We start from the raw sequence: 144179 nt of genomic DNA, 5'->3' as shown, positions 1-144179 counted from the left end.
CAATGCCAAGATGGCTTTGTATTACTGAGAAGTCCGCCAACTGGAGGACAAGTTCAATGGTCTCAAGCTCAATCACATCCCAAGGCATCTCAATGAGGCGGCTGACACGCTAGCAAAAACAGCATCCGACCGAGAGCCAGTGCCGATGGGCATCTTCGCCAGCAATCATTACAATCCCTCGGTCTGCTATGAGGAGCCAGAACAGATCGGTGATGGGCCACTTGCACTGGATCGGGGGCTAACCAGCCGGTGGCTCCATCCGACCCCCAAAGTCATGGAGCTTGACAAGGATCCAGCGATAGAGCCTCACCCTCGGCCTGACTGGAGGATACCTTACCTTGACTACCTCCTCCATGAGGCGTTGTCGATGGACAAAATGGAGGCTCGGTGTCTCACGCATCATCCCAAGTCCTTTGTCATTATTGAGGGTGAGCTCTATAGGTGAAGCCACACTAGGATCCTGTAGTGTTGCATCCCAATCGAACAAGGGAAGCCGTTGCTAGGTGATATCCATGGTGGGGTCTATGGGCACCATGCTGTAGCTAGGACCCTAGTCAGAAACATGTTCTGACAAGGCTTCTATAGGCCGACCACAGTAGCTAATGCTGAACAAATTGTGTGCACCTATGAAGGGTGTCAATACTACGCTCGATAGACCCACCTATCAGCCCAATCACTCCAAATGATCCCCATCACGTGGCCATTCGTGGTCTAGGGGCTCAATCTAGTCGAACCTCTCAAGAGGGTGCCCGTGGGCTATACACACTTGCTTGTCGTAGTAGACAAGTTTACAAAGTGGATAGAGGCTCGACCGATCTCTGCGATCAAGTCCAAGTAAGCCATGCTGTTCATCCTTAACATTGTCATCGCTATGGAGTCCTAAACTCCATTATCATGGACAACAACACGCAGTTCACTAGGAAGAAGTTCCTCTAATTCTGACTCTTTTGGGTAGGCATTTTGGATAGATGCTGCAGTGCTTAACATGAAGTAATTGTTAAACATATTTAAAGACTATATGCAATGTGATAAAATGGAACTTTTTTAGCAACAGATAGGGGGCTGGAGTACGGGGTTGAGTACTCTAGTGCCTCTCCATAAGGACTTTATCCTAAAGCGGCAACCCAGGAGGGACCATACAACCCCGAGTGTCAAATGGCTCTAACTTTAACCTATTATCTAGTTTGTACTAGGTCGTCTGTAGCTCCAGTAAGGGGTAAGAGGGTATCTTTCCTTTTTCTGTTAGGGTGTGCACCGTGCTGCGATGCCCACGTGTGCCATTCCTTTGTAGCTATGATCTGTTAGTGCAACTAGCTAAGGGTTTCATAGTGAAACTCTGCCACACTTCCTGGGAAGAGGTGTAGTGGGTCTCGCGAACCCCGGCATTGGGAATCATGGCTCGGTGGGTAAAGATGTACAATTTCTGTAGAAATAATTAACCTGTTATAACAGCCGTGCTCACGGATACGAGCGGTCTGGATCCTTCAAGATTAGTGGTTACTGTGGATGGTGGATGGTTGGGAATTGACATAAACTTGACTATACTTTAATATCATTTGGGAATTGGGATTGTTCATTAAAGTAGTGATTCAGGATGCTAAAATTTGATTAACTAAAATTGCGAACCGCAGTCAAACAGTGTCAAGCCTTTTTGAGCCTCATAGATCCCTTTGTTATACTTGCTAAGCATGGTGAGCTTACACTTGCTTTACATCCAATGAAAATCCCAGATGGGTAACAGATAATGGATATGAAGAGTTTTCAGAGGATGTCCAGGACTACTAGGAAAACATTCACCAGTTGGAGTCCCTATGGCAGTTGGGCTAGCTTTTCCGCTGTGTTTGTAATAATATTGCCTTCGAGCAAACTTTGTATTTAACCTTATGATGAGATATGCGATGTAATAAGTACTTTACTTTGATACTATTGCAATTTGTGATATATGTGTGTGTTTGGACATCCTGGGCGCACATATATGAGTACTTGGTTTTGCTTTGCAAAATTGGGTGCGACAAATTGGTATCAAAGCTATAACTGACTGTAGGACGAACAACCTAGATAGAAATGGACGTTTTTAGGATTTCATTATCTTTATTTTACTACTTTTACTTTACTATAAAATTTTTGCTTATATTCTGCTCTTTATCTGTTGCCAAAATTATTTTGTTCTAATACTCAACCTTTTCATTCTTGTAGATGGCCCGTACCAAGCAGACCCCGCGCAAGAGGACCATTCTAATGCCCACTAGGAGGACCAGGTTCACTTTGGGCAAGCGTGTCCCAGCACACCTTGTGGAGGCTCTAAGGAACCAAGAGGAGGAACCACCTATGGAGGTACCCATGGGGGAACCTCTGGAGGACTTGTTGGAGGATCCGATGGATGAAGAAACAGAGGAGGGACCCATGTTCGAGGGACCCATTGAGATAGAGGAGTCTAAGGAAGATCCCGAGGAAATGCAGGAACAAGGTGGCCAGGAGGGAGCTGGTGACCCCGATGATGGAGATGGTTCTGATGATTCTGATGCTGATGGAGGTGATGATGGTAATGGTGGAGACGATGGAGACGGTGGAGACAATGGGGATGATGACAATGATGATGATCACAATGCACCGTTGGCTTAGGGATGGACTATGGAGATCCACTATGACTTGGAGGGTGATGGCTACAACCACCCTAGGCTTCTCGCACTTGTGCATCGCTACCACCCTGGAGGCACTGTTCAGTACAGGACGGAGCATTGGACCCACCCCGACTACACCGGCTTCTGGGAGACAGAAGTGTACATCCGAGAGGGGACTCAGGTGCGCTACATCCACCGCGCCACCACTGCACGGCTCACACGTGTGGCCGTCATCAGGGATGTAGCTCAACAGGCGTTGATGGTCAACCGTGACCGTCACTTCGACGACATCGCCTGGGAGGATGACCGCTATCTTCCCCGCCGTCGGAGCGGACAGTCTACGTGCAACATCGCTACACCACTTGGAGAGGCGAACCTGAGGCTGAGGCCTACCCTGTTGTGCTTGGCTAAGACCCACACTGACTTGGATCAGGCCTTGGATGAGCTCGATGTCATGGGGATGGGCCTACATGCAGCTGGCTCGTGAGAACGCTACACTAAAGCAGCAGCTAGGAGGTCCAGATGTGGAAGATTCAGGAGTACCCGCTCAGTCACCCCCGAGGACCAGAGGAGAGTCTGGAGACCCCAGCACCAGCACCACCATTGACCCGTACCCATAGGAGAGTCTTAAAAATATGTAATAAGCACGCGTAGCTACGCGAGAGAGAGTATTTAGTTTCTTTCTTTTAATGGTTGGACAAGTGTTAGTTGCATGGTTGGATGTTTATCATTATGAATAATGTTTGATTTGGATCTTTGATATGATTGTGATGACTTGTGGGCATGTCCACGGTCATTTAGTTAAGGTTAAGGTTTAAGGATATTATGAATAAATAGTTGGGTTTCGTTTTATCATGCTGTCCATTCTGTATCTTTCGGAACAGTCTGTCTTTATCAGTTCATATCTCATAATCTAGATACTCAAAGGTCATGAAATTTTTATGGAGATAAGTAGACTTCAACATCTTTCTTCTGGCTCTAGAATCACCTCAATAGCTATTATAAATTGTGAGATACAACTGTTGCAAGTCGAGGTTTCTGTGCTGTCAGGATTCCGGAACAGTACTTCTTATCGTCTGAATTTGACTAAGTAAACGTTGGAATCTGAAAAAGTGTTCTAAACGAAAGTTGTAGAGAATTTTATAAGCTTTCCAGAAAGGTATTCTATGCAATCATATGATAAACAGAGACCGAGATATGCTCGTTTTACAGCACTGCTGTTATCCAACTCGCTGGAAAAAAAATTCAGAACAAATATCTTCTTGCATACCCTACATATATCTCTTGTCTACACCTACTCTTGTTACACCAGTATCTTGTAAGAGTTATATGCTTGGACATGTGAGACTTATATGATGCCTCTACAGATGGTGAACACCAGGAGGAACAGCTAGGGAGGCGAGGAACCGCCACCACCACCCCCAGTCTCCATGGAGCAGCTGATGATGATGCAGACCCAGTTGCTTCAGTAGATGGCCCAGAACATGCAGAACATGGGGCAAGGAAATGGAAATGCACCCCCTCATGTCAGGGATAAGAGGGGAGAGTTTCTGAAAGGACACCCACCTATATTCAAGCACTCTGCCGATCCACTCCAAGCTGATGATTGGCTACGTGCCATTGAGAGGCAACTGGAGATTGCCCAATGTGATGATAGGGAGAAAGTTTTATATGCTTCTGGACAATTGCAGGGAGCTGCACAGGATTGGTGGGACTCATTCCGCTTTGGCCACACCGAAGCTAATCCCATCACTTGGGCTGAGTTCCACAGTGCCTTTCGTACTCATCACGTGCCTGCAGGACTGATGAAGCTGAAGGAGTTCTTGGCTCTCAAGCAGGGGGCATGATTGTTGCTGAATATTGTGACAAGTTTATACAATTGTCACGGTATGCACCTACTGAGGTAGACGAGGATGGAAAGAGGCAGGAGCTGTTTATGGAGGGCTTGAATGATGGTCTCCAGTACCAGCTGTTGTCCCATACCTTTGCTAACTTCCAGCAGCTGGTGGACAAAGCTTTAGTGATTGAGAACAAGCGCCGCCAGATGGAGGACAAAAAGAGAAAATTTCAAGGACAACAATCTGGGAGCAACTCTCGCTTCTGTACCAACCCTCAACAAACTCAACCTCAGCAGCGCTATCAAGGTCAGACAGGTCTCAACCGCAACCAGCAGCAGCAGCAACAACAGTACAAGGCACCAGCTCAGCGCCAGCAGCAACCCAACAATGTACCAGTGAGGAATAATGCCCCCAATGCTCCGCAGAGGAATGGCGCACCAAAAGCGCCAAATGCAGTTAATGACAACAAGTACTTCAATTGTGGAGAGCCGGGACATTACTCTAATAGATGCCCCCAAGAAGACTAACTCACAGTAGAACTATGTTCGGGGAAAGGTGAACCATGTTACTGCTGAAACAGCTCAAGAGGCACCGGATGTGGTGATCGGTACGTTTCCGGTCAACTCAAACTCAGCTATAGTACTTTTTGATTCTGGTGCTTCGCATTCCTTCATAACATATACATTCATAAAGAAGCATGGTATTCCAGTAAGTGTTATGAAGAAACACATGTTAGTAAGCTCACCTGGTGGGGTAATGAAAGTAGAGTGGATATGCTTAGCTGCTAGTCTCAGCATAAGGGGGGTAGAATTTCAAGCAAATCTTGTAGTCATAAATTCCACCGGTATCGATGTCATCTTGGGTATGGATTGGCTAAGGTTGCAGAAAGTAGTTATTAATTGTGGTAATAGCTCGGTGAATCTTATCACTTCAACTAGAGAAGAAGTGGTGTTTGTGGCAACTCAGTCTGCTACAGAAATCTGTCGGGTTAATCAGTTGGAGGGCACAACCTTAGAAGATATAAGGATAGCAAATGAGTACCCGGATGTCTTTCCCGAGGAATTGCCAGGTATGCCACCTGACCGAGACATCGAGTTTATAATTGAACTTTTACCTAGAACTGCACCCATAGCTAAGAGACCCTATAGAATGGGAGTGAATGAATTAGCAGAACTTAAGAAACAACTAAGGGAATTGCTAGGTAAGGGTTATGTTCAACCTAGTTCATCACCATGGGGTGCACCAGTACTGTTTGTAGAAAAGAAGGATGGTACACAAAGGATGTGCATAGACTACAGGTCACTTAATGAGGTCACAATTAAGAACAAGTACCCATTGCCTAGAATTGATGACCTATTTGACCAATTGAAAGGGGCTTGTGTGTTTTCCAAGATTGATCTTCGATCTGGATACCATCAGTTGAGGATAAGGCGTACTGACATCCCCAAGACCGCCTTTGTGACCCGCTATGGACTATATGAGTTCATAGTCATGTCTTTTGGTCTGACTAATGCACCTACCTACTTCATGTATTTGATGAACAAAGTATTCATAGAGTACCTTGATAAGTTTGTCGTCGTGTTCATTGATGACATACTAGTGTATTCTAAGAATGAAGAAGAACATGAAGGACATTTGAGATTGGTGTTGCAAAAGCTTAGAGAACATCAACTTTATGCCAAGTTCAGCAAATGTGAGTTCTGGTTAAAAGAAGTATCTTTCCTTGGTCACATAATCTCTAATGGAGGAGTAGCAGTAGATCCCAAGAAGGTTAGAGATGTGTTGAGTTAGAAGCCACCTAAGGATGTTAGTGAGATTCAGAGTTTCCTGGGTATGGCTGGGTATTATAGTAGATTCATCGAGGGATTCTCTAAGTTAGCCAAGCCCATGACTACGTTGTTAGAGAAGAATGCCAAATTTGTATGGACTAAACAATGCCAGGACAGTTTTGAGGAATTGAAGAAGAGACTGACTTCTGCTCCAGTGCTCATCTTACCTGATCTCACCAAAAGTTTCTCTATCTATTGTGATGCCTCACGGCAAGGTCTAGGAGGTGTTCTTATGCAAGAAGGCAGAGTTGTTGCCTACGCATCTAGACAGCTAAGAAAACATGAGCTAAATTATCCGACTCATGATCTGGAATTGGCAGCTGTGGTGCATGCTCTTAAGATATGGAGGCACTACCTGATTGGTCATAAGTGTGAGATTTATACGTACCATAAGAGTCTAAAGTATATATTCACATAGTCAGATCTGAATCTGAGGCAGCGAAGATGGCTCGAGTTAATCAAGGATTATGATTTGGATATTCACTATCACCCGGGTAAGGCTAACGTTGTAGCTGATGCCTTGAGTAGAAGGAGTTATGTGAACATGGCCTATACAACTCAACTACCTGAAGAGTTGTGCGAGGAGTTCAAATACTTGAATTTGGGTATTGTGGCCAACACCATGGAGTTAGAGGTAGAATCCACTCTGGAACAAGAGATTCGTAAAGGACAGTTGGGTGATGAGAGGATCAAGGATATTGCAGAGCGTATAGTGATTGGTAAAGCCCTAGGATTCCATATGGGTGATCAAGGGATAGTATGGTTCGGTAAAAGGATTTGTGTGCCAGAAGTAAAATCTATTAGGGAGTCTATCTTGAGGGAAGCTCATGACTCAGCCTATTCCATACACCCAGGAAGTACTAAAATGTATCTTGATCTTAAAGAGAGGTATTGGTGGTATGGACTAAAGAGAGACGTAGCAGAACATGTGGCTATATGTGACACGTGCCAAAGAGTGAAAGCAGAACATCAGAGGCCAGCAGGTTTACTACAGCCTATGAAGATACCCAAGTGGAAATGGGAAGAAGTCGGAATGGACTTTATAGTTGGATTACCCCGTACATAGAGAGGATTTGACTCTATCTGGGTGATTGTTGACCGACTGACAAAAGTGGCCCATTTCATTCCAGTCAAGGTAACTTATTCGAGTGCAAAGTTAGCAGAGTTATATATGGAAAGGATTGTATGTTTACATGGTGTACCAAAGAAGATCGTTTCAGATAGGGGTACACAGTTCACATCACATTTTTGGCAAAAATTGCATGAGTCAATGGATACGAAGTTGAACTTCAGCTCAGCTTACCATCCTCAAATAGATGGACAGACCGAAAGGACAAATCAGATCTTAGAGGATATGCTAAGAGCTTGTGCTCTACAGTATGGGACAAGTTGGGATAAGAGTTTACCTTATGCCGAATTCTCCTACAATAATAGCTACCAAAAGAGTCTTAAAATGGCACCATTTGAGGCATTGTATGGCAGGAAGTGCAGAACAAAATTGTTTTGGAATCAAATGGGGGAAAGCCAAGTCTTTGGACCAGATGTTTTGCAGCTAGCAGAAAAACAAGTGCAAACAATAAGGCAAAACCTAAAGGTTGCACAGTCCCGACAGAAAAGCTATGCGGACACAAGAAGAAGAGATTTGGCATTTGAAATTGGTGATTTTGTCTATCTCAAAGTTTCACCTATGAAAGGAGTAAAGAGATTCCATACCAAGGGAAAGTTGTCACCCAGGTATGTGGGACCATTCAAGATCATCAACAGGAGAGGAGAAGTTGCTTACCAGTTAGAGTTACCGGAGCAGCTCTCAGGTGTTCATGATGTTTTTCATGTGTCACAACTTAAGAAATGTTTGAGAGCACCTGAGGAACAATTACCTTTGGAAGAACTAGATATCCGAGGGGATCTATCATATAAAGAATATCCAGTAAGAATCCTGGAAACAGCGGAGAGAATCACAAGGAGCAAAATAATAAGAATGTGCAAGGTTCAATGGAACAAACACTCAGTGGATGAGGCAACTTGGGAAAGAGAGGAAGATCTGAGAACTGACTATCCCAATCTTTTTGAACCATTCGAATCTTGAGGACGAGATTCATCCTAAGGGGGGTAGGTTTGTAACACCCAAAATTTTTACCACAAATTAGCAATTAATTATTAGCATTTATTACATTTTCTAGGTATTTTTAACTTAGGCCAAATAATAAATGTTGGTTAAATAAAATAAACTATAAGGTTTAGAAACATGTTTGTTGCATTCATGCCGAAGCATATTGTTTTTGGTTGAGTGTAGGGCTAGTTGATTTGAAGTTGAATTCAAATTCCATTTGAAATTGGCTTAAAATTTAAAATGGAGAAAATAGATTTGGAAAAGGATTTGATTTTGAAAAATTCATCTCCTTCCCTTTTCAGCCCAACCGAATCAGCCCAGCCCTTTCTCCTTCATTCCCCCCCCCCGCTGGCCTGTCTTGGTGGCCTGTCTCACCAGCCCGCACCGCACGCGGCCCGCATCGGCACACTGGCCCACACCGCGCGCGGCCCAGCTCGGCACACCGGCCCATAGCGCCGCTGGCTCGGCTTTCATCACCGCGCCCGTCCGCTCTCTCTCTCACTGCCCCGCGGGACTCGCCCGTCAGTGCGGCCTTTCCTTCTTCCTCGCGCTGCTCTTTCCTTCCTTGCCTCCGATGATGGCGCTCCCGTATGGAAGGCCACCGCGCCGTCGGCCACAGTTGGAAAGCGACCCTTTTTGCCCCAATCCGCCCGCTTCCTTTCCCTATTTCCCCCACCGGCTGGCCTATATAACCCCGAGCAGAGCCCCGCCTTCTCTCCCCATCCCCTGCTCGCAGCCGTGTACCACCACCGCCGTAGTACCCCTTGCCCGCGCCTCAAAGCTCGACGCTGACGCCGCCTGGAGCTACGCCGTGACCACCCGCGTCCGAAGGTAACCGTATCGCATCATTTTGGTCAAAAGAACCCCGGATTCGAACTCACCCGCATGCAAATCTCTCTCCAGAGCCCCGTCGCCGTCAATCGCACCTCTGGAACCCACCCCGAACGCCGAGGTCTTCTCCAACGGACTCCCGGTGAGCTCCTAACTATGCCCGTGCCCTTCGTTCACGATTAGGCACCCTAGAAAGCCATACCGGTGACTCCAGTTCATGCCGGCCATGGTGCCGCCGGCACACCCTTCTTCCCCGATGACCCACTGCCTTGCTCTCACCCGGCGCCGCTGGATTCACGTGGACGGTCCAGATTAGCTGGTACCGGTTCGGTCCACAGCGGACCGTGGACTCAGTCCACCGTGGCCGCGTCAGCGCCCACGTCAGCGCGCCCACGCCTGCGTGGTGCACCGCACCCAGTCAGCAGTCGCCACGTGGCCACCCAGTCAACAGCCGCAGTCAAAGCCGAACACTTTTGCGCTTTAGCCCCTCTATTTTCTCAGATTCAACCCGCGGTACTCATCAGTTCAAATAACTTTTTATTCAGTCCTGTTTTTATTCGTTCAAGTCCCTGTAGTTTCTAGAAATAGTAAGCCTGGTCCAGATTTCATTTAAATTCAGATTTTTAATTATTTTAATTCGAAAATAGGTTAGTTTATTTATAGAATTGCCATTACATCTTATTTCATGCATAACTTTCACGTTTTAAGTCCGATTTGAGTGATTCTTTCGCTCATGTGTTCGTAGAAATGCGTAGAACAGATCTGTAAGCTTTTCAACATATGTTTTCACTGTTTGGTGTACTGTTCTAATAGAGTTCTATCTTGTATGCATGTAATGATTGGAATGATGCTTGATTGATGATTGGATCACGATTAGAGGGTGAGCCATTCGAGGTGACTGAGGACCCCCAGCAGGATCAGCAGTATTCCCAGGATGACTTTGAGGAAGGCAAGTGTACCAAAGGCCCCTTGTTACCTATGAATTACTACCACTTACATTCATGCATGTGTTTAATTTGAATTGCCTTTAAGGACTTTACCTAGATGATTCTTTGTACCACATATCCTTGATACCTGGGTCTTTTGGGTAGGCATTTTGGATAGATGCTGCAGTGCTTAACATGAAGTAATTGTTAAACATATTTAAAGACTATATGCAATATGATAAAATGGAACTTTTTAGCAATAGATAGGGGGCTGGAGTATGGGGTTGAGTACTCTAGTGCCTCTCCATAAGGACTTTATCCTAAAGCGGCAACCCAGGAGGGACCGTACAACCCCGAGTGTCAAATGGCTCTGACTTTAACCTATTATCTAGTTTGTACTAGCTCGTCTATAGCTCTAGTAAGGGGTAAGAGGGTATCTTTCCTTTTTCTATTAGGGTGTGCACCGTGCTGCGATGCCCACGTGTGCCATTCCTTTGTAGCTACGACCTGTTAGTGCAACTAGCTAAGGGTTTCATAGTGAAACTCTGCCACACTTCCTGGGAAGAGGTGTAGTGGGTGTCGCGAACCCCGGCATTGGGAATCACGGCTTGGTGGGTAAAGATGTACAATTTCTGCAGAAATAATTAACCTGTTATAACAGCCGTGCTCACGGATACGAGCGGTCTAGATCCTTCAAGATTAGTGGTTACTGTGGATGGTGGATGGTTGGGAATTGAGATAAACTTGACTATACTTTAATATCATTTGGGAATTGGGATTGTTCATTAAAGTAGTGATTCAGGATGCTAAAATTTGATTAACTAAAATTGCGAACCGCAGTCAAATAGTGTCAAGCCTTTTTGAGCCTCATAGATCCCTTTGTTATACTTGCTAAGCATGGTGAGCTTACACTTGCTTTACATCCAATGAAAATCCTGGATGGGTAACAGATAATGGATATGAAGAGTTTCCGGAGGATGTCCAGGACTACTAGGAAAACGTTCACCAGTTGGAGTCCCTGTGGCAGTTGGGCTAGCTTTTCCGCTGTGTTTGTAATAATATTGCCTTCGAGCAAACTTTGTATTTAACCTTATGATGAGATATGCGATGTAATAAGTACTTTACTTTGATACTATTGCAATTTGTGATATATGTGTGTGTTTGGACATCCTGGGCGCACATATATGAGTACTTGGTTTTGCTTTGCAAAATTGGGTGCGACAATACCACATCCACGTCGATTGGGCCACCATGGCGCACCCCCGCATGAACGGGCAGGTCAAGCACCCAAATGGCATGGTCCTATAAGGCTTCAAGCCTAGGATCTTCAACTGATTGAACAAGTTTGGTAGATGATGGGTCGTGGAGCTTCCCGTGGTGCTCTAGAGCCTGAGGATGACCCCTAGCTGGGCCACCGCCTACACACCATTCTTCATGGTCTATGGTTTCGAGGCTATCCTCCCAACTGACCTCGATTATGGAGCACTGAGGGTCAAGGCATATGACGAATAGGGAGCCAAGGAGTCCCTTGAGGATGCCATGGACTAGCTAGATGAAGCGCAGGACATTGCCCTCTTCTGCTCGGCCAAGTACCAGCAAGCGTTACGCCAGGTACCACAGCCGTCGAGTGCAGGGTCAGGCATTCAACATCGGGGACCTAGTGCTCTGCCTCATCCAGAGGAACAAGAACCACCACAAGCTCTCACCACCATGGGAGGGACTATACATCATCATAGAGGTGCTCCAACCAGGCACCTATAAGCTCAAGACCATCGATGGTGAAGTCTTCGTCAACGCCTGGAACATTGAACAACTACATCGCTTTTACCCTTAAATCTACGCATGCTTTCTCTTATCGGTTTTGCTATCGACTCCTCAATCTTTAGTGACACCCGACCCGAGCAATGACAAGGGGCTCAAGACCATCGACAGCAAAGTCTCCGTCAACGCTTAGAATATCAAACAGCTACATCGCTTTTATCCTTAAATCTACGCATGCTTTCTCTTATAGGTTTTGCTATCGACTCCTCGATCTTTAGTGACACTCGACCCTAGCAACAGCAAGGGGCTCAAGAGTATCAATGACAAAGTCTCCATCAATGCTAGGAACATTGAACAACTATGTCGCTTTTACCCTTAAATCTATGGATGCTTTCTCTTATCGGTTTTGCTATCGTCTCCTCGCTCTTTAGTGAAACCTGACCCCGGCAACGACAAAGGGTCAGGCCTCACTTGGGGTCTGATAAGGGTATGTATATATCTTTTCTAAAATAGTCACCGTACCTGACCCTTTCTCACATTAAAAACATAAAGGCAAGGTTTGTAGAAAAAACACTGAGTTAAACTGGTCGGAACCGCAAGAAACCTACGCCCTAGCGGCTATGGCGTTTTTGCTCACTAGCGTGATCAGAGTTTTTTTGCCCGCACCCCGAGCTTTAGCCTCTGCCTTCCCAAGAAGGGTTTGGAGGGGCCCACCAGTGGAATCTCCATCAAGGAGAGGCCAGCGGGTCACCCAAGTCGATCGGACAGCTCAGGCCTAAAAGCTCTAGTTTGGTTTTGGTGAATTGATGAAACCCTAAGTGCTAACCTAGTTTATCAAGTGATCATGAGATAGGTAGCACACTTCAAGTGGAGAAGCTAATGAAGATCATAGCATGACAATGATGATGGCATGGCAATGATCAAGGGCTTAAACTTGAAAAGAAGAAAGAGAAAAACAAAAGCTCAAGGCAAAAAGGTATAACTTATAGGAGCTATTTTGTTTTGGCGATCAAGACACTTAGAGAGTGTGATCACATTTAGGTTTGATAGCCGTACTATTAAGAGGGGTGAAACTCGTATCGGAATGAGGTTATCAAAGTGCCACTAGATGCTCTAACTCATTGCATATGCATTTAGGATCTAGTGGAATGCTAACACCCTTGAAAATGTTTGTGAAAATATGCTAACACATGTGCACAAGGTGATACACTTGGTGGTTGGCACATTGGAGCAAGGGTGGAGAAGTTAGAAGTGAAAATAGAGAAGATGCCAGTGTCGGTCAAGTGACCGGACGCTATATCCAAAAGCACCTGGACCCTGACTGCCTTGCGTCCGGTCAGTGTTGACTGGTAGGTATAGAGGCTAGGGTTTACCACCAGGACGCTAGGCTATGTCCAGTCAAGGTGGACCGGACGCGTCCTGGTCGAAGAAAAATAGATTTAGACCCTTACTACACTCGATCGGGAACGCTGAGGCTCCAGCGTCCGGTCAGTTTTACCAGAGTGTCCGGTCAGCTTCGTAGCCAGTTGAAATCTGATGAACAACGTTTGAAGCTAGTGACACGTGGCATCCATCAATGGACCGGTCGCTGAGTCCAGGGTCCGGTCAGTTGGACCGGAGCGTCCGATCAGAGCGCAGTGTGCCCAGTGAAGGGATACAACGGCTCTATTTCATGGGGGCTTCTATTTAAGCCCATGGCCAGCTGTGGCTCATATCTTTGGTCATTTTTCATTAACACAGCAACCTTGTGAGCCTAGCCAAAGTCCTCCCACTCATCTCCATCATTGATTCATCATCATAGTGAGATTGGGAGTGATCCAAGTGCATTGCTTGAGTGTTTGCATCTAGAGGCACTTGGTGTTCGTGTTTCACTGTGGATTTCGCTTGTTACTCTTGGTGGTTGCCAATACCTAGACAGCTTGGAGCAACGAGGATCATCGAGCGGAGGTGGTGATTATCTCTGGCTCCGATCGTGGTGATTGTAAGGGGTTCTTGACCTTTCCCCAGCAGAGTGCCAAAAGGTACTCTAGTGAATTACTCATGGCTTGTGTGATCCTCATCTTGTATTGGTTGTGCGGCACCCTATTGAGGGTTTGGCATGTGAAGCCAATTAGCGCGTGAACCTCCAAGTGAGTGAATCGCCACAACGAGGACTAGCTTGCCGGCAAGCAAGTGAACCTCGATAAAAATCATTGTGTTCATCATTGATTCCAAGGTGATTGGACTTCATTATTATTCATCTTCGTGATTGATTGGTTCTTTCATCTACACGACGGTATAACTATCTTGATCACTCTCTTTACATTATCGCAAACTAGTTGACAAGCTCTTTAGTGTAACTAGTTGTGAGAGCTTGCTTGGTTGGTTGGTGTGGCTCTTTAGTTAGCCTTTGAGAGCACACTAACATAGGGTAGTGTCATACCTCTTGTGTGAATCGACACTATCTAAACTAGAATTGTGGTAGGTGGCTTGCATTTTGAGTAGGCTAGCGCAACACTTGCTTCGCCTCATAATTGTCTAACCATTTTGTTAAGTGTTGTTGTAGAAATTTTATTAGGCTATTCACCCCCCCCCTCTAGCCATTAGGACCTTTCAAGTGGTATCAGAGACGAGGTCACCGTGATTTGAGGCTTAACAACCTTTCGGTGTAAAAATGGCTCAAATCAACAACACCAAGAAGCCACCCCTAATTTGATGGCACAAATTATCCTTATTGGAAGTCAAAGATGACCACACATATCAAGTCAATCAATAGAAAGGTGTGGAAGGTGGTAGAAACCAAAATTGAGATTGGTGATCCGGAGAATCCCACCGTGGCCGAAGAAGTACTTCTCCAAAACAATGACATTGCTCTTAGTGCTATTCATGATGCAATTGATGAGAGAACATTTGAGCAAATCAAAAATATTGAGATGGCTCATGAAGCTTGGAAGAAGTTGGAAGAATCATTTGAGGGCACTCAAGCCATAAAGGGTGCAAAGGCTTACATTCTCAAAGAGAAGTTTGCAAGCTTCAAGATGAAGGAGGATGAAAGTGTGCCAGAGATGTTTCATAGGCTTCAAGTGCTTATAAATGATCTCAAAGCACTTGGAGAAGAGGTGAAGGACATAGACTTCTCCCACAAGTTCTTGAGATGCTTGCCTTCAAGATTTGGTACATTGGTTACCATTCTAGTGAGAAGCGGTTTGGACACCATGACACCAAACCAAGTATTGGGAGATATAATGACCGATGATACCTATAGAGATGATGATGAGAAGGAAGAAAAGAAGGAGAAGAAAGATGAGAAGAAGAAGAGCATGGCATTCAAAGCCACATCATCCAAGGGCAAAGCTAAGCAAGAAACATCAAGTGAAGAAGATGAATCATGGGATGATGATGATGATGAGAAGATGGCTCTATTTGTCAAGAGATTTGGCAAGTTCATGGTGAAGAAGGGCTACCATGCTAGAAGAAAGAAGTCTTCATCCAAGAACAATGAAGAGTCAAGAAGGTGCTTCAAGTGTGGAAGCAAAGATCATCTTGTTGCTCAATGCCCATACAATAGTGACGATAATGATGACAACAAGAAGAACAAGAAGAAGGACAAGAAGGAAAAGAAAGAGAAGAAGGACAAGATGGCCTTCAAGAAGAAGAAGGGAGATTCCTATGTAGTCACTTGGGATAGTGATGCTTCCTCAAGTGATGATGATGATGATGATAGTGATGATCACAAGACCACCAAGAAGAAGGTTCTTGCAAGCATTGCCATCAATGAGAAGCCTTCTCTCTTCAAATCTTCATCATGCTTCATGGCTAAGGCCACTAAGGTACAATCTTGTGATGATGAAAGTGATGAAGAACATGTTGATAATAATGGACATGAAAATGAAAATGATAGTGATAGTGATGATGATGAACCTACTAAGGACGAATTATTTGACATGCTAGAGGATGCTAAAGAACACTTTGACATTAAGAGAAGGGAATGCAAGAGCTTGAATAAGGAGGTAAAAGCCCTTAAGCAAGCCCTTGATGAGCTCAAAGCAGCTCATGAGAAGCTAGAGGTAGCCCATGAGAAGCTTGGCAAGGCTCACAAAAAGCTTGAAAAAGCTCATTCCACTTTGCTAAATGAACAAGATAAAAAGAAGCATGTTGAAACTTGTGATGTAGGTGTAACTTGTGATTTAATTAATACATCACTATCTATGCCTATCATTGTTGCTACTACTAACCCTTCTTGTAGCACTTCCACTTCTACCTCATCTAGTAGTGATTGGTCTCACTTGTGATGCCTCACTAGTGGTTGAGAATGAGAACCTCAAGAAGGAGGTCACTAAGCTCACTCACAACCTAGCTAAGGCTTATGGTGGTGAGGACCGCTTGCTTATGTGCTTGGGTAGCCAAAGAGCTTCTCTCTACAAAGAGGGATTGGGCTATACCCCCAAGAAAGGCAAAGCGGCCTTTGCTCCTCACAAGACTAGTTTTGTGAAGAACAATGGTCGGTTTTGTACTAGTTGTAAGCAAGTGGGTCACAAAGAGCAAGAATGCAAAAATAAGAACAAAAATGCTAATGTATCCTTTATTAAGCTTAATTCATGCTATATGCTTACTAAGGGTACAAATGGTGTAAAGGCTAAGTTCATTGGCAAACCATGGATGGGCTCAAAGAAGAAAGCCATTTGGGTGCCAAAGAGCTTGGTTACTAACCTTCAAGGACCCAAGCAAGTTTGGGTACCTAAAAAGAATTGATCTTCTTTTGTAGGTCAATTACAAAGCCAGAGGAAGGCATTGGGTTCTTGATAGTGGGTGCACTCAATACATGACCGGTGATGCAAGAATGTTCAACTCAATCAACACCAATGGCAATGATGGTTATGATAGTATCACATTTGGTGACAATGGGAAAGGCAAGGTCAAAGGGCTTGGTAAGATTGCAATATCAAATGACTTGAGCATATCAAATGTGTTGCTAGTAGAGAGCTTGAACCTTCAATTTGCTATCCGTAGCTCAATTGTGTGATCTTGGATTCAAATGCATACTTGGAGTAGATGATGTAGAGATCATAAGTGTAGATGGCTCTAACTTGATCTTCAAAGGCTTTAGATATGAGAATCTATACTTGGTTGATTTCAATACTAGTGAAGCTAGATTGTCTACATGCTTGTTCACTAAGTCTAGCATGGGTTGGTTATGGCATAGAAGGCTTGGTCATGTTGGAATGAAACAACTGAATAGATTGATTAAGCATGACTTAGTTAAAGGCTTGAAAGATGTTGTATTTGAAAAGGATAAGCTTTGTAGCTCTTGTCAAGCCAGCAAACAAGTTGGAAACACCCATCCTAAGAAAAGCATGATGAGCACTAGTAAAGCATTTGAGTTATTGCACATGGACTTGTTTGGGCCAACACAATACACTAGTATCGGTGGAAATAAATATGGCTTTGTGATAGTGGATGACTACACTAGATACATATGGGTATTCTTTCTAGTAGACAAAAGTGATGTATTTGCAACATTCAAATCATTTGTCAAAGGCATTCACAATGAATTTGAAACAACCATCAAGAGAGTTAGAAGTGACAATGGTAGTGAGTTCAAGAACACTAGAATTGATGAGTTATGTGATGAATTTGGAATTAGACATCAATTCTCGGCCAAGTATACTCCACAATCAAATAGGCCTTGTTGAGAGGAAGAATAGAACACTCATTGATATGGCAAGGTCTATGCTTAGTGAGTACAATGTGAGTCAATCCTTTTGGGCTGAAGCTATCAACATGGCTTGCTATTAGTAGCAACCACCTCTATTGCCACCGATTGAAAGAGAAGACACCATATGAGCTCTTGAATGGTAGAAAGCCCAATATTGCATATTTTTGGGTCCTTTGGTTGCAAATGCTATATCTTGAAGAAAGGCACTAAGATTGGGCAAGTTTGACAAGAAATGTGATGAAGGATTCCTACTTGGCTATTCCACTACAAGCAAAGCATATAGAGTTTGGAATTTGGATAGTGGTACTCTGGAGGAAGTTCATGATGTTGAATTTGATGAAACCAAGGGTTCACAAGAAGAGAATGAGAACTTAGAAGATGTTAGAGGCATTCAACTTTCAAATGCCATGAAGAATATGGATATTGGTGAATTGAGGCCTAGGCAAGTGAATGATGATGAAGATGATCAAGTGCAAGTGCTCTCTAACTCAAATGTGCAAGATGATACAAGTCAAGATAGTGCAAGTGGATCTCATGCCATTAATCAAGATCAAATGGCTAGTACATCATCTCAACCCAATGATCAAGCAAGTGCAAGCAATCAAGTTCCAATCCTCCAACCAACAAGTATTGCAAGAGATCATCCTTTGGATACAATCATTGGAGATATTTCAAGTAGGTGTACAAACAAGATCAAGATTGGCATCATTTTGTGAACACTTCTCATTTATGTCATCCATTGAACCAAAGAAGATAGATGAAGCATTGAAGGATGTTGATTGGGTCAATGCTATGCATGAAGAGCTAAACAACTTCACAAGAAATCAAGTATGGGAGTTGGTACAAAGACCAAAGGGACACAATGTGATTGGAACCAAATGGGTCTTTAGAAACAAGCAAGATCAAGATGGGATAGTAGTAAGGAACAAAGCAAGATTGGTAGCACAAGGATATACACAAGTTGAAGGTCTTGACTTTGGAGAAACATATGCCCCGGTTGCTAGATTGGAAGCAATAAGAATCTTGCTAGCCTATGCTTGTGCTCACAACATCAAGCTCTATCAAATGGATGTCAAGAGTGCATCTCTCAATGGCTACATCAATGAAGAAGTATATGTTGAGCAACCTCCTAGTTTTGAAGATGACAAGAAGCCCAACCATGTGTACAAGTTGAAGAAGGCATTGTATGGCTTGAAGCAAGCACCTAGAGCATAGTATGAGAGATTGAGAGATTTCCTACTCTCTAAAGGGTTCACAATGGGCAAGGTTGACACCACTCTTTTCATCAAGAAGATTGGAAAAGATCTATTTGTATTGCAAATCTATGTTGATGACATCATATTTGGATCAACCAATCAAGAATTTTGTGATGAGTTTGTAAAGATGATGGCTAATGAGTTTGAGATGTCCATGATTGGAGAGTTGAGTTACTTCCTTGGTCTTCAAATCAAGCAATTAAAGAATGGTATATTTGTAAGTCAAGGCAAGTACATCAAGGACATGATCAAGAAGTTTGGCATGATTGATAGCAAAGTCATTAGCACACCAATGGGAACTAATGGCAACTTGGATAGTGATGCAAGTGGAAATATGGTAGATCAAAAGTTATATCGGTCTATGATTGGAAGCCTACTCTATGTGACCGCATCAAGGCCGGATGTCATGTTTAGTGTATGCATGTGTGCAAGATTTCAAGCCTCACCTAGAGAAAGTCATTTGAAGGACTACAAAGAGAATATTGAGGTACTTGAAGCATACACCAAATGTTGGTTTGTGGTATCCCAAAGGAGCAAAGTTTGAGCTAGTTGGTTACTCTGACTCGGATTATGCAGGATGCAAGGTTGAAAGGAAAAGCACCTCAGGCACATGTCAATTGTTGGGAAGATCACTTGTTTCATGGTCATCAAAGAAGCAAAATAGTGTTGCATTATCAACCGCCGAAGCCGAATACATATCCGCCGGTAGTTGTTGTGCACAAGTACTTTGGATGAAGGCCACCTTGAGTGACTTTGAATTCAAGTTCAAGAAAGTGCCATTGCTATGTGACAATGAGAGTGCAATCAAGTTGGCAAACAATTTGGTTCAACATGCAAGAACAAAGCACATTGATGTCCACCACCATTTCATAAGAGATCACCAACAAAAAGGGGAAATTTGCATTGAGAGTATGGGCACCGAAGATCAACTTGCCGATATATTCACCAAGCCATTGGATGAGAAAAGGTTTTGCAAGCTAAGGAATGAGTTGAACATATTGGATTTCTCAAGTATGTGTTGATGCACCCCCACTCATATGACATGCCTCTCCTTCGAGCAATCTAAGGTAAAAGTTGATTGGCATGACATACATCCTTGCTAAGGACATGTTTAGTGCATCTAGTCATATTTTCAATCTTATTAGGACCTCTCAAGTGGTTCTACTTTATTAGGCTCATTCATGAAAATCAAATGATTTTGATGTCCATATGGTATCACTATTGCTTCTATGCTTGACTTGATCTAGTGATGGTATATGACATGTTTGTGAGCTTGTAAACCTAGTGTTTAAATCTAGAAAATGAACTATAAGTGTTTAACTCAACATGGTACAAGATAACCCTTATTTGGAGGTGTGAAGAAGCTTATCCTTGGATCAAACTGAGTTAAATATCTTTGGGAAATAATCTAGAATTGAACCAAATTTGGGAAAATGACCCTCACCCCATTGATTGACATTGATAATCTCGACCCTACAAGTAATTTTATTTAGAACCTTTGTGGTCATTGATGACAAAGGGGAGAGAGAAACAAAGATAAGGGGGAGAGAGAAACAAAGATAAGAGGGAGAGAAACAAACATAAAGATATCTAGATATATGACATAGGGGGAGAGATATAACAAAGGAAAGGGATCAACTAAAAATTTTGAGCACACAAGTAGGGGGAGCAAGCTCATGAACTTGTATGGTGCATTTGAGTGTGCATTTCATATGTTTGCTTGCATAGCACAAGTATTAAATTTACACATCCATGCTTGTGTGATGAATGTTAGTTGTAAGATTGAATGGTGAAATGAAATCACTAGATAACTTTCATTTCCATGTAAGTCTCTACAAGTGATATCTTTTCAAAGTATGTTTCCAAGTGATATAGAACTAACCATGGTGCTAAGGATGGTATATTGGTGCACTCCGATTGGTATCACGCTTCAAAGGTCCATCTTTTATACCTTAGCATCATTTGGTAGACATTGACTCCTATATTTCCTATCTAAGCATATGTGCAAGCTTCAATCCAAACTCTTAGCACATATGTAGGGGGAGCAATTGCTACCACTTAGGGTTCATGAAACTTGTCCATATCCTTTTACACATGGTAAATATGCTTGGGCAAGCAACATAGATTCAATTGAATTTCAATTCATATCTTTGTATAAGGATTGTCATCAAGTACCAAAAGGGGGAGATTGAAAGCTCTAGTTTGGTTTTGGTGAATTGATGAAACCCTAAGTGCTAACCTAGTTTATCAAGTGATCATGAGATAGGTAGCACACTTCAAGTGGAGAAGCTAATGAAGATCATAGCATGACAATGATGATGGCATGGCAATGATCAAGGGCTTAAACTTGAAAAGAAGAAAGAGAAAAACAAAAGCTCAAGGCAAAAAGGTATAACTTGTAGGAGCTATTTTGTTTTGGTGATCAAAACACTTAGAGGGTGTGATCACATTTAGGTTTGATAGCCATACTATTAAGAGGGGTGAAACTCGTATCGGAATGAGGTTATCAAAGTGCCACTAGATGCTCTAACTCATTGCATATGCATTTAGGATCTAGTGGAATGCTAACACCTTTGAAAATGTTTGTGAAAATATGCTAACACATGTGTACAAGGTGATACACTTGGTGGTTGGCACATTGGAGCAAGGGTGGAGAAGTTAGAAGTGAAAACAGAGAAGATGCCAGCGTCGGTCAAGTGACCGGACGCTAGATCCAAAAGCACTGGACGCTGACTGCCTGCGTCCGGTCACGTTGACTGGCGGTACTGAGGCTAGGGTTTACCACCGGACGCTGGGCTGTGTCCGGTCAAGGTGGACCGGACATGTCTGGTCGAAGAAAAATAGATTTAGACCCTTACTGTACTCGACCGGACGCTGAGGCTCCAATGTTCAGTCAGTTTTACCAGAGTATCCGGTCAGCTTCGTAGCTGTTGAAATCTAACGAACAACGTTTGAGCCAGTGACACGTGGCATCCATTAGTGGACCGGACGCTGAGTCCAGGGTCCGGTCAGAGCGTAGTGTGCCCAGTGAAGGGGTACAACGGCTCTATTTCATGGGGGCTTCTATTTAAGCCCCATGGCCAGCTGTGGCTCATATCTTTGGCCATTTTTCATTGACATAGCAACCTTGTGAGCCTAGCCAAAGTCCTCCCACTCATCTCCATCATTGATTCATCATCATAGTGAGATTGGGAGTGATCCAAGTGCATTGCTTGAGTGTTTGCATCTAGAGGCACTTGGTGTTCGTGTTTCGCTGTGGATTTCGCTTGTTACTCTTGGTGGTTGCCGCCACCTAGATGGCTTGGAGCAGCGAGGATCGTCGAGCGGAGGTGGTGATTGTCTCCGGCTCTGATCGTGGTGATTGTAAGGGGTTCTTTACCTTTCCCCGGCGGAGCGCCAAAAGGTACTCTAGTGAATTGCTCGTGGCTTGTGTGATCCTCATCTTGTGTTGGTTGTGCGGCACCCTATTGAGGGTTTGGCAGTGTGAAGCCAATTAGCGCTGTGAACCTCCAAGTGAGTGAATCGCCACAATGAGGACTAGCTTGCCGGCAAGCAAGTGAACCTCGGTAAAAATCATTGTGTTCATCATTGATTCCTGAGGTGATTGGTCTTCATTGTTATTCATCTTCGTGATTGGATTGGTTCTTTCATCTACACGGCGGTATAACTATCTTGATCACTCTCTTTACATTATCGCAAACTAGTTGACAAGCTCTTTAGTGTAACTAGTTGTGAGAGCTTGCTTGGTTGGTTGGTGTGGCTCTTTAGTTAGCCTTTGAGAGCACACTAACATAGGGTAGTGTCATACCTCTTGTGTGAATCGACACTATCTAAACTGGAATTGTGGTAGGTGGCTTGCATTTTGAGTAGGCTAGCGCAACACTTGCTTCGCCTCATAATTGTCTAACCATTTTGTTAAGTGTTGTTGTAGAAATTTTATTAGGCTATTCGCCCCCCCCCCTCTAGCCATTAGGACCTTTCAGGGCCGCTGCCGGGAGACGGGTAAGGAGCAGTAGGATACCCTATGCGGGTTATGTCGACTCTGTCATGAATAATGGACCCAGATTCCACTTGGACATATCCAATAAAAGCTCCTTGAACCCGTCACTCGAGCCATCAAGGTAACTTTACAAACCCCCATTTTACTTTTCCAGTGCATGAGCATTCATTCATCCATTCTCATATATCCAAGCATCGCATATCGGTAGTCGTCTCATTCAACATAAGCAGCAACCGACCGGGGTTCAAAGGCCTAGCCCATGAAGGGATCGAGGCCGCCTCGAATCAAACAAAGCCAGGGGAGAAAACTGTAGATGAGCTCCAGCGGCCTTTGCCTGACCCACTCAGAAGTGGACAGGATCATCTCGACCTTCTTGTTCGATCCTAACCTCAAGCCATGCCCATAGATTCTCCATCGAGGGGAGGCCAGCGGGCCACCTAAGTCGCTCTCTGAAATGACTTAGGCATCTATCAGGAGGCGGGTTAAGGAGCAGTGGAATGGCACATCAGGGCAATGCCAACCCCATTACAAATGACGTACCCAGATTCCACTCGTACAAGCCCATTAGCGAGCTCACCGAGCGTGACACTCGAGCCATCGAGGCAAGTGACGTTAGCTCAACCCCTCCGGTTGCAGAAACCATAGGATGGGGTGACGATCACAAAGACGAGCTGACCCCTCGACCAGACCCCTGCAATGCGAGGGGACTCAAGGGAAGTTGGACTCGCAAGGAGACCGAATGCACGGTCATAGAATGATGGCTTAGATCCAAGGGATGGGGTACTGTCGATACAGGGACCCATGGGATACCCCACATGGAAGGGAGAAGACAGGTCAACATCTCATAGGAAGGAAGATCAAAATCAAAGGAAGTCCGCTTTCGAGAGACTTGGACCAGGTGGAAGTCTTAATAGGGAAAGCAGAAGGGACCATAGTCAAAATTATTGAGTCGAACAACCAAGGAAGATTAGAAGCGAAGCAACCATTCAGACATCCCCATAGAACTACTCTCACCAAAACGACAGTTGGCAGGAAGGAGGCTGCCGAATTAGAATACAAAGAAGCCAGAACACACGATAGATTCCCCTGCTTTGCAAATAGACTTGCTTCAATACGACTACCTCACAAGTTCAAGCCGTCCAACCACTCTAAATATGATGGCAAGACCAAACCAAGGCAGTGGCTCAGGATTTATTTGTAGTTGATTGAACTAGCCAGAGGAGACAACGATATCAAGACCTTGTTCTTTCCCATGGCCCTAGAAACCATGCCCCTCCAATTGTTCGACAAATTAAACCCAGGGTCAATCAGAAATTGGGAGGACTTGCAAAGAGTTTTTTGTGAAAATTTCATAGGTATCATTACGCACCCCATCACCCATGCAAAATTAAAAGGACTCAAGCAGAAAGGGGGTGAAAGTCTTAGAGATTACTATCGATGATTTGGCGAACTACGTGCTCAAGTACATGACATCACCAAACGAGAAGTAATCGAAGCTTTCTCTCATGGAATCATGGCTAGGTGGCAATTTCAGGACTTCTGCAAAGAAAAATCCGAGAAACAATGAAGAATTCAGACGCACAGTAGAAAAGATGATTACTGCAGAGGAAAAGACACGAGAAAGGTTCCCGGATAGAAACAACCGAGGCAACCCGGACAAGCAAAATCATCGAAACATTAGACATCAGGAAAGAAAACGTGGACCAAACAACACTGTAGCGGTGACTGACAAATCAAGGAAGTTTTCCAAACCCAGAAGGTATGACGACATTGAAAACATGCATTGCATCTGGTACCCTAAAGGAAATCACACCATCGGAAATTGCTACACCTTCAATGATCGATACACAAGAAAAGACAATAAGGTAAACACTAAAGAAGACAATCAGAAAAAAGATGAAGACAACCACGAAGATAAGGGATTCCAAAAATCCAAAGGGCCAGTAGTAGTGATCTTCGCTAGGGTCCTAGATTTCAGAAGCAAACATCAAGAAAAGCAAGCTCTACGAACCATCATGGCAGCAGAACTGGCCACTCTGAGATATCTCAATTGGTCACAATATCCAATCCAGTTTTCAAGAGAAGACCAATGGACTAGCGTAGGAAACGCAGGCCATTACCTACTGGTTCTAGATCCAACTATCACTGGTATGACTGTCACAAAAGTACTAATCGATGGGGGAGCCGGACTCAACATCATTTTTTCAGAAACGCTAAGGAAGATGGGACTACAACTCGCTAGGATGATTACACCAATGAGCACCCCTTTTTATGGGATAGTACCCAGGAAGGCAGCCATGCCACTTGGACAAATCACTCTACCGGTTACTTTTGGAACTCCCTCAAACTACCGAACAGAGTTCATCAAGTTTGAAGTTGCAAACTTCAACTCATCATACCACGCAATCCTCGGGCGCCCAGTACTAGCAAAATTCATGGCGATACCGCATTACCCATACCTATTGCTTAAGATGCCAGGGCCTAATGGTGTCCTTTCCCTTCGAAGTGATTTGAAGCGCGCTTTTGACTATGACGTTCAGCCAATTCAAATTGCAGCCAAAGCACAAGCCACCAATGGTAGAAAAGAAATAGCCACTATTGTCGTAGAAATGAGCCTAGAAGAACTAGAGATACTAGCTAAAAAGCCCAGCATCCTCGCACCACCAAAAGAAGCCAACGTCAAGCAAATCAACCAGGGCACCGGTGATCCATTCAAAACGGCAACCATCAGCGCCCACCTCTCGACAAAATAGGAACTCACGCTCACCAACTTTCTTTAGGACAACAAAGATATCTTCGCTTGGAAGCTGGTGACATACCAGGTGTCCCAAGAGAGTTGGCTAAGCACAGAATCGATATCAATGAAGGCTCCAAACCTATGAAGCAATGGCAGTGATGATTCTCACCCGATAAGAAGGCAGCAATCAAAAAAGAAATCACGAAGCTAATGGCAGCCGGATTCATCAGAGAAATCCTTCATCCAGATTGGCTGGCAAACCCAGTTCTAGTACAGAAAAAGAATATGGACGAGTGGTGCATGTGCGTCGACTACACAGATCTCAACAAACACTGCCCAAAAGATCCATTCGGGCTACCATGCATTGATCAGATAATTGATTCAACAGTAGGATCTGCCCTATTATCCTTTCTTGATTGCTATTCATGATATCACTACATTGCATTAATGGAATAAGACCAGAGCAAGACATCTTTCATCACTCCATTCGGTGCCTATTGCTACAAGACCATGTCGTTTGGACTTAAGAATGCTGGAGCCACATACCAAAGAGCTATCCAAACATGCCTTGGTGATCAGATCGGTGAGACATAGAGGCATATGTGGATGATGTAGTAGCAAAAACAAAGAACTCGGACACACTAATTGAAGACTTAAAGCAAACCTTCAAAAACCTGAAAAGGTGGAGGTGGAAATTGAACCCAAGCAAGTGTGTATTCGGAGTTCCTTCAGGACAACTACTCTAATTCTTGGTTAGTCATCATGGAATCGAAGCCAGCGCCAAGCAAATTCGAGCCATAATAGAGATGGGCCCTCCTCGAAGTGTCAAAGATGTGTAGAAACTAACAGGCGGCATGGCGGCCCTCAATTGTTTCATATCAAGGCTCGGCGAAAAAGGGTTACCTTTCTTTAAACTACTAAAGAAGACATACAAGTTCGAGTGCACAGAAGAAGCCAACGAAGCTTTCAAAAGATTTAAGGCATACCTCACCTTCTCGCATGTTCTCACACCTCCAAAGAAATACGAAGACATGATGTTGTACATTGCGGCAACTTCTACTGTGATCAGCACAACGATAATCGTAGAAAGAGAAGAAGAAGGGCGCGTATATAAAGTACAACGCCCCGTATACTATATTAGCGAAGTACTTTCCATGGGATACCCCACAAGGAAGGGAGAAGACCTAGTCTAACTAGGATTCTTTCCATGTAATCTTAGTAGTAGTATTATTCTGTAATCCTACTAGGAACTCTACATTGTAAACCGACAAGGACTCTGGCCTTCCTAACTATATAAAGAAGGGCGGAGTTCCTGGAGAGCAGAAGAGAGTTAGAGACAACACTTTACAATCAATCCAACACAAAGGCTAACGCTGAACTGAACGTAGGGCTATTACTCGATCACGGTCGAGGGCCCGAACTAGGATAAATCGACTGTCTCTTGCATTTACCAGTCGAGTTCTGCATACGCTAAAGCCCAAACAAACTGCCTCAGGGTACCCCCGTGGTAGGCTATCAGGTGGTGAAACATCGATAGCTAGGCGTGCCTAGGTAAGGGGCTTTCAGGCGAATTTGCATTCGAGAGCTCGATGGACCTCGACAACATGATCTTCTCGATAGGATCAACCTTCATCTTTGGTTTATGGATCTGTGAGGCAGGCGACGATGGCAAGCTCTAAAGTCGTCTCCTCAAAGATTCGAATCACCTTGAAGACCTTTCTATTTCAGCGACTACGATAGATCAACTCGCTGGAAGATTTGCGCAGCTCGTGATGTCCGATCCAACTCAGATTTCGTGGCTTTGCGCATTCGACTCAAACTTAGGCTCCACATCCGAGATGGAGTCTTTACCGAGTTCTTTCGAGAAACCAAGTTCTTTTTCGGTGGGGCTCCAGAATGCGGGCCTCAGCCTATCAAGAACACAACTAGGAATACACTCAGAGTCCTTTCAAGAAGTTGGGTCCCTTTTCTGTTCAGGACTCCACAACATGGCAAAATCTTATCAGGCATGGCTCCGAAGGATCCCTCGATTCGGTGCTTAGAATGCCACTAAAAGGAGCTCAGGAAGGTCTCGTACTAACTATAACATCTCAAGACTGCATCGTCCACTGGCCAGGTTCTATTCCTGAGGACAGCGGTACCCAACTAGTCAGCACGACGACGACAGCAATTCTACCCTACCAAGGAGACTCAATCTATGACCTTGAAGCCTCTACTAAAATCATCAACAACTCCAATAGTGTGGAAACTAACACCGATAATAGAACAATTCATGCATGAGAAGTATTCATGGTTTGCCATCCTCGATCACCATTGGTCCCCCCAGAAGCACCCGACATTAGGTCATTGGATGAATCTGAGCCCAATATATCACGCTTTATCTAGGGGCACGATGGGGAGACCTGAGAATCAGAGGCAAGCTAGAGAAAGAAGAAACAAATTGAAACAAGGACGCCAACGCCGTGCTAGGCAGCGCAAGGATGCTTGGGTCAAATATGAATCAGATCTGGCTGAGTGCGACAGAAGAAAATCAGAACAAGAAGCCGAAGAAAGACGCGTGGCGAATACACCCTATAGTAGGATCTAAGAAGCACTAGAAGAACTCAGAGCGACATCACTTCCCAGTGAAAAACAGGAATAGCTCCAAGACCTCCTCCAGTCAGCAGCCCTAAGGACACACGACGGAAGGACTCACTCAAGATTACCTACCAAGTCAACATCTCATAGGAAGGAAGATCAAAATCAAAGGAAGTCCGCTTTCGAGAGACTTGGACCAGATGGAAGTCATAATAGGGAAAGCAGAAGGGACCATAGTCAAAACTATCAAGTTGAACAACCAAGGAAGATTAGAAGCAAAGCACCCATTCAGACATCTCCATAGAACTACTCTCACCAAAATGATAGTTGGCAGGAAGGAGGTGCCTGAATCATAATACAAAGAAGCCAGAACGCCCGATAGATTCCCCTTCTTTGCAAACAGACTTGCTTCAATATGACTACCTCACAAGTTCAAGCCGTCCAACCACTATAAATATGATGGCAAGACTGAACCAAGGTAGTGGCTTAGGATTTACTCGTAGTCGATTGAACTAGCCGGAGGAGACGACGATATCAAGACCTTGTTCTTTCCCATGGCCCTAGAAACCATGCCCCTCCAATGGTTCGACAAATTAAACCCAGGGTCAATCAGTAATTGGGAGGACTTGCAAAGAGTTTTTCTATGAAAATTTCACGGGTATCATTACGCACCCCATCACCCACATAGAATTAAAAGGACTCAAGCAGAAAGGGGGTGAAAGTCTCAGAGATTACTATCGACGATTTGGCGAACTACATGCTCAAGTACATGACATCACCTGAACTGAGAAGTAATCAAAGCTTTCTCTCATAGAATCATAGCTAGGTGGCAATTTCAGGACTTCTACAAAGAAAATCCAAGAAACAATGAAGAATTTAGACACACAGTAGAAAGGATGATTACTGCAGAGGAAAAGACACGAGAAAGGTTCCTGGATAGAAACAATCGAGACAACTCGGACAAGCAAAATCATTGAAACATCAGACATCAGGAAAGAAAACATGAACCAGACAACACTGTAGTGGTGACTGACAAATCAAGGAAGTTTTCCAAACCCAGAAGGTATGACAACATTGAAAACATGCATTGCATCTAGCACCCTAAAGGAAATCACACCATCGGAAATTGCTACACCTTCAATGATCGATACACAAGAAAAGACAATAACGTAAACACTAAAGAAGATAATCAGAAAAAAGATGAAGACAACCACGAAGATAAGGGATTCCAAAAATCTAGAGGGACAGTAGCAGTGATCTTCGCTGGGGCCCTAGATTCTAGAAGCAAACATCAAGAAAAGCTAGCTCTACAAACCATCATGGCAGCAGAACTGGCCACTCTGAGATATCTCAATTGGTCACAATATCCAATCCAGTTTTCAAGAGAAGGCCAATGGACTAGCGTAGGAAACGTAGGCCATTACCCATTGGTTCTAGATCTAACTATCGCCGGTATGACTATCACAAAAGTACTAATCGATGGGGGAGCTAGACTCAACATCATTTTTTTAGAAACGCTAAGGAAGATGGGACTACAACTCGCCGAGATGATTACACCAATGAGCTCCCCTTTTATGGGATAGTACCCGGCAAGGCAGCCATGCCATTTGGACAAATCACTCTACCGGTTACTTTTGGAACTCCCTCAAACTACCGAACAGAGTTCATCAAGTTTGAAGTTGCAGACTTCGACTCATCATACCACGCAATCCTCGGGCGCCCAGCACTAGCAAAATTCATGGAGATACCACATTACCCATACCTATTGCTTAAGATGCCAGGGCCTAATGGTGTCCTTTCCGTTCGAAGTGATTTGAAGCGCGCTTTTGACTGCGACATTCAGGCAATTCAAATTGCAACCAAAGCGCAAGCCACCAATGGTAGAAAACAAATAGCCACTATTGTCGTAGAAATGAGCCCAGAAGAACTAGAGATACTGGCTAAAAAGCCCAGCATCCTCGCACCTTCAAAAGAAGCCGACGTTAAGCAAATCGACCTGGGCACCGGTGATCCATCCAAAACGACAACCATCAGCGCCCACCTCTCGGCAAAATAGGAACTCACGCTCACCAACTTTCTTTGGGACAACAAAGATATCTTCGCTTGGAAGCCGGCCAACATGCCAGGTGTCCCAAGAGAGTTGGCTGAGCACAGAATCAATATCAATAAAGGCTCCAAACCTATGAAGCAACGGTTGCGATGATTCTCACTCGACAAAAAGGCAGCAATCAAAAAAGAAATCATGAAGCTAATGGTAGCCGGATTCATCAGAGAAATCCTTCATCCAGATTGGCTAGCAAACCCAGTTCTAGTACAAAAAAAGAATACGGACGAGTGGCGCATGTGCATCGACTACATAGATCTCAACAAACACTGCTCGAAAGATCCATTTGGGCTACCACGCATTGATCAGATAATTGATTCAACAGCAGGATCTGCCCTATTATCCTTTCTTGATTGCTATTCAGGATATCACCAGATTGCATTAATGGAACAAGACCAGAGCAAGACATCTTTCATCACTCCGTTTGGTGCCTATTGCTACAAGACCATGTGGTTTGGACTCAAGAATGCTGGAGCCACATACCAAAGAGCTATCCAAACATGCCTTGGTGATCAGATTGGCAAGAACGTAGAGGCATACGTGGATGACGTAGTAGTAAAAACAAAGAACCCAGACACACTAATTGAAGACTTAAAGTAAACCTTTGAAAACCTAAAAAGGTGGAGGTGGAAATTGAACCCAAGCAAGTGTGTATTCAGAGTTCCTTCAGGACAACTACTCGGATTCTTGGTCAGTCATCGTGGAATCGAAGCTAGTGTCAAGCAAATTCAAGCCTTAATAGAGATGGGCCCTCCTCGAAGTGTCAAAGATGTGCAGAAACTAACAGGCTGCATGGCAGCCCTCAATCGTTTCATATCAAGACTTGGCGAAAAAGGGTTACCTTTCTTTAAACTGCTAAAGAAGATAGACAAGTTCTAGTGGACAGAAGAAGCCAATGAAGCTTTCAAAAGACTTAAGGCATACCTCACCTCCTCGCCCATTCTCACACCTCCAAAGAAATACAAAGACATGATGATGTACATAGCGGCAACTTCTACTGTGATCAGCACAATGATAATCATAGAAAGAGAAGAAGAAGGGCACGTATATAAAGTACAACGCCCCGTATACTATATCAGCGATGTACTGTCAGAATAAAAAATCCGATACCCGCATGTGCAAAAACTACTCTATGCCCTCCTAATCACCTCACGCAAGCTTTGCCACTATTTTGAAAGCCACAAGATTACCGTGGTGACGGATTTCCCACTCGGAGACATCCTACACAATAAAGATGCAACAGGGTGCATATCTAAGTGGACAGTTAAACTTGGTGCCCTCAATATCGATTTCACCCCATGGAAGGCAATTAAATCTCAAGCCCTTGCCGATTTCGTTGCCGAGTGGACAGAAATTGAACAACCCATGTCAAATACCATCCTTGACCATTGAAAGATGTACTTTGATGGATCATTCAAGCTAGGTGGAGCTAGTGCAGGTGTTCTCTTCATTTCTCTAGACGGAAAACAACTCAAATATGTCCTTCAGATATTATGGCAAGCTACAAACAATAAAGCAGAATACGAAGCCCTCATCCACGGACTCTGAGTAGCAATTACCCTTAGAATCAAGCGATTACTCGTATACGGTGATTCAGCAGTAGTCATCAACCAAGTCAACAAAGACTGGGACTGCACCAAAGAAAACATGGGCGCTTACTGTGCTGAAATACGAAAACTCAAAAAACATTTTCAAGGATTGGAAATTCTACATGTCCTGTGCGATTCTAATATCGCAGCAGATGTCCTCACCAAGCTCGGATCAGACAGGGCAAAGGTCCCACCCGGTGTATTCATAGAAGAGTTATCAGCTCCCTCTATCAAACAACCCGGTGAGATAACCCCTAAACTCCCAGGTAAAGGCACCCAGATTTTGGTAGTCACCACCTCATGGACCTAGGTTTTTATCGATTATATCAAAGAAAATAAGTTGCCAGTGGATAAAGCAGAAGCTACTCGAGTTGTTTGCAGAAGCAAGAACTACGTCCTAGTAGGGGACAAGCTGTACAGAAGAGCCGCATCATCAGGAGTACTCCTAAAATGTGTCTCCTTTGAAGAAGGCAAAGAGATCTTAGACGAAATACACTCAGGATGCTGTGGAAATCATGCCGCTTTAGGAACACTAGTCGACAAAGCATTTCACACCGGATTCTAATGGCCAACCGCTTTGAAAGACATAGAAGATCTCGTCAGAAAATGCAAAGGTTGTCAAATATTCGCAAGACAAGCTCATGTACCAGCTCACAATCTCATCTGCATCCCTTCCGCTTGGCCTTTCTCCTGCTGGGGGCTGGATCAAGTAGGACCTCTCAAGAAAGCAAAAGGTAGTTTCGAGTACATCTTTGTAGCAATTGACAAGTTCACCAAGTGGATTGAATACAAACCACTCGCAAAATACAGCGCAGCCAAAGCAGTCGAGTTCATCCAAGACATTATGCATCGCTTCGGCATGCCCAATCAAATCATCATAGATTTGGGGTCTCCCTTTATAGCTACAGAATTCCAAAGTTGGGCACAGGATTGTGGCTTCGGCATAGATTACGCATCAGTCACACATCCAGAAGCCAACAGACAGGTAGATAGGGCTAATGGACTCATACTAGCCGGATTAAAACCAAGATTGTATGAAAAACTAGTGGACTATGGATCCAAATGGATTGAAGAATTACCCAAAGTAGTATGGGGGCTATGAACTCAAATAAGCAGAGCCACCAGATATTCACCTTTCTTCCTAGTTTATGGATCAGAAGCCTGTACTACCTGCCGACTTGATCTGGACTGTCACCAAGGATAGAACAATATGACGAAGGAGAAGCAGAACACACCCAAAGATTAGAACTCGATAGTACAGAAGAAGTCAGAGTAAATGCTACCCTTCAATCAGCCAGATACCTCCAAGGTTTAAGACACCACTACAACAAGAATACCCAGCCTCGATCACTCCAAATCAGAGACCTAGTATTAAGAAGGATACAAAAAACTGACGGATGCCATAAACTACTCAGTCCATGGGAAGGTCCTTTTATTGTCACAAAAGTCACTGAACCTAGGCACTGTACAAGTTAATAACTGAAAATGGAAAAGAAGTCAACAATACATGGCACATCAGCCAACTAAGAAGATTCTACGCATGAAAACAACACAAGGAAGAACATATATATACAAGCCACAAAGGATCAACGTTCATGATCAATAAAGATGGTGTTCCTCGACAACATATGTCTTATTATGGCTTTCCCCCAGTTGTTTTCACTAAGCATGTAAACGTTCATGATCAATAAAGATGATATTCCTCGACAACATATATCTTATTATGACTTTTCCTGAGTTATTTTCATTAAACACACCGGCTGAGAGCAAAAGAGCTGAAAAAATGCTTGAGCCCACCGATGAGGGTAGCTAATAAGCTAACACCTAATCCAAAAAGCAAAATGGCTGAAATTATGCCTGAGCATACCGGCTGAGAGCAAAAGAGCTGAAAAGATGCTTGAGCCCATCGATGAGGGTAGCTAATATGCTAACACCCGATCCAAAAAGCAAAATGACTAAAATTATGCCTGAGCATACCGGCTGAGAGCAAAAGAGCTAAAAAGATGCTTGAGCCCACTGATGAGGGTAGCTAATAAGCTAACACCTGATCCAAAACGCAAAATGGCTGAAATTATGCCTGAGCATATCGGCCGAGAGCAAAAGAGCTAAAAAGATGCTTGAGCCCGCCGATGAGGGTAGCTAATAAGCTAACACCCGATCCAAAAAACAAAATGGTTGAAATTATGCCTGAGCATACCGGCTAAGAGCAAAAGAGCTAAAAAGATGCTTGAGCCCGCCGATGAGGGTAGCTAATAAAGCTAACACCCAAACCAAAAAGCAAAATGGCTGAAACTATGCCTGAGCATACCGGCCGAGAGCAAAAAAGCTAAAAAATGCTTAAGCCCGCCGATGAGGGTAGCTAATAAGCTAACACTCGAACTGATCCTAAGATGTTTTTACAACCAGGTAAAGAGCCAGATGCTGGCAACAACTTGAGTTAAGCAAAAGAGCTAAAAAGAAGAAGCTAAAGATGCTTGAGATCGCTGGTCCAAAGTCTTTTCGGTACTAACAAATCAAGAAAGTTTGTCAAGACAACGATCTACAAATACCGAGTTGTTTACATAGTGCAGACGATAGCCTAACAAGCGCTCGACAAATCAAGAAAGTTTGTTAAGACAACGATCTACATATACCGAGTTGATTACACGGCTGCAGATAAATGCCATACAAACACTTGACCTATCAAGGAGCGATCCTACAACAGATGAAACAACACGACCACCACAAACTGTGGATGCGCACCATGACCAACAAACAACTACTCGGAAAAAGTTCTGATCACTTGGACAATTCATTTAAAGAATAAACAAGGCAAAAACATCAAGGCAAAGAACACATCAACAAAAAAAGGGGGATCTTCATTCAAAAAGAAGTATAAATATCCTATTATAGAGGTTGGAGTACGAAGGTCAATTACATCAAGCATCAGTCATGAGGAGAAGAAATATCAATATTAAGATTATCTACAATCCTCCTGGCTAAATCTTCGACCTCAAGCTCCACCTTTTCAACCGCATCTAGATATTCTTGACTCTTGGCTTCCTCTGCAATCTTGGACAAAGGCATCTCCGGAGCAAGAACCCGGACCTGGGCAAGAACATTTTTGGTACATAGTTGGGCGCACCTCTTCACGAACTCTCGGAAATGAGTCAGAACTTGAGGAATGAACTGAGCCCAAGATTGACCATCATCTGCTGGAGTCCGGAGAAGATTGGCTACTGACCGAAATGACTTCCACAAAGCATTCTAGTTCTCAGTAGCCATCGCCAACTTGCTGGCCAAGACTTCAACCATTTTTTGGACCTACACAAGATCCCTATCAGCTCCACGCCTAATCAACTTGGCAAGCACGAGTTCTTCCTCAGCACGAGTAATTACCTCTTCAGCCTTGTTGTGACTATTGCGAACAAGTGTCTTCATTTCCTCAATACCCTCTGAGAGCTTCTGCTTTTCAACTCAGAGAGCTAAGACCAAGCACCAAAAAACAAGTCAGCAGAAAGAGAAATTTGAATACAAAAGGAAACAAAAGAATCCGCAATACCATTGCACTCATTCTTCATGGCCTCAACACACTTCAAGGCCTCCTAGACAGCAGCATCCCTCTGCTTTTCTACCTCAACCACATGGGCACGGAGAGCTTTTTCCTCCCTTTGTTGTGTATTGGCCCTCGGTCTCCATCTCAGCTCGACAGAGGTCAACCTCTATTTTTAGGGCACTAACCTCAGAAGACAACTTTTCTTGGTTCCAGATGAGAAAAAGAAGCTGGTATGGTCCCGAGAAAAAGACTGAACAAAGGAGAGAGAGAAAAACAAGATATAAGAACAGAAGAAAGATGAACATCCAAAGAAAGAACTTCATAAAAAACTTACATGGAGTTTTTCCCCAAAAGAAGTCGCAAAGGTTCCCTAGGCAGTGGTCAGCTCTGACAACCTGATGAGTGGCATCGAATTGTTGCACCACATCATCATCCAAACGCTAAACTCCACTAGCCAGAGGAGCAGAGGGAGAAGTCGGCCGAGGTAAAGAAGACAAGACCAGGGCTGTATCCCTGGGAAGCCCCGGCTACCTCTCAGATGGCTCCACCGCCATGGCCACGGTCACCTCTGGAGCCAACAAATCAGTAGCTATGCGATCACCAGAGAACCCTGTCTCCCTCACAGCCACCTCGCCGACCGTACATTTAGGACCCTAAGACTCAGTACACTAGGGCAAACTAGAAGACTAACTAGAGGTCAACTGAGGGTTAAGGGAAGGCGAGGGTCTGCAAGATGATAAGGAAACTCGACGATAAGAATATGAATCAGAAAAAAGGAAAACAAAAGCAAAGAAACAGAACGAGGATTCACTCACTCAACTATCTTCTTCTTCATAAAACCAATAGAAGACCTTAGAGGGGGAACTATAGCAGCAAAAATATCACCACCACCCTACGACAGGAGTGGCGTGATTGGTACCAGAGCCCTAGAAGAACTCGAGGTCGATGACTGCTTACTATAAAGAGAACAAGGTCAAAGTCAAAACAAAAAGAGGTGTTCAACAGCAGAGAAACAAGAAAACAACTCACCGACGCATAACAAGGGCCACATCATCATCCTCATCTTCCTCACTCTCAAACATGGCAACCACAGCGCCATCTGAAAAAGAAGAAAAGTACTTGGTTAAAGGCAAAAACAAACAATAAAAAGACAAAACATATTAATATGCTCACCTAGGAGCACGCTACCTATAACTTGAGTACCTGGACGAGTACTCGATTGGCGAGACTTCTTGGCAGCAGACAAACCAGAAGAAGAACAATCCACTCGCCCCCTTTTTCGACACTGTGAGGAGCTCGAGGAACTGGACAAGGAACATACTCTACATATGTGTCAAGAACTGCGGAAGAAACACCAAGAAAAATCATGGTGGTTTGAAACTTACTGGTTAAAGATGCCCCAGCAAGATTCTCCCCTAGTCTCGATAATGGTAGGGCAGTCATCAAGGGGGATCGGATCAACGAAGTTGCGCCCCAATTCCTATAAAAGAGTAAAACAACCGGACGAGAAAGATTAAGCGAAAAGTGGAGACAGCAAAGGAAATACGAAAAGTACCCGCATAAGAAAAAACAACTCACAGCAGGAGGCAGATTGTTAGCACAATACTCAGGGACAGTATGCAGGACGACGCTTACTCCTTTCAACATCTTCTGAAGGCGCTCAAGCACCTCCTCACTAGTCAACTCAAGGGCAGGGACCATATGAGAAGGGTCCTCAGCCCCAGAGTATTCAAAACCGTAATTCTCTCGCTCCTTCAGAGGTTGAACACGGCGGCGAAGAAAACTAGAAACGATCCTGAAGCCGGTCAAGCCTTATTGTTTTAGAGCACATATACTCATAAGAAACGGCTTGATCGCCTAGAGCTCATCCACCGTTAGGGGATTCTTTCCCCATCGGTCATTAACCACAGGACCAGAACCAGAATGAACAGCAAGATGAGGAATCATATTGGCGGCAAAAAACCAGTCGGCACGCCAATCCCTCACAAAATCAACCAAGTCATAATCAAAGAATTTACTCTTACTGACCCCGACGAAACTAGAACCTGCAGCCACCAAGAATGTGGGTGTCATTGCTGCGAGGTTAGGGCTTCAGACGGAAGAAGTAATGAAAGAGAGAAAGAGAAGGAGGAATTCCAAGAAAAGTTTCACAAAGATGAACAAAAATAGAAAGATGAAGGACAGCATTGGGAGTAAGATGGTTCAAGGTAATCCCAAAATAACTAAGAAAGCGATGAAGGAAAGTAGAGGCAGGAAGGCAGAGTCCTAGCACTAGATAAAGGAGACAAAAAGAACAATCTCACCAGGGACTAGAGTTGGGACCTGATGCTGGCCTGGAGCTCTCCATTCAGCAATCTCCTTGTCCTGGATCAGACAATCACTGACAAGCTTGCGCAACTGATCCTCGGTCATAGTCGGAACCGGCTAGACCTTTTGAGCAGCCCTCATGGCCATGAATTCTTGATTTTCAATCATGGAAAGTGATGCCTCCTCGTCTACAAAGGTTGCCTGAGACTTGCTCGCTGATTTCTTCCTACCCATATACCAGCGAAGGCAATAAGGCACTAAGAAAAGATGATGCTCAGGCGGCGGCGCTCAGATGACGGTGACAATGGCGATGACGGGGTGAGAACTAGGGTTTCAAGGCAAAAGCAGGGCAGCAAAGAAAAAGAAGAAAGAAGGCCTTTAAATAGATTTTTACAGCAATAAAAATGCAGCCCACTAGGCCCATTTAAACATGGCATGAGAACGCAATGGTCCATTTTCCAACACAACTGACACAGCTGAAATGACGGACAACACACTTCTACACAAAGGTACAGTTCAATGGATAGATTTCAGACTTATCCATCCAGCACCAAGGTAGAGTTATCATATTGCTACAAAAAGAACTCATCAACCATGAAGCAACGAAGGGTTACCTCATAAGGAACACAAGAACTTGGTTCTTATAGAAAGAACTCGGGAATCTCATAAACAACCAGGACATAAGCAGAAAAGAGAATGACAACTCAGAAGACAAGATTCTTTCCATTATAAATGGCTTCAAAAAATACAAGACTACACATCTTAAAAGACCCAACGAACTCGGTACTACGACGAGTAAGGTAGCAAAAAGGAACCTAGAAACAACTAGGCTCTGGAACGACTACATGTTCCAAACTGCTACTCAGTAGAACAAACTGCACTCGGCTACACTGTTTTCTTCAAAGGACAGACGCAGTACATCTGAGGCAGAAGTCAGCAGCATGGCGGGACAATATGGACCAGGGAAGGCCAGCAGGCATCTATCTATCCAAGTCTGATGTGACACCGGATCAGACGTTGATCTACACCGGACAGTCGTAGGGCAGGCAAGGGGGATCTACCTAGAACTGCTGGATGAAGGAATGCATCCCACATCACAAGACTTTCTCCAACTACCGCCACGTACCTCCTGGTACAATTCCACTACAAGATTAGTCTACCTCTAATCTCTATCACAAGACTCCCTCCAGATACGACATGATATACAAGAACTACAAGCCCGGGGACTGCTCCACTTCAGAAACTATCATATTCATGACTATGGAGATTTCAGACCATGAAACAAAATGCTCGATGAATCAAAACAGCACACCAGGAGGGTATTTATAGACCAAAGAAGCGGTGCACATGGACTAGGAGCACCAACGGAACAAACCTAAAGGACACAGTGAAAAGACAGAATTCAATGAAAGAGGACTCAGGCGTGAAGGAACAATACTTTAAGGACGAGCATATTCGAAAGGATATACCAACACTGTACAACTCATGAGCAAACAACATTTACACTTAACCACTACCATACAACCACATCTGACAATAGCAGACTACTAGAGAATAAGCCAAGACCCTACACCCGAGTCCTTTCTGAATAAAAGAACCCGGATATATGCTCGGGGGCTGCAACAGGAGAGGTTTTTCATCTTTTTTGAACAACATAAGATTCAAGACCCTCCAACTTTTTGTTCCAAATAGCAAGAGGCTCAGGGGGCTACACTCAGTGAGTGCACTTTTTCTTCCAAAAAGCGCACATCACTCAGAAGACTTCTTCAAGATAGGGGTTTTCAAACAACATAAGATTCAAGACCCTCCAACATTTTGTTCCAAATAGCAAGAGGCTCGGGGGCTACACTCAGTGAGTGCACTTTTTTCTTCGAAAAAGCGCATGACACCAAGAAGACTTCTTCAAGACAGACCACTTCAAGACCTCACGACAAAAAGAACCCGGACCAAGCTATATCCGAGTTCTTTTTGATAAAAAAACCCGGGTATATGCTCGGGAGCCCTTCGATGAAGAATCAGAGCAATTTCGAGACAACTCCTTGTTCCATATAGCAAGAGGCTCGGGGGCTACACCCTAGATGGGAGTACTTTTTTCTTAAAAAACACTGCACTACTCGAAGGTCCCAAGAAGCGCTATACGGTTTCACTCAAGAAAGCACTCGAACGGTGTTTGTTCCTACTCGACAAGACCTAAGGAACAAGATGAGGCTTCTAGAGCTCAACCATGAAGTGCTTGGGGGCTTGTCGATACAGGGACCCACGGGATACCCCACAAGGAAGGGAGAAGACCTAGTCTAACTAGGATTCTTTCCATGTAATCTTAGTAGTAGTATTATTCTGTAATCCTACTAGGAACTCTCATTGTAAACCGACTAGGACTCTAGCCTCCTGACCATATAAAGGAGGGCGGAGTTCCTAGAGAGCGGAAGAGAGTTAGAGACAACACTTTACAATCAATCCAACACAAAGGCTAACGCCGAACTGGACGTAGGGCTATTACTCAATCACGGTCGAGGGCCCGAACCAGGATAAATCGACTGTCTCTTGCGTTTACCATCGAGTTCTGCGTACACTGAAGCCCAAATAAACTGCCCTAGGGTACCCCTATGGCAGGCTATCAGTGGTGAAACATCGATAGGTACGTACAAAAACTAAGAATAACATTTCTAAAACAAAAAATCCTTTCTCCTACCAGTTTTGCTATTATCTCCTCGATCTTTAGTGAAACCTGACCCCAGCAACAGCAAGGGGTCAGATCTCACTTGGGGGCTGATAAGGGTATATATACCCTTTCTGCAACATGTCGTCGTGCCCGGTCCTTTCTCATGTTAAAAACCTAGAGGCAAGGTTTGCTGGAAATGGACATCAAGTAAAACTAGTCGGACTGCAAGAAACCTATGCACCAGTGGCTATGGCACCCTTGCTTACCAGCATGACCAGAGTTTCTCGCCCACACCTCGAGTCTACAGTTTTAAACAACAAGAAGGGTTGGGACGCATTAACCCCTTTTTACACATAAAAAGGGAGAAAGAACTGAATTTGTTCAACCGAAACAAAAGAACAAGCTTGTTTAGACAAAACAGAAGGGTTGGAACTTGTCCGCTTATTACAATTGCTCCTTGTTTAGAGAAATATGATAGCTAAGAACTCCTTGTTGTAGTATATAGGAAATCATTAATAGGAGTATGAATATATTTTAGTTGCTAAGTAGCACTTGTAGGTGAAACCCTGCTGGTTTGATGGGAATGATGATTAGCTTGGTATCTTAGTCATTGGAGCTAGCTTAGTGGCTTAGTAGATGTATTCTTATTTTAAGAATTGTTGTTGCCTTAATATTGAGCGTTGCATCGTCATTGCATGCATGTAGAAAGCGAGTTGGTGGCAGTTTGTGACCGAGGGCGAGTAGGAGTACAAAGAGGTGATTGAAGAGTACGAGGAGGAGGTCCTTGTGTAGGAGGAGGTCCTAGAGCCACCACGGACTGGCTAAACTGAACACCACGCCTACCCAAGGCAAGCCCCAGTGCATAACCTTTATTTTGAATGATCACTGGATATATATATATAAGTGATGTGCATTTACGTTATAGGAATTTTATGGAAACTACATGCATAGATAACCTACCTATGAGTCCTACTAGCATAGGTCGAGTAGCTGCTATGCTTAGGCTCTCGGTAGCGTGACTAACCTGCCGTTACTCACAATATGTGATTATTATTATCACTCATGATAAAATGGTGAAAGGAAATGGAGACCGGGCAGGGATATGGTACGTGTATTGGTGGGTGTAAGAGGTTGTGTCCCGTGGCCAATGGGGCATAGCTTGGTTACACTATTTTCCCTATCCGTGTCGGTTAAGGACCAGCTCTTGTATTGGATTCTAGTCAGGTCACAGACTTATTATCCTGAGCACATACTTGTTTATGGAAGCAGGGAAGCCTCATTGCTCTCTTGTCGTGGGTTCCGGCTCTTTCTGGACCAACTGATTGGAGGTGGGGATGGTGGAGGTCTAAGCACCACACTGAGTTTGGGACTCGGGTGTGGGGGCTTGGAGTCCAAGTTTGGACGGGGACCTTAACTCCTTGATAGGAGAGTGATGGGTTGGTCCTGCTTGTGCCCAGGGTATAAGCGGGGCATGTGTTTTGGGCTACCCAGCTAGGCACATTGATTCATGAATCATCAGGAAATCCGGTACGACTTGTCTACAATCTAGCACCATAGTAAGAACTGGAAGATGAAAGATGGTGAAATGGATCTATTTGCTCAACTCTTGCTTGAAAGTAGAACATGTGCTTACCAAGAATGGTTAGCTAATGAACTAATTATGACTGCTAATAAGAAACATACATAAGGATTCACTACTAGTATTGCTTTCTGCAAAAAGGAAACCTAGCAAACCATAAAGCTCAACATATCCTTTGGAGTCGGGAAATTATTCCCACTAGTCGGGTAAGTCTTGCAAGTACATTGTGTACTCAGGGTTTATTTATCCCTATTGCAGGTGTAGCTAGAAGGGTAGCTGTTGTGTGGAGGATTCTTTTGGTGGGCATAGATGGATCCTTGTATTTTACTGTTAGATGTTTATTGTAATTCTGCTGTTTAAATTCCGCACTCTGAACTTGGTACTTTAATAATATATTTCTAAGAACTCTAGTTGTATGAAATGGACTAAGTATTGTAAACTCATTCTCATTATTGGATCCTAGAGGAAAAATGTGGATTATTCGAGTTCTCCCTTGGGGTGTGCTCGACTGGAATTCGTCTGATGTAGCAGTGCTTTTGGAGTGCTTAGGGTCTGGTGGAAGATGAGCGCCTCTAAAGGTGTGTTATTTTGGCTGGTTCTGCCACAACATGGAGCCATCCCTATTGACATCTATAGGATTGGAGGGACCTGCATGAAGGAGAAGGGCCCGGTGATCCTAGAAGCCTTTTTCTCTCTCTCGTTCTTCTCCTTTTCCTCCACTATAACCCGTGCTTTTCCTTGGCCGATAAAAGGGAAAGCAGGGTGCCCCTACCGGGGGACAAAAAATAATGAACAAATCAGAACACAAGAGCATGACATGAGCACACAGCTAAGTGGCAATCGAGCTCTCAGCACCATTCACTCCTTCCACCAGAGACTTGGGATCCTTTCCCTCTCTCACCTGTTTGTAACCCTCTACTGCAAACCAAGTGCTAGGTAACATGAGCAACAGCGAACTAGATGTAGGGACGTTCTGCCTAAACCAGTATAAACCTTTGTGTCCTCTGAGCACACCATCTAAGCCAGACACGCAAACACAAATTTACTCGTCGGTGGTCTGAAAACACTGACACAAGCCCTTGTAGATTTTGTCGTAGACTGGACCCCGACACTCACAACATAATGGAGGTCACAGAACCAATATGGATAGTGCACACGGACAGGGCGTGGGGATTAGCTAGAGCAGGAATCTTGGCAATTCTAACCTCGTCGTCCGGCATCAAACTCAGATACGCAGCGAGGCTAGAATTCCAATGCATAAACAATAGCATAGAATATGAAGCAATCATCATGGCTCTATCAAAACTCCGCACACTCTCAGCAAGATGAGCATTCATCAAAATTGACTCCTAGGTCATCTCATGCCACATCGAGAAAACCTTCAAAGCCAGAGAACCTGAGTTGCAAAAATACCTACACACAGTCTGCAAGATCGAGGGTTTCTTCCTGGGAATCATGACTAAACCAATACCAAGGTCAGAAAACAATGTGGCTGATGAACTAGCAAAAGTTGTAGCTCAGGCCATCACCTTACCCTCAGACATCTTTTATGAGGTCATCAACAAACCCTCGGTAGAAGTAAACATCAAAGCACCAAAACTTATCAACACAATATACAACAAAGATTGGAGAGCACCCATCATGGCCTACCTCAAAGGCTACAACAAACCTAAAAACCAAAGAGGAAGAAAAAAGGATGCAATAGAGGGCACGAGGGTACAAAATCATCAATGACAAGCTATACAAAGCCAGCGTAATAGCACCACTGCTCAAGTGCGTCACGTCCTAGCGAGGGAAAATAGCTACTAAAGGAAATACTTGAGGGTTCATGTGGCTCACACAACTGGACCCAGGGCTCTAGTGGGGAAAGCATTTAGACAAGGGTTCTACTCGGCCAACGGCAATCAACGATGTAGCCTCGCTAATGCAACATTGTGAAGGTTGCCAACTCTCAGCAACACACTCAAATAGACTAGGGGCACCAACCACATTAATTTGCCCAACCTGGCCTCTTCAATGATGGGCAATGGACCTAGTTGGACCACTACCAACCACCCCTAGGAAACCTCCATTACTGTGGTGGTCAGTCGTTCGAGTTCTTCACCAAATGGATAGAAGCAAAACCACAATAACCTCGTAGGCTATCAAAAAATTCTTCTGGCAACAAATCATATGCTGCTTCAGAGTGCCAAGAGAACTCACTAGTGGACAATGGAACTCAATTTGACAGTGAGGTGTTCAAAGAGTTTTGCATGTAGACAGCCTCATCGAAAGAGCAAATGGCATAATACTCCAAGGCATCTCCAAAAAATTGCATAGTAGACCAAAGGGAAAATGGGCAGAGGAGCTCACCTCGATCATATGGTCACACAACACCTCCGAGTCGAGGGCAACAAGATTCACCCCTTTCAAACTCCTCTTTGGTGAAGAAGCAGTCCTTCTAGAAGACCTCACGCACAAGTCACCAAGAGAAACCTTCACAGAAAATGAAGTAAGCACCTAAGATGAGGATCAACTAACAAAAGACCTCTTAGAAGAATTTAGATGCCAAGCAGTCAACAACCTTCAAATATATCAAGCTGAAACCACCCGATGGAGAGACAAGAAGGTAAACCACCGTCAAATCAATTTAGGAGACATGGTCCTCATTAGAAAAGCAAAATGCCAACATGGTAGGCAAGCTTCAACCAAAATGGCTTGGCCCATACTTGGCCACTCAAACAACCAGACCCAAAGCATTCAATCTCCAAGACAGCGGGGGCAACAAGCTCCACCACACATGGAACATCGATGACCTTCGCAAATACTACCCTTAGCGGCGCCTTATCGTGCGCTCGCACAATGTAATTTTCCTTTTCTATTCAATGATGTAAAGAACTCAGGCGATGTACTCTTTTTCCTTGTGAAGGGGCGCAAGGTTTTTTAACGAGGCAGTTGCTTTACCCTCTAATGTAATATTTATTCCCCAAAACCCCAACCTTCATCAAAATGGATGGCCCAAGGCTGACCCACCCTCATCACCTGCTAAATACATGTAAAGATTTGTACCAAGCCAGGGTTTCTAGGCTTAACCCTCACTCGGTACAAAACATTCCTTAAACTGCTTACAAAGCAAACCCCATCCATCCTTAAGACAAAGGACGGACAGCAGAGGTCAAAACAAGTCAGCACCCTCGCAAAACGCTAGGGGCTCACAAAGCAAACCCCATCCATCCTTAAGACAAAGGATGGACGTGGAGGTCAAAACAAGTGAGCACCCTTGCAAGATGCTAGGGGCTCATAGAGCAAACCCCATCCATCCTTAAGACAAAGGATGGACACGGAGGTCAAAACAAGTGAGCACCCTCACAAAACGCTAGGGGCTCATAAAGCAAACCCCATCTGTCCTTATGACTAAGGATGGACACGGAGGTCAAAATAAGTGAGCACCCTCGCAAAATGCTAGGGGCTCACAAAGCAAACCCCATCCATCCTTAAGACTAAGGATGGACGCAGGAGGTCAAATCAAGTGAGCACCCTCACAAAAAGCCTAAGGTCTCACAAAGCAACCCCTGTCCATCCTTAAGATACAGGAGGGAAGCGAATGTCTGAACAAGCGAGCACCCTCGCAAAACACCTAGGGGCTCAACCCCTGACCCAAACCAAAGTGCACAAAAACACAAAGGTCCCACTAAAAACAAACAAGTCACACATCAAAGTCAAAAAGAAAACTTGCTACATCTAAAGCTGCATTCATTCCATGCACCAACCTCATCAACAAAATGACAACTTCCCAATATCGAGCCACACTCATTGAAACATCAAGAAATGAATCGATAGAAATTAACTGCTCCATCAAGGACCCATCCACCCACCCAAGCATTAAAACAGGCCACGACTGCCAAACGCTAACAGCCGGATAACCCTATAAATACCACCCCAAACCCACCCAAGGGGTCGATCTGGAACCACAAACACAACCACAATCCTTAAACCACCCAAAGACAAAAATGCCTCGCAAACCTCTAAACCCTCGCAAGAGAAAAGGCCTCAACCAAGAAACCAGCCGACCCTACCCTCGACCAGTTAAACGAGGGTACCACAAGAACAAACGTAATGTTAGGGATAACTAGAATAATCTCATCCGCGTGCCTAACCAGAGCAGTCCAAAAGTCCAGAGCACTTTGGGGATATCAGTAAGAAAAAACGTAACATCCCCTCGAGTGCTCCCTCGCTGCCACTCTCAAGCCCCAGGGCAAAGGGATCACCAACACCTCCTACTGGAAGTTGGTGTGCGCCAGCCAACACCTTTGCCCAGTGAAATAAGCCCTGAGGTTCACATATATCTACCAACCCTCGGGCAAGGGTTCAGCGAAGGCAGCGTTGACAAGGGCTTCAGTGCTAGACAAGAAAAGCCCAAGAGGAGGGGTTTTAATCCCCCCTACTGCAAGTGGGCAATCAACCGCACACCAAAGAAGCTTCGCTAAGAACAAGAATATGAAGGCGCTCTAGGAGAAACTCATGCTCAGAGCGACGTAGAACCTCATGGGGTCCAAGCTCCACAAGAAGGAAACATGCGACCCCCATGACCTACCAAGATAGCATTGACTAGGACCTCTGGCACCAAGGCACAAAGAAACCCCTGAGAGTCCACCAAGGTTCATCATCGATCGGCGACCAGAACCCTATATACCACATCATCTTCCACTGGGACGGTCGCTGAATGAACAAACTCAAACAAACCCTCGATGTATTTAGAACAAGCGTAGCATTGTAACCTTTGTCAATGGAAATAAAGTTAAATTTTAGTACTCCCTTCAAGTTTTTTTCATTTACCCTTTAAGTATCCAACAACTTTTAACACCAACGAGCGAGACTCGCCTAAAGAAAAGGGGGCGTTCGCTGCACGATGAGTCTAAATACAAAAAAGTGAGCCTCGCCAAAAGGAAGGGAGGTGTCGCTGCGCGTTAAGTCCTAAAACAAAAAGCGAGCCTCACCTAAAGGAAAGGGAGGCGTCGCTACGTGCTCAGTCATAAAAACAAAAAACATCGAGCCTTGCCTAAAGGAAAGGGGGCGCCACTGCACGCCGAGTCTCTAAAAAATGGCAAGCCTCTCCTAAAGGAAAGGGGGGCATTGCTGCACGCTGAGTCTAAATACAAAAAAGCGAGCCTCGCCAAAAGGAAAGGGAGGCGTCGCTATGCGTTAAGTCTAAAAACAAAAAATGGCAAGCCTCGCCGAAAGCGAAGGGCAGGTGTCGCTGCGAGTTCGAAAGCCAAAATACAAAACAAGAGTCGACAAAGAATCACATCACACCATGACTCAATAATACAACATAAGCAACATCAAGCAACGATTACAACAATAGAAACCCTAGATGGGGTTCCAGCAAAACTTCACAATTACAACAAACATAGTGGCAATTGTACACAAAAAAGAAGCGTCAAGCCGACCCTCGGCGATGGAACTCTTAGACATCGGGAGCATCCTCTTGAAAGCACACCTCACACACCACCTCTCTTGCCATCTTCGTAACAATGTCTTCGAGCACACTTTCCACCAGTTCACCCACCACCCCCTCCACAAATTCGTCTATATCAATCACAACCACCTGCAAACCTAAACCACCCTCAAACCCTTCACTCTCCACAATAGGTCCCCAGAGAACTGGTGCCACTAGGAACCAAGGGAAAATCACCATGCAAAACCCTTGCGTGATACATACTGGCAATGGTCACGCTCGTCAAGCTCCAGTGGCTCTGGCTTCAGGCACTTTCCACTTACCCTCGTCATTCAAAACTCAAGTGCCCTCACCCAAAAATAAAATCTATAGCATCCTCATAGTCGACATCTTCCTAGCACTCCAGAAGTAGACCCCAAGCCAAAAAGCAAAAGCTCATATTGACTGATACGTAAGGTCCACTGTTCCGCCAAAACCTACTTGCCTCTTGATTCTTCTTATCATATAAACCAAGCTTTGCCCACCAAAAACGGTCAAACGATAAAGACTAGAAACTTAGACTTTGCATGTGCCCAAGATGCGCTAGAGACAAATGTATCCTAACTGGTTCATCATCAGGAGGCAAAACATCCAACCTTCATGTGCAGGCCCCATAGGAACCTAGTGCAATGAAGGCAACGGTTAAACATCCACCAAAAGTAGACCCCCCTAGGGGGCACACCAACTGATTCCCAAAGTATCACCACCCTAACTACAATGCACACTCACGTCAAACCTACCATGTAGCATCTACATCCATGGCATCCATAGCCGACGCACCATCAGCTCATCCTTCACCGGTCCCAAGGCCTACTTCGACATCTTCACGACCTGCCCCTAACTATAGCCTCGCTGGCAGATGCCTCGATAGTAGCAGACACCGCAACCCTCATGCTTGTCAAGGAAGTGCCTACCTCGCCAGTCTCGGCTGTGGAGGTTGAAGCATCCCAAGGTTGCATCAGCTACCAAAGCAAACAAAAATCATAAGCAACAAAATAAAAAACCAACAAATAGAAAAGATAGCAAAAGCAACAAGATTCAATCCCTAATATACCTCATGAGTGCCACTCGCCGCCTCACTAAAGGCCAAAGCCCGACCCTCACCCTCTATCCAAAACTTCATTAAGAAGCGTGCGACAACATTCTTGCAAAGGCGGTCTTTAGAAGCGCCTCGCACATCCTCAAGGCTGGGAAAGTTATGGTTGATGCGCCCAAGCCTCTTTAAATAATTAGATCTGTGACAAAACCACCCAGTTTATACAAGATCAAGTACGGATGTCCCCGCTAACACGTTGACATGCGCATACTTTCACTTATATAAACCCGGTAGTCCATCGAGTGTCACAAAGGACCTCAGTAAATCAACATCACAACCAAGATCGTGTGATTAAGCAAATACACATCACATACTGTAGAGTTGCAGTGGAAATAATATTACAAATGGGTTCACAAATAATACTACAAGTTTGGGGTTTCAAAACCAATTAGTGAAAACAACATAACTTTCAAATGATTACATTAATATAAGTTACAAATACATTGCTAGCATAAGTGACATCCTCTGATAAAAAGCTTATAGATGAGAAATGAATATAGAGTCACCGAGCTCACCGGCGGTTAGCCACCATCTTCAACAGGCCAAGAACTTCCCCTGCAATATGGTGGGATAAACCCTAAGTACTCGAATATACTCAGCTAGACTTACCCGTCATAAACCAGAAATAAAGTGACACCAAAGAGTATGCAAGGCTTTATAGGTGGAGCTAGCTTGACAAAATTTTGCATAAAAGCCACTAGTTGAGCTATACATTTTACAATTTAGTAACCAAGTTAATTATAGCTATTCATCTCTAGATTAGCAACTTACCTGTGCCAAACATGTGGAATATCATTTAGTAACAAGCAATAGTAACCATAGCTGGTGTAGTAATGTGAGTATCATCATCATAACCATCAAGTTTCCATTAAGTTACTCTATGTTGTCATTGCTCAGTCAAGTTCTCACTATCCGGGAGAGATGGTGATTCGAATTGATTCCTACCTAGCTGGGGAATTATTCCTAACACACACCCAATCAACCTGATCAGTGGTTACCTTAGGTCACCTTTGGTACAACTCAAGAACAAATTCAGTGGGTCTGAGCAGCGCCACACTCTCAGGGAATCCACTCTACTAGGAGGTCAATCTCTCCTTTGGACTTACGCCAATGGCTCCCCATACATCCTTACTATCACCAGAGTGCACACTTTCACTTCGCGGCTTCTAGCCTGAGTTGAGCTACTCGGCTTCGCGGTCAGAATGAGTTATCCGACCAACTAAGTGATAGGCATGCAGTTCAACATGACATGAGGACATACAGTGAATCAGTCCTTAACTAACACAGACGGGGATAGATCTACACCCAAGACCTCCATGTCTTGTTGCTTCTCTATCGACATCCCACCTGGTCTCTATTCATTATTAACACATGGTTATTTCCACGATAGCAAATATAGCCAACCGTGCTTTGGTATCCACCTATATCTCATAGATGATAGGAAATCACCCGACTTCTACTGGTCTAAGCATCGCTAAGCATACATTCGATCCTAGACCTACATAGGGTTCAAGGTATATTTCTAGACAAGGTAGTTCTATGCATCAAGTGGTTCCAATCAACTCTTATAACCTAATGCATCAAACATAAAAAACTCAAGTGATATTTATAAAAATGTAGGAGGCTTAGAATGCTCCGAGGCTTGCCTGTGATCCAACACTAGGTCAGTGTTTGTTAGATGACACTTGCTAGGCGAGTATTTCCCATCCTAGCACTTGTCCAGTCCTTCCATCTTTGGAATAGGTCCACCATACACCGTCTTTGGGTTTAGCTCCAACATCATGTCCTTCATGTGGTTCATCTAGCATACCTAGATGAGATGCAAGATGCAAGTACATGAATATGAAGAATGGTAATATGAGATGCATCATATAATTGCATTCAAGGTAAACATAAGATCATGCGAGACATAGGCACCTAGAGTTATTTAACTAAACATCACACAACCTATTATAGAGAGATGGCAAGCATATTAGGCATGTCACACAAGTGAACTTAAGTTCAGATATTGCATCCATGCATCGATCAAGAACTAACCAACATGTTTAGCCAAAACACGAGCAAGCTAAAGCAATCACCTAGCACATGTATAGAAATCTAGGACAGCAGCACAGTAGTCACTTGTTTTAACCATAACTAGAGATCCAGACATCCAAAGAAGGTGATCCAAGACTTTATGGAAACATAATGAAATTGCCTACAACATTGTTATTATCACCAAAAACTTATTCCAAATGTTGCTAGGTCAAACATGCTAATGTTTTAGATCTACATAGAACTAGGACAGAAAAGTAGTAGCAGGTTTCAAAAAGGCATAACTGGAGTTACAGACATCAAACAAGCATAAACTTTAACTTTATAGAAAGATTATTAAGTTATCTAAAACATGTTTATTATCATCACAAGGTTATTCCACAATTAACAAGGTCAATCAAGCACAATTGAGCACCTTTGTCCAGACTTTGGACAGATTCTGCCATAAAAGTTTACAAGCTTATAACTGGAGCTCTACAACACCAAAAGGGGTGATATAGGATAATTTCGAAATCTTAAGGAAATCACTATAACTCTTATATTATCACTAAGACATTATTTCATACTTAACTAGTTAAAACAATGAAATCCTTCAAATCTAGCACAGAGCATAGACCAAACATGAGAGATCATTTGTCAAATTCATAACTCCTAAACTATCAGGCCTATGGTCATGAAATTTGAACTCAAGCAAGACTATGAAATTAGCTACAACTTTGGTATTCACTCCAACCACAGAAAACATCATTTACACCATGAAAATAAATGCTCAAATAAAACTGCACCTGCAGCCCAAACAGTAGTGGTATAGAAAACTGATAGGAACTTTAGAGAAGCATAACTAGGAGTTGTAGACCTCCAACAAACATGAATCATAACATTTTGAAAATATTATGAAGTTACCTACAACTTTCTTATTCTCATCTTAAGATTATTATACAGTTAACAAGGTCAATTAATCTAATAAATGCATCTCTGTCCAAAACATAGACATAATCTGATATGCCACTTTAAACAACTATAACTAGAGTTCCACATGTCCAATAATTATGGTTCTAGACTTTTTAGAAATCTTAGCAAATTGTGAACAACTTTGTTATAAACACCTAGAGCTAATTCTACAATTAAAAAGGCCCCATAGTACCAACAAGGCAACCCTATCTGGGTTTGGGCAGAAACAACCATAGAAATTTAAGCAACTATAACTAAAAATCTATTTAACAAAAAATTATGCTCTTTAGCTTTTTGAAAATCTTAATAAAAGCACTACCACTCATTTATTGTCATCAAGGCATGATTCATAACTTAACTAAGCCAACTAATACAAACATGCAGGCCTATTCAGAATAGGAGCAAAGCAACACCAGGCAATTGTTATTTTTACATCTCTTAAACTATCAAGCCTAAACTCCTAAATTTTTACCACAACATTCACAGAGCATCAGTCGCCTACCATAAAATTTTCACATTTATTTAAGCACAATAACTACAGTTGTGAAAAAAACAAAACATAACTAGTATTAAAAACCTAACTGCATAAATTGATTTTTACAGCAAAATCTTTAAACTAAAACATGTCATATTATAGATCTACTGCATAGATAATTTCACAAGGATTCCAAAAAGTCCCCATTTGCTATTTTTGGATTTTTCTACAATTTACTACGATTTTTCAAAGTTTCAGCCAAATTAAATGCATAAAGGAAAAACACAATTGCATATAGGCCCCTAAGTTTTTCCTGAATCAACCCATAGTCTACTGCACTATTCAACTGAGTCACGAATTTTGCACTTAGGTACCCTTCCTTTTTCCTTATTTGAGCACTGAAGTCCCTTCTTCATCCTTGGATCGCTGCAGAGAGCAGAGGAGGAGGGCAGAGGCGCCGGGGAGGTGGCCGGGCTAGCCGGATGGAGGCCAGCGGTGGCAAGGAAAGGGCCAGCCGGCTCTGCCGTGGTCGGCTGTGGCTTTAGCCCGGCTAGCTAGAGCCAGCAGCGGTGGCAGCGGGCAGAGGCGATGGTAGGGCGGCGCACCGGTGGTAGTAGGCGAGGATGAGCGCACTGAGGCTTGGTCGACTAGCTGTGAAGGAGGGCCGTGGCCACACTGGGGCCCTGGCTCGGCCAGCCACGGGCAACAGTGGCCTGGCCGTAGCCTGCGGCATGGTGCCGGCCGGGAGAGGGAAGGGGAAGGGAGAGGGAGAGAGTGGAGAGGGCAGGGCGAGTGCTCGGGCTCAGTTTGGAGGAGCAGGGGCATGTTAGGGAGCTAGGCCATGTGGCAGCGACACATGGCAATGGTGGGGGCATGCTCTCGCGCATGGATGATGCGTCGGCCTTTCATCGAGCACGTGGCATGTAGCGAGGTGGGCAAGGTGGAAGCCGAATTGGGACAGATCTAGGGCCGAATTAGACATTGGGCCCAAAACGAAGTTTGATCTACACGGACTGCTCTACAATTTTCATTTAGGGATCATGGTCATTAGGGTAGTAGATTAGCGGTTAATTACACTCCAAAACAGCATTGTCAATGCATTGATAGCGATTGACAAACTCCAAAATTGATGGTCCAAATGAAGTCAAACTGGTGTCATCTTTTTGCACGCTCTTCTCCACAATGTATACTCCAACTTTTATCTTTGGACCAAATCGAGTTGTTTAACAAAATTTGGAGAACGCGGAATACCAACGTCGATGTTAGTTAAGTGACAAAGTAAACCTTTGCTATTTTGGAAACTATTTTTGAAGATCCAAATGAACTCCAAATTTGATGAGATTTGATCTATTGTTTTCACCATGAAAAGTACTTCAACTCGTCTTAAGGAATCCAATTGAGCTACCACATGAATTTGGAAGATAAAAATTCACAAACATGTCAACTTGCTGTTGTCAATCGGGGACTTAGAATATTTTTCTAGGGAGCCTAAGACAGCAGCTGATTCAATCTTCAAGCCTCAGTTTGACTTAGTTCCAAGTTGATCTCGCTCTTGGTCCAAAAAACAAAGTTTATTCTACTCCACTCAAACTTCAACTTTTATTTAAGGTGCAACTCCATACAAGCACCATAAGAGATTGGTCAACACAGGTCAACATAGCATCACGGTAAAGCTTAAATTAGAGTTCTTGACCGATTGAGGCATTTTCTTGACTTCTGCTCAACACGAACCCTTCATAACTTTTGTTGTAGAGTTCAATTAGAGTCATTTGGGCAGGTAGCAAGGTTTGGTTGATGACCTATAATTCCATTCACTTAATAGTGCAATTCAAGCAAGAATGTAACTTCTCATTTCATGTGACTTTTTAGCTCCAAACTTCATGAAACTTCTCCACTGGTCAAGAGGGATGCATGTTGATGTAATGTACATGAAATAGGCATGTTTGACATTACTCTTGCATAATCTTAACAAGGGTACACATGTAAGTAAAGGTGTGTTGTCCAAGTTTAAGTTGGAGCTCACTCTTATAGATTTGATCTTGATACCTTCATCACCACTTAACATGTCATGTTTGAGCTCAAACCCATTACTTAACTAGTAACAAACACCTAGGGGTGTTACAACATCCAACGGCTTGGAAAGACCAAGCGACAGCTGAGGGCGGCCCCATATGCCCCAAAATCCGAAACATTATCAAGCAGCTGAGTAAACTACCCAAGCTCTGCCTGAAGCCACAGTCGAAAAAGCAGCAGGATCAGCATCGGGTAACTCACCGCTCGACTTAGGGCAGCCCTTAACAAAAGCAGTATCAATGGCAACCTTTGCCTCCTGCATATAGGCAAGCAAGGGCGGCACGCGAGTCTTCCAATTGTTTGGCATTCTTCTCTACCAACTCCTCAGCCTCTTTGCAAGCCTCCTCTGCCTTTTTGCGAGAATCCTCAGCCTTATTTAGATCCTCATCCTTTCTCCTCAACTATGCATGAAGGTCAAGATTACGACCCAAACATGCCTACACATCATCAACCACTGCTTTATTCTTCCCAATCGAGGCCTCAAGTGACTCAACCTGCCCTAGTTAACTCCTTGTTCCTAGCCTTCAGATCAACCTTCTCCTTCTCCAACAATGATACCCACTCCTTTAGCTCAATCTCAACATGACCAAGGCGCCACCACATAGCTAGAGTGAGCATGATGGCTCTAATACTAGCCACCTCGACGTCCTCAGTCAAATGATTCACCATTTCATGGGACAACAAAAACACCGCCTCCAGCATGCAAATCTGGCAATATGTCCCTGCCATGAATCGACATTCCTCTTCAGTCCCAATAAGATGGCACTCACAAAGGTCTGGGCTGGTGAACAACTCAATATCATGAAGCTCAATATCAGCTAAGGCCAAGAAAAATGGATCAGCTGACCCCAAGGTTCAGATATCGGTAAGCAAGTTCAAGAAAGATAATCAACAAAGGAGCCAATATGAACAAGGTGAAACATCCAGAGCTGGTGCTTTGCATCCTCGTGTGACGTCTAGAATCCTATTGAACAAATGGCAACGCTAGAAAGAAAAGGATTATAAGCGCCGACTTAAAGAGGAAGAATATGAGCATTGGTATGAAGAAGAAAGGTACGAAAGAGAACAATCCGAGCTACATTGGAGTTGTCCTTTCTTCAAACACTATTGGAATGAAGGTTTGAAATTGCCTTCAAGACAAAACTGCCCAGAGTGTAGTAACCAGTATGTAGAGTTCAGGCAATCTCAAGCCAATCATCGATCCATCCATGAGCATTTGAATTATCAATCTAACAACATGGATCGGCACATAAAAAATAGAGGACATCATGATCGGTTAGGCAAGTGTGTCCATGATCAAAATTGGGCCAATCGTGATGAAGAGAAAGAGCATGTTTGGCAAGAAGGCCAATTGTGTCTAGGAGGTCTGATAAGGAGCCAGAAAAGAAGAGTCCAACACCTAAAAAATAGAGAATTAGAAGCTCAGAAATATAGCAGACCTCGGGCATGGCATGTCAAGCAAACAGCCGACAAGGGTAAGCCATTGGCTAAAATTGATACGGTCTTCATCCCACCTACATAGTTTAGAGCTCCCTCCAAGTATGAACAAGAAGAATCTGATGGGGAGGAGTATGATGAAGAAGAATTGGGAGAAGCAGTAGCTCAGGTTAGCCCTCCAACCCCAGCAAGCTACATTTGACAAGCCATCTTAGCATTGGCACTTAAAAGCTTTATACATGAAAGGGTTTGTCGATGGAAAGTCGATGACCAAGATGTTAGTCGATGGAGGAGCAGCATTCAATCTCATGATCTATACTTCCCTCCGCAAGCTTGGAAAGGGCCCAGAAGATTTGCTTGAAACGTACATGATGTTAAGGGACTTTGGGGGCAATGCGTCCAAGACCTAGGGGGCAGTTAACGTCGAATTGATGATTGGAAGTAAGACCCTACCTACTACTTTCTTCATCATCGATGGTAAAGAAATGTATAGTCTTCTCTTGGGTCGTGACTAGATCAACGCCAATTGTTGCATCCCTTCAACGATGCACCAATGCATCATCTAATGGTAAGGAGACAAAGTTGAGATGGTTCAAGCCGATACGACCGTGAGCATGGCAACCGCTGATCCAGCCTATTAGGAGTTTGAAGATTGCGAATGGTTCTCTAGGAGAATCTAGGAAGGAGGCGTTATCAAGATCAACGATGAACGTCAACAGCCGATCCAAGAAATCGGCTCTGAGATTTTATTTTAATGACTCCCCTAGTTGGTTATTATGGATTGGCGAAACATTAATCTTGTGAACCAATTTGTCAAAGTATAGCCATTCTATTTCAAGGAGTCAGGTTTAGATTTAACTGCATAGACATTTTAAGAAGCTTGACAACCAGTGATTTTTGATTTAGTGTTTGAATCATCATCAGTTATTTTGGAAGCAATTTTCATTATGGAATTCAGAGTCCCTGGCGATTAAGGGTTAGCGCTTAAGTGTGGATCATCGCCAAGTCTGACAGCTGATGCTAGCAGAGTATCACCTTTAGAGCAAAAAATGAAAAGATCCTAACTCAGCCTAAGGAGGCGAAAGCGGTGCGGTAAGCATCGCCTATAGTGCAAATATAAAAGAGAAAATACAAATCTTATAGAAGAGAGCTGTCAGTGGCATTCACAGGGTCAGATAGAAAATTCGACGCAGAGGGGAACCAACTATTTTTATTCATAATAAGTCCCTAAATACAAACTACTGGCTGAAGAAAACTTTGTTCACAATTCCTTCGACCAAAGAAGCAGTCTGCGGCGGCTTCTGCATGCCTGACTAAAGGCCTCCACCAGCTCATGATGGTCATCACCGCTGGTGAAGCTAGGTTGGAGCCCTTGGAGTTCGTGCCCAATGTTCACCTGAGCAATCATCAGGGCAACCGCAGTCCAATGGCGAACACCAGTGGAGGGCGATCTCCCCGGCGCGCATAGGAATATCCTCATGGCGACTCACCACCAGATCACCTTGAGCATTTAGGACCCTAGGTGGCATTGTTTGCCGCCAGTTGAAGGGCCTCCAACTCCTCCATCAGGGCTGCAACAAAGAAGAAAAGAATCATCAGGAAAAACACAACAGAGTAGAGTGATGAAGGAATAGGGATTTCTCCTAAAAATCTTACTCACAACTCTAGCATCAGGAGTCTGCCAATCACGCCCGAGCGGCACTGCTCTCCCCCTCCACAGTGGTAAGAGCAGTTTGGGAGGCAATCAAAGCGGCCTCCAGATGCTCGGTTTCTTGGGCCGCCTCCCAACTAGCGACCTAAGGCCTCATCCCACTCATGAAGATAACGTCGTGCATCATCTCCATTGTACGAGTCAGAAGAGTCACTAAAAGAGGCCACCAGTCACCAGCCGATTGAGCGCCTCAGGCTGAAAACCTCTCCAGCATGTTGTGGATGCCGGCGCAAGAGATGGTCCTACAGGATGCAGAATGGATAAGACCTGATGATGAACAAGAAATTTTGATACGACTAAGTTTACCCTGGGACACGAAGATGCTGCCATGGGGGGAGGTCCTCCTCTAGGAGCATCGCCAGCAGCGCACTTGCCATCCACCATGATTCTTTAGGATGGTGTTTCCTGATCTCAGTTATCCACTAGGATATATTTATAAGTGAAAATGGCACTAGAGTAGGGTCATCGAGCCGCGTCAGAATAAAGAGTAGTTAATGCAAGGCGAGAGGCCATTCCTAGGAAATGAAGAGGCCACACGTAGCCGAATGAAAAAGCAACGGTTGGACAAAAGAATTGCCATTTTTCTAAAATTTTACATTTCTAATCAGTTCTGGACTGTAGATTTGAAAAGGTCCGTTCGCTATAGTTTTGTTATCATTCAAGCCCCAAAACTAGCTCCAAGGATGGATCAACTAAAGATGGTTGCATCCAAAGTTTGGGAGGGGCCGTTAGAGAGCCAATCGATAAATGACGAAAATTTACACAAAAAGTAGATCAGCTGAAACATTTACACCAAATGCTGTAGTACATGAGGATTGAAGCTTATAGGTTCAAAAGCACTCAGACTGCATCTAACCAGATGACACCGGATCTGCAACCGCAATATCACTCAAGATCTAGACCATGGATTTTGGAAGGAAGTTGTTTGATGCAGTTTCATTTTTACTTAACCCTAGACGACCCAACTCTAGGAGGTTAGTCGATTCGGTCTGATCGGCTATTCTTGGATCAACCAAAGGACCTAAGTTCAAATTCTTTGATGAATACTTCAAGTTATCGATCCAGGAACTGTCGCTGAGGGAATTAATGACAATAGAAGAGAAGCTCAGAGCCAAAAGTACAAAGAACAGGTGCAGAAGAAATTTTATTAAACATAACCCCTAGTTACAAACTAAGGGCCAAGGAAGATGTTGTTCACAACTTCCTCGACCGAGGTTATGTTTGCCATGGCGACGCTGACTCCCTCAAAGTCATCCACTAGGTCCTGGTAGTCATCGGGGTTCTCCTCCTTCGAGAAGTCAGGCTCCACCAAGCGAAGATCGTGGCCCTAGCGCACCTGGGCTATTGCTAGGGCAACGGTAGCACCGCGACGGACGCCATGAAGGGCCACCTCCCTAGCATGCATGGGAATGTCTTGGAGGTGAGCCTCCAAAGTGTCACCCTGGGCGTTCAGGGTGCTGGAGTCATCGCCTGCCGCCAATTGGAGGGCTTCTAGTTGCGCCATCAGGGCTAAAAATGAAGGAACACAAGAAACCATTAGAAGATCAGTAAGATGGGGAGCATCAAAGGAAACCAGGATGTTGAAGATCTTACCAGCGACCCTGGCATCCAACTCTGCCAGTAGTGCCCAGGCCACGTTCGCTTTCGCCTCCATGGCAGAAGGGCAGCTTGGGAGGCGTTCAGGACAAACTCCAGTTGCCCATTACGCTGGGTGGCCTCGGAATAGCGATCGACCACCGCATTCCACTCACAATGAAAGCTCTGTGCATTGTCTCCATCATAGGAGTCAGCGGAGTCAGAGGAGGAAGCCACTTGCACCGCCGATTGGGCATTATGGGCAGCCTCTGAGTGATCACCACTGCAAAATCAAATGGATCAGCAAAAAGAGGATGAGAGATCAAGAACAGTTCGATCTTACCCATGGAAATGGAGGCGCCGATGAGGAGGAAGATTTTCCTCTGGGAGGTCACCAGCAACGCGCTTGCCATGATCCATGCTTCTCTGGATGCGGTTTCTAAATCTAAGAACAAAGAGAAGGGAAGTTGGATGATGGCAAAAGCATAGGCAAGAACCAATGTGATCCTTCGGCTATCCTTTAAGGATCTATTTATAGCCAGAGTGGATCACTGATGGATATTTTGAGCCATGGAGAAATAAATTCATAGAAGACGGAAGGCCATCTCGGATATCGAGAAGACCGCGCGTGGACTAATAAGAGGGTAGCGGTTACATAAACGGCGAACTTGAAGGCTCTATTCATCAAGATTGATTGCAGTTTGATTCAAATCTGGACGTGGACATAAAATGTTATCCACAACAATTTTGTGTTTCCAGACACATCCGGAGGCAGGCCTTAAGATTAGTCAGTTAAAGTTTGATCGACTAAAGGCTAAGATTGGCTGATGGACCAAACTTGGGATCTCGGCAAGAGAGGTGATTGATCTAGGGAGCCGATCGCTGGTGCAACGGTCGACAGTGATAGAATGGACCTAAGAAATATTGGAGGATCAGCTATAAAAGCCTGAATTGGAAGAGGAAAAGGGTTGCTTAGAAAAAGAAGGAGCATCATGATCTCCAATCTATCCTCAGCTGAGAAGAAGTCGATGAGATAGATCCGTGGAAAATCCTAGGGAGCCGAGAAGTATGAAGTCAAGATGTGCAGTTAAAAGATTGGGTTGTATCTATTAGGTCTAACCCCCACTGCTAGCATCATAGATCAGAAATCACCAAGTAGTAAGCCTTGCTTATGGCCAAGCATAGTCTTCGGTTGCATGCTATGTCTGCATCGGCTATTTACCAATCGCCTGTGTTTCACGATCATAGCATATTCCTGTGATCTCGTTAAGCGTTTATAGATCTATATGCTTTGAAGGTTTAATTTGTTATCTTTATCATGGTTGCATCGGTTAGGTCTGACCCCCACTGTTAAAGGTAGTAAATTGGATCTGATAAGCGTACGGGTTTATACACTTCTAATGGTTGAGCGGTTGCATGCTATGACCATTCTTTCACTAGAATCGGCTATTTAGATGATAGCATGTCCTTTGAGAATATATATTGGCTCTCTATGTGCTTTTTACTTGTTTTTGCCTTGGTTTAAATCTAGTATGTTTCTCAATCAAGTCATATGCTTTCATGCCCATCTTTTGTACAGCTTTTTGCATGCTTTCATGATAATCGACAGGTTAGATCTATTTAATTGAGTAACTGATGATTGCCGATATGCTTGTTTTACTTATCATATATCATGAACATGCTGGATATCGACTCTCTAGTCGATAGCCTTGTATCACTGGCCACTTGGCTGCACATTTGGAACTATCTAGACGAACGACCAGCATGTTCCACCTTAAATTACTAATCAATCTTGCTCCCTTGTCAATTGTAGGTCAAACTGATTGGCACGCCCCCTGAGGTCACGACCGTCCGGTCCATTGGTGCCCTTTCTAAGCCTAGAGAGAAGCTCAGGATCTGCTCCATGCAGGCCTCTCACCGGCGTTGATCACTGTGTTCCTGGCATCGATTTTTCGGCGTCGACAGCCTGCTTTAGCCCTCTTCCTTTTCTTGCCACCCTCAGCATCTTTCAATTCCAATGACGCCAATCTGGGTAAGTCAACCCAAGCAAGTCGAAGCACCGATTCACATGATGGCGATCAGCTAAGGCAATCTTTATCACTTTGTTCTCTTCGGTCCCAAGAGCCCCTATGAGATCCTCAATGGACTCGACAACCTTCTTATACACAATTTTAACTCCTACCGTGGAGTTATTGCTCTTCTAGAGCACCTTCAACCAAGCTTGCTTAACATTAACGCTGAGCCCCATCAAGCCTCGCCCCCGGTACCTCTCATCGTCCTTAACCATGAACCAAACCTGATCAGCCCTCAAAGGTAGAATCTTCGCTCAAAAGAACTCTTCAACCAAATCTCATGCACACTGATGGCGTGACAAAATCCTGAGTGCATCCACAGCGGCAGCATAGGTGTCGATCATGACACCTTCAGAAGTCATACTCTCAAGCTTCGATAGCTTCCCATAAAGACCGGGCTCACCCTCCAACTTCATATAAAACTAGTTCTCTATCCACGGCGAGGCCCACTTGTTCTTCTCTGCCTGAACAGGAACCTCCGCACCATGTCGATAAACGAAGGTATAAACTCCAAATTGCCCTAAAATAGTTTTACCCTCGACGTTGAACCTCCGAGGCTAGGGATGAACTCGGTGAAGTTGAATGAAACCCTCGAGATCTGGCTCAACACCCTGTGACTTGCATCCCCAAACGTAAATGCTTTGCTTCACAAAACTAGAAGGGTTCAACTGATGGAACTTGAGATTGAACCTCTTCAAAACGCCAATAACAAGCGGATGCGGCAGAAATCTCAGCCCAGCCTCAAAGAAGTCCTTGTAAACGAAAACCTTGTCATCACAAGGATCAGGAACAGTCTCGCCCTCAGACGGCCTCGTAGAGTCACGAGCGAACCAAGCAGCCTTCGCGGAGTCGCCCAAATCACTCGATGTGATCCTCGAAAGACCAAATTCAAAGCTCACTGCAACATCTGAGCCTGACTCAGCGACATCGGATCCTTCGACAGGCCTCGTCGTCTTTTTCACGTGAGCCATCGACCTACAAAATGCAGTAGCCAGCAGACTCATAAGTACAAGCAAAATAGAAAAGGACCCCAAACACAACCGACCACCAAATACCTTAACAAGCACGACGAGGCAGAGGAAGCCAGCAAAACACAAACCCTTGCACAAAAACAACCCTCGAATAGAAATCAACCCTCGCAACAACCCAAACCTCGCTCAGCAGTTGCAGCAGCAGTAAGCGGCCAACAAACAAAAGGCACAACAATGAAAAACCTTAAACTTACCACAACTATTTATAGGCGCCTATCACCCACACCAAAGGAAGGCAGGCGACACATATCCCAAAAAATAGTAACCGAGACAGCACCACAGTTCTCGAGAAAAAGGCAAAACTACCTCCTACAATCACACATACCATCAAGCAGAACAATAAACCCAAATTGCAAAGGCCCAGCACCAGTCGAGCACAATAGGGGCGTCGCTGGACCGGGCCGCAAGCTACATACCCTTGCATGCCTCCCTCCTCAGGTTATAACGTTGCTCCAACCCATCACGCTGGGCCCGACCCTTGAGGGGCTGCTGTTGGGGGGAGGTACCCCCGGCACTGCTCCTCCCTTAGCCCTCGACCCGGTACTGGCTCAACTAACCCGCCTCGTCTCGGGTGCTAACCCCCGCGACGAGGATGTTCTTGATCGTTGTATTCTATTTGTGTCTAGGCGAGGGTCCGAAGGCCAACCAGGCTCAAGAAGTGTGGAAGGGAAGGAGTCGGGCGGCTAGGGTGCACAGACCATCGCCGGAAACACGCGAAGGTATGGCGCCCACCCCGAGATGGGATCGCCCCGGCGAGGGTGTGGCCCCGGCATGATGAATGGGCCCGGGAGTGGTTGGCCATGGAGAGAAGATTACCGCCGTACCCTTGGTCATTGTATTGTATCCTTCCTCCAAGGTCCAACCCTAATGTAATTCCACCGCGCCTCCGGGTATGATCTATAAATACCTAGGGCACTCGTGTAGTAAAGGGGGAGGGATCTTTCCAGACGAATTAATGGGCATTTAATCAGCATTCTCTACCACCCCATAACCGTCACGCGTGTCTCTTCGGATAGCCGTGTCTATCTCCCTGTGGGAAACCCTCGGCCTCTCCCCCCGTGCTCTTCGGCTAGGGAGAGAGGCTAGGAGTAACCCCACATGTTATAACCAAGAAAAATAGATACCCCCGCTATATTTGTGCGCGGGTAACCTTGCTAGTTAGTAGGTAGTAGTAAGATAACGAGCATGTAGTGCATTTTTGAGAAATCACACTTTAGAGAGGACTACCACACAGAGAGAAAAAAAAAGGGACGAAGAAACTACGGTAGCTCCTCTAATGATGCAAGCACGATTCCGTGGGAGATTCCATGTCGGCCTGCCTGCCCTGGTCCGGCCGTTTGCATGCATATTGCATTGCATGGTCAATTGGTCACGTCTCTTCACCAAATCAGAGCGTGTATATTGCATTGCATGGCCGAAACGAATGGGCTGATAGGTACGACGGCTAACGATCCTCTAGCTAGCTAGCTCTGTGTACGTACGTAAGAGGGCGGATACCGACTGATGTACGTACGTATATAACATAACACGGCGTGTATATAAATATAAAAACAAGCTCCATACGTTCGTGTAGTATAGAGGTAAAAATAACCAAGGGAAGGGAAGGGTACACCGTACACACAAAAGGATCGGAGTAAAAAGGTGAAGAGATCGACCGCGCGCGTGCGCTCACAGTGTTGCATTGACAACTACCTGTGCCTGTGTGTACCAATCCCTGACCTCCTGAGACCACGACGTCTGGAACTGAGCCCTGCACCGCGGCGCACTGCTTCTGCTGCTTTGCATATATAGTCTGTTTCTTCCTGCAGCTTGGTAATGGAACACTGTTACGTGCATGCACGTTCTCCCAGAAAACTCCACGCCAGTTGCCGTTCACGGCCTCAGGCTGCGTTTAGTTCACGAAATTTAAGAATTTGGTTGAGCACTTTCGTTTTTATTTGGCAATTAGTGTTCAATCATGGATTAATTAGGCTCAAAACGTTTGTCTCGCGATTTTCAACCAAACTATATAATTAGTTTTTTTTTTTGTCTACATTTAATACTCCATACACGTATCATAAAATTTGATGTGATGACTACTGTAGTACTTTTTGGAAAACTTTTTGGGAAAACACAGGCTACTACTACGACGCACACGGACCTCTGCAGCAGGCGTCCCAGTCTCCACCCTCTAGCGTCGTCTCGCCGTGCGAGGTCAGATGGCAAGCAGGCGCCGCGATGGCGACGCAGGCGAGGTCGCGAGGAAAACGGCCTGGTGGTCTCGCCAGTCGGCAGTGCAGCGGCGGCCACCCGCCCGCGAGGATTAATGGCGGCCGTCGACCGCTGGCCGAGAGTTCATTCGTCGCCGCTCATTCATTCGTAGGAGTAACAGTTTGCCTAGATTTCTTCCTTTTGAGAGTTGACTGGCCCCGGCAACGGCAATGGCGTGGCGTGGCGTGTGACCACTCTACGGTTCAGGTTCATAGCGGATCCCTCGGCTACGGGTTCAGTGACGTACGGAGTCCCAGAGCTACTAGCTCACGGCCAGCCTGCCCTGCCGTCCCGCGTACAAGTACTCCGTATATGAAGCCGTAGGGAGACGCATGCATATATAGGGGCATTTCATACTTTGCCATCGTTATTATGATTGCCAATGACGCAATTCTTGGTACTCCTTTGAATTGTTGTTCTTCACCCAAAAATAAATCATTTTTAAAAAACACATACGGCTTTACGATTTTTCTATGTAAAACAATGATTTTTGCCTCGCTTTCGAGAATCATATAGTCCTGTCAGCTAATAACCAATAATGATTTGAGAAAGTATTATGATTCACCAGAGAAACCTTTCTAGCAGAAAACTTAATTCAACATGGCCTATATATATATACTTTCTCTATATGATATACATCGTGGCCAGCCATTTGTATTCTAATTGTGTTTGGTGTGATTTTATTATCTAAAAGACATTGAAATAAATATATATATATATATATGACAAAAAATTATATCACATCTTTCTAATATAAATATAGACTATTAAATTATATATTAAACAAAAAAGTTGTTGTCGTGTTAGCACACACCACACACACACTCACTCACTCACACCACACCACCGGCTTCGTCCGTCGGCCTCCAAGCATGAGAAAAAGCTTGCTGTTGAATTATGTGCCTTTTTCTAGAAGAAAAGTTGGAATCACAGTTAAACTTTGATCCGACCAATTGCCTTTGAACGCAACACAGTCACATATCGAGATCACGTACTAGGTAGTGCGCACTACTACATAAACGAATTTGCGTTGCGTCACCAAAATAGCCTCTGTGGCGGGCACAATTTTTGCCCGCTGCGGTTAATGCCCATGATTTACCGAGGCAGATCTTTTCTATTTACCGTGTCGGACGTTTGTGCCCGTCACGGTAAATCGATTTACCGTGGCGGGCGTCTTAAGATGTCCGCCACGGAAAATACCCTATTTTTCGCCGCGGACATCTTAAGACGCCCGCCACGGTAAATCGATTTACCGTGGCGGGCATCAAATAAGGCCCGCCGCGATAAATTTTTGGCCCAGTTCGGCGCCCAGGCGCAGCCCATACCAGGCTCATATATAAATACCAGAGCTTAGGGTTTCTACATTCGTCCTCACCCTCTCTCTGTCTCCCACCGAGCAGCCCCGCGCCGCACTCCTCCTCCTCGCGATAGCGCCGACGCGCTCTCCCTCCCCTCTCCACCTCTCTCCGGCTCTCGCGGCGGCGGAAGGGGACCACGCCTCCGGCGTGGGGTCGCCCTCCTCGACAGCGGCGGGTCGCGCCCCCGGCTCGCGGCGGTGGCGGGTTGCGCCCCCTGCTCTCGCGGCGGCGGCTGGCCGTGCTCCTTTCGCGGGGTGGCGGGCCGCGCTCCCTTCACGCGGTGGTAGGCCGCTCTCCCTTTGCGGCGGCGGTGGTGGAGCTTGGAGCTCGAGGTGGCGCAGTGGCTAGGGTTTCAGATCCATCAGACCGGCTCGGTGAAGGTGTTGCTCACTATCCCTTCTTCCTCTCTCTTGCCCTCTTGATGTTGCTCACTCTTCTTCCTTCTTCAGATCCGGTGAAGGGAGCCGCCGCGAGCCAGATCTGGGAGGTGGAGGCCGGTCACACCCATCTCTGGCGGCGGTGGGACCGTGTCTCTCCCTCGATGCGGGGCCGACTGGATCCGGCGCGAGGAGGTGGAGGCGATCGGATCCAGGGACGACTACGACAACGATGCGAAGATCCCGGCGGTGCTAGGGTTTCGGGCTCTGATTGGGCTCGCCGGCAGGCTCAGGAAACGGGCAGCCGTGGGAAGCCCGGATCCGTCGCCGGTGGGCTCGCCAGTGGGCTCGAGAACGGGCTCGCCGGCAGGCTCCTGGTTTTTTTTGTTTTTTTTTAATGATTAACCGCAGCGGGCATCCTAACGTGCCCGCCGTGGTAAAAGTATATTTATCGCGGCGGGCACGTTACACCGCCCGCCGCGGTTAAGCCATGATTTACCGTGGCCTCTAGGCCACGGCGGACGGCTTTGCCCGCCGCGGAAAACCGAAAACGCCCGCCTCCAGTAAAGTTTGTGTAGTAGTGGCGGTAGTACACACTTTTCAAATAAATTATCTTTTCAACATGAAACTGTCTTTTCCCATCACACAGCCTGAAAAAGTCGATGCTCCAAATCAACGAGCCCATCGAGTGCTACAAAAGCCCCAGGCTTCAAGAGCCTGGTCCATATGAGAGAGCGAGAGAGAGTCCATCAAAGGCAACGGATCCAACAAAAAGCGTTGGTATTGAATAGTGGAAACACTGTCGGATTCAACTTCTTTACCGAGTGCCTCAGGCACTGGGCAAAGGCCGATATACATTCGGCAAAGCCTTTGCCACACTCGGCAAAGGGCGCTCGGTAAACAGTTTATCTGCAAAGACCTCTTTGCCGAGTGTACTTTATTGGGCACTCGGCAAAGCCTTTACCGAGTGCTAATCTGACACTCGGCAAAGAAAAGTTGCCGTGATGGTGAGCGCCACCGTGACGGCGGCTTTGCCGAGTGTCAAGGTCAAGCACTCGGCAAAGGTCGCCGCTTTGCCAAGCGTCGTTGGCTCAGACACTCGGCAAAGGTAGCCAATTTGCCGAGTGTCCTGGCAAGACACTCGACAAACAGGCGACCTTTGCCGAGTGCCTGGCCCGTGGCACTCGGCAAATCTGTGATGTTTGCCGAGTGCAATGGCCTTTGCACTCGGCAAAGCATGTTCCCAGGTAGTCACTTTGCCGAGTGTCATGGCCATTGCACTCGGCAAAGTGACTGAAAACAACCTTTTTATTTGTTTTTTACATCACATCCAAACAAACAGAAGATATATATAACAAACATCACAAATTGGTGTCACATTATCGTTGCATTAACATGCAGTACAACTAATAATACACCGTACCAATCATAGAAACATACATTGAGTTTCATTTATTAGCGAGTCCACTGTTGTCACATAGTTTGAGGACAATCAATTCACGATCAAGCTAACTAGTATGTATCAATTCACAATCAAGCTAACAAGTATTTTGTCCTATATATCTTTTCTAAGGCAAATGGGTAGCACTTCCCCTATCTCAGCATCAACATCTCTTGTCTTTGGTCAGAATCTCTTCTAGAGAGATGATCTGCAAAAATGGTGAAACACGCTTGCAGATAACCACTGGGCCTCTGCCTCTACGCACCGCACTGCTGCCTCCTTAGACCTTCTATAGCCAGATTGTTCTACAAAATAAGACCACAAATCAGTAAGCATTTCAGTTAAACACTACTAGGGATGTGTACATCAATGATGCTCTTCTTTCGTCACTGAAGACTCCAAAATCGTCACATATATTATTTTATGACGAATTTGTGACGATATGGTATTCGTCATTGAATGCGCGTCATATTTTACCTACTGTGACGAAACGTCTATTTTTGTCATAGATGTGCATTTGTTCTATGACGAAATGGCCGTCGTCATAGAAGTGTATTCTTTCTATGACGATCTATTTTCGTCATTGATATAGCCCCTTTTTCGTCATGACTTGCTGTCTGTTAGGCGGCCAGACGACGTCTGCCACGCTGGCAGCTGACGTGTCTTGTCCACGTGGCACGTCCACATTGCAGATGACGTGTCCGACCACGTGGCAGCTGACGTGGCCAGTGATGTGGATGGTCCATGTGTCCACTTTTTATTGGGCCACAAGGCTTGCTGTGATAGGTTCTCATTTTCGTCACTGAAGTAAATAGAAATTCGTCACAGAATCAATTACCAAATCGTCACAAGTGCACATGCCGATTTCATTACAGAATGCAAATAATACTGGAATGACCAAAAACTTCCATAAATTAACAGATCCAGTATGCCAATGACCAACAACTTAATCAACAATTCTAAACTCGGTTCACATAACTCACTAGACATCACATTTGAACTACTAGTTTCATCTCAGTTCACATTAACATCACAGGAAATAATAAAAAGTTCCCAACCACCGGCAACATAAGTTACTACATAAACAAAATCACCAGCAGACCCCTTGCTTAATGAACCAGCAGCTACGAGCAGCTCTCATGTCGAAGAAGCATTGTTGATGGCCAAGATAAGCTTGAGCAGCGCATTGTTCTCCTCCATTGCCTTGTTTATCTCTGTCAGCTTCTTGTACTCCTCCATCTCCTTTTGTGTCCTCGCCAGCTTTTGTCAAGTTTACAAGATAATGAACATGTCAGATGAGATCATAGGTTTAAAATGAGAATATCCTTTGGAAACTGATTGAGAAAGAATATATGACAAATACCTATTCATCGGTTCATGCGGCGGAGGAGCGCCTCACCCTCAAAGATACGGCATGGGTTCTTCTCATCTAGGGTGAGCAGCTCCCTGGCTGCATTTCTGATACGGCTCAGGGCATACTGCACGCGCCACAGCTCACGCTTGCAGCGCAGACCATACTCACCAACCAGCTTCAGCTCAGCATCTAAGCGCTCCTTCTTGAAAGTCTTCCCATCTACAACATGCAACAACAACATAAGCTACTGATAGCACTACAAAATTAGCTTTAGAAAATAACTGAGAGTGGTATCGGTAACAACTAACCTGTCACTATCAGTGAATGAAAGATTTCTGTCCAACTTTCTAGTATTGAAAACACAGCTAGAGCCTATACTAAATGGTGCAAATAACTAGTTTCAGGTTGACTGGTTGAGCAATAACGAAAATTGCGACAACTGTGTAAGGACATTGTCTGATACTATTTGCTTTTAAAGAGTACTAAACTAGTACAAAGCTTGGTATTTTGAATTCTGATCCAGCACAATTTCACCCCTATATACAGATTTGAAACCACATTCATGCCCGCACAACAATTCACCTAAGGGCAATCCACCATACTTTGGGCTAGACGGATCAAAGCAAAGGCGAAAGGTATTCTTCGACACTTCCAACCATTCAGGGCTCCACGGGATCGGGAGTGGAGGGAAGGGGAGTGGGCGAGCTCACATGAGGTGGTCTGCCTGATGGAGGCGACGTCATCGGGGTCGACGAGCGACCTGAACTGCTCCGCCCCTCCTCCGCGGCTGCCGGCTGCCGAGGGGATGGGCTCCGGTAGCGGCTTCTCCATGGCCCTGATCTATGCGCTTGCGGGCGAAGAGAAGGGGCGAGGCTCCAGTTGGCGGCGAGGGGGCCCGCGGGCGGCATGGAGGTGGAGAGAAGGGGCGAGCGCGAGGACGCCACCATGGGAGCGAGCTGCGCCTCATCCTGCCGCGAGCCATCGGCGGGCGAGATCTGGGAGAGACGGCGGCGCACGCGACTGAGCTGTGGGAGAGAGAGGCGGCTGTGGGTCCGAGGGAGTTAGGCACGATAGGGTTTACAGGAGGGATGCACGTACATGTTACTTGGGCCTGCCAAATTTTCGGTCATGAAGATCAAAGTTGTAGAGGTCACGAAGATCTAACTTTTATTTTGGTCATCTTGTTATTCGACAAAATTTGAACTTTTCATATTTAAAATTTTAAAAAATGACAAGTTCGAACTAAAATTTGAGACCAAAATGATTTCAACATAAAAAGTGATGAATACCAAAGTTGTTCCACTCATTAATATATACAACTTTTATCTAGAATAGTGTGATTTCTCTTTTTAATCTGTGGGTAAACTTTATAACTAGTTGTTCTCCCTCATACTAACTCCAAATGTGATGGTTTTTTTCCTAAAATTTATAAAATCATACTTCAGCATTTAAGTTTGATCAAACTTGGATGTGACAATGTTTTACACATTTTAAAATTTGAAATTTGAAATTTGACAAGTTCAAACCAAATTTTGAAACACTAAATGATTTCATATGCAAAAGTGATGAATACAAAAGTTGTTCAAATCATCAATATCTACAACTTGTATTTTGGTCATCTTGTCATTTGACAAAATTTAAACCTTTCAAATTTGAAATTTTAAAAAATGACAAGTTCGAACCAAAATTTGAGACCCAAATTGATTTCAACATAAAAAGTGATGAATACCAAAGTTGTTCCACTCATTAATATATACAACTTTTATTTTGGTCATCTTGTCATTTGACAAAATTTGTACCTTTCAAATTTGAAATTTTGAAAAACGACAAGTTCGAACCAAAATTTGAGACCCAATTTGATTTCAACATAAAAAGAGATGAATACCAAAGTTGTTCAACTCATGAATATCTACAACTTTTATTTTGGTCATTTCTTTATTTGACAAATCCTTAGCACGCATTGTTCACTAATCTTACACATGTCTCATATAGTTTATAAAACCTTACGAGAGATGTGTCACATTTGTGAACAATATCGTTACCACTTTGTCATATGAAAAAATGACCAATACAAAAGTTGTAGATCTTGATGAGTTATTCAACTTTGGTATTTATCACTTTTTCAGCTGAAATCATTTGGGGAACCAAAATCTTGTCTGAAGTTGCATTTTTTTGAAATTCAAAATTTAAATTGCTCAAACTTTTCATATGTATATATTGACAAAACCAACAAAATAAATTGATAGAGAATGATTTTAGAAAATTTTAGGAAAAAAAATCATCAGATTTGAAGTTAGTATGAGGAAGAAAAACTAGTTACAAAGTTGAGCCACAGATTAAAAAAACAAATCACACTGTTCACTATGATCATGTAAGGATCATCTAGAACAGTGTGATTTCTTTTTTTAATCTATGGGTAAACTTTGTAACTAGTTGTTCTCCCTCATACTAACTCCAAATATGATGGTTTTTTTTCCTAAAAATTTATAAAATCATGCTTCAGCATTTAAGTTTAATCAAACTTGGATGTGACAATGTTTTACACATTTTAAAATTTGAAATTTGAAATTCGACAAGTTCAAACCAAATTTTCAAACCCTAAATTATTTCATATGCAAAAGTGATGAATACAAAAGTTGTTCAAATCATCAATATCTACAACTTGTATTTTGGTCATCTTGTCATTTGACAAAATTTGAACCTTTCAAATTTGAAATTTTAAAAAATGACAAGTTCGAACCAAAATTTGAGACCCAAATTGATTTCAACATAAAAAGTGATGAATACCAAAGTTGTTCCACTCATTAATATCTACAACTTTTATTTTGGCCATCTTGTCATTTGACAAAATTTGTACCTTTCAAATTTGAAATTTTGAAAAACGACAAGTTCGAACCAAAATTTGAGACCCAAATTGATTTCAACATAAAAAGAGATGAATACCAAAGTTGTTCAACTCATGAATATCTACAACTTTTATTTTGGTCATTTCTTCATTTGACAAATCCTTAGCACACATTGTTCACTAATCTTACACATGTCTCATATAGTTTATAAAACCTTATGAGAGATGTGTCACATTTGTAAACAATGTCGTTACCACTTTGTCATATGAAGAAATGACCAATACAAAAGTTGTAGATCTTGATGAGTTATTCAACTTTGGTATTTATCACTTTTTCAGCTGAAATCATTTGGGGAACCAAAATCTTGTCTGAAGTTGCATTTTTTTGAAATTCAAAATTTAAATTGCTCAAACTTTTCATATGTATATATTGACAAAACCAACAAAATAAATTGATAGAGAATGATTTTAGAAAATTTTAGGAAAAAAATCATCGATTATCATGTTATACATTTACAAATAGAAAAACATGCATGGCTTTATCACAAAACGGTGAGTGCTCCAGTGGTAACGCACCAACATGTCTAGCAGCAGGTCGCGGGTTCGAATCTCCCTGCGTGCGCTATTTTTTGGCAAAAAAAAGGGAGGCCGAAGGATGCAGGTCCACCTAGACCGTGTGGGCCACGCTGCCCCACTTGTTCGCCGCCACGTCCTCAGGCTGAGACCCGCTGGTGGGACCGCATCGCCACGTCTTTGAGGTTGGGACCCAATGGTGGGACCACATCGCCACGTCCTCGAGGTGGGACCACGGCGCCACGTCCTCGAGGTGGTACATGAGCCAAATGATCTATGACGATTTAGTTTTGTTGTTTTATGACGATTCTTTTGTTTTCGTCATTATTCTTCGTGCCAAAGCTCTGTCACTTGTTACTTATGACGAAGCTGAAAATTTTGTCATAGAAAGCACTTGTTCTGTGACGTAATTTGTAAGCATCACGACTGAATCGTCATTGATGAACACATTTCTAGTAGTGAAATGAGCCATAAGTTCATTCATAGTAAAGTAGAACCAAAGACAGATGCTGATTGTAAGACATCACCAAAACAACTTAATTATAGTTCATCATAATAGGCATGTACACTTTTCATAAGTCAAATGGGCAAATGACAAGCATATTGAGAGCTCATGCCTTTTTCATAAACTACAGTCCAATATCATGCATTAAAGATATTTTCTAGCATTATACTTTACACATGAATTTAAATCTATCATACACCAGTAAGTTGAAAGCAGCAGCAGGTATCATCAGACAATGTTATAAAAGATGTACATCTAGGAACTGATGCAATTTAGATGAAGAAATACTGAAGACAGTTTATGAAACTACTATACTCACATTTGCTTGCGTGGCCTTGCAGATCTACTGGGTCTTCCTTTTCTGCTTAAGCCAAGGTTAAAGATTCACGTGCACAAGTGTTGTGGCCAATAGCAAACTGTGTAACTATTTCAGTAGAGACCCTTGAATGTTCAGAGTAATTTCAGATCTCATGAGTCAACACAATCCAAGAAAGATGTTTTTATCAGCAAACCAAGAGATACAGTGAAACTAAGATGGTTACAGGTATTATACCAATTGATGTCTAACTAATACATACGAGATTGGATTTTTTATGAAGTTTTGGTTAACTGCTAAATATACCTGTACCTTTTAAGAAGACAGGTAAATTATCCTAAATTCCATGCGGGTCAATTATCCCATTTGCGTTCCCATCTGGATATAAGCTCTAAATACAAGCTAATAATATCCAGACCTCAATTGATAACGAAGGGAAATCCAAGCTGTAAATATAGTCATCATACACACCTGCTCCATCTAAGGACCAAGGTAGCATCTCCATCCTCTAGTACCCTAAACAAGAATACAAGATACATAATTTTTAGAAAACAGACACACCAAGGAAAGAAAGTGCATGAACCTGGACGTGGCAGATCCGGTCTCCCTCGGACCTCCCTTGCACGAGCGGGGGCCTCTAATGGCCGCTCGATGCCGGGACTTGGTGACGGATGATGACGACGACGGACGAGATGAGTGGTGATGGAGGCCACGGCAGGGACGGCAACCGCAGCAGGGAGGGTGAGGAGTAGGCGGACTGGATCTGTGCGCAACGGGGACGGCGACCGGACGACCGCGCTGCGGGGACAGTTGTCGTGGCAGCTGGAACGGCGGCCGCGGCGAAGAGGACAACGGACACAGCAGAGACGGCGCCTCGGTGAGCTCGCGTTGGCGGTGGAGATGCGGAGAGGAGCGACGCTCGGCGCGAGAGTCCGTGAGATATGCTGCCAGCTCGGCGCTCTCCTCCTCCTACTCTCTTTCTCCTCCTCCGGCGGCACGACGTGGGGGGGCGGCGCTGGCGCGGGAGCGCGGGCATGCGGGCGCGCGGGCGGTGCTACGCTGGCGTGGGCGGGGGCGCTGACGCGTGCGTGTGTGCGGTGTGTGTGGGCCGGTCCAGCCGGCGGGGTTAAATCCCCTTTGCCGAGTGCCCCCGATCTGGCAGTCGGCAAAGTTTTTTTTATTTTTCTTTAATTCTTTGTCGAGTGCCACCTGACCTGGCACTCGGCAAAGAGGTTTTTTTTTTTAAAAATTTTTTGTCGAGTGCCACCCGGTCTTTTTTTTGACACTCAGCAAATCATATTTTTTTCACTTTTGACCTCCAAATTTTTTCTGCGGTCCTCATACAATACCTGATACTCCATGTTCCAATGTGGCACATTTCTCGGACTTTTTCCATATTTCTTTAATTTATTTCATTTAATTAAATTTTCTTGGATAATTCAAATTATAACGGCTAGTCATTCGAATAATGAAAAAAATAAATGGAAAAATTATATTCATGTTATTTAGTATAATGTGAGGCCGTATCCAGGAACAGACCACCAATTTCGAACATCTTGTTCACGAAACATGACCACGAACTTACGGTCGAATTGTTTTTAAATTCTATAAAAAACAAACGAAGTCCGAAAATCATGAAACTTATCAAGATATCAAGATATCATATGTGGAGGCTCTGATAAAAAAAATTGAGGAGGTTTCGCGCAAGTTTGTCACGTACGATACTTACCACCTCGTCGGCCTCTTCTCGAAATCATGAAACTTCTTCGGAGATTCTTCGGTTTGCAAGCATCGTACGTGACAACTTGCGCGAAACCTTCTCAATTTTTTATGACAGCCTCCACATATGATATCATGACATCTTGACAAGTTTCATGATTTTCGGACTTCGTTTGCTTTTTATAGAATTTAAAAACAACTCGACCACAAGTTCGTGGTCATGTTTCGTGAACAAGATGTTCGAAATTGATGGCCTGTTCCTGGATATGGCCTCACAATATACTAAATAACATGAATATCATTTTTCCATTCATTTTTTCATTATTCGAATGACTAGCAGTTATAATTTGAATTATCCAATAAAATTCAATTAAATAAAATAAATTAAAGAAATATAGAAAAAGTTCAAGAAATGTGCCACATTAGAACATGGAGTACTAGGTATTGTATGAGACTGCAGAAAAAGTTTGGAGGTCAAAAGTGAAAAAAAATATGGTTTGCCGAGTGTCAAAAAAATGACACTCGACAAAGGAGTCTGTTTGCCGAGTGTCAGGATAAGACACTCGGCAAAGGATTAACGGCACCTGTCGGCCGTTAACGAAGGCAGCCCTTTGCCGAGTGTTCAGGCTTGCCGAGTGCCGAGCCGTGCTGACACTCGGCAAACCACCTTTTTGCCGAGTGTTATTGTTTGCCGAGTGCTCGGCACTCGGCAAACCACCTCTTTGTCGAGTGCCAATTGTTTGTTGAGTGCTTTCTTTTTGACACTCGGCAAATAGCCTCTTTGCCGAGTACCCGATAAAAAGCACTCGGTAAAGTCTGAGACACTCGAAAAAAAAAAGTCATATCCGGTATGAAAACTATGCAAGTGTCAAGCAAATCTGTCGCATATACAGTCGCCTTCGAGAACAAACCCGGCATTGGCTATTTATTATACTTTTTGCCGTACTATGGTAAGGTGAAACGGTATATACGATGTGCCTATTTATTTAATTTGTCTATTTATAGGCAATTGGTTGCTATTTGTTCTATGTGATTTTAGAAATTTCTTAATGACATCAAATTTACGGAGTTGCTATATAGTGGTGTCTGAATTTTCGTACAATAATCTTACACAACCAACTAGTGGCTGGAAATGAATTCATATTTATTGTATCAACTCGATGCAATGATTATGAATTAATAAAATCCTTCCTTTATAAAAAAAACTAGTAAATGATAATTCATAATTTTTGTATAGCCAAAAAATGACAAAAATACTATGTTGCATGAGTAACACAAAAGGTTAGGCACGTGACATATCTGAGAAGTGCTAAATTTACTAAGCTAAACAAAAAGAGTGTTGTATGGTGACTCAAGTCCTACTTAGACTAGGACTCACAAAAGGTATTCTATTAGTAATTCTGATTCTATTAGGACTTGAGTGTAGAATATAGGACTTCTACTTGCATGTATGAATGTCACGACCCGATCATGCACTATTGGAAACTAAAATTTATATGTCGGGGTAAAACCGACAGGAAAAATGCCAATACCAACGTATAGACATTTTCATGATCATCAAGAGAGTCACATGCGTTGCAATTTCAATTTGGAAAACTGCATATGCATGAAACTATATTTTCTGGGCTCTGTCATGTTCCCTCGGACGGTCTGGTGCACGTACCCTTGGACCGTCAAGAGCATCTACGCAGAATTAATAATTTTCACCATGTCAGTGTTCCCATGGACCGTTCGGTGATCAGCCGGACAGTCTGTCCGATCATTACATGCACAACAGTGAGCTGTCCTCATAGAGCTCACCTAGCACCACAAGTCAGGCCACATGTCCCATTTCGAGGAGAATGCAGTCATCAGCAGCTCTCCACTCACACACTCACTCTCTTCACTCTCACACTCTAATCTAGTTCTCTCTCTCTCTCTCTCTCTCTCTCTCTCTCTCTCTCTCTCTCTCTCTCTCTCTAACCACCAAGAACGATGAAGGGAGGAGGAGGAAGGAGTGGAGGAGATCATCAACAACAATGGAGATCAACCTAGAGATGTCCAAAGAGTTGGGGATTGAAGAGGGAGGAGCCCTCTCTCCCTAGCAACTAGGTGCAAGGAGGAGAAGGTTTCAAGAAGAGGAAGAGCAAGGGAAAGGGGAGGTGGATCCAGCTTCTTGTTAACAGAATAGATACGTATGTATAACAGAAACGTGTACTGAGATAGCTACAAGATAGGGATTAGTTTTGATAGATCAATCTGTATAGCTACGGCTGTTAGCATCTCCCTATTTTTAGCTAGTTTGGTACGGCGTAATATATATATGTACACGCCACGGTCGAGGCTGTTTCGTCCATTTTAATTAACACGCAATCACCGGCGAACCCAAGCCAGGGTCACGGTGTTCCTCCTATCCTGCGCCTCTGGTCTTTCATGGTAATCAGAGCATACTAAAATTAGCGCCATGTCTTCCTCCAATTCCTCCAATCCCTTCTTCGGCCATGCTGTTACGGAGAAATTAGGGAAGCTAAATCATGCGCTGTGGAAAGCACAAGTTCGCTCAACCATACGTGGCGCCCGTCTTCAGGGGTACATCAATGGCGACCGAAAAGCTCCGGCGAAAGAGCTGGTCGTCACCACCGACGGCAAGCAAGAGAAGACGCCGAATCCGGCTTTTGAAGAATGGGAGGCCATGGACCAGACTATCCTGAGCTTCCTCCTGTCGTCTCTCTCCAAGGAGGTGGCGACTCAAGTCTCCGGAAGCGAGACTGCAGAAGCGGTCTGGAATGCCATCGAGCAGATGTACGCTTCTCAGACGCGTGCACGCACCGTCAACCTTCGCATCGCCCTCGCCAACACCAAGAAAGGGAACTCCACTGTCGCCGAATACTACGCCAAGATGAAGGCGCTCGGTGACGAGATGGTAGCCGCTGGGCGCCGTCTAGATGATGAAGAGCTGGTCGAGTACATTCTCACCGGACTTGGAGAAGAGTACTCTTCCCTGGTCACAGCCCTTACAACAAGGGTTGAGCGCATCACAATGGGGGAGCTGTACTCACAGCTTCTCAACTTCGAAACCCGCATGGATCTGACCTACGGAAACAGCTCCGGGTCGGCCAACACTGCAAGCCGAGGACGCGGCGGCTTCTCCAGAGGCGGTGGTCGTGGCCAAGGAGGGCACGGCGGCCAGAACAACCAGCGCGGTGGCGGACGTGGACGTGGTAGCTCGCCGTCACGTCCACGTGGCAACTCCAATCGGGGGTGGCGGTCGTGGCGGGTTCGGCAACAACAATCACCGCGTCATGCCATCTGAAGATGATGATCGCCCGCTTTGCCAAGTGTGCTTCAAGCGCGGGCACACGGCGGACAGGTGCTGGCACCGATTTGATGAAGATTATGTGCCAGATCCGAAGCTTGTCGCTGCTGCAATGAACACCTACACCGTCGACACCAACTGGTACACGGATACCGGCGCCACCGACCATATCACCAGCGACCTGGAGAAGCTGTCTTTCAGGAACAAATACCATGGGGGTGATCAAATTCACACCGCCAATGGTGCAGGTATGCATATTAGTCATATTGGTCACACTACTTTTCATACCCCAAATCGTGATATTCATCTTAAAAATGTCCTACATGTTCCTCAAGCCACAAAAAATCTTGTATCTGTTCATAAGCTAGCTTCTGATAATTCTGCATTCCTAGAATTTCACCCTGATTTTTTTGCCATTAAGGATCAAGCTACGAAGAAAACCATCCTTAAGGGGCGATGTCACCAGGGGCTTTATCCTATCCCTGCCACTTCAATAAAGCAAGTCCATGGTGTCTCCAGGGTCTCTGTGTCCAGATGGCATAGCCGCCTAGGGCATCCCTCGTCTAGCATTGTGAAGAAAGTTATCAGTAGCCATAATCTTCCTGTTTTAGATGAATCTTCTAGTGAGTCGATCTGTGATGCTTGTCAACAGGCTAAGAGTCATCAGTTACCTTATGCAAAATCATCTAGTGTGTCTTCTGCTCCTTTGGAACTTGTTTTCTCTGATGTCTGGGGTCCTGCTCTAGAATTAGTTGGCAGAAAAAAATATTATGTGAGTTTTATTGATGATTATAGCAAATTTACATGGATTTATCTTCTGAAATATAAATCTGAGGTGTTTCAGAAATTTAAAGAATTTCAAGCTCTAGTTGAACGGATGTTTGATCGAAAAATCCTTGCTATGCAGACTGATTGGGGAGGCGAGTATCAAAAACTCAATTCCTTTTTTGATCAAATAGGCATTACTCATCTTGTTTCGTGCCCACATACACATCAGCAAAACGGGGCTGCCGAGCGCAAGCACCGTCACATAGTAGAGGTTGGGCTCTCTCTGTTATCTCACGCCTCAATGCCATTAAAATTCTGGGACGAAGCGTTTACTTCTGCTGTCTATCTCATTAATCGCACACCTAGCCGTGTCATTAATAATTCCACTCCTTTGAAACTTCTATTTCATCGTGATCCGGATTACTCCTTCCTTAGAATCTTTGGGTGTGCCTGTTGGCCTAATTTACGGCCGTATAATTCACACAAGCTTGAGTTTCGTTCGAAACGCTGTGCTTTTCTTGGATATAGTCACTTACATAAAGGATATAAATGTCTTGATATTGCCACTGGCCGCATATATATTTCCAGGGACGTTACCTTTGATGAGAACATATTTCCTTTCTCTGAACTCCATCCCAATGCAGGTTCACGTCTCTATTCAGAGATAAATCTCCTTCATCCAACGTTGTCAAATTCTGGGGAAGAAAATATAGTTGATCAATATGCTAATACCACTAACAGTTTCTCTGGTAGTGTTACTGAAAATGCAGGAGCAAACACAGCTGGCGACATGCAATATCCAGATGTCAGCCTCGGCGCAACACCTGATCCACTTCTGCAGTCTGACGTGCATGCGGTCGAAGCAGCGCTGCCCCCGGCCAGTCCTGCGTTGTCGCCTATCGGCGGCCAGGGGGGGACAAATTCGCAGCACCAGCAGGAGGCTCCAGTCCTCGACGCCAGCGCCGAGGGATCTTCTATGACGCAAGAAGAAGTTGTGGTGACTGTTCCTGGTGTGTCGCGTCCTCACACACGTCTACAGAGCGGCATCAGGAAAGAGGAGGTATACAAAGACGGTACTGTCAGATATTCTTTTCTAACCACATCTGGTGAACCATGGAGTACAAGTGAAGCACTGTCAGACAAAAATTGGAAAGCAGCTATGGACGTAGAATATGGAGCCCTTATGCACAATAAAACTTGGCATTTGGTTCCACCTCAAAAAGGAAGAAATGTCATCGGATGTAAATGGGTTTATAAAATAAAGAGAAAGAAAGATGGAAGTCTGGACAGATACAAGGCAAGACTGGTAGCCAAAGGTTTCAAGCAGAGGTATGGAATTGATTACGAAGATACGTTTAGCCCCGTTGTAAAACATTCCACTATTCGTATCATTTTGTCATTAGCTGTGTCTAGAGGGTGGAATCTTCGACAACTTGATGTCCAGAATGCCTTTTTGCATGGATATTTAGAAGAAGAAGTTTATATGCAGCAGCCACCTGGCTGTGAAGATTCTACAAGATTAGGATATGTCTGCAAGCTTGATAAAGCTCTTTATGGTTTGAAACAGGCTCCTAGAGCTTGGCATGCAAGACTTAGTAACAAGTTAACAAGTCTTGGTTTTCAGGTGTCCAAGGCCGACACATCATTGTTCTTTCTTAATAAAAATGATCTAACTATGTTTGTCCTTGTATATGTAGACGATATCATAGTAGTCAGCTCTACAGGAAAGGCCACAGATGCATTGCTCAGACAACTAAAGAGTGAGTTTGCACTGAAGGATCTTGGAGAGCTCCATTATTTTCTTGGCATCGAAGTGTCAAAGGTACATGATGGTCTAGTGTTAACACAGGATAAATATGCATCAGATCTATTAAAAAGAGTAGGGATGTCAAACTGCAAACCAGTTTCGGCTCCTCTTTGTACCAGTGAAAAATTATCTCTCCATGAAGGGTCACCTCTTGGGCCCAAAGATTCTACACATTATAGAAGTGTTGTTGGTGCTTTGCAGTACTTGACTCTTACCAGACCAGATATATCATACTCAGTAAACAAAGTTTGTCAGTTTCTACATGCACCAACTACAGTTCATTGGGCTGCAGTTAAAAGAATATTAAGGTACTTAAAACAGTGTACATCACTGGGGTTAAAATTGCATAAGACATCCTCTACTTTGGTGAGTGCTTTTTTAGATGCAGATTGGGCTGGCAGTGGAGATGATAGAAGATCCACAGGTGGTTTTGCTGTATTTCTTGGGTCCAATCTTGTGTCATGGAGTGCTCGCAAGTAGAGTACAGTTTCTAGATCGAGTACAGAATCAGAATACAAAGCAGTAGCTGATGCAACTGCTGAGGTGATGTGGATACAAACTTTACTTAGAGAATTAAATATTAATAGTCCAAAGGCTGCCAAACTATGGTGTGATAATATTGGTGCCAAGTATTTGTCAGCTAACCCGGTGTTTCATGCAAGAACAAAACACATAGAGGTTGATTATCACTTCGTCAGGGAACGAGTTGCACGAAGATTATTAGACATTGAGTTTGTCTCATCAGGAGATCAGATTGCAGATGGATTTACAAAGGCATTGTCAGTGCGACTTCTGGAAAACTTCAAGCACAATCTCAACATGACAAAGTTGTGATTGAGGGGGAGTGTTAACAGAATAGATACGTATGTATAACAGAAACGTGTACTGAGATAGCTACAAGATAGGGATTAGTTTTGATAGATCAATCTGTATAGCTACGGCTGTTAGCATCTCCCTATTTTTAGCTAGTTTGGTACGGCGTAATATATATATGTACACGCCACGGTCGAGGCTGTTTCGTCCATTTTAATTAACACGCAATCACCGGCGAACCCAAGCTAGGGTCACGGTGTTCCTCCTATCCCGCGCCTCTGATCTTTCACTTCTCCCATGTTTTGGGAAGCTCAACAACATCCCCTAGCTCCCTTGAGTAAGTTGGATTCAAGCTCAAACTCAGTTCTTGCCAAGAATGAAGAAATAGAGCTCATCACCTAGAAACCATCCCCTATGCAACTTGTAATGTTTAGATGCAATGCAGCTAGATTCAACTAGCTGGATGTTGTCCATAGAACCCTAGGAATACCCCACAAACACAATTTGGTCATACATAAAACCTATGTAAGGATTTCAATTTCGAGATCTTAAAACACACTCTGAGTTCCCGCGGACTGTCTGCCTGCTCACCGAACCGTTCAGGAAATGTTCACTGAGTTCAACACTTAGTCTTAGTGGTCGATGTTCCTGCAGACCGTCCGTGAGGTCATCGGACAGACCGGTAAAGATATTCAAATATTAAATTTTGTCAACCCGAGAGCACCCCTTTTAGGCCATGCACCCGCGAATCCTCCGACGGAACCTCAAACTGTCCGCGAGATCACACATTTAGAATTTTCCCAATTGTTCTAACAGACTGTTCCCATGGACCATCTGGTGTTCACGCAGACCGCCTGCGAGGACATAGCAAATTCTTGAAGGAGCACAGTGATTTAAAATGATTAGTCAAGGTGTAGATTATTGTATGGTGATCCAAAGTCTACTTGGACTATAACTCAATAGATGTGTGCTATTAGGACTTCTAACTTGGTTAGGACTCGGTGTAGAATCCTACTAGAAATAATGGACTCTTACTTGCATATATGAGGGCCTTGGAGGGGATTATATAAACAAATGGGCGGAGACCCAAAACCAAGTCAGCACAATGGTCTCATCCAACTACCCAAGGCTTGTAAGGAGCAACTTGGAGTGCTCAAGAGGATTATGCTAGACATTTATATTGCACTAGTTTCTTATATAGATGAAGAATCAGAGGGTTCGAATGGATCAAGTAGAGGGTTCAGAGAGTGACAATTACTCTTCTAGAGTCGTGCTTACAGAATTTGGAGTCGGCTTCGCCAAATCCTAATCTTAGAGCAACTCCAGCAGTAGCCCCCAAAACAGGGCCCCTACTTTTTATTTCGGTGCTCCCCCCAGTTTTGGGGTCCTGTTTTTTAGACTACACTCCAGCAGTAGTCCTCAAAGTAAAGACCCTAAATTCATTTAAACTGTTAATGACATGTGGGACCCAGTTGTCATAGACTAACTCGGCCAAAACATTAGATTTGAGGGGGAGTCGTGCCGTGGGAGTGGGGACCGCCGTAGATCCAAGGAGCGCCATAGATCTGAGGTGGAGTCATGAGGAGCGGGGAGCGCCGGAAGACGATGCGAGGGGGAGTCGTGCCGTGCTGTCAGGGGAAGTCGTGCCCGAGCGCCGTCGTGAGAAGTCACGGGGAGGAGAGGGAGTCGCAGTCGCTCCGCTCGCCGCACCATAACCCGTGTGACTGGAGCAGCGCTGGGTGGGAGCTCACGCGCCCCGCCTCTGTCTCCACCTCCGTGTCCCGCGCCGAGCAGGGGTTAGCTAGCAGTGCGCCATGGGTGTCCGCATCGAGCAGGTCGCGGGGAGCCGAGCGGCGACCAGATCTCTCCGACACCCACTCCGCTCCTCCAGTGGCCGCGCCCACCACATCGTCAGATCCGCCACCGCCAGAAGGGGCACGGCTGGCACATCCATCGGGGAGGGGTTCGCCGGAGAGGAGCGCGGCGGTTGGGGCGACGAGGCGGACAGTCGAGGCCACTCCTGTGCGGTGGAGGGCACGGTTCCGTGCGAGCGCGGGGAACCAACGGAGCCAACAGCAGGATGGGGACATGGACATGAGTGAGCAGGAATGGGGTCTGAGGGAAGAATTTGGGTGCTCAGCTAAATTTCGGGATTCGAGTAGGGGCCCTGCTGGACCACGATTTTTGGTCTAGGCACTCATATTTAGCTATGGGGTCTTAAGTAGGGGGCCTGCTGGAGTTACTCTTATCGTGACTGCATCAACATCGTTATTTAGAGTTCTCTACGTATTTTTTCTTGTTCGTTCTTAATATGATACAAGCTTGTGTTATGTCTGCAATATCATTTTAAAAAATCGAGAATTGCTGTGCACAACTAGTGGTATCAGATTGTGAGGCTTCAGTGATTTGATCAAAACTTTGGTAGCGCCTCTGGTGTTGGCAGTTGACACACGTCACCACCTTGGGCCAATTTGGCCAAATATATATTCCCTCGGTCTCCATCTACCGCGGCGCTTCTCAACCTACTGCAGTCTCACCACCATGGCACTGTAGCTCAATCGCCATCTCGGCACCATACAGTACGTGCACAGTAGTAGTGTAGAGTGGCTCTCACAACTTGTCACCAGTCGCCTCGTGGTTCGATGCAGGAAAGGAAGCCTGCCATTGCCTGCCTGGTGTGCAGAGTAGGAAACCGCACAAGCTAAAGCCTGCATTGTGCAAAACATTTTGGATGACACAGACATGACCCATGCCAAACACACACACATACATATATGCACACACACACGGAGTACAACTTAAATTATGAGAGGCATTTTCATTTCTCCTGCAAGGCTGCTACATGCGCTGGGCACCTTAAGGTGGACTCCCTCCGTCCCAAAATAACTATAGTTCTCGTTTATCGAGAAATAACTTTGACTAACTTTATATAAAAAATATATTAATATTTATGATGCATAATTAATATCATTAGATAGATCGTTGAATTTATTTTTATAATAAATTTATTTAAAAATACAAATGTTGCACGTATTTTATATAAATCAGTTAAACTTAAGGGACAGAAACCTAAAACGACAAATAATTTGGAACGGATGGAGTACGTACTTGCACTGGCCTTGTTTTTTTTGTAGACATAAAGCAGCCGAGCAGCAGTGGTTAAGATTAGGAAATCGAGATCAGATCTTGGCGTGGTTTGGCCTTGTTCATTCCCTGTCGTGCGTGTCCTGTGTTGAGCAGGGCAGGAGACACATGCTGACGCGCTAGCTAGCTTCCGGTGTGGACGCAAACAAAGCACAGAATCTTGGGCGCAGGCCGGACAGCCAAAGGGCTGTAAAAGGTGGCCGGGTTTTCTTCCCAACATTTTCTCTGGCCACCACCCACAACGTACAAAATTAAATCTGACCTACAACTACAAGTTGTGCTTCTGCTTCAATTCTGCCCATGATTTGCTCTCCAGCTTCTGTGTTTGCTACCACTTGTTGCTTGTGGAAATATTTCGACGTCGTTGAGTTTATTAGGTGAACATAATGCATCGTCTTATAAATGCATGCCTACCTGTACCTTGCGTACAAAACTGCACGATCTTAGAGCGACCTCCGTATTCACGTACGTAGTATGCAATGGTCAGGTCCACATAAGCTTGATAGGATGCACGTAAGTCACCGAGATTTCATCGGGCCCCTGCACGCCGCCGGCCAGTCGATGGTCCGTCATCGGGCACATGCTGATGATGGTGACGTGGACCCTGCCCGGGGCCCGCCGCTCGATGTGCAACTAGCACTAGTAGTAGTTGCGTTGCATGCATGCGGACGGGCACGGTCGTTTTCGCAGTCGCAGGCAGGTGCCCCCAGCCATCATTGGAGCGCGTGCATGGTGTGGTGTCTGGCCGGCCCCGGCTCTCCACGCTTAACCCTACTGCTGAGACCTTGTTTATTTCCACCCTAAATTTTCAAAAAGTGCTACAGTATCTATCACATCGAATTTTTGCGGTATGTGCGTGTAGCATTAAATGTAGACGAAAAAAAACTAATTATACAGTTTGGTGGGAAATTACGAGACGAACGTTTTGAGTCTAATTAGTCCATGATTGAACACTAATTGACAAATAAAAACAAAAATACTACAGTAGCCCCAAATTCCAACTTCCTGCAACTAAACAAGCCCTAACCTTTTCAGTAGCACTCACAGCCTCACACCTGAACGCACCAACCTGCGCCTACGTGTCTTTGTGCGCTAATTACGCGCTTTTATCCACAATGCATCTTCTATCTTCTATTTTAGTATAGTAGCTATAGCATATACTATATGTCTATATGTAATATGTAATGGATCGACTAGCGCCCAGATGTCCGTCCGTCCGTCCAAACGCTGCTTCCGCGCCCACGCCCGACGCACGCCTAGACCCACGCCCAACGCACACCCCGTGCCCATCCCTGCTCCAGAGGCAGCATTCGCCGGATGGAGCTTCCCGCATCTGCGCCCAACGTACGCAGCATGGAGGCCCCGCGTCCCATCCCACCCAATGTGCCGCGCCCATCCCGCTCCATATCTTGGCCGATCCACCGCAACATCCCGTCACCGCCGTTCTCGTGTCCGTGGCCTCCGTCTTCGCCACACCAGGGAGCCGCAGCAGCTGGACCACCGAGGGCTTAGGCTTCCTCCACACCTAGATCCAGATCTACTTTTGCAACACTCAGATAAACACAATTGCAACATACTTTTGAAACATATAAAACATCCAGATAAAACACTTGCAACATATGCAACATCCAGATAAAACACTTGCAACATACGTCTAAAAATATATGAAACACTTGAAACATGCGTGTATAGCCATAGCAACATATGCAACATCCAGATGCAACACTTGCAACATAAGTAAGTCTAAAAACATTTGAAACATATGCTTGAAACATGCGTGTATAGCTATAGCAACATACGTAACATCCAAATGAAACACTTAAAACATAGGCTTGCAACATGTCTCAAACACCTGAAACACTTGAAAACACAGCGTCGCCGGCGGTCATGGCCTAGATGGTGGGGAACTGTGGTGGCGCAGGCTTCGCTTCCTGCTGACGGCGCGAGGTGGATGGGGGCGCAGGTGCAGGCGCAGGCCTCTCCTGCCTCCTCTTCCACGATGGGTGAGGTGGATGAGGGCACGGTCAGGAGCGAGCAATGGCACGTGGGTGGGCGAGGCGCGGGGCACACGGAGCTAGTGGCGCGGACGACACAGGCAGGGCACACGGAGCTAGTGGCGCGGGCGACGCGGGCGGGGTGCGCGGAGCAGTGGCGCAAGTAATGCGGGCAGGGGGCGCGGGCGTGGCTCGCGGAGCGGTCCGTTCGGACGGGACGGACGCCCGTGGCGTACCATTAGCGTATGCGTAAAGGGTTTGTCCATTCCTCACCACTTGCATGCTTTAGAGTTGTCTATCCAACAACTGAGTGCCGAGTACCCGATTTTTTTAATGTTCTTCTTCTTCACCGCCCTACCGCCGCCCTCCGTCCCGCCGCGGTCTCCTTTTTTCCCTCCCCTCCTTCTTTCGCGGCGAGTTCTGTCCATGGGCGCGCCCGCCCCGACCTGGTCTAGCCGCCCCTGCCGTCGCTAGGATCGAAACGCCGCCCGACTGCCATTCCCACCGCCTGGCCAGCCTGTCTCCCCCCTATTTTCTCTTCTAAGGCCGCTGGATTTAGAGACGAAGAGGGGGAGAGTCGTCGGATTTGGAGAAGAATGAGAGAGAAGAATCGAGTGTATTGAGAGGGAGAGTGTTGTTTGGCCTTTCTCATGTTTTACACTAGGACTCCAAACACACAAGAGTTTTGAGTCAGTGATGAAAGTTCAAGGGCTTCATTAGATCTTTAACTTTGGCTACGTTTTTAGAGAAATATGTCAACATCTCTAATAAGTTCAAAAAATGTTATATCAAAACATATTTTACGTAGAAATTGAACAAAACTGATTTGATATTTAGGATGTTGGTGCATTCCCCTCCGGGGTGGTCGGAGTTCGAGTCATGAGGGACTCACTCTTGTGGCTTCGGCCACAGCGACCGGAAGGGGAAAAAACTTCCTCGACTGCCCCACATCCAAAGGTGCCAACTCATCTCACGGAGCTATAGTGCCACGTGTAAGGGTAGGACAGGAGCCCAGAGGTTTCCTCGATCTGCATGAGAAGATCTTCTTCTTAAACCGGAATATCCGGGATGTTTATCCACCGTGGATCAAGTTTTTTTTTAAATTTTTATATAGATTTTGTCAAAATGAGACTTTGAGTTTGGACGAAGCCAAAACAAACTACTCCTAGTTTAATTTGGAACAGAGGTGGCGACTAGCGAGGCTGGCTGGTGGTTGGGTCCTGCATTGCAGATGGATCCATGAATCATTCTGGCAGCCTCGAGTTCAGACCGAATTGCGCAGCAGGATGCAGGAATTCAATTCTGCAACCTCAGCTCTCTCGCAGTTAAAGAAACAAATGGCAGCAGATTTGGCAGCATATAGATGCAGGGCTGCCTTGATTTCGTCTAGGATTAAATTCCGCACTGCATGCCTGCCACACATGACACATCGCTGTTGTTGTGTACTCCCTCCGTCCCATTGAGTTTGTCGTTGAAAAACCGTGCCCCCCTCACAGTCCCGGTTCCGAGCGACAAACTCAATGGGACGGAGGGAGTATAGTATTTCCACTGCGACGCAAATTAAACACCTGACCTGGCATTCCATGGTGTAAGCAGCCTTCACATGCATGCGGCCATCGCAGATCGAGCAGAGAGCCAGCAGGGGCGCTGCAGTGTGGATCCATCGATCCCTGTTCAGTGGTCGTCTCTGTCACCTGGCTCAGAGTTTTAAACCATTCACTCACCTGGTGCCTACCTCACCTATGCAGCACATCGAGGATGCATTTCGCGGCTGTTGTTGAGCCGGGAGCCCGGGACCAATGCAATTCCATCGAGCCTATACTAAATTGAATCAAAACTTTTGGTGATGGTCATGGGCCGTAAGGTTCGGTGTGTCTCCGGGCTGATCCTATGTGGCCCATCCAGGCCTGCCTAGTTGCTGCAGCACAGCATCTTCAAGTTTCGTGGCCCATAATCTCGAAGTTATATTATTAACCGGGGTCTGCCGAAACTTTCAAAATTGAAAAGAAACATGCAATTTTTCAGGAAGTGCTACTCAACAATCGACTGATTTTTGTTGGTGTTTCGATCGATTGTTTTCAACCGGTCAGAATAGGACGCGTGCGCATGTAGCCGGTACGTACGAAAACAAGGTGGTGTTTCCGTCGATTGTTTTCAACTAGTCGGAACAGGACACGTAAGCATGGAACCAACACGTACGAACGGTGGCACAACATGCGAATCGAAGCAGATTAAGACCCGATAACTAAAAAGAGAGGTTACACAACTGAGACCAAAACCCATTAAGATCTTGGTGGATCAAAATCTAAACCCGATAAGAAAACAGGCTTGACGGCCAAGAAAGGAAAAAAGCCTGAATCCAAAAGTATCTTCCGGCTAGTTGATCGGAACACAGGCAGAACAACATGCGAACAAAAGGGAAGGCAAAACCAGCTCAAAGAATACATACTGATGAAAATGCAGATCAAGATGACAATACTCAATAAAATCAGGTAAATACTTAACTCTATATCATCACTTTATGCTTCCCCACTTCTTTGGACTCAAAAATCTGCATACAAACTTGAAAAAAATTCAGATTCAAGGTTGACAGCTTCCTAGGCTGTTGTCAGCCTGATCTCTTCTGAAGATACACCCCCAAAGTTTCTCGTGCTTGCATTTTCTCTTTGTAAAAAAAAAAAGAATAACACTTTGTGTTCCTTTTTTTTCCTCAAAAATTAGAATAAAGAATCACAAATTGATACGTAGGCAAAAGGGAGGGCAGACTAGGCTCGTGAGATTTCCAAATGATGTAGGAAGAGACTTTTAGCCTGTTCGCTGGTTGGTTTCTGGGCTGATAAGTCCGGCCGGTGCTGTTTTGTTGTGAGAGGAAAACACTGTTGGCTGGCTGATAAGCGCTGACTGAAACCAACAAGCGAACAGACTGTTTAGCTGGTTTGCACGCAAGCCAAAGATCAATCAGGCTAGAAAGTTCCCCGAAGGTATCAGGCAGATTGATCAGCTGGTTTGAGTGGAGGTCAAGCTTTGTCAAGTATCTAAGGCTACCAATTGTTGATGGGAGTGCCATGATCCTATTCTCAGATAGATCAAGCTCAGTGACATCCTGTAATTTTCCAAGCGAGACAGGGAGCCACTCAACTTGGTCCAATCCAGGAGATTGAGCTCTGTAGTCCCCTTCTTTGCGGATGACTCTATAAGGCTTGCCACTTGGATAAGGCCCAGCTTTTCTGTGTCAGTACCTGCAGAAATTGATATATTAGACTATATTAGGAGAATACAGACACTGATTTTTTTTATGTTACCGTTGAAGAAGATGGTCTCATGCTAGGCCTAGAGAAAATATGGTGAACTGTTCATTGTTTATTACCATCTCTTATCTACTCCAATCAGTAAAGTGTAAGTTATTTACAGTTTTCACAACACGCTGTAGAATTCTATTCGAAAGAAGTACTGGCCGCTATCCAAATCAATGTTTTCAAGTCGTCCGATTAATCACGATTAATCGTCCTAAGGGCACCATCGACTTGTATAAGTCGCCCGATTAATCGTGATTAATCGTCCTAGTCGGTCCTATGGCGACTAGGTTCGACTGGACGACTTGAAAACATTTATCCAAATAGTGAAGTTCAGTTGAGATATCCCTCACACGTATGAAGCTGAAACTAAAGAAATAACTGAAGGAGAAAGAAACTGAAACTAAAAGACCAGTGTAAAGAACAGAGAAGATTTCAGTTTCATAGTTGTGCAGGATTTTCAACAGTTACTGCACAGCTCAAAGGTGACTACTAAGGCAGTGATGCCTTTTTAAAAAGCAACATGACAACAGAGCCCTCTAAGCAATCCAGTTCTGACTCCTGATCGAGGCCAAGTCATTGCAAAAAAAAAAAAGACAGGCAAGGGAAGCTAATTTAGTGCGGCCACATGCATGCACAAAAAGAAAGCTAATTTAGTGCAAGACTTCGGGATTTAGTGCGGCCTCAGCTAATTAAATTTAAGCAAACTGATTCACCCGAAGATATCAGCCATAGCGCCAGACATCACAGTTATGAAACTAAACTACCGCAACCCATCCACCAACGGATCAGACATCCATGAAACTAATGCTAAAAGGAAACTAATAGAAAGAAATAAAATCATTAAAAAAACAATGAAACTGACATTGCACTGGAAATGAAAATACACTCACCTCAGTCAGCTACTACTACGAATTTTCTGTAAATCACTGAACCACTAAAAACTGAGTTCCAAAGAAAATTTAAAACTGATACATTACAACTAAAAGTTTTTTCATGGTGACTGAAGATTGAGAGAAAATACAACTCTGAAACCTGAACAAACAATGAAATGCTAAACTAAATAAAACAAGAGTAAACTAAAAACTGAAATGTTAACTAAACTGAAACTAAAGTCTAGGTACCCTGAAACCTGAACTAAAACATCTACACTGTGCCACCTAGCATGCTAGTAGATTTGGTATGGCGATAGGCATTGTCACCAAACAAGGGTAGCAAGGAACGTGTGCACACAGATCTAATCAGAGCATTTCCCTTGAGACGAGGTGAAAAAGCCAGAGCGCACGGGTATGGGATGCCGTCACTAGATCCATCGAGAAAAATAAAAACGGCAAGCAAGCACACAGGCCAAAGGAAACGTTCTAATCCTTTGACAATGGATGCCATCACTAGGTACCTGAAACCTAACTAAAAATGAAAAAAAAAACTAAAATAAAACTAGAGTAAACTAGTAACTAACTGAAAGGCTTCATGTACAAACCAGTAAGACATGGATCTGCAACTGAGCTACAGCTACCCATCCCCTAATGGGCCGAGCATCCATGAAACTGAAGCTAAAAGGAAACTAATAGAAGGAACTAACAACCATAAAAAACAAAGCACATGCAATGAATTATAAATTTAGATTGCTGTGTCATGAAAGTTACATTGCACAGGGAATGAAACCACACTCGGCTCAGTCAGCTACTACTCTGAATTTTCTCTAACTCACTGAACCACTGTCATCCTAATGTACCTATGTACACCACCTAAACAAATTTTTTGCTCGTGGAAGCAAAACATGGCTAATTTCTCGCAATGAAACTAGACAGAGAGAGGCAACATGCCACTTTGGACTAGGGACAAAATGAAACAAAACAGAGTAAAACTGCTGCGGAACATTGAACAAAATATATATGATGCACTGGCGCCTCCAAAAATAAGTAACATACAAAATAGTAGTATCAGTTGATAAATACTACTACATAAGCCATAAGCACAAAAATTGATCCAATGAAATGAAAGATAAAAGCAATACTCATCATGGTTCTCAACATTTAGCAGCAGTATAGCAACAATAATTATTTGTCAATATAATGCATAGGTAGCTAATCTCTCTCTCTCACACACACACACAAAGTACACCACACGTACTGAAGCTGATGATCGATGATCTCCTCTCCTTGTTTATTTATTCTTCCTCTCACACACGTACAGTCACAGCAAGCTCGTTCACGAAAATTAAAACCAAACAGGCATCCATGCAATGCAATGCAATGGATCGGATAGCAGATGCCGAGCACACACAGCTAAACCAGCATCTCTGGCACACGAAATCTCAAAAGTAAAAGCAGCACACGAGTGCCAAACATAAAACACTGAAAGTCAATAACCTGAAGAACTGAATCAGGATGGGTTCAGTAACAAAAACTGGATGGGTTCAGTAACTAAAACTGAAACTAGAATACCAAAACAAAATACAAACCACCGTGAACACTGAAAACACTACAGATCCAAGCTAACTTAGATCACATCACACAGATTAGGGATCTGAGCATCACATCTTTTGCATAATTCAGGGGAGGGATTCGGAAATGAACGGAAGCAAACTACAAGCAGATAGGATTCGGTTAGGGGAAGAGTACCTGCGCAGAGAAAACAGAAGCACGAACGAGCTCGCCCCACCAGCCAGGATGGACGAGGCGAACGAGATCTTCCACCGGACGGTTTAGGGGAAGCGATGAATCGACAGAGACCAAAACACAAACGGTGAAAATGAAAACCAAAACTTGATGGGGGAATTCTTATGTGCCAGTTAAAAAAATCGCAATGCCATGTGAGCCTCCGGAAAAGTTCAGCGGTCTTCAGCGCTACTGCTTCAACTTTTTTTTTTTTTTTTTTGCCCTACATGCCACTACCGTCAGTTTGGGCTCTAACGCCGTCAAACTGCAGGTGTGAAAAGTCGAAAGTATCCTTAAGTTTAAATATGTCATTAATTTTTTTAGTATCTTAACGACTTCAAATGAAAAAACTAAAAACTAAAAAGTTATAGATCTCGTCGATATCTATAATTTTCATATAAAAATATCTTTATTTAATTCCACAAAAAAATATGATTTGATATGATTAATATATCTTAGAAAAATAATTTTCATATAAAAAATATCTTTTTTTTTTGCGGAATTAAATGAAAATAATTTTTATATAAAAATTATAGATCTCGACGAGATCTACAACTTTTTAGTTTTGAGTTTTTTTCATTTGAAGTCGTTAAGATGCTCAAAAAAATTTAATGATATATTTAGATTTAAGGGTATTTTCGACTTTTCACACCTGCAGTTTGACGGTGTTAGAGCCTAAACTGACGGCAGTGGACATGCAGGGCACAAAAAAGTTGAAGCAGTGGCGCTGAAGACCGCCGAACTTTTTTAGGGACTCACAGGGCATTACGATCTTTTTTAATGGCACAGAGAATTCCCCCAAACTTAATTCAGAGGATAAGGGAGTGGCGCTTCGACTAGGCACTCCCGCGGCTGCCGCCAAAGCAGCGCCTCCCCTCGGCTTCTGGAAGATAAACAGGAAGCGCAAGGGGGAGGAGTGCGCAGGATGGCGATTTGCAAACATGGAATCGAACACATCGTTTGTAGATTTGATACTGGACCCACATTCATAGATACAGATATAGATCCACTTGTCATTCATCCGAAGTGTCATCGTAACCAAAGAGTCAATCTTTTGAGTGCCATTTTTATAATTTTTTTCGCGCAAGATATATTTTAGAGGAAAAGAGAGGAAAGGTTAGGCGCGGAGTTCGAAAAGATAACTGCGTATCGGATCATCGAGCGTGCATGGAAGGCGAGAAAACATAACTGCTTCGTCTTGCTGAAATCACAAAACGGGCTGAACACAGCCCACAGACACAAACTAGCCCAAAAAAACATTCGACCGAAGAGGAAAAAATAAAACAGCCGACTGATGAATAGAAATTCCGATTTTTCAAGTGCTCGAAAACAAATTATTTTTTCAGCCACTTTAGTAAACCATTGAATCAATATCCGGCTACTTTAATTTCTCCCTGTGCTTTTCAGTTAGCTGAATGTTGGTCCCTGAGCCTGTAACACCCAATTTAGACGTCTCTAACCAATTTTCAGCATCTTTTGCTAGAAAAATTTTACAAGATTAGTCACATGATGCACAGATACAGCAACCTTTTCCCTAGATGAATTCTAATTTTCCCATTTCCTTGAATTGAATAATTACTTCTCTAGTTTTACTGTAACATTTCAATTTAGGACAGCATACTACATCTTGGAAACAACACACGGCATAAATTAGACACCACTCATTTAGAGCACCCGTAGTGTATCGCACCGGCCTCGGTCCTACGAAATGACGTGACTTCATCTGGTAACTGGGCCACAGTGTGTAGAACCCAGCCCGGATCGATAGATGGGACCCGCGGTGGGGAAAAGTCATCATCTCTCAACCGTTCGCTTCTGTCTCCTCCACCCGACTCGACACCCATATCCTCCGCCCCGCCTGTTCCGAGTCTGCGCCGCGGAATCCCATCCGCCTCCTCTGTCTCGCCGGCAAGGCCTCCTCCTATGGCGTGTCCTTCTCTCTCATCCACCCCTCGGCGTCCAGGCTCGCTCCCGCCCCTCTGAGCCCGTCGGCACAGTTCTGCCGCCGCAGCTGCAGGGTCCGTCCGTGAGAGCCTTGGCCACGGACGACTCCCGTCGCCGCTTCCTCGGAGTCCTCCGCCTCCGCCTCCTTCCTCTTCCCATGGAGCTGATCGGCGAGGCGCTGAGCTTGGTAGCGCCGCCGTGGGGAGCCCTTCACGTGGGCCGGCGGCCCCTTCGCGGAGCATCGTGCTGTAGATCTCGAGGGCCGGAGCGGAGCGGCGCATGGACTCCGGCACGGAGCTGCTCGCGCGAGCTTGGTGTCCAGCGTGCTCGCCGCCGTGGGGTGCTCTCCACTGCGGGAGTGTAACGGCAGGAGAGAGAGCGAGGGGAGAATGATTTCTTTTTTTCGCTAGGAGCGGGTTCGATACAAAGAACTCGGGTCTCTATCGACTCATCCTCGCAGTGTATCGACCCAGGTACGAGGCGCGCATTCATTGCATCGAACCAGCCTCGACCCCCACACTGCTGATGCTCTTAGGGCAACATACAAGTGCATACATTGTTTTGATTCATTTATGCACTCATTAGTGCAAAATAGATTAGTCACCAGTGCAACATACACTAGTGTCACCAGTGCAACATACACTAGTTAACATCTAAGGCCTTCCTAGCACCACTGCTACTTCCTAACACACATCAACACTACTACTGCAACTACTAGAAAAGCCAACATCTTCAATGCCCTGGTCAAATGCTCTATCTTCCCTTCCAATAAAGGGGCCCTAATGTAGAGGTCTGAACTGCTTCATAAAAAACACATGCATTTCCAACAGAATTGACTTCTTCAATCAGTTCATCCGATGCCTCTTCCACAACCTCCAAATGCATCACAATAGTGCCTCTAAGCACCAACATTTTTAGGTAATCCTTCTGTCATTCATTATTCATAGAAGCCACACCTACCAGGCATCTACAAAACAAACAACCAAAATGCAAATGCATATACATCAAAAACACTTGTTCAAGCCATTTTATGAGCACAACCAGCAGCTCAGCTTGCCAATTATATATTGCTGGGGCATTTGAAGAAAACACGGAGTTCGAATACGTCATTGCCCTTAGCTCAATCACCCTTGCACTGTTGCACCATGGGCACATGACCAGAGGGAGCCCTATCTCCTTTCCCAACGATGGTCGGACCGATGATAGCTCCATTGTAGGGGGGTCCTCCCCCAAGAAGTCCTGATCTACTATGCTAAACCGTAGGAGTTCCCCCCAATGTGACATTCTACGAATCAAACACAAACCCTAACCAATCAATTCACAAAACCTAGCAAAAACCCACAACCCAAATTGTGCGTGGGAAATAAGGTTGAGAGATCAGGACGGACATGCATACCTTGCATCTCGCGTAGGACGCATGCTTCGGTGACTAAGGAGGAGGCCGATGGCGATGGCGGCTTGCTGGCACTGGGACGGAACAGAGGAGGCGAAGGTGACCACCACTAAATGGATTACGCATGGGAGATAGAAAAAGAGCTGAGCGGGTTAATGTTGTTGAGGGCAGGGGCATCTTGGTCTTTTCACAATGCGTCACCATGCTGGTAGCCTGACCGCAAGCCACACAAGCCAAAATGACCGTTTTTTGGCAAACTTGTAAGAAATATTTACACTCCAATGACAAATTTATAAGAAGTTTTGAGAGGGTGCTATTTGAATGTGTGACAACAACAAAAAAAACCAAGCCTTGTTGCCCTGCCCTGGTTCCTAGCCTCCTAGCAATCCGCCGCCATGTCCAGGGGCACAGCCACCGCCCCCCAACTCAATTTCCTTCTCCTCAATGTTCATGCCTATGCCGTCGAGTGTAGGAACGCCACCACCGCCAACAACTTCACCAGGAACCATCAGCTTATCGAGGTATCGATTTGCCCCGCGCGCCCGTCGCTCCCCTCCGACGTCTTCGTGCACTGCCCCGACATCCGTTTCACCCTCCTTCCCCGCGTCGTGCGGGCGGTGGAAGATCTCTAACTCCTTCATGTCGCCATGGGTTGCCAACCCAATTACATCTCCCCAGACGACTCCGAGTACTTCGTGTACTGAGCCTAGATGTGACGGCACCAAAAGGGCCCTCGAGCGGCTCTCACGCCCGGATTTTTTTATTTTTAACACTTTTTTAAACTATTTTTAAAACTGACACTATTTTTTTTCAAAACTAACACTTTTGGATGCGCCAACTAACATGGTGCGGCCAAACCACTCTACCACGCCATGCATGGCGGCACGGCCAGGCTGCCATCGTGGCAGCAACTGGTGATGTGGCCCAGCTCTGCTGCACCACAAATCATGGCGCGGCACCGACGCGCCATCGCGCACGGCGTGGAAGGCCCCAGTAAAGGCCCACGACGTGGCTCTCTCTCTCCATTGCTTTCTTTCCCTTTCACGCGTCTACCGCCGCCAGACGCTCACAGCCCTTCGCCCGTGCCCCCGCCGGTAGCCACTGGTCGCACCCTCCCTTGCCGCCCCCTCCCTACCTTCCCCAAAGCTCCTCCTCGGCCTCAATGGTGGATCGAAGGATTTGAATGAGTAGTTAGGGTATAGAGGAAAATATGAGTTCGTTAGAACTGTTGGATTGAAGGATTATGATTGCCAATGGTAAAGTTAATTGGTTAATTAGAATTATGATTACCATGTATTCTAAGGTCAATTTTTATAAGAATTTTGCCTGTTTGAGTTTGCATCTCAACTTTTATATGTGAATAAATATATGGACACACTGTTGATGTACCAAATTTTATTTTTTACTGACCAAAGTATAGTTTTTATATAGTTTTCATGTTTGCATCTAAGATAGAGTTTGCACCAAAGTGTAGGTTATATTTTATTTGTTGTAATACAAATGGTTCTCATTGACATTAATTTGTGATGTTTTGAATTCTGTTTGTTAAATTACAACCATTTTGTTAGATACAAGAAATGTATTGGGAGGAGTTTTGGCGAAAATGAGGTCGTCCTCGAGAATTATACCCCGACGCGTCTAGCAAAGATGCTCCCCGTCCCTCCTGACCTCCCTGTCCCTAACTGTGACTGTGGTTTCTCGACCGATGTATTTCAATCGAGACATCCAGACACAACAGGGCTTTGCTTCTACACATACAGTCGTTTTAATGTAAGTAATTGTTTCCACTATCTTTTTTTTCTTTATTTGTGTAAGTAGGCTACTAATATTTTGTTAGAATCTTGTTGTGTAGGCCCATGAGAGGTGCTTTTTCTTTTAGTGGATCGATGGTGTAGACCAGTTTGACCCTAGGTACCTCCTTTTCGACGATTGGTGTAGAGGGAGACATCCATGTGAGCACTTCCAGCGGTGGGTTCAACCCCTCCCTAACCCCCCCCCCGCCAATGATGGCTAAGGAGAAGCACCTAGTTGCAGTGAGACGACTCAGGGAACCTCCTCTGTGCGAATGCAGAGATCGAGCTGTGATAAACCCTGAGAATATGTTGGAGTTTGTATGTCCGAACAAACACGAAGTAAGTGGAAAGTGTATCTATTGAAATGTTTATCTCTATATGTGTGCGTGTACTAATGTATTCTCTTGTAGCGTTATGGATTTGCGAAGTGTCATTTCAATGAGTGGCTCTACGGTCCTAAGAATCAATGGTTAGAGCCACAGAAGGCAAAGGAAAAGAAGAAAGAAAGGTTAATTTACAAAGCACCTCCAGTCAAGTGCGAATGTGGTGTTAAATCCAACTACGGTCTAGTCCATTCAGGAGCTTGGAATAGGCCATTATTGTGGCCATATGGTTGACTATGATAAGGTTGGTTATTTTGTGGTAAACATGAAATCGTACTTTGTTTCTTTTGCTAAGACATATATGATATAATTTTTCGTTTAAACAGAGCATTAGGAAATGAAGGTGGGAATGTTATGATGGTCAAGCTAAGTTCTTGGATGAACTGAAGGGTATGCAAGTAATTGCATGGAAGAGGGGATATGGACCTGACTACATCAACCTATTCATTAAACATCACAAAAACAAGATGTGTGAGTTTGCTAGACAGCGTAGTATTCGTAACCCGATCGATGTTGGGCTTGACAAATGGGGATTGAAGAGACGGAGGATGTTAGAGGAGGAGAGGGCAAGGAAGGAGGTAAGGGAGGAGACAAGAGTACAGATGCAGGTCTTGAATGACCATGTTGTTGCATTGTGTGCTAGTGAGTGCTTTAAAGCCTTTTTATTTTCGTTGCCTGATTTTAAATATAATATAATCGCGTTGCTAACTGGTTGCATTTTATACATGAAGGGATTGGATGCAGCGAGGACCATGCCGTAGAGGTGGCCTATGCAAGGTATGAGGAAAAGAAGTTAGATGAGCACAGAACGTGAGCTAGGTCACTACCGTTCAATCTCCAATTGTGTTGGCCGATGATGGGGACGAGGATGAGGACGGCACTGCCTAGTTGAGCGATCTCATCGCTCTTGCTGAGGTGGGCTTGTAGGCAGAGGATGATGATGATGCGTTCTTCACTCAGGCCACAGAGGCCGCATACTACAGGTGATAGATAGATCAAGGCAATGCAGGTGAGCCTAGCCACATGAGCTAGACGGAGGAGGACGCGTTCTTGACTCAGGCCGCAGAGGCCACAGGTGAAGTGGAGGTAGCTTACTATAGGTGATAGGTAGATCAAGGCAATGTAGGTGAGACTAGCTACAACAATGAGGTTGTGGTAGAGGACTAGTACTCGGATGATGAGCTTGCTTACTTCAGTATGTTTTAGACTAAGGATTGGTACATGTGTGCTAGTTCAATATTTATGATTTGGTATTTGTATTGTAGTAGAACTTTCTCGGTGTTGCATTGTGTTTCATTTGAACTATTTATGTATTGTACCCATGCAACAAACACTGTTTAATTTTTGTAATGGATATTGTGTTATCTCATAAAACTTTACCCATGAGACATGCCACGCATATTCCTTTTAGTTTGGTGCTCCCAGACAAGGCGTGGTGGTCAAAGCGGCAGCAAATGAAACAAGGCACTTATGTTATGTTATCACATGATCCAAGTTATTTCGTCGTGTCGGTTTAACAAATAGGTCAGCAGGAAGGTTAAGTACACGAGACAATCAATACACATGTTCAACAATACTAACTTATACAAGTCCCAAGTTCATCGCAAGTTCGATAATACCTCTATTTGGCATAAGTTCAGCAAGTCATAACTACGACACAAGTTCATTAATACATAAGTTCGACATTACTCGACATGTCATCCTAAGGAACTCCTATGACCTAGGAGTATATGGGTACCGCCGACGTCGCTGCCTCTTCGGACATAAAGGCGACACGTTAGGGGTGAACCCAACGTTGGTACGGTCTCACTGGTGGTACACCTGGCAGTACTACTGAGTGTAACTAGAACCCTACAATTACAATATAGGCATCGTTACTTACAATGTTTAAGTAATTATGACGTATATGGCGAATGGTTGTTTGAAGTACCTGTTCGTCGAACTGTGTAGGAAATGGTGCATCGCCAAGCTGAGACATCCCAATCTCATCGTAGTCCTCATCCTCCTCAATGTCATGCTCCACAGGACCCTTGCCTGCATTTTCGGGAGTACAAACATAAGAGGTCCCACCAGCCATCATGTTAGAGGAACCTACTCATGTCGGCATAGTGCTCGAGCATAAGGAACTAGATAGGTATGGGTCACAGGGCATCTCCCACAAAGTATCCTATTGGGGACCTAATACCAGGGTACCCAATGAGGTGGAACTAATAACCATCGAACGTTGATGCTTTTGGTCATACAAGAACGCTACTACGCTTCTTGCCCGAACGACGAAAGATTGGTTCTGCCTCGCCCGACCCTCGAGGGCTAGCCTCCTCCTCGCCCGACGGCTAAGGGCTGGCTCCGCCTCGCTCGATGTCGGAGAGCGGGCTCTACCTCGCCTGACGTCTGAGGACAGGCTCCATCCCTCCTGACGGCTGAGGGCTAGCTCCACCTCGCTCGATGTCTAAGGGCTGGTTTCGCCCCAACTGATGTCCAAGGGTGGGCTCTGCCTCGCAAGATGATGGAGTGCCGACTCCACCTCACCAGACTGTCCGATGGCTGGTTCCACCCCACCTAACATCCAAGGGTGGGCTCCACCTTGCCCGACGACTAAGGGCTGGCTCCACCTCACCCAACGATTGACACCCTGCTCCTTCATGATGACAAGCATAGGGTACGATAGGACATTCGAGTCAAACCACAGTACCGAGGACCATGCCCTGCATGCCTGTAGGAAGGTACCATTAGGATACGATGGGACGAGCGCTTTAAGCCCTTTCTGACCTAACAGTGCTTGAATAGTGTTGTAGGCACCCGACTTTTGTCCCACAGTGTTGCAGGCGCCGCCATTAGCCCTCAGGCGCGGATACTAACACATGCATACGACAACCGCTATAATCCAAGGAAGAACTCACATCATCTATAGTGATAGTCATATAGTCATTTCCCCATCTACTCCTTGCAGAGTCATGGCTCGGTGCCCTGACGCACCGCACCGTCTGCTGGGGGAGGATGGGACATGACTACTCGCTGAAATGAATTCAGATCCCGGCCCTACCAGGATCGGCGAAACATGCTATCCCTAGCCATGGTTTGCCATGTCAGTAGGGTAGGCTCAAGGGAAAAGGAAGACCCAACACCCTTGAAGAACTTTCTCTACCTTGTTTTTTCCTCTTTCTCCCATCTGTAACCCCTGCTCCCCCCTTGGTCCATAAAAGGGAGGGCTGGGCACCTCACTAAAAGGACTGATCATTTTGACACACAAGACACAGTCAAGCAGCAACCGAGCTCTTGGCGTCCTTTCGACCTTTCCATTCAGAGACTTGGGACCCATCCCTCTCTCGACCATTTGTACCCCCTACTATGAACCTTTTTTGGTACTAATAATACGAGCAGTAGCAGACTAGACGTAGGGACGTTCTGCCTGAACCAGTATAAACCTTGTGTCCTTTAGTACACCATCTAAGCCTAATGTGCAATAATTATAAATTTACTAGTTGGTGTTTGTTTGAAACATGATAGTTGGCGCACTAGGTAGGGGCCTTTGTGTGTTCCAAATCAAGCCTCGGATAGCTAGCCACGTAATTAGCTGGGTCTCGAGCGTACACGTGCGTTTCGGTAACCTAGACTTCATCGTCACGATGGGAGGAGAGTTGGTGTTGGCCCACGTCGCCATCCAATCTCTCCCCTCCGTCGGCTTTAACTACGAGAGGCTTGAGCGCCAGCCTAGTGTCTCCCTTGGACCCCGGCCATCTAGGGAGGACCCACACCGCCTCACCCTCTCTCTAGAACACTCTACACAGTGTGCCTCAATGGTGCTTCTGTTCGGTCTCTGCAATGCCGCAGCGACCGTTAGCCACCTTGTGGCACAACGCACGATCCTGTCCCCCATGAACAACGAGTTCATAGGGATGATCGAAAGCATCATGGAATCCCTCCATGGCCTCCTCATGGAGGGGGTAGGGTTGGACTCTGGCTCTGACTCCAGCAGGGGGAGCCATCACCCCTCCCAAAAATGTTTCATGGCGGGTACCCCTGAGGGACATGTCGAAAGCGTCTCCGCGGATGAGGCTACCCCGGCAGGGCAACCTCGGTGACGGAACCAAAGGGGGGACAGCGGCCCCACCTCACGTAGGGGTGGAGCAGCTGAGAGCCCAAAAGTGGGAGATAGACAAAGTCGGACAACAGCTTGTTCGGGAGTACGTGGAGGTTGATCGGGAGATTGAGCGCCGCGGAGACGGTGGGCGCGCACACGCCGTGGCCCGTGACATGAACCGAAGGATCATCACCAACGATGAAACCCTTCCTCACTTTGCTTGGGCAAGCCAGAACATTGTCGCCGCAATGGCTTTGCTCCATGGCCTTCCAGAGGCCGCAACGCCCGAGGATCATCGGGCCCACCATGAAATTCGCATGCTACTTGAGCGTGCGGCAGCGCAGCAGGCGTTGGGCTCGTTGTCTTGGTGATGTGAGCTCTACACCAGCCAACGTACACCCTTGGTGAACCCTGCCAGGGATGCGTCAGTCCACCAAGCACCACAAGGCGGTGGGCAACGCGCTGCGATCCCGATACATCAACGTCTCGGCCACAACCACGACGCACGCAGCACCATCGATGCCCGCAGACGCGCCTACAATGACCCAAGGGAAGGAGCCCACCGCAGCTATCATCCTCGACGCGGTGGATGCTATGATAGCAGCGAGGACCAGAGCCTTAGCCCTAGCCTGCTAGGGCCTCAGGCCTTCAGCCAGCACATCCTCAACGCTGCATTCCCGCCAAGGTATTGACCACCTACCAATATCCCTAAATACTCTAGGGAGACAAACCCCCGACTTTGGGTTGAAGACTATCGGATTGCCTATCAAGCCAGTGGTGCAGATAATGATGACTTCATTATCTGCAACCTTCCACAGTTCTTGGCCGATTCGGCCCGAGCGTGGTTGGAACACCTGCTGTCCAACGCAATCCAGAGTTGGGCAGATCTAAAGGAGATCTTTGTAGGAAACTTCCAGGGCATGTACAAGCACCCTGGGAACCCATGGGACCTCAAGAACTTCTGTTAGAAGGCTAGTGAGACCCTCCATGAGTACATCCAGTGCTTCTCCTGGTAGTGCAATGAGCTCCCTAATGTTGCCGACACCAACATGATAGGAGCCTTCCTATCTAGGATGACCTATGAATCCTTGGTTCATAAGTTGGGACGCAAGGGCCCACAAACCACTAAGGAACTCCTAGACATCGCCACCAGCCATGCCTCAGAAGATGAGGCAGTCGGAGCGATCTTTGATCGCCTCAAGGGCAAGGCAAGTCAGGACAAGGGTGCTGGCGAAGGCACCTCCAATCATTCTACCAAAAGGAAGAATAAGAAGCAATAGTGCGAGGACTCGCTCATTGGCCGCTGCTGACCGCAAGGGTGGTTGGAAGCCCATGGAGGGCACTCCAAACCACTTTGAAAAAAATGCTCGAGGGGTTGTGCCCGAACCATGCCTTTCCCATTAAGCATCTGCTCAAGGACTGTAGCCTCATGCGGCGGTTCTTGTCTAGAGGCTCCAACAAGGGGAGCAGGGGAAGGACGCTACCCCCACTATGGATGACGTTGAGGAGAAGGACTGATGGCTTTCCAATGCTAGACGGCTGCCTCATGATCTTTGGAGGATCAGCGTCCTATGACTCCAAACGTCATCAGAAGGTCGCATGCTGCCAAGTCTACACGTCCCAACTGGCCACACCTCCCTTCCTTCGGTGGTTGGAGTCTGTAATAACCTTCGATCGGACTGACCATTTAGATACCATCCCACACCTAGGAAGATATTCGCTTGTGGTCAACCCAATTGTTGGCCCAAAGCAACTCACCAAAGTACTGATGGACGGAGGTAGTGGCCTCAACATCTTGTACGCCAAGACACTCGATGTGATGGGCGTCGACCAGACACGGCTCCACCCAACCCAAGTGCCTTTCCATGGCATTGTGCCTAGGAAGCAGGCCATGCCACTCGGGCAGATCGATCTGCCTGTTACCTTTGGGGATTAGTTCAATTACCAGACTAAGACCCTCACCTTTGAGGTGGTTGGGTTCCCTGGAACCTTCCACACGATCCTAGGACGACCATGCTATGCGAAGTTCATGGCCATCTCCAACTATACATACCTCAAGCTGAAGATGTCAAGCTCTCATGGGGTCATCACCATTGACACCTCCTTCCAGCGTGCCTACAAGTTCGAGGTCGAGTGTTGTGGCCACGCCACGACAATCGTCACCTCTGGGAGCTCGCTGCCCTCAGGAAGGAGGTCACCGAAGAAGCACCCAACACAGAGAAGTCGACTGGGTCATTCGAATCAGTAGAGGGATCCAAGGAGGTCCTCATAGATCCCAGCAGCTCTGAGGGTAAAATGGTACGTATTGGTACCACGCTTTCCTCCAAATAGGAAAGTGCGCTCGTCAACTTCCTCCATGGCAACAAAGACATCTTTATGTGGAAACCCTCGGATATGCCAAGCATTCCAAGGGAGGTCGTCGAGCATATCTTGAAAATCCATCTAGGCTCCAAGTTGGTGAAGCAACGCCTACATTGCTTCGACGAGGAAAAGCGCAGGGCCATCAATGAAGAGATAGCAAAACTATTGGCCGTTGGATTCATCAGGGAAGTACACCACCCAGAGTGGTTAGCTAATCCCATTCTTGTACGAAAGAAGAGCTAGAAATGGAGGATGTGTGTTGACTATACGGGCCTCAACAAAGTGTGCCCAAAGAATCCATTTCCTTTGTCGCGCATAGACTAAATAGTCGACTCTACCTTGGGGTGAGAAACCCTCTACTTCCTTGATGCGTACTCCGGCTACCATCAAATCATGATGAAAGAGTTCGACCAGCTCACGATGTCTTTCATCACCCCCTTCGGATAGTTCTATTACGTTTCAATGCCATTCGGACTGAAGAACGCTGGGGCTATATACCAGCACTGTATGCTCAGATGCTTCGGGGACCTCATCGGGTGGACTGTTGAGGCCTACATTGATGACATCGTAGTTAAGTCCAAACAGGCTGACCACCTCATTGCTGATCTTGAGCAAACCTTTGTGAAAATCTAGGCGAATGGCATTAAACTCAATCCCGAGAAGTGTGTTTTTTGGGTCCTGAGGGGCATGCTGCTTGGCTTCATCGTCTCCGAGTGCGGCATTGAAGCCAACCTAGAAAAGATTTTAGCCATCATAAGGATGGGCCTGATCCAGAACATAAAGGGGGTTTAGCAATCATAGGGTGCCTCGCATCCCTCAGCTGCTTCATCTCAGGCCTTGGCGAACGAGGTCTCCGCCTTTATCGACTCTTGAAAAAAGCTGACCGCTTCGAGTGGAGGTCTGAGGCCCAGGAGGCACTTGACATGGTCAAACTACTTCTGACCAGGCCCCCAATCCTACTTCCTCCGAGCGACAGAGAATCCCTCCTGCTATACATAGCGGCCACCATGCAAGTGGTCAGCACCGCCCTGGTAGTATAGTGAGAGGAAGAAGGACACTCCCTCAAGGTGCAACACCCTGTGTACTTCATCAATGAGGTACTATCCGACTCCAAGACCCGCTACTCCCAAATCCAGAAGCTCCTATACGCCATCCTCATCACTAAGAGGAAGCTACGCCGCTACTTCAAATCACACACCATGACGGTTATGACATCGTTCCCCCTCGGCAAGGTCGTCCAAAGCCAGGACGTAATGGGAAGAACCATGAAGTGGGCACTCAAGTTGATGGATCAAGTCATCACATATGCCTCCCGAACAGTGATCAAGTCCCAGGTGTTGGCTGACTTCATTAGGGAATGGACCGAGGTCTAGACACCACCGGCGGTCGTTGATCAAGAGTAATGGATGATGTACTTTGATGGATCACTGATGAAGAAGGGCACCGGCATGGGGCTGGTCTTTGTATCACCCCTCGGGGTCCGCATGAGGTACATGGTTTGGCTCCATTTCCCCTCATCAAATAATGTGGCTGAGTATGAAGCGCTCATCAATGGCCTACGAATCGCCATCGAGTTGGGCATCCGACGCCTCGACATCCGGGGTGACTCCCAGCTAGTCATCAACCAAGTCATGAAGGAGTCAAGCTACCATGACACCAAGATGGCTACATATTGCCAAGAGGTCCGACAGCTGGAGGACAAATTCGACAGCCTCGAACTCAATCACATCCTAAGGCGCCTCAATGAGGCAGCTAACGCACTTGCAAAAGCGGCGTCTGGTCAAGAGCTGGTGCCAATGGGTGTCTTTGCCAGCGACCAACATAAGCCCTCGATATGCTATGAAGGGTCGAAATGGGCCGACAATGGCCCATCTGATACAGCCCTAGGGGCTAACCAACCAACGGCTCCCTCCAACCCCGAGGTCATGGAGCTTGAAGATGATCCAGCAACAGAGCCCAACCCTCTGGATGACTGGAGAACACTCTACCTCGACTACCTCCTCCATGACACACTGTCGATGGACAAGATAGAAGCTCGACGGCTCGCACGTCATGCCAAGTCCTTTGTTCTTATAGAGGGCAAACTCTACAAACGGAGCCACACCAGGATCCTGTAGCTCTGTATCCCCATCGAATAGGGGAAGCTTCTACTGAGCGATATCCACGGTGGGGTCTGTGATCACCATGCCATGCCTAGAACCTTCGTTGGGATCACATTCCGACAGGGCTTCTACTAGCCCACTATAGTAGCCAACGCCGAGCAAATCGTACGCACCTACAAAGGGTGCCAGTACTATGCTCAACAAACTCACCTCTTGGCCCAGGCACTCCAGATGATCCCCATCATGTGGTCCTTCGTAGTCTAGGGGCTCGATCTAGTTGGGCCTCTCAAGAAGGTGCTCGGGGGCTACACCCACTTACTTGTCACCATAGACAAGTTCTCAAAATGGATCGAAGCTTGGCCGATCTCCGTAATCAAGTCCGAGTAGGCTGTGCTGTTCTTCCTCAACATCATCCATCGCTTTGGAGTACCGAACTCCATCATCACAGACAATGGCACACAGTTCATCGGTAAGAAATTCATTCGATTTTGCGATGAACAACACATCTAGGTCGATTGGGCTACCATCACGCACCCCCGAACGAATGGGCAGGTTGAGCGCGCAAACGACATGCTCGTACAGGGCCTCAAGCTCAGGATCTTCAACCAATTGAACAAGTTCAGCGCACGCTGGGTCATCGAGCTCCCTACGGTGCTCTGGAGCCTGAGGACAACTTCTAGTTGGGCCACTAGCTACATGCCTTTCTTCATGGTCTACGGTTCTGAGGCCATCCTCCCAACTGACCTCGACTATAGAGCGCCAAGAATTGGAGCATATGACGAATAGGGAGCCAAGGCATCCAACCAAGATGCCATGGACCAGCTAGACGAAGCTCGTGACATCGCCCTCCTCCGTTCGGCCAAGTACCAGCAGGCACTACAACGGTACCATGACGGATGGGTGCGGGACCGAGCCTTCAACGTCGGGGACCTAGTTCTCCACCTCGTGCAGAGCAACAAGGACCGTCACAAAGCTCTCCCCGCCCTGGGAAGGGCCATACATCATCGCGGAAGTACTCTAGCTAGGCGCCTACAAGTTGAAAACCATCGACGGTGAGGTCTTCACCAACGCCTAGAACATTGAGCAGCTACATCATATTTACCCTTAAATAAACGAATACTTTTTCTTATCAGTTCTTGTCTTCAAAAAATCCCTGATTTTTAGTGACATCTGACCCCTGCAAAGTGCGAGGGGTCGGACATCACTCGGGGGCTGATATAAGTACATTTATCTTGCAAACACTCTCTGTGTTATCTTTGCAAACATTCTCTGAGTTTCCCCTCTTTTTTCTCATGACAAGTCCTAAGGACTAGGATTTCAGGAACAGAATCTGAGTATAACTGGTAGGACTATGGGAAACTTACGCCCCAGTGACTATGGCCTCCTTCCTCACTAGTGTGATCAGGATTGGCTCACCCGCACTCTGAGTTTTTGCGACCTTAACTATGGGAAGGGTCGGAAGGCACCAGACCTCTTTGCCAAAAAGAGGGAGAAGAGCTGAAAAGCTGTTTGTCGTAACAAAATTTAAGAATTTGTTCATTTTTTGCACAAATTCATCGCTTACAAAGTAATTTCATCACAAAAAGGACTGATGTATTCATAAATATAGAAGACTATTCACTCGGGGGCTCCCCCACAAACTTATTCGATTATAGTTTCTGATCAGTTCTACTATGAGCACTACTACAATCGCGGCACCACGCTCTCCATCAGCGACATCCTAACGCTTCACGGGATCCTCAAGGGTGCCGTCATCTACAAAGTTGAGCACCACGTCGATGGCCATGGTGCCCTCGCTGGGGCATCCAGGGACTACGCCATCGTGATTAGCCACAACCCTAACAACGGTACCTCTGTCGGGGCATCCAGGGACTACACCATTGTGATCAGCCACAACCCTCACAATGGCATCTAGACGGGGGGCGTTTCTAGCCGAAGAAAGGCCACCATGAACGATGGCAAAACTGACAACGCTCAGCACCCTCTAATGTACCTCCTCCTTCGGTGGAAGCGATCCCTTCTCAGCGAAGGCGACCAACACCATCTCATCTACGTTGGAGGACCTCTAGCTCCACATCATGCTCCAGATTCACGAGCAGATCTATAAGTTTTTCTCTCCCTGGCATTACCCTCTCTCACTTAGGAACCACTGCGACGCACGAACACATTTTGTGAAAAGGAAGGAGAAGAGGTAGCGGCTTAGAAGCATGCGAAGGAATGGGATGAGAACTCCCCTCCCCCTCCCTATTTAAGGAAGAAGCGCAGTAGCTGTGGAAAGGTGAAAGGTTGGGACAAAAAACTCTCTTCCTTCCCCTATTCAATACAGATGGGAACTCGATGCTGACGGGAATCCGAGGGAACGTGCCTAGATCGATGGGACATGCTCTGGTCAACGAGACATCGCTTGGTCAAACAGGATGTTGCTTAGGTATGGCCTGCCACTACCGCACATCGGGCGCGAGAATTAGGTGCACACGCTTGTAGGTGACTCCCCGCTTCCCTAGGCAGGACCATGGAATGACCCAATGATGGAACCCCCATCCAGGGGAGCCCAACGGGCCTCCTAGGTCAATTAGACAGCCCAGGTAAAATGACGAATGAACGACTGTTGAAAGATAAGCACCTCTGTTTACTTACTTTACGTGTTAAATTCATTATCGAGCTTCTAACCCCAGCAACGGTAGGGGCACAGACATCGCTCAGGGGCTGCCAAGAGTGTCTACTTGGTTAGACATCCTCATCGCCTGACCCCTCCTTATGTTTAAAAACCAGAGACATGGGTGTTGGTGTAAAGCTTTGAGTAAAACTGGACAAACCACTAGACCCTACGCCCCGGCGGCTATGGTGTTTTTGTTCACCGGCATAATCGAATTCACAGTTCCCCATACCCCAAGCATCTGCATCCGCCTTCTCAAGAAGGGTTAGGAGGGGCCCACCTACATAATATCCTTCAAGGAGAAGCTATCAGAGAGCTTAAAGTCAATCGAACGGCTCGAATCGCCACTGAGAGACAGAAACGAAAAATTGCGGTGCTCGTGCAGGTCACGCCATCCCCATCATGAATGTCGAACTCGAACCCTGCACGAGCATGTCAGGTAAGAGCGTCTCGTCGCTCGTGCCGCCAAGGTAACATTACTGACCCCGCTTTCATTTCAATTAAATTGTACATTAATCCCATACATCCAAACGTTGCATATGTGATCGTCGCATCTCAATGCTTTGTGTCGCGCCACGAAGCGGCGCCCACCTCATTCGATATGAGCGACAACTGACCGAGGTTCGAAGGCTAGCCCACAAAGGGCTCGAGGACGCCTCGCGTCAAATAGAGCCAAGGGAGAAAAACCATGATAGCCCCAGCGGCCTTGCCCAACCCCGCTCAAAAGCAAATAGGGACATCTCGACCTTTCTCGTTTGATTCTAACCCCAAGCCAAACCCACAGAATCTCCGTCGACAAGAGGCCAACGGGCCACCTGAGCCTACCGAACGGCTCGGGCATCTACCGGGAGGTGGGTTAAGAAGTAGTGGAATGCCACATGAGGGCTCTACCGACCCCATCAGTGAATGATGGACCCAGATTCCACATGAACATACCCATTAACGAGCTCATTGAGCGCGACTCTCGAGCCATTGAGGCAAGTGTCATCAACTCAACCCTCCGGTTGTGGAAACCAAAGACGGGGTGACACGCGAAACATAGCCAACCCCTATCTGACCCCAAGGGGCTCGGGGGCTCGAGCCGCTCGATCCGAGATCGAGAGACCAAGGTTCGAAGGCTGACCCATGAAGGGTCTGAGGCCACGTCACATCAAACAAAAGCTAGGGGAGAAAATGTAGATGAGCCTTAGCGGCCTTTGCCCAACCCACATTGAGGCGGATAGGGTCATCTCAACCTTCTAGGTTCAATCCAACCTCTTGCCGAGCCCATAGAATCCCCATTAAGGGGGAATCTATTGGAAGGCAGGTCAAGGAGCAATGAAACGCCACCTGAGGGCTTTGCTGACCCTGTCGCAAAGTGTGGCGATCAAATTCTATCCGAACATCCCCATTAGCAAGCTCATCAAGCACGGCACTCAAGCCATCGAGGCAAGCGACGCCGCCTCAACCCCTTTAGTTGCGAAAAACTGCGGACAGGGCGACAGTCACAAAACGAGCCGACCCTTGACCAAATCCCCGCCACGTGCGAGGACTCAGGGAAAGCTGGGCGAGCAATGGGACCAAATGCATGGTCATGGAATGATCGCCAAAATCCTATGTAGGGGGTACGTGCAAATACGAAAGTAAGTTCGCTACCCTTGCTCCGATCTCCAGTAACATCCAGCCCTAGCGATCGTAAGGGGTCAGATCTCACTCATGGGCCAGGAACGAATACCTCCTTTCTTAACGAACGGCAAGACTACAAAAGCCCACGCCCAGACCTTTTCTTCGCATCGAGACTGGCGGCAAGGTTTGGGGGAACAAATAAACAAGCATGCCTGGTAAGACTGCAAAAAGCCCATGCCCAAATAGCTATGGTAATTTTGCTCACCAGCACAATCAAAATTTGACCTTATACACCTCAGGCCCTATAGTCTTAATGAATGGAAAGATCGGATCGCATAAACCTTTTTTTGAATGCAAAAGGGAAGAAAGTAAGCACAAATGAACGAAACAAAATTGCAAAACGAAATTACGAATCTGTTTTCGAATACGAAAGTACCGACACTTGTCCACATATTACAGATAAATGTTTATCGAACTTATTCAACTAACTACTTACTTGAAGGGAGAACCATGTCTTTTAGCCTGTTTGCTAGGTTTCGCACAATGGAAGTCACCGCCTTCTCAATCTCATCTAGCTCGAAGTTTTCATAGCCAGGCGTGAAGTTGAGGCTCATTACCTCCAAGTTGATTTCCTGATCATAATGAGAGTGGGCAACAGCAAAGGCTTGGGTGATCTCGGCGTGAAAGGCGTCCTCCTCAAGCTGGCCCACCCACGCCATGATACCCGTGGCACGGGCCACAAGTGAGTTGGTTTCCTCTGGCCGCGCCACCCCTAGGTCATCGAAGACCACCCCAATGGCAGCGCGTAGAAGATCATGCTCGTCATTCTCGACCCAAAGAGTCGCCTGCACCTCGGCGAGCTCCGTGCCAAGCCCGATAGAGATGCTCTCGGCCTCCAACCTTTGGGTCACCATGACTCCAAGATCCGACCAGAGGGAGTTGACCACCTGATGCACCTCATCGCGCTCTTGGATAGCTCGGTCGCGCTCCTCGTCCTGCTGCACCCTCGCCGACAGGTCCTAGAAAATCCCATGAATCTCCTCCGCATCCTGACATGCCTCGGCTTCCTGTTGTTGGGCGACAGCAAGCTAGGCGCCCACATCTCCACACAGCCAGGCCTCCTCGGTGAGGCTATCCAATTCCACCTTTTGCTCACAGAGGAACCGGGACTTCTCCCGGCTATGAGCAATAAGGGACTAAAAAGAAGACCAGTGTCAAAAGTACAAAAATACATGAAGAAAGAAGGGTGTAGAAGGAAAGATCAAGCGGATACCCGGCCATTGGGAATGATGATGTCATGCAGGACGACCTTGGCCTGGTCTAGGACATCCATCATCACCGATATCACTTCGTCGAGACTCCCCTGCTCTATGCTTACGGTAGCATCATCGAGCAAGAAGAGAGTCGATGTTGGGTCTTTGGGATCCATCCACTAGAGCAGCGACTCACCCCGCGCGAGTGAGCAGCTGCCCCTGACACTAGGGCCAAGGGCAACCTCCCACTAGTCGTCTCCACCACCGCCATGGTGCCCGAGGACCCTCCGATCGTGTCCCCCTCCATCTGGCCTGCCTCAAGCTCCATCACCTAGGCTTACCGGAGGCGCAGATTGCGCCGCCCCCTCGGACACCACTGTGGCTCATCTAGCTACTCCTGGCTTAGCATGGTCACAACCACCTCCACTTGTGATGCCAGGGCCTCGACTTGTGGTGCCACGCCCACCATAGGAGGCACCACAAGCGCAGGCCGTAGCTTTGTCTGCTCCAATTTAGGCAGTGGAGTCACCTCCGCCATCATCTGCTCGATGACCCCGAGGGCGCTTCTTTAGCCCCGACACCTGCTTGACCCACTAAGGGCATGGGTGCCACCTGCTGGCGATGCCTGACCGGCCGATGAGACCGCAACATCAGCATCACTCCTACCCAAAATAGGAGCGACATCGGAACGACGGCGTCCCTCCTACCTAAAGAGCAACACTCTTCTTGGGCGCCAGCGCTAAAGAATGGCCCCATCACAGGAGTCTACAAGAGGTAAAAGGCATAAGGCCAAACAGAAAAATAGAAAAACATGAAAAATAGAGGTATTGGTGACTTACTCTAGCGTCGTTGGGCGGTAGGAACTGTTTTGTGGATGAACCCCTAGTTTCCTGCTCCAACTCATTCGGGTGGGACCACTTCGATCCTACTCCCTGCTCCCAAGTAGGGGGTCTCACCTCCCTTGTCTCTGAGGGCATGGCGGTGGAGTCACCCCCCCTCTATCGGCACCTCGGGCGTGGCGGTGGATCCACCCGCCCCTATCAGCTCATGGGGCACGGTGGTAGATCCACCTCCCCCATCCACCGGTACTCCGCTGGCACCCTAGGTGCGGCAGCTAATCCACCTGCTCCCACTAGTCCAGAGGATGGGCCAACAGTTTGGCCCGTCTCCACCATCCTCACGGAGTCACTTTCCCCCACATGGAATGGGAAGGGTCCCTATGTGGGCAAGCAGGTGCCAGTCAGCGAATCCTCGCCCTCCAGGACATCCCAATCCACATCGGCAACTACCTCATCAAAATCCTCCTCCTCGTCGTCATTGTCATTGTCACTACATGTCTCCTCTCCTCAATCCCATGCTTGCTGCTTCTATAGCATCTTCTTCTTCTTGAGCTCCCTCATCCTCCTATCCCACTCGCCCGTGGTGTGATTCGCTGTCTCTAGGATCTGGTCCTTCAGTAGTGGAGTTAGGGCTATCCCCAAGGACGAGTCTCTTTGGCTGGTCCTGCTACCCCAAGGTCAACTTCAAGGGGTAAAAAATTCAAGTGAAGAGGAGGCACAGGAAAAGGGAACTTATGAAATCAATGAAACCCGGTTCCGGCTGCATTGGGGGATGCCCCAGCACCAGATACATGAAATCAAGGACAACATCGGCACTATCCTTCGAAGGCTCCATCGCCTCCTTGATCTACTGCGCCACTTCGGTGGGGGGAGCACTTTGTCGACAAGCGTTGTCCCTTCAAGTGACGCTCTGAGCCCCATCAGATATAGGGGGAGCACGCGGCTCATCAATGGCGCCACCCTCCATGTAAGGTAGGCGCTGATGATCCCCAATCCCTTCACACCCCTCTCCTTCATAATTTGGAGGGCAGCGAGATGGTCCTTGATCCTCTTCTTGTCTTTGTCCAGGGACACCCCACTTCCACGACCCTGGGACCTCTTCGATGATGCGCCCGAAGAACACCGGCAAGGGGGCGGCAACGTCGTCCTTCACATAAAACCAATGCGAACGCCACCCCTTGTTGGAGGTCGACAGACACATCGATAGGTATTTGTTCACCCGGTTGTTTCGAAGATGAATGCTGGTGCATCCCATCGGCATGCTCAACTCTTACTTCCTAACCCGCTTCTTTGACAGGTTGACGGACGAAGAGATACCACCACAGGTCGAAGTGCGGACTAATCCCCAAGAACCCCTCACATAGGGTGATGAACTTATGAGCAGGTATGATGAATCCCTGCTCGTGGAAGTGAGCAAAGGACATGACATATCCTTTAGGCGGCGACAGCTCATCCTCATCACCGGGTAGCCGCCACTCCTCGATGGTGGTCAACGGGCATAGGAGGCCATGGCAAACGACGGCCCTCTAGGCACTGAGGGGTGATGTTGGATCTACACCATGGCTCCATTGAAACAATGGGGAAGGGGGTGGATGCAAGTTTAACGGTGGCTGCGATGCAGATGCGAGCTCAATGGCAGCTGTGATGTGAGGGCGGGAGGCTCAGGCGATTGGCGGCAGAGGTTGTCGATGCGAAGGCGAGGAGGCAAAGTACAGAACCCTAGGGGGAACCCCTTGGCTTATAGGGGCAACAGATGCGAAGAAGACCAACCGCCTGTCTAGGTCTCCAAGCCTACCACTGATACACCACCAGCGTCATGTCGCAGGATATGCGCCCGCAATCCCTATCCTTTCCCACCTAAATCGCGTTCGAACATTTTGCCTTCCCAAGCAGACCGGGACACTTTTCCCACAGAGGGGATATGAGTCAAAAAGCATTTCTCTAGCCCACCTAGGCCCAAGAGTTCAAGGGATGGCCCAACAGTTTCAATGGCCGTCCCAATGAGGGATGGGCTCACAAATGGCCCCTAACTTAGGTACACGAGCATCAGAGGAGCCTTGATCCATAATCGAGTCCTAGCCAGGCTAACCCTGGGCGAAATCCCCATGAACAGGATACTAGGGTTCCCTTAAAACTGTCTAGTTAACAAAAACCAAATCTCACAGCCTTACCCACGAAGGGTCCGAAAATTACCCCCCGAGCGATTCTATCCGAATCACCGGGGGGCTCGGGGGCTACACCCGACTAGTGCGCTCGCGCGCAGCCTCTGGCAAATCAAAATACCCCCCGAGCGATTCTATGTGAATCACTCAGGGGCTACACCCATTGGGTGCGCTCGCACGCACCCTCTAGTAAGTCAAATCACCCCCCTGAGCGATTCTATTCGAATCACCCAGGGGCTTAGGGGCTACTGTCGGGGACCTAATACCGAGGTGCCCAATGAGGTGGAACTAATAACCATTGAACGTTGATGCTTCTAGTTAGACAAGAATGCTACTACGCTTCCTTGCTTGAATGATGAAAGATTGGCTCTACCTCGCCTGACCCCCTGAGGGCTAGGCTCCGCCTCACCCGATGTCCGAGGGCAGGGCTCCGCCTTGCCCAATGTCTGAGGACAGGCTCCGCCTTGTCCAACGTCTGAGGGCTAGTTCTACCCCTCTCGATGTCTAAGGGTGGGCTCCACCTCAACTGATGGCTGAGGGCAGGCTCTGCCTCACCCGACGTCGAAGGGCTGGTTCTGCCCCACCTGATGTCCGAGGGTGGGCTCCACCTGCACCCAATGAATGAGGGCTGGCTCCGCCTCGCCTGATAGCTAAGGGTGGGCTCTACCTCACTCGACAATTGCACCCTGCTCCTTCATGATGACAAGCACAGGGTACGATAGGACATTTGAGTCAAACCATAGTACCGAGGATCATGCCCTGCACACCTGTAGGAAGGTACCATCAAGATATGATGGGATGGGCGCTTTAAGCCCTTTCTGACCTTACAGTGCTCAGATAGTGTTGTAGGCGCTGACTTTTGTCCCACAGTGTTGTAGGCGCCGCCATCAGCCCTCAGGCATGGATACTAACACAGGCATACGACAACCGCTACAATCCAAGGAAGAACTCACATCATCTATAGTGACAGGCGTATAGTCATTCCCCGTTTACTCCAAGCAGAGTCATGGCTTGGTGCCCTGACGCACCGCACCATCTGCCGAGGGAGGATGGGACATGACCACTCGCTGAAATGAAGTCAGAGCCCGGCCCTATCAGGATTGGCAAAACATGCTATACCTAGCGTGGTCTACCATGTCAGCAGGGTAGGCTCAAGGGAAAAGGAAGAACCGACACCCTCAAAGGACTTTCTCTACCTTTGGTTTTTTTGTCTTACTCCCATCTGTAACCCCTGCTCCCCCTTGGTCTATAAAAGGGAGGGTGGGGCACCCCACTAAAGGGACCGATCGTTTTGACACACAAGACACAGTCAAGCAGCAACCAAGCTCTTGGTGTCCTTTCGACCTTTCCATCAGAGACTTGGGACCCATCCCTCTCTTGACCGTTTGTACCCCCTACTACAAACCTTTTTTGGTACTAATAACACGAGCAACAGCAGACTGGACGTAGGGACATTCTACCTGAACCAGTATAAACCTTGTGTCCTTTAGTACACCATCCGAGCCTAACATGCAACAATTATAAATTTACTAGTTGGTGTTTGTTTGAAACACCAACATATCTACGTAGCTGAGCTTCTGTGCCAGCTTCTTGCAGCTCCTAATCACTTTTTGCAAAAAAGAAAACACGGATGAATGAGTCATGGAATCCATTTAACCACTATCATGGCTTTGAGAATAGAATGTACATTGATGAAGACATGTAGAATGCTGTGCGGCTCCCCTCTGGTCTCATGAAGTCACACGGCTGCTTCATTGGATAGACCTATCAACTGTGATGCCTACATACACAAGCGATCTAAGTTTGTATCACTACAATTCATAGGAATACCGACATGCAGTTGTATTGAAATTCAAATTTCTTACCACGTATCTCTGTAGCGGGGCTCTCTAAAGTTGTGTCTCCATCCTTATCACCTCATTGTATGCATCAGCGATGTCATTCTCATCTTCGTCCTCATCAATTGGCTTGTTAGTGTTGGGGGCTTGCATGTGTGGGTACTCCTATGCAACCATTGGAGGTAGCGGTCGAAGTTGCGTTGGTCATGCATTGTCCCAGTCATGGATGAACATGGCATGCGTCATGGCCCAATTCTTCTCCTTGTACCTATTCCTTTGATCGTACCTACAAGCTTAACGTAAGTCAGTGGTTGTATGTATGCACATGACTGCTAAATTATTATGTTTTAGTTGTCGCACCTGTGCAACTTTTTGTTGGTTGTGTACAACGGCGGTGGGCATGGCTGTAATCTTCCGAACTGCCTATACACCCTTATAGGGTAGTGCATCCCAACCACGTGGAAGAAAATTAGTGGCCTGTTAAAAAGCCACTCGTCCGACTCTTCCTTAGTGCGATGACTCAGGTACCCCTCTAGCTCGAATCCGGACCAAGGACACCAATTCACCTGAAAGTTAGGTAACTATAGTTAGGTTTTTGGAATAATAAAAAAGCAACAACACTGACTACTAGTATCAAAGTGGTCGTTACCTGGTGCTGTGTTAGGACATCTAGCGTGTCCGTGTACTGCCTGTACCGCCACTTCGGGTTCCCTCTAACTACCTTCACTTCTTGCCAGACGTACAGAGCAGTCGATCCTATGTCCACGTGATTCCATGCCTGCATTGAATAGGATAGTCAGTCACAAGTGCGGCATCAAGTTTGAGGAAAATAAAAAATCGATGCACTTATAGGTAAATCATGAACAACGGGCCTCCCGACTGGCCATCGCTCCTAACACCAAACCTGTAGTAGGTGGGAACAACCTCCTAGGTTGGCACCTCCTGTACTACATCGGCAGGCAACACAGAGCTAATGATAGATCCATGCTAGGACCGCTGAAAGGTCCTAATATGGCTAGAGGGGGGGTGAATAGCCTATTTAAAAACCAACAAATAAACTAGAGCAATTTGATAAGTACAACAAATAACGAAATGCAAACTTGCTCTAGCTCTACAAGGGTTGCAAGCCACCTAGCCAACAATTCTAGTTACTATGATCACTAGACACACAATTTGCTAAGTCACTACTCACTAAGAGCTCTCACACTTGCTACACTAAAGAGCCCTACTAGATGAACTCAAACTACAAAGCAAGCTCTCAATTCTAATTACACTAAAGAGCTTGCTATAACTAGTTTGCGAGAATATAAATGAGTGAGTAGGGTGATTATGCCGCTGTGTAGAGCAGTGAACCAATCACAAGATGAACACTAAGTCAATCATCAGAGAATACCAAAGGGCAAGAGACAACCAATTTTCTCCCGAGGTTCACGTGCTTGCCAACATGCTACGTCCTTGTTGTGTCGACCAACACTTTGTGGTTTGGCAGCTAAGAGGTTTTGCACAAACCTTGTCCACATAATTGGACACCATAAGAACCTACTCACAAGTGAGGTAACTCAATGACATGAGAAATCCACTAGGGTTACCTTTCAGCACTCCGCTGGGGAAGCTACAAGTCCCCTCACAATCACCAGGAGATGGCCACAAACAATCACCAACTCAGTGCCAATCCACCTCCACTGTACCAAGCCAGTCTAGGTGGTGGCAACCACCAAGAGCAACAAGTGAAACCAGCAAGTGAAATACAAACGCTAAGTGCCTCTAGATGCAATCACTCAAGCAATTGTCGATGCAGGGACCCACAGGATACCCCACAAGGAAGAGAGAAGATCTAGTCTAACTAGGATTCTTCCCATATAATCCTAGTAGTAATACTATCCCTATAATCCTACTAGGACTCTACATTGTAAACCGACTAGGACTCTGGCCTCCTGACTATATAAAGGAGGGCAGGGCTCCTTGGATCGAGGGTTAGAGAAAAAAACACCGTACGACACTTGATAATCAATCCAACGCAAAGGCTAAGGCCGACTGGACGTAGGGCTATTACTCGATCACGGTCGAGGGCTCGAACCAGGATAAATCGATTGTCCCATGCGTTTACCGTCGAGTTCTGCATACGCTGAAGCCTGAACATATTGCCCCGGGTACCCCCATGGCAGGCTATCGGTGGTGAAACATCGACAGCTAGCGTGCCAGGTAGGGGCTTTCAGTGACTTTGCATCCGAGAGCTCGACGGACCTTGACAACATGATTTTTTCAAAGGGGTCAACCTTCATCTTTGATTCATGGATCTATGAGGCAGGCGACAATGGCAAGCTCCAAGGTCATCTCCTCAAAGATTCGGATCACCATCAAGACCTTTCCATTTCGGCGACAACAACAGATCAGCTTACCGGAAGATTCACGCAGCTCGTGATGTCCAATCCAACCTAGATTTCACGGCTTCACGCATCCGACTCAAACTCAGGCTCCGCTTCCGAGATGGAGTCTTATCCAAGTTCTTTTGGAAAACTGAGTTCTTTTCCAACAAGGCTCTAGAACACCACATCAACCTATCAAGAATACAACTCGGAGTTCACTCAGAGTACTTTAAAGAAGATGGGTCCTTTTCCGTTTAGTCTCCGCAACATGGCAACATCTTATCAGGAACAGCTCGAAAGATCTCTTAATCTAGTGCTTGGAATACCACTGACAGGAGCTCAGGAAGGTCTCGTACTAACCGTAACATCTCAAGACTGCATCATCCACCGGCTAGGTTCTGTTCCTGAAGATAGCAGTACCCTGCTAGTTGACACTGACAATGACAATAGCTCTACCCTACCAAGAAGGAGACTCGATCTGTGACCTTGAAGCCTCTACTGAAGTTATCAACAACTCTAACAATACAGAAACCAACGCCGATGACTAGAACAACTCACGCACGAGAAGTATTCATGATTCGCCGTACTCGATCACCATTGCCCCCCCTAGAAGCACATGACATCAGGTCATCAGATGAATCTGAGTCCAATATATCACCCTTTATCCAAGGGCACGATGGTGAGACCGAAAATCAAAAGCAAGCCAGAGAAAGAAAAAATAAATTGAAACAAGGACGCCAACACCGTGCTAGGTAGCGCAAGGAAGCATGGATCAGATATGAGTCAGATCTAGCTGAGTATGATAGAAGAAAATTAGAACAAGAAGTCAAAGAAAGACGCGCGACAAATACACCCTACGACAGGATCCAAGAAGCACTAGAAGAACTCAGAGCAATCTCACATCCCAGTGAAAAATAGGAACAACTCCAGGACTATCTCCGATCAACAGCCCTAAGGACGCACGATGGAAGAACCCATTCAAAACTACCTACTAGATCGACATCTCATGTGCAAGAAGATCAAAATCAAAGGAAGTCCGCTTTTGAGAGACTTGGACCAAGTGGAAGTCACAACAGGGAAAGTAGAAGAGACCATAGTCAAAACTACCGAGTCGAACAACCAAGAAAGATCAGAAGCAAAGTACCCATTTAGACAGCCACGCAGAACTACTCTCGACAAGACGAGTTGACTAGAAGGAGGTGGCAAATCAGAACACAAAGAAGCCGGAGCGCACGATAGATTCCCCTATTTTGCAAACAGACTCGCTTCAATACGACTACCTCACAAGTTCAAGCCATCCAATCACTCTAAGTATGATGGCAAGACCGAACCAAGGCAGTGGCTCAGGATCTACTCGCAATCAATCAAACTAGCCGGAGGAGACGACGACATCAAGACCTTATTCTTCCCAATGGCCCTAGAAACCATGCCCCTCCAATGGTTCGACAAATTGAATCTAGGGTCGATCAGAAATTAGGAAGACTTGCAAAGATCTTTCTGTGAAAATTTCATAGGTATCATTATGCATCCCATCACCCATGCAGAATTAAAAGGACTCAAGCAGAAAGGAGGCGAAAGTCTTAGAAATTACTATCAACGATTTGGCGAACTACGTGCTCAAGTACATGACATCACGAACAAGAAGTAATCGAAGCTTTCTCTCATGGAATCATGGCTAGGTGGCAATTTTAGGATTTTTGCAAAGAAAACCCAAGAAACAATGAAGAATTTAGATGCACAGTGGAAAGAATGATTATTGCAGAAGAGAAGACATGAGAAAGGTTCCTGGATAGAAACAACCAAGACAACCTGGACAAGCGAAATCATCGAAACAACAGACATTAGGAAAGAAAGCGTGGACCAGACAACACCGTAGTGATAGCTGACAAAGCAAGGAAGTTTTCCAAACACAGGAGGTATGACAACATTGAAAACATGCAGTGCATCTGGCACCCTAAATCAAATCATACAATCAGAGAGTGCTACACCTTCAAAGATTGATACACAAGAAAAGATAGTAAGGGGAACAATAAAGAAGGCAATCAGAAAAAAGATGAAGACAACCATGAAGACAAGGGATTCCAAAAATCTAGGGGGACAGTAGCAGTAATCTTCGTCGAGGTTCTAGATTCTAGAAGCAAACATCAAGAAAAGCTAGCTCTACGAACCATCATGGCAGCAGAGCCAGCTACTCCAAGATATCTCAATTGGTCACAGTATCCAATCCAGTTTTCAAGAGAAGACCAATGGACTAGCATAGGAAACGCAGGTCATTACCCATTGGTTCTAGATCCAACTATCAGCCAGTATGACTGTCACAAAAGTTCTAATCGATGGAGGAGCCAGGACTCAACATCATCTTTTTAGAAACGCTAAGGAAGATGGGGCTACAACTCGTCGGGATGATTACACCAACGAGCACCCCTTTTATGGGATAGTACCCGGCAAAGCAGCCACTTGGACAAATCACTCTACCAGGTTACTTTTGGCACTCCCTCAAACTACCGAATAGAGTTCATTAAGTTTGAAGTTGCAGACTTCGATTCATCATATCATGCAATCCTCAGGCGCTCGGCACTAGCAAAATTCATGGTGATTCCGCATTACCCATACCTATTGCTTAAGATGCCAGGGCCTAACGATGTTCTTTCCCTTCGAAGTGATTTGAAGCGCGCTTTTGACTGCGATGTTCAAGCAATCCAAATTGCAGCAAAAGCATAAAATGCCAGTGGAAGAAAAGAGATAGCTACTATTGCCGCAGAAATAAACCCAGAAGAACTAGAGATACCGGCTAAAAAGCTCAGCATCCTCGCACCACCAAAAGAAGCCGACGTCAAGCAAATCAACTTGGGCACTGGTGATCCCCCCAAAACGGCAACCATCAACGTCCACCTCTTGGCAAAATAGGAACTCACACTCACCAACTTTCTTCGGAACAACAAAGATATCTTCGCCTGGAAGCCGACAGACATGCCAGGTGTCCTAAGGGAGTTGGCTAAGCACAGAATCGATGTCAACGAAGGCTCCAAGCTTGTGAAGCAACGACTATGATGGTTTTCACTCGACAAGAAGGCAGCAATTAAAAAAGAAATCACAAAGCTAATGGCAGCAGGATTCATCAGGGAAATCCTTCATCCAGATTGGCTAGCAAACCTAGTTCTAGTATAGAAAAAGAACATAGACAAGTGGCGCATGTGCGTTGACTACACAGATCTCAACAAGCACTACCCGAAAGATCCATTCGGACTACCACGCATTGATCAGATAGTTGATTCAACATCAGGATCTGCCCTATTATCCTTTCTTGAATTGCTATTCAGGATATCACCAGATCGCATTAAAGGAACAAGATCAGAGCAAGACATCCTTCATCACTCCTTTCGGTGCCTACTGCTACAAGACCATGTCGTTTGGACTCAAGAACTGCTGGTGCCACGTACCAAAGAGCTATCCAAACATGCCTTGGTGAACAGATCAGGCGAAAATGTAGAAGCATACGTGGATGACGTAGTAGTAAAAACAAAGAACCCGGATACACTAATTGAGGACTTAAAGCAAACCTTCAAAAACCTGAAAAGGTGGAGGTGGAAATTGAACCCAAACAAGTGTGTATTCGAAGTTCCATCAGGACAACTACTCAGATTCTTGGTCAGTCATCGAGGAATCGAAGCTAGCGCCAAGCAAATTTGAGCCATAACAGAGATGGGCCCTCCTCGAAGTGTCAAAAATGTGCAGAAACTAACAGGTTGCATGGCGGCCCTCAATCGTTTCATATCAAGACTCAGCAAAAAAGGGCTACCTTTTTTTAAACTACTAAAGAAGATAGACAAGTTCAAGTGGACAGAAGAAGCCGACGAAGCTTTCAAAAGACTTAAAGAATACCTCACCTCCTCGCCCATCCTGACACCTCTAAGGAAAGACGAACACATGATGTTGTATATTGCGGCTACTTCTACTGTGATCAGCACAGCAATAGTCGTGGAAAGAGAAGAAGAAGGGCACATATATAAAGTACAACGCCTCATATACTACATCAGCGAAGTACTGTCAGAATAAAAAATCCGGTACCCACATGTGCAAAAACTACTCTACGCCCTACTGATCAGTCCACGCAAGCTTCGCCACTATTTTGAAAGCCACAAGATTACTGTGGTGACGGATTTCCCACTCGGAGACATCCTATACAATAAAGATGCAACATGGCGCATATCTAAGTGGGCAGTTGAACTTGGTGCTCTCAATATCAATTTCACACCATAGAAGGCAATTAAATCTCAAGCCCTTGCCGATTTTGTTGCTGAGTGGACATAAATTCAACAACCTATGTCAAATACCGTCCTTGACCATTAGAAGATGTACTTTGATGGATCACTCAAGCTAGGTGGCGCCGACAGCAGGCATCCTCTTCATTTCTCTAGATGGAAAACAACTCAAGTATGTCCTTCAGATATTGTGGCAAGCTACAAACAATGAAGTAGAATATGAAGCTCTCATCCACGGACTCAAAGTGGTAATTACCCTCGGAATCAAGCGATTACTTGTATATGGCGATTCGGCAGTAGTCATCAACCAAGTCAACAAAGATTGGGACTGCACCAAAGAAAACATGGGCGCTTATTGTGCTGAAATAAGAAAGCCCACAAAACATTTTCAAGGATTAGAAATTCTACATGTCCTGCGTGACTCCAATATTGTAGTAGACGTCCTCGCCAAACTCGGATTAGACTAGGGCGAAGGTCCCACCTAGGTGTGTTCATAGAGGAGATGTTAGCTCCATCTATAAAACAACCTGGTGAGACAACCCCTGAACTCCAAGCCAAAGGCGTGCAGATTCTAGTGATCACAACATCATGGACCCAGGTCTTTATTGATTATATTAAAGAGAATAAGTTGCTAGTAGAAAAAGAAGAGGCTACCCGAGTTGTTCACAGAAGCAAGAACTATGTCCTAGTAGGGGACAAGCTCTATAGAAGAGTCAGCATCATCAGGAGTACTCCTAAAATGTGTCTCATTCGAAAAAGGCAAAGAGATCTTAGACAAAATATACTCAGGTTGCTATAGGAATCATGCCGCTTCAAGAACACTAGTCGGCAAAGCATTCCGCTCTAGATTCTACTGGCCAACCGCTTTGAAAGACGCAGAAGAACTCATCAGAAAATGCAAAGGTTGTCAGATGTTTGCAAGACAAGCTCATGTACCAGCTCACAATCTCATCTACATCCCACCTGCTTGGCCTTTCTCCTACTGGGGGCTGGATCAAGTCGGACCTCTCAAGAAAGCAAAGGGAGGCTTTGAGTACATCTTCGTAGCAATTGACAAGTTCACAAAGTGGATTGAATACAAACCACTCACAAAATACAGCGCAGCCAAACCAGTCGAGTTCATCCAAGACATTATGCACCACTTCGGCATGCCCAATCGAATCATCACAGATTTGGGTTCTCCCTTCACAGCTACAGAATTCCAAAGTTGGGCACTAGGATTGTGGTTTTGGTATAGATTACGCATCAGTCGCACATCTAGAAGCCAACGGATAGGTAGAAAGGGCTAATGGACTCATACTAGCTGGATTAAAACCAAGATTGTATGAAGAACTAGTGGACTATGGATCCAAATGGATTGAAGAATTACCCAAAGTAGTATGGGGGCTACGAACTCAAGTAAGCAGAGCCACCGGATATTCACCTTTCTTCCTGGTTTATGGATCAGAAGCCGTATTACCTGCTGACTTGATCTGGACGTCACCAAGGATAGAACAATATGATGAAGGAGAAGCAGAACACACCCGAAGATTAGAACTCGACAGTATAGAAGAAGTCAGAGTAAACACTACCCTTCAATCAGCAAGATACCTCCAAGGTTTAAGACGCCACTACAACAAGAGTACCCAACCTCGATCACTCCAAATCGGAGACTTAGTACTAAGAAGAATACAAAAAACTGACGGACACCATAAACTACTCAGTCCATGGGAAGGCCCTTTTATTGTCACAAAAGTCACCGAACCGGGTACGTATAAGCTGATAACCGAAGATGGAAAAGAAGTCGACAATACATGGCACATCAGCCAACTAAGAAGATTCTACGCATGAAAACAACTCAAGGAAGAATATATATACAAGCCACAAGAGATCAACATTCAAGATCAATAGAGATGATGTTCCTTGACAACACATGTATTATTGTGGTTTTCATTCAAGATCAATAAAGATGGTGTTCATCGACAACATGTCCTATTATGGCTTTCCCTGAGTTGATTTCATGAACCAAAAAGCAACATGGCTAATAATATGCCTGAGCATACCGGTCGAGAGCAAAAAAGCTGAAAAGATGCTTGAGCCCGCCGATGAGGGTAGCTAAAAAGCTAACACCCGAACCAAAAAGCAACATGGCTAATAATATGCCTGAGCATACCGGCCGAGAGCAAAAAAGCTGAAAAGATGCTTGAGCCCACCGATGAGGGTAGCTAACAAGCTAACACCCGAACCAAAAAGCAACACGGCTAATAATATGCCTGAGCATACCGGCCGAGAGCAAAAAAGCTGAAAAGATGCTTGAGCCCACCGATGAGGGTAGCTAATAAGGTAACACCTGAACCAAAAAGCAAAATTGCTAATAGTATGCCTAAGCATTCTGGCCGAGAGCAAAAGAGCTCAAAAGATGCTTGAGCCTATCGATGAGGGTAGCTAATAAGCTAACACCCGCTAGTCCTAAGACCTTCTAGTACCAACAAGATCAAGAAAGGTTGTCAACACAACAATCTACATATACCGAGTTGTTTACGTGGCGCAGATGAAAGCCAGACAAGCACTCGACTGAAACAAGAAAGTTTGTCAAGACAACTGATCTACACATACCGAGTTGTTCACCCAGCACAAACGAAAGCTAGACAAACGACTACCTGGAAAAATGCTGATCACTTGGACAACTCACTCAAAGAATAAACAAGGCAGTCCAGACAAAGAAGACGTCAACAAAAATCTTCATTCAAAAAGAAGTATAATATCCCATTACAGAAGCTGGAGTACAAAGGTCAATTACATCAAGCATCACAAGACCTTCCTCCAACTACCGCCACGTACCTCCTGGTACATTGCTGCTGTGGGATTAGTCCACCTCTAATCCCTATCACAAGACTTCCTCCAGCTATGACAAGATATACAAGAACTACAAAATACGCTCGGCGGCTGCTCTACTTCACAAACTACCATATTCATGACTACAAAGACTTCAGAACAAGCAACAAAATGCTCAATGAATCAAAATAGCACTCTAGGAGGGTATTTATAGACCGAAGGAGCGGTGCACATGGACCAGGAGCACCAATGAAACAAGTCTAACAAAGGACACAGTGAAAAGACAGAACTCAATAATGGAGGACTCAGAAGTGAAGGAACAGTACTAAAAACAAGCATATTTAGAAGAATATACCAACACTGTGCAACTCGTGAACAAACGGCATTTATACTCAACTACCACCATGCAACTACAGCTGACAAATAGCAAACTACTAGAGAATATGCCAAGACCCTATATCTGAGTTCTTTTTAAATAAAAGAACCCAGAAATGTTCTCAGGAGCTACAACAGGAAAGGTTTTCAATTCTTCAAACAACCCAGAATCAAGACCCTCCAACTTTTTGTTCCAAATAGCAAGAGGCTTGGGGGCTACACTCAGTGAGTGCACCTTTTTGTTCCAAATAGCAAGAGGCTCGGGGACCACACTCAGTGAGTGCACTTTTTCTTCAAAAAAGCACACATCACTCAGAAGACTTCTTCAGAATGGGAATTTTCAAACAACATAAAGATTCAGGACCCTCCAACTTTTTGTTCCAAATAGCAAGAGGCTCGGGGGCTACACTCAGTGAGTGCACTTTTTCTTCAAAAAAAAGCGCATGTCATAGAAAAGACTTCTTCAAGGTAGACCACTTCAAGACCTTATGACAAAAAGAACCCGGACCGAGCCATATCCGAGTTCTTTTTTACCTTCAACTGAAGAAACATAGCAGTTTCAAGACAAGATCCTCTAGCTCCTTGTTCCAAATAGCAAGAGGCTCGGGGGCTACACCCAGATGGATGAACTTTTTTCAAAAAGCACACACCACTCGAAGACCCAAAGAAGCGCTACATGGTTTCACTCAAGAAAGCACTCGGATGACCCTTGATTCCTACTTGACAAGAGGAACAAGACGAGGCTTCCAGATTTCAACCATGAAGTGCTCGGGGGCTTGTCGATGCAGAACCCATAGGATACCCCGCAAGGAAGAGAGAAGATCTAGTCTAACTAGGATTCTTCCCATGTAATCCTAGTAGTAATACTACCCTGTAATCCTACTAGGACTCTACATTATAAACCGACTAGGACTCTAGCCTCCTGAACTATATAAACGAGGGCAGGGTTCCTTGGATCGGGGGTCAGAGAAAAAACACTGTACGACACTTGATAATCAATCTAACGCAAAGGCTAAGGCCGACTGGACATAGGGCTATTACTCGATCATGGTCAAGGGCCTAGACTAGGATAAATTGACTGTCCCTGTGCGTTTACCATCGAGTTCTGCATACGCTGAAGCCCGAACATACTGCCCTGGGTACACTCAGTGGCAGGCTATCGGTGGTGAAACATCAACAACAATGCACTTGGATTCTCTCCCAATCTCACAAAGATGATGAATCAATGATGGAGATGAGTGGGAGGGCTTTGGCTAAGCTCACAAGGTTGCTATGCCAACGCAAATGGCCAAGAGAGTGAGCTTGAGCCGGCCATAGGGCTTAAATAGAGAGCCCCATGAATAGAGCCATTGGCTCTCTATTTTCTAAAAGTTAGGGTGACCAGATGCACCGGTCAGATCGACCGAACACAGGAGCCCAGCATTTGATCGCGCGATGCACGCGTGTCCCCTACTTCAAATACTGATCACCCGATCTCAACGGTCATTAGAGCATTTAAGTTGTGACTAGACGCACTACTCAAAGTGATAGGATGCAGGGACCCTAGTGTTCCAATCATTTCTAGTAAGGTTCCACTTGTGATCCGAAAGCATCCAGTCATGCATGATCGAACTCACCCAGCATCTGGTCACACACAGTCTTCTTTGCACGTTGCCACATCAGCATGACCAGACGCTAAATAGTGTTCAACTAGAGTTCGGTCGGCTATGTCCAGTCAAGACACCGAAGGCGTCCTTCACTGCGCACCACTGATCGGACATAGACCCCAGCATTCGGTCACTGCGTGACCAGCATCCGGTGCACTCTATGAAACCCTGTCTTTTCTATATAGGGCGTCAGTGGCACCGTCGGACTATCCGCACTCTACGAGCAGACACTCCATCGGTGAAGTTTTGAACCCTTGCTCCCAAGTGTTAAACACAATGTGTATCACCTTTGTGCATGTGTGTTAGCATATTTTCAACAACCATTTTCAAGGGTGTTAGCACTCCACTAGATCCTAAATGCATATGCAATGAGTTAGAGCATCTAGTGGCACTTTGATAACCATATTTCGATATGAGTTTTACTCCTCTTAATAGTACGGCTATCAATCCTAAATGTGATCACACTCTATAAGTGTCTCGATCACTAAACCAAAAAACTCCTATCAATTTCACCTTTGACTTGAGCTTTTTTTTTTCTCTTTCTTCTTTTCCAAGTCCAAGCACTTGATCATCACTATGGCATCACCATCATCATGTCATGATCTTCATTTGCTTCACCACTTGGAGTAGTGCTACCTATCTCATAATCACTTTAATAAACTAAGGTTAGCACTTAGGGTTTCATCAATTCACCAAAACCAAACTGGAGCTTTCAATCTCCCCCTTTTTGGTAATTGATGACAACCCTTACACAAAGATATGAATTGAATTTTAATTGAATCCATGTTGCTTTCCCAAGCATATTTACCATGTGTAAAAGAATATGAACAAGTTTCATGAACCCCAAATGGTAGCAATTGCTCCCCCTACATATGTGCTACGAGTTTGGATTGTAGCTTGCACATATGCTTAGATAGGAAATATAGGAGACAATGTCTACCAAATGATGCTAAGGTATAAGAGATGGACCTTTGAAGCGTGATACCAATCGGAGTGCACCAGTATACCATCCTTAGCACCATTAGTAACTAGACATACACAAACACTAGAATACCCCATGAAATCAACATTAGAAATAAGGGTCTAGTTTTCATAATGTGAGCATGAGTCTAGTTACTTAACCTATGCATGCTCATTTTTTTATTTCATCATTCAAACCTACAACTAGCATACATCACACAAACATGGATATTGAAATTAGAACTTGTGCCATGCAAGCAAATATATGAAATGCACATTCAAATGCAACATACAAGTTTATGAGCTTGCTCCCCCTACTTGTGTACAATTTTGATTGATCCCCTTACAATGTCATTCCATTTGTTTGCTCCCCCTATCTTACTATCTTTGTGAATTTCTCTCCCCCTTTGTCAACAATTAGCACAAAAGGTGATCTCAAATTTTAGATAGGTTGGGGTGAAACCATGTGAAGTGAGGATCATTTTCCCAATTTGGTTCAATCTACCACTAGACCAAATTAAGCATAGAAGCAATAGTGGTAGCATACAAGCATCAAATTCATTTGATTGTCATGAATGAGCCTAGAACATGATAGGAATGACTAGATGCACTAAACATGTCCTTAGCAAGGATGTATGCCATGCCAATCAACTTTTACCTTGGATTGCTTGAAGGAGAGGCATGTCATATAAGTGGGGAGGTGCACCAACACATATTTAAGAAGTCAAGTATGTTCAATTCATTCCTTAGCTTGCAAAACCTTTTCTCATCAAGTGGCTTGGTAAAGATATCGGCAAGTTGATCTTCGGTGCCTACACTCTCAATGCAAATGTCTCCTTTTTGTTGGCGATCTCTTATAAAATGGTGGCGGGCATCAATGTGCTTTGTTCTTGCATGTTGAACCAGATTGTTGGTTAACTTAATTGCACTCTCATTATCACATAGCAATGGCACTTTCTTGAACTTGATTCCAAAGTCACTCAAAGTGGCCTTCATCCAAAGTATTTGTGCACACAACTACTGGCGGATATGTATTCGGCTTTGGCGGTTGATAATGCAACACTATTTTGTTTCTTTGATGACCATGAAACAAGTGATCTTCCCAATAATTGGCATGTGCCTCGAGGTGTTCTTCCTTTCAACCTTGCATCCTGCATAATCCATGTCGGAGTAACCAACTAGCTCAAACTTTGTTCCTTTGGCATAACACAAACCAACATTTTGTGTATGCTTCAAGTACCTCCATATTCTTTTTGTTGCCTTCAAATGACTTTCTCTTGGTGAGGCTTGAAATCTTGCACACATGCAAACACTAAATATGACATCCATCCTTGATGCGGTCACATAGAGTAGGCTTCCAATCATAGAACGATACATCTTTTGATCCACCATGTTGCCACTACCATCACTATCCAAGCTTCCATTTGTCCCCATTGGTGTACTAATAGCTTTAGCATCATCCATTCCAAACTTCTTGAGCATGTCTTTGATGTACTTGCCTTGACTCACAAATGTGCCATTCTTCATTTGCTTGATTTGAAGACCAAGGAAGTAACTAAGCTCTCCAATAATGGACATCACAAACTCACCTGTCATCATCTTGCTAAACTCCTCATAGAAATCTTGGTTTATTGACCCAAATATGATATCATCAACATAGATTTGCAATACAAACAAGTCATTTCCAAGCTTCTTGGTGAAGAGAGTGGTGTCAACCTTTTTCATCTTGAATCCCTTAGAGAGTAGGAAATCCCTCAATCTCTCATACCATGCTCTTGGTGCTTGTTTCAATCCATACAAAGCCTTTCTCAACTTGTAAACATAGTTGGGTTTCTTTTCATCTTCAAAACCAGGAGGTTGTTCAACATACACAAGCTCATTGATGTACCCATTGAGAAATGCACTCTTCACATCCATTTGATACAATTTGATGTTGTGGGCACAAGCATAGGCTAGCAAGATCCTAATTGCTTTCAATCTTGCAACTAAAGCATATGTTTCTCCAAAGTCAAGACCTTTAATTTGTGTATATCCTTAAGCCACTAATCTTGCTTTGTTCCTTACAACTATCCCATCTTGATCTTGCTTGTTCCAAAAGACCCACTTGGTTCCAGTTATATTATGATCCATAGGCCTCTCAACTAACTCCCAAACTTTATTTCTCTTGAAGTTGTTTAGCTCTTCATGCATAGCATTGACTCAATCAACATCCTTCAAAGCTTCATCTATCTTTTTAGGTTCAATGGATGACACAAATGAGAAATATTCACAAAATGATGCCAATTTAGATCTTGTTTGTACACCTCTTGTAATATCACCAATGATAGTATCCAATGGATAATCGCTTACAACATTAGTTGGTTGGAGCACTTGCACTTGATTGCTTGCATTTGATTGATCATTTGGTTGAGATGATGAACTATCCACTTGTTGTTGATCTTGCACTTTGTCAACACTAGCACTTGCTTGATTTTGATCTTGAGAACCACTAGCTTGTATATTTGAGTTAGAGAGCACTTGATTCTTGTCATCTTAAACATCAATCACCTCTCTAGGTCTTATATTACCAATGTCCATGTTCTTCATTGCATTGACTAATTGAGTGCCTCTCACATCATCTAGATTCTCATCTTCCTCTTGGGAACCATTTGTTTCATCAAATTCCACATCATGAACCTCCTTAAGAGTACCACTAGACAAATTCCAAACTCTATATGCCTTGCTAGTAGTGGAGTAACCAAGCAAGAAACCTTCGTCACATTTCTTTTCAAACTTGCTCAATCTAGTGCATTTCTTCAATATATAGCATTTACAACCAAAAACCCAAAAGGATGCTATGTTGGGCTTTCTTTCATTCAATAGCTCATAAGGTGTCTTCTCCATCATGGGGTGACAATAGAGTTGGTTGCTATAATAGCAAGCCATATTGATTGCTTCGGCCCAAAAAGAATGACTCACATTGTACTCACTCAACATTGATCTTGCCATGTCAATCAAAGTTCTATTCTTTCTTTCAACTAGGTCATTTGATTGTGGAGTATACTTGGCCAAAAATTAATGCCTAATTCCAAACTCATCACACAAATCATCCACTCTAGTGTTCTTGAACTCACTTCCATTGTCACTTCTCACTTTCATGATGGTTGTTTCAAACTCATTATGAATTCTCTTGATGAATAACTTGAAGGTTGCAAACACATCACTCTTGTCAACAAGAAAGAACACCCATGTATATCTAGTGAAATAATCCACAATCACAAATCTATATTTGTTTCCACCAATGCTAGTGTATGTGGTTGGTCCAAACAAGTCTATGTACATCAACTCAAATGCCTTAGATATGCTCATCATGCTCTTCTTAGGATGTGTGTTACCAACTTGCTTTCCGGCTTGACATGCACTACATTGCTTATCCTTCTCAAATGTGACATCTTTCAAGCCTCTAACTAATTCATGCTTGATCAACTTGCTCAATTGTTTCATTCCAACATGACCAAGCCTTCTATGCCATAAGCAACCCATGCTAGACTTAGTGAGCAAACATGTTGATAATTGAGCTTCTCTAGCATTGAAATCAACCAAGTATAGATTCTCATATCTAAATCCTTTGAATGTCAAGTTAGAGCCATCTACACTTATGATCTCTACATCATCCACACCAAATATGCACTTGAAACCAAGATCACATAATTGAGCTACCGATAATAGATTGAACTTCAAGCTCTCTTCTAGTAGCACATTAGAAATGCTCAAGTCATTGGATATTGTAATCTTACCAAGATGTTTGACCTTGCCTTTGCCATTGTCACCAAATGTGATACTATCAATCCCATTGCTCTTATTTTCATTGATTGAATTGAACATTCTTGGATCACCAGGTCATGTGTTGTGTGAACCCACTATCAAGCACCCAATGTCTTCCTCCGGCTTTATAATTGACCTACAAAAGAAGATCAATTCCTTTTAGGTACCCAAACTTGCTTGGGTCCTTGAAGGTTAGTTACCAAGGTCTTTGGTACCCAAATGGCCTTCTTCTTTGGGCCCACAATTGGTGTACCAATGAACTTAGCCTTCACACCATTGGCACCCTTAACAAGCGTGTAACAAGAATCAAATCTAATTGAGGATACATTAGGTAGCTTGTTCTTATTAATCTTGCTATATTGCTATATATGCCCAACTTTCTTGCATCTATTGCAAAACCAACCATTGCTCTTCACAAAGCTAGCTTTGGGAGTGACAAAGGCTACCATGCCTTTCTTGGGGGTATAGCCTAATCCCTCTTTGTTGAGAGAAAACATTTGGCTACCCAAGCACTTTAGCAATGCAGACATCTCCACCATAGGCATTGCCTAAGGCACGAGTCAGATCCATTGGCTCTTTATTTTCTAAAAAGTTGGGGCGACCGGATGCACTAGTCAGATAGACCTAACGTAGGACCCTAGCCTCTAGTCGCGCGATACACGCCACGTGTCCCCTGCTTCAAATACTGATCGCCTAATCTCAATGGTCATCAAAGCATTTAAGTTATGACCAGACACGCTGCTCAAAGTGACCTGAACGTAGGACCCCAGCGTCTGGTCATTTCCAGTAAGGTTCCACTCATGACCGGACGCCCAATCGGACTCACCCAGCGTTCGGTCACACATAGTCTTCTCTGCGCGTCGCCACATCAGCACGACCGGACGCTGAATAATGTTCAGCCAAAGTCCTGGTCGCCTGCGTCCTGGTCAAGAGACCGAAGGCAGCCTTCACTGTGCGCCATTGATTGGACGTAGACCCCAACATCCGGTCACTGCATGACCAGCGTCCGATGCACTCTGTGAAACCCTATCTTTTCTATACAAGGCGTCGGTGGCACCATTGGACTGTCCTGTACTCTACGAGCGGACACTCCACTGGTGAAGTTTCGAACCCTTGCTCCCAAGTGCTAAACATAATGTGTATCACCTTTGTGCATGTGTGTTAGCATATTTTTACAAACATTTTCAAGGGTGTTAGCACTCCACTAGATCCTAAATGTATATGCAATGAATTAGAGCATCTAGTGGCACTTTGATAATCGCATTTCAATATAGGTTTCACTCCTCTTAATAGTACAGGTTATCAATCCTAAATGTGATCACACTCTCTAAGTGTCTCAATCACTAAACCAAAAAACCCTATCAATTTCACCTTTACCTTGAGCTTTTTGTTTTTCTCTTTCTTCTTTTTCAAGTTCAAGCACATGATCATCACCATGGCATCACCATCATCATGTCATGATCTTCATTTGCTTCACCATTTGGAGTAGTGCTACCTATCTTATAATCACTTTGATAAACTAGGTTAAGCACTTAGGGTTTCATCAATTCACCAAAACCAAACTGGAGCTTTCAACCGTGCCTGCCCTAGCTATATGCTCCTATATTCTCTCATGGCTGGCTCAGTATGTTGAGGAAGATCTAGCTGATGGTGTTACTCGATGCATCGAGGAATAGGAAGGCACCTAAGAAGTGCCACAACCACACCCTAGCATACCTCTTGATCTTCTGCTCTAGAGCGTTTGGGTGCAGCGACTGCCCTGAAGTTTTCTGTTATTTAGACTGAATCTGACACCAGATGTTTTCCTAAAATATTGTGCAAACATTAAATTAGAGCTAACATCAGATGTTACATGAGAGCTGAGGGAACAAAAACAAACATTAAATTAGACAAAGACAATACACATCATAAAAATTATGTACTACACCCTCCATCTAAATAGCAAAATAATTTGCTAGAATATGTGCTGGTGTCAAAATGGTAAATGTTTGGAACGTAGAAATTCTTACTTTGCTCTCTTAGCATCCTCATCCTCGGGTCATCTTCTGCCATAGAACTACTCCACCAAGTCCATCTAGTGATCGTTATCAAGGATCCTAGTCACCTGGAAGACCCCCCAACCACTAGACACAGAATCATCTTCACATCCTCCATCATGATAGTCATCTCGCCACATTGAAGGTGGAAGGTGTGGGTCTTTGGCCTCCACCTGTTCATTTTTAATTCAATACAAGAAGTTTTTAATTCAAACAATGAGACAAATCAATGCTTTGTACTATCGCAAATGTGTATCAAATCATACCTATCGACAGTAGTAGTGAGAAGTGTAGGGTCGAGGATCGGTAGCCCAATGTTGAAGACCCTAGACGATCTCAAGGAAGACGGCATGCTATATGTATGGCCGGTATCGCTCGTCCTAGCGGTGCGGCTAGGTGCATGCAGTAGTCTAAGAGGTACCAAGTCCTCTTGAAGCTCCAACTGGTGCTTGGCTCGGTGGTCCTTGTCGTAGTGCACCTCAAGAATGGGGTACTGTGGATGATGATCCCCCATCCTAGGTTCAAAATTTTAATGGATATGTTAGAACAAACATTAAGAGTACTATAATATGATGGAACATTAGTGCATAAAACAAAGTAAATGTAAAAGAAATAAACTATTATGCAAAATTAGAGAATAAACATATATCATAATAAATGTAGCTCCTAAGGTTCCAATGTACTAACATAGTAGTTTTAAATAGAATAGCAAACAATTAACATTAATATAATAAAATGTATGCCATATGCACCTGCTGCCCTTGTCTTCTATGCCTGCTAGCCTTATGACCAGGTTCTTTGCAAACGGAGAAAAGATTCCTACCATGGGTCTCATTGAAGTCTCCCCCTCCATACATATCTTCGTCGTACCCTCTCATAGCATCCATGTCCCCCTTGAGTCGCTTCTTCTTCCTCCTATCCTTGCCTACCTTCATTAGATCTGGATGCGACACATAGTCATAACCATGATAAGGTGGCCATAGTGTCGGGTCAAGGTATGGCTCAAAGCTCCTCTCCCAAATACTAACGGTGTTCGAATGGAGATACAAGGGTGACATATATGGCAGATCCTCATAGTTATACCCACGAACCCTACAGGCTATGATCATATGAGAGCAAGGGGCATGCATGATCTAAGGGACAGTTGCAACTGCACTCTACTTTTTCAAGATCCACTCGGTAGTTTCGTCCACCATAACGTTTGCCGCCAAGCTTGTGCCACCCTTGCCCTGTACACTAAAGATATGGCGACGGGGTCCATACGGCTCGGTGGTGTGCTACTTAGCCAATTCCTCGGCCTCCTTCAAATGTTCTACTTTGGCCTTTCCAAAATGCCCCTGCTCAGCTATATTCCTCTGCACAAGTTCCCAGCTCTTGACAAAATATTCGTTGCGCTTATGAAAGGAGAACTCAACAATTCTAGACACAGACAATGATCAAACTCCTGGTGAATACACGGTTGAAAGACTCCAAGGAGTTAGTGGTATTGATGCCATACCTAAAACCCCCCTCAGTCATATGCTAACAGCCCACTTAGCCTTCTTAATGGGAATGGGGATCCCGATCTCCTGTCAGGTAGTGGTAACTATCGTTGTGGCAGAGAATGACACACCGATCCGGCTTCGGATCGAAAGATCAAACCCTACAATCTTAGCACCATGACTCCTCTAGTTATCAACCGAGACATGAATCTAGTTGACCTCACCAAGAAGGCTAATCCATGCCTGCGCAACGAAGAACACAAGCAAGAACAAGAAAGAAAGCAACCAAATTGCAGATGAATGATTAATCTCATGAAGTTGGGGTCTCACAAACCGATGAACGGCAAAACTGTTCTTGACAGATTAATCTAAGCAAAACCCAAACTCTAATGGAGGGGTAGCGGCTGTTGATGAAGACTCTAGGGTCGTGCAAGACCCCTAGACATGCCCTCTAATGGGCCCAAACACGATACACGGTCCAATGGACCAAAAGACGGTGTCGCAGCACCCTAGCAGATTCTAGATGCTGACTTGTTTTGATGATTCCTGTTGATTCTGAAGTGTTTTTTATGTGAGACCATTTGGATTGCCTTCCTTATCAAATTAGCTTTCCAACCATATGTGGGTCAAAAACAGGGTCCGGATGCGTCCTAGGTGACCAGTTTAAGGCAGAGTGGTCCTAGAGGCTGAGGCAGACTCGAAATCATGTCGGACCAGGCCTCCGGTTTTGTTGAACATCCTTGCTGGTCATCAACACCTCCACCTCTTCCTCTAAGTCCCTCATGACCCTCTCCAATGTTCCTAAGCAAGATAACATCATTAGGTAGTAGTCTATTCTCAAAAGTATGAAAAGAATCGCTTAAGAATGAGCTCACCTCTAAATTGTGTTGACGCATTCGAGCCAGGGTCATTGGACCTTGCATGACGGTTGGAGGATCAGCGGGTACATCTGAAGGAGTGCTATTCTTATCACTTCTATTCCATCTGTGCCTCTAACCAGGCCTTTCCCAGTTTCATTTAGCATCTTGTCTAGTTCTCTCTTTATGTCCTTGAACTAGGTGCTCTATACATACACAACATAGAGCCTTTACCATGTCACATATCTCCTTCTTCCTCTGACGTGCACCAGAAATTAGCAGCAAAGTGTCTCATGCATCGTCTGTGCACTAGAGGCGAGAACCCATCTATATGCTCAACTACTAGCATTAAGAAGCCCTAGGTGACGATCCAAGATAAAACATATAGTGCAAAATGGGCCAAGCACTTGTACACATAGAAGCCAGCATGAACCATGACCATGATTCACTTATTCTCTCCCTCTGCCAAAGCAAAAGCCATGGGTAGTATCTAGTCCTTAGGATCAACAGCAGCAGCCATCATCAAGGTGCCCTTGTACTTTCTTGTTAGCAAAGTGCCATCATCAAGTATGACTGATCGACAAAACTAGAATGCATGTTTCATTTGCGTGAATGACCAGAACACACGATAGAGGACATGCCTCAATGGGTACTGAAAATATATCCCTCCGGTGTCCACAACCCATTTCAAGCTAGGGTTGTAGTAATGCATTACACATAAGATGTGGGGCACCCTATTGTACGCTTCCTCCCAACTACCCCAATGAACCGCCAGGGCAATATGCTTAGCACGCCAAGCATTTCCAGTACTTCACATCATACTTAACGAATCTAGATATGGACTATTATAACGAAGACACCGAAATGTCATTTTTGTCATCAATGAGCCCTAATATACGATGGGCAACGGTAACGTGCAGTGAGCTACTGATGATTTTCCTTCTCCCTATTTGTCAGGCAAGTGTGGGGTTCGACCACTTTACTTATCCCCCACTTGCCATCACTCTGTCTCTTTCGTGCATTTAACCTCCACATACAACCAGTTTTTGCATATCACAGTGGTACCTCAACTCCTGGTCCGAATGAGTGACGTTGTACGACATATGGTGATACACATCATAGTCCTGAAGGAAGAGCTTCATCTTTGACATTGTATTGAATATCATCCCGTTACTAAGGATTTCTTTCTCATGGTCATACAATGATTTCTTACACATCTAAAGACCGGTGTCACAAACTGCCATATCCATCATGCTGACATCCCTATAGTTCGGAATGCCCCTAAAAGGTATGTTCATCGACCTTAGTTGCTCAAGCTCAGTCGCTGTGTAAGGTGGTGGTGGAACATACTACTGCGCTTTGCTAATTCTGTCCCCATGAATCATAGGGGATATCATCTGCTAACAAATCTATGACTAGTCCACCCTAAGTCTAGATAGCATGCAAAACCTTAGTTGGTACTGGTAATGGCATACCATGAACAGGTACTGGCATGGCATCAACTGGTGTGGGCATATCATGTCTACCTCCCTAGTCATCATCTGAATCGTCTGAATCACTGCTAACTACATCACCAATCCTGTCCTCCTCCTCCTGCTCCTCCTCTTCTAGTTCGAACTCATTCACATCAAAGTTATTGCTTATATAGCCTACTTGACTTGAATGAAATTGCTCCTACATCAATTGACTATCCAAATCCATGTTACCCTGAGTTGCTTCCCATTCGACCCCCAATTCTTGCTCATTGTCTCCAACACCATCAATGGACTGGCCCATCCAGGACACCCTGCATCATGTACCCATTCTCCACCACCACCTTAGCCATGGGCACATTGGAACCTTAGAGCACCCTATTGTAGCGGGACCAAGTGAGCAAGGTCACGCAAGGGCATTAGGACATAGTGTGCCCTAGTCTTCCTAGTATCAAACCTCCCCTTCAGTCTGAAATCACCACCAAACTTTACATTCAAACAGACACAAAGGTCGTTGAAACTAGGAGGTTCATCAAACCATTCTAATTCTTCTTCCATATCCTCGAACATACCATCTTCTCTCCTAACACTTCCTCTGTAAAAAACTCTAACACAACAATCCATCTACAAAAGCATTTCAAGAAACTTCAAATCGTCGTACGTACTATCCATAGTAATATTAATACCTATTCTAACTATAACTATACTAACTAATCTAATATTAACACCTATACAAGACTAACTACAACAACTAATTATACTAAATACAATAACTAACTAGACTCACTAATTGCACTAACTAAACTAACTAACTTTACTAACTATACTAACTTACTATACTACCTATACTAACTAAACTAACTAATTTTACTAACTATACTAACTTTACTTATTGTACTAACTTACTATACTAACTATACTAACTAATCATTCAAACTAATTTTGCATCTTAACCCTACGTAACAACAATTTTGATTCAATCAACAAATACACAAGGGGAGTACCTCACGGCAGCAGCGTGCTCTCATCCTCGTGGCGGCGGTGCTCATCCTTGCGGTAGCAGTGTATGCTTGTCCTCACGGCGGCAGCGCTTGTCCTACTGGGAGTAGCATGCTCTCATCCTCGCGGTAGCAGCATGAGCTCATTCTCGCGGGGGCGGCACGCTAGACCAGGCTGGGAGGTGGGTGCCGTAGGGAGGGAGGTGCAGGCGCTGGCCTCAGCGGCGACAGTGGCGGTGAGTGGATGCTGTAACACCCTAGGTGTTAAGCTTGCATAATTTGACTTGCATTGCATGAGCATGAGCATCGAGCATTCATATATAAGCTTTTACAATTGAAACATATGATTGAAACATATGAAACATGTTTGTTATTTTATGATTCTTTGTATATATGCATATGATCATGAGTTAATACATGTATATGGTTGATGTGAGTCACTAAAACATCATAGCTATACTTAGGATGACTAGTGGAACAATGTTCATGAAGGTCACTTTGCATGATCAAGTCCTTAAGTGATGCTATGTATGTTGACCTGGAAAGCTTTATGTGTAACTCATGTATGAAATGATTGTGTGAACTTGGGAATAGCTTAAACATGTTTAGCATGTCATCATGAACAACTTTGGTATTCATGGCTAGGGCTAATTTGGTCACTAAGTCATAGTTCAAGTATAAGTCATCATTTGAATGTAATAGGTTTGACCAAGTTTGAACTATATGATAGAGACTTTGCATGGAAGTGTGCACTAAAGCAAAGTTGTAGTGTTTGATGAGAGGAACAACTTTTATTTTTGGGTTATAGGCTAGTTTAGGTCCTAACATGCTTAAGTCTTGCATGCTTGTAGTTTGACGGTCACTACTTTGAGTTGATTTTACTCTCTATCCATTGCAAATTAGACCTTGATTTCTAAAGGAGTTTTGTAGCTGGTACTTAGGGCTATGAGTTCTGTTTAGGTTGTTTGCACTAACAAGCTACGGATTAGGAGATTTAATTGCTTCAAATCGCGCTATCAGGCATAGGATCGCACTTTGATGAATGCCGCGCCACGCGCTGTCATGGCTGACCGGCAACAGAGCATGGCCGCCGCGTGGAGGAAGCGAAGCCGTGCGTTGCCGCCGGTCTGACCAGCCATGCCACATCGGGCCAGAGCACACTACATCACACCCTACACTCGCCCGCTCTATCCCACGCTCTCATTTCGCTCTCTACCTCTTCCTTCACCCACCCGCAGCAGCTGCAGCAGCGGATAGTGCCGCCATCACCATTGTCAGCCACCCTACTCACCTTGCACCGCTGTCACCATTGCCGTCCACCCCGCTTGCCTTGTGCCACGTCACGTCGCTTCTCCGCCGAGCACCGCGCCACCTTCGCCGAGCACCACGCCACCTCCACCGAGCACCGCAGCCACTCCACCGTCATCCCAGAGTCTCACTATGCCCACATTTGCTTACTAACCGTGCCTGGTAAGCCGTCATGCCACGCACGACCTCGCTGGTGCTCTGCCGCCGCACTCTGTCGTCGTGGCCGCACCGCCTCCGACCGCCTTTCACCGTAGTGGTTGGTGCTCTAGAACCGTCGTCGTGTGTAGCAGCTCGTAGACTCATTAGATCGAGTCGTCGCGGCCACCGCTAGTGTAGTGCCATCGTCCTACTCTGTCGTGCCACCATTGACGCCGCCGCCGTGCTTAGCTCTGACAATAGGTCTAGCTTGTCAGCTCAATAGGTGCGGGAGGTCATGGGGATCACGGTTGGGTCGGTGCCATCACCAGAGAGGGTCGCCGTCGGCGAACTCTGGTTGCCCTATGCCGCGCTCTGTTTTGCCATCGCTGACGTGTGGGGTCGACTGAACCGAGGGCCCCAACTGTTAGTGACTCGATTGAGAAAGCTAGTTCATTTGTTTTCAGATTTGATGCAAACTTTGAAAAATGATAAGTAGAGTTGTAGAGATCCAAATCTTGTGAACCAAATTTTGTTGTATTCCTTATAAAGTGTAGTTTTTTATAAAAATATGAAATGTGCATTTTCTAGTATTTTTCATGGTGATTTAAATATAGTTAAATGAGTGCTTTTTGTATGTTTACCACTTTGTAAATTAGATATCTTGAGCTAGAAAATGATAAAAATGTGATTTCAATTTTGTGGGTTTTGTATTGACATGCTCTAGCCAGGAAAAATAATAAGCTTACTGTGAACTTGATTTAAATACTGGTCTTTCTATTTATTTATTAATAAATGGAATTTTCTAAGGAAATTTGTAGGGATAAAGATATGTAAAATATTGCTATGCAAATTTTTATACAGTAGTATGGCACTAATGTGAAGCTAGGAAAAATATATAATCTATTGCTTGACACTTTTCTATAGGGTTTTCCCATTTTCACTAAAATAACCCTTGCTAGCTTATCATTTTGGCATAGGATATTATACATGTGCAAATGGTATGAAATTTTCACAGTAGCATATTGTGAGCATTAGGAGTCTAATGTAATTTTCTGAGAATTTATTGTGCATATTTGGTATATGTTTATTATTTACCCTAATTATTTAATTGAATTAATAAAGGCATTTAAATAATTAGATTTTGATTAACCATGATGTTTTCTATGGTTCTTATGATGCATAGTAAATGTTGATGTCAATTGTAAGGCTTAGAAGCCATTGATTGTATGCAAATAACTAATTATCACTTTATAATTCAAATGCAAGACTGCATGTATAGTTTTGATTGTGTGGATGATTTCATATGGATAATGGTCTTTGCTGTAAAACTTATTAATAGCAAAGTTGTAGATAACTTACTAATCTACCTTGTGTTAAATTTTCACAGCCATAGGGCTTAGGATTTTTGAGTTCTAGCTGTTACAAGTTTGCTGTCCGAAATGTTTACTTTCTGGACAGATCTGATTGAATGATTTGTTTGCCCTATATAACTCTTGAATCACAGTAAGAGTATTAAAAGAGAGTTGTAGCCAATTTTATAAGCTTTCCAGAAAGTCTAAGATCACAAGTATTTAGATAAGTAGAACTTCAGTTATGAGTAAAACAAGTAGCTGCTATTTTGTGGTATAGTAAATGAATTGTTGAAGTGTTTGATTAAGTAATCAAGAAGAGATATGCACATACTCAGTAAAATGTGATGCACTTGTTATCACTTTAACACCATGCTGTTAAGAATACTTACACAAATGCATTCATCATGTGTCATCATACTATACATGTCAGCATATATGCATTCGTAATATCTTATATCATATTCATGCATCTAGGATCGATAGAGGAGATAATGTTGCTGGAGTTCAACGAAGGAGAGGAAGGGGACCAGCAGGAGATTCCTCAAGCTGCAGCTCCCGAAGGTGAGGAGCAGACCCTAGAAGAGCTTCCGGAGTGCCCTGACCACCGCCCCACTTCTTTTCTGAAAGGCAAGGCCCGGAGCATTCTAAGTCTCCCAATGTTTTACAAAATATTACTCGAGTCCTTTATGATTGATGCATTAGGTTATAAGAGTTGATTAGAACCACTTGATGCATATAATTTCCTTGTCCAGAAATACACCTTTAACCCTATGTAGGTCCAGGAGCAAATATATGCTTAGCCCTGCTTAGATCGGTAGAAGTCGGGTGATTTCCTGTCACCTGCGAGATATAGGTGGCACGGTTGGCTATATTTGCTATCGTGGAAAAGAACCATGGGGTAATGTAAATCGAGGCCGGACGGAGTCTATGGTAGGTTGACTCATGTGATTCTGTCTGTGCCGATTAAGGACCGTACCGTTGTTGGCACTTCTAACAAGATTGAACGCATGCCTATCACTTAGTTGGCCGGATAACTCGTTCCAATCATGAAGCTGAGTAGCTCAACTTAGGCCAGGCCCCGCTCTGTAAGAGTGCGCACTCTGGATGGTAGTAAGGATGTGCGGGGAAGCCAGACATGAGCCCAAGGGCAGGATAGTCCTGAACGTCCTAGCAGTTGGTTGTCCCTGATTATGCGACGCTGGGCGAACCCGCGACATGTGGACTTGAGTTGTACCAAAGGTGACCTAAGGAGACCGTTGATCTGGTCTGCCTGGGTTTGTGTTAGGAATAAATTTCCAACTGGTTGAAATCAATTCGAATCATTGTCTCTCTCGGATAGTGAAAAACTTGGCTAGCCCCAACATCGTAGGAATTGTATTATGGAATATGATGGTTCGGATAAACATGAAATTACTATACCTGCTATGGTTACTATTGCATGCTCTTAAAATGATATACCACATGTTTGGCATAGGATAGTTGCTAATTTAGAGATGGATA

At 45.2% G+C, this 144179-nt stretch overlaps 1 protein-coding gene across 1 annotated transcript; it reads left to right on the top strand.

Moving 5' to 3' along the window:
* Nucleotides 1-106016: 106016 nt before the first annotated feature.
* Nucleotides 106017-106472, top strand: LOC136469837 (uncharacterized). The gene has a single exon (XM_066467879.1). The coding sequence runs from the start codon at nucleotides 106017-106019 to the stop codon at nucleotides 106470-106472; it is 456 nt and encodes a 151-aa protein (XP_066323976.1).
* Nucleotides 106473-144179: the final 37707 nt, after the last annotated feature.

This window comes from Miscanthus floridulus, chromosome 8 (assembly GCF_019320115.1).
Source record: "Miscanthus floridulus cultivar M001 chromosome 8, ASM1932011v1, whole genome shotgun sequence".
Lineage (NCBI taxonomy): Eukaryota > Viridiplantae > Streptophyta > Magnoliopsida > Poales > Poaceae > Miscanthus > Miscanthus floridulus.
Note: the sequence above shows the minus strand (reverse complement) of the source record. Positions and strands in the feature narration are given on the sequence as shown.

Bases quoted from the DNA above. Each gene is read 5' to 3' on its own strand.
- LOC136469837 (XM_066467879.1), top strand. From the start codon at position 106,017: ATGGCTACATATTGCCAAGAGGTCCGACAGCTGGAGGACAAATTCGAC.